General features: G+C 38.8%; 3 protein-coding genes across 3 annotated transcripts; 2 read left to right on the top strand and 1 right to left on the bottom strand.

The window, feature by feature from the left end:
- Positions 1-21,875: 21,875 nt before the first annotated feature.
- SLC17A3 (solute carrier family 17 member 3) lies at positions 21,876-34,167 on the top strand. The gene is given in 13 exon segments (XM_079935694.1): positions 21,876-21,987; positions 24,414-24,625; positions 24,826-25,059; positions 25,141-25,197; positions 25,201-25,228; positions 27,924-28,010; positions 31,498-31,616; positions 31,740-31,901; positions 32,180-32,215; positions 32,219-32,303; positions 32,401-32,548; positions 32,842-32,929; positions 33,843-34,167. Coding segments are annotated over 13 exon segments (1,476 nt in total). The 5' UTR covers positions 21,876-21,902; the 3' UTR covers positions 33,978-34,167.
- A 9,565-nt stretch (positions 34,168-43,732) lies between these two features.
- On the top strand, positions 43,733-117,981 carry SLC17A1 (solute carrier family 17 member 1; the record flags this gene model as incomplete). The annotated part of the gene is made up of 14 exons (XM_079933207.1): positions 43,733-43,888; positions 44,854-44,960; positions 46,644-46,743; positions 47,644-47,743; positions 74,374-74,621; positions 84,516-84,749; positions 84,836-84,923; positions 85,265-85,351; positions 91,481-91,599; positions 91,703-91,864; positions 92,877-93,009; positions 93,096-93,243; positions 109,999-110,089; positions 117,847-117,981. The coding sequence occupies 14 exons, from the start codon at positions 43,733-43,735 to the stop codon at positions 117,979-117,981; spliced, it is 1,908 nt and encodes a 635-aa protein (XP_079789333.1).
- A 17,026-nt stretch (positions 117,982-135,007) lies between these two features.
- SLC17A4 (solute carrier family 17 member 4) lies at positions 135,008-137,846 on the bottom strand (the record flags this gene model as incomplete). Its single annotated transcript, XM_079933206.1, is given in 5 exon segments — positions 135,008-135,138; positions 135,141-135,153; positions 136,502-136,592; positions 137,430-137,577; positions 137,666-137,846. Coding segments are annotated over 5 exon segments (564 nt in total).
- Between the last annotated feature and the right edge of the window lie 4,829 nt (positions 137,847-142,675).

Here is a 142,675-nt window from a genome sequence, read left to right as displayed (position 1 = left end):
AATTAATTCTGTCTCCTAACCCTTAAAACACATCCTCTAGGTTGTCTCTACACAGAGAGCTGATGTCAGTTTTGCTGCAACTGTTCCAGAGGAGAAATTCTTAGCATGTTTAGAAGCCAAGTAGAACCACAGAGACTAAAGCCTTGAACTAATTTAGCAGATAAAGAGAATCTCCTAATGCAAATCAACAAGTATTTTTGAGCAGGTGCTTTAAAGAAAACAGATTGACAGGCTATGAGGGTGATACTGAGATAAGAACACTCTGGCTCTGTTTTCTGGGTATTCACAATTTAGAGAGGAAGGAGAGTTTGTAGTAAACAAAATGAAGAAAAAACGAGAGGAGTAGTAAAATGAATTAAATTAAATATAGGCAAATTAAATACAGGCAAAAAAAAAAAACCCCAACAGTCAACACAATAGGCAAATATTTTGAACAAAGACTTCATAATAGAGAAATTCTAAGTGGCCTATAAACATATAAATCGGTGCTCAACTTCCTTAGACATTAGATAAATGAACATCAAAACCACAGTGAGGGCTTCCCTGGTGGCGCAGTGGTTGAGAGTCCGCCTGCCGATGTAGGGGACACGGGTTCATGCCCCCGTCCGGGAAGATCCCGCATAACGCGGAGCGGCTAGGCCCGTGAGCCATGGCCGCTGAGCCTGCGCGTCCGGAGCCTGTGTTCCGCAACGGGAGAGGCCACAACAGTGAGAGGCCCGCATACCACACACAAAAAAAAACCCACAGTGAGATACCACTACATGCTTAACAGAAAGGACAAAATAAAAGAAGATGGAAAACAGCAAACGTTGGCAAGGTGTGGAGCAACTGGAATTCTCACACCCTATGACTGTAAGTATAAATCAGAACTCGGGGATATCTTCTTAGCAATATCTCCTAAAGCTAAATTTAGACATTCCAATGACTTGGACATTTCACTTAGAAATGTACATAGATATTTGGAAAAAGATGTACAACAATGTTCATAGGAGCACTACTTATAGTAGCCCAACAGCAAACAAATTGTCAAGAGAACAATGAATAAAAAGAAATTATGGTGTATTCATACAGCAATGAGAATAAATAGACCACAATACACAACACCATGGATGGATCTCATAAACACAATTTTAAATGAAAGAAGACAAAAAAACTTATTTAAGAAGTTTAAATAGTTTAAAAAAAAACAAAAACAGACAAAACTAATCTATCCTATTAAAAATCAAGTTAGGAATTCCCCTTGAGTAGGAGTGGAAGGGGCACTTCAAGGCTCCTGAGGTGCTGGTAATGACCTATTACTTGGGTGCTAGTCACATGGGTGTTTTTACTTTGTGAAAAGTGTATATTTATGATTCGTACATTTTTGTGTATATAAACAGTAAAACATTTCCTTAAATTCAGTGTTTCATCCACTTCAAAGTTTCTCCTCTCTTTTCAGCTTAGGTCTGACAAATGGAGCAGTTGGGAAGGAGGCGTGGTCTCTACTTTCACGTGCTCCCTGATCGTCTCTCGCCTCCTCCTTTGCCCGACCCTCCAGCATCAGAGCAGGAAGGAAGGCAGCAGGACAGTCTGTGTTGCCAGCTTTTGGATTAAAGTGTAAGTTCCCAAACAGCAAAATGAATGAGCTTGGGCTTCCTAAGAAACCCAGTCCCTGGAAGCATTGGTTGTCATCGGTGGTAAAGGTAAGAATGATGACTCAGCACTTCTAGGCTTTCTGAGCACCTGCTATGATCGATTCCTGACAAATAACATGTGTGTCAGAGACGCTTCAGTTATCTTTCTCCATTTGATGGTTTGAAAAAGTTACCATTCACATTTCCTAACGGCTTCAGAATAGATGCATTCTGAGTTGATAGGAAGCATCTCTAACCCATCTCCCCCATCCTAAAGAGTTGTTTCTGATTTAACAATTCTTTTCTAACATTCATTTCTAACATTAATGTGAGTTAGTTCGCTTTTCTTGAATAGCTTATTGACATCTATTGAACAATGAGATGATCTGCTTTTTCTCTTTTGACTGTTAAATATTATGAGTTATATTAATATAGTTCTTAATGTTGAGCAGACTCTTCCTTGAGTATCCTTTCGATAAGCCAGAGGATTTGATTCACTGATAGTTTATTTAGGACTTTGGCTGCTGTATTGGTATATGACACTGGCTCTGTATGTGTGCGTGTCATATCTAGATATGGGGCTTATGCTGATTTCAAAAAAAGAAAGGGAAACTTTCCTTATTCCCCAGTACTCTGAAAAAATTAACTAGAACAGAAATTTTATCATTGTTATTATTATCTGAAGGATTGAAAGCATTGGTTTGTAAACTTATGCAGGCTTAAAGCTACTTTGAGGAAAGTTCTTTGATAAGGTTCTTAATTTACTCATTGGTATGGGCCTGTTAAGGGGTTCTGTATTTTCTTCCATCAGTTTTGACAACGTAAGGTATCTTGGAAGACCATCCATTTTATACACAATTTAAATTATATTTGCAAAATATAATTATCAATTATGTTTTATCAATTATCTTTTTACAATATATTCATTTTTTCTGTAGCTGAGGTTTGAGCTTCTTTTGTACCTCTAACATGATTCATGTGCTTTTTTCTGCTTCTTCATTAGACCACTTATGATTTATTTATTTCTAAGAGATCCTGTCTTTTATTTTCTAATATATTAGCTTTATCTTTTGTCATTCTTACTTCCTATTTCCCTTTGTTTTACTTCCTGTAAATTTTGTTTTGAATATTGAGTTCATTTATTTTTATTTAATTATGAAAGAATTTAAAGCGTAGAGGAAGAGTTCTGCTCCAAGTCCTCTTGTGTGGGAAGATTACATTTTACTGTTTTGTGACCCCAAATTTATTGTTTTCTAAACGCATTATTTCTTAAGTTAATAACCTGTGGAGTAAAAGAACAATTGTTGACTCCTACCTTACATACAATGAGGAAACTAGTTCACTGAGACATCTGAATATCTCACCTAAGTACAGTCCCTTGTTTTCATTGCTGTTCTCTGAAATTTTGCTCTAACTTGTTGCAGTTAATGTATTAGTGTTGCATTAAGTACTTTGCATACAAGAACTGCATTCTATCGGCATCATAATTGTCACTGTTACTTGGATATAATTCAAGGGTCAGTAGGGTGAGGCAAGCCAGGTGCCCAGGGAGGCACTCTTCCTCAGGCTCATTTCGTGCAAGCACAAGATTGGCACATGAGAGTGAGTATCTCCTTAATTTTGCACCGTGGACACCTCTCGCTTACCTTAGCCTAGCCCTAGCCACTGACACTTCTTTTCATGAACACCCCCTCCCACTTCTCAAAATATTTCAGTGGAGATTGTTTTGGAACTTGGTACTTAGATGAATCCCATAATAGTGGAGAATTTCTTTTTTCATATGCCATATTATCATTATGGGGCCTTAATACATTAAAATATTAACTTAGCCAGTATTGACTTCCTGCAAGTCTTTTCTGGTGTCTAACATAATAAGGAAGTCTGGTTAGCCAGCTAACTTTTGTAGGAGAGATATATTTAGGCTCAGTGGTACAGGATTCGCTGTTTAACCTGGAATTCCATACTTTCCCCAAAATGTTGTAAAGTGTAAATTACTTTCAACTAATGTTGCCTTGAACATTATGAATAATTTGCTTTTCAGCTAGTGGTCTTAAGAGTTTCTTTCCTTGTATCTTTTTTTCTTTTCTTTTCTTTTACTTTGCTTTCTTCATGGACTTCTCAGTGCTGAAAGCACATGAACACATTTCCCAAGGTCTTCCCCGACTTCCATAAGTTCCAACTTATTTCCTAAAATTGCCTGAAAATATGCCTATGTTCGCACTATCCCTCTTTCCATTGAAAAAGAAAAAGGCATCCACACTTTATTGTGGAACAGTACCTAGAATGTAAACAAATGGTTTCCAAATATTGGTTTGGGGATTACCTATTAATGATTAATATTCATCTGGCTTTTGGTTTTCCTGCCTTTCCTTGTCTGCTGTGTGTGCTCTTATTAGAGATTGGCCAGAGTTGGAATGTTCTGAGTTCAGAACAACTGAAACAAGGCAGGTTAGGGAACTGGTTCTTTCAAATGAAGTTGGAATCTTTTCCTAAAGTACAAAGTTTCAAGATATATTCGATAAAATCTTCAGACAAAAAAGTTATGTGATTTCTTCTAGATTTGCTATAAATTATACAATAAGATGGTTAAAACATTTTTATTAAAACCAAATCATGTCATGAAATATTTATTCTAATTGTAGTCATTCCTCATTTTATGTTTTATATTTTCTTTTATTTACAAAGCAAGTCATTTCTATTTTTGATGAAAAGTTTTAGATGTCAAGTTTAAAATATTCAAGGGAGTACCTGAAGTTTTCAAAATTCTTTTATGTGGTACACAATCAAAAGAGTTTGAAAACCACTTCTCTGTACAAACTGTCTATTTTTAAGCAGTAACCATTCTGATATTTACTATATCCAGTTTGTTTTAAAAATTTGCCATAGCATTATTTGTTAATTAAAATCTTTCTTCAATACTATCAGTTTCTTTTTCCTCTCAGCGAGTATCATATTTTAATTTTTATAACTTGCCTCAGACAGTACATATTTGTTCTGTGTTCTTTAAAAAAGTTTTAGGAATTTATTCTTACTTCCTTGAGAAAATCTCAAGAAAAATGTGCCCATCATCTATACCCCATGATGGTGATTTCCTTTTTCTCATATTGAGAATTTTTAAGAAATGTTTTCATCAATGAGGCTGGATTGTTTAAGCCATAGTGGATTTATTCAAAGAAATTGAAGGAGGGGCTGCTCCAAGAAACCTGAAGCGAAACCTCAAGAAGGAGGCAGCCTCAAAAGGTCTGAGCTACAGCAGCTCACTCCATTGCTAAAATATATGGTTTACCCTATGTTCTCCATTCTTCTGTCCCTCTCCTCAATAGTTAAGGTCTCAGGAGAGAATTTAATGGGTGGAATTTAGGTAAAGTGCTCACTCCTTGGCTTTAACAGAGCCTGGAAAGCTGATGAGCAGAGTCTTAACTGACCCTTTCAGCTTCCAGAAGGAGATCAGAGCACCATGATTCACTATCACAATATGGTTACACACAACGGGCAAGAGATAGTTCCCCCAAACAAAGTTGTGATGCAAGTAAGAAGGAGTAAGAAATATTGGAAATAATTTATATAAAATCTAATTTTTTTCCTTTTTATTATTGTGGAATAGAACTAGTTCTACCTAAGCCAGCTGTTTGCCCAGCTAAAGTGGGGATGGTTTCTCCTTGGGAACCCCCCTTGCTGCTCTGAACGCCACTACGATTCTTAAGACCTGAGCTCTTTGCCAAGTGATATCAGTTTATATGATGAATAATTCATTTAAATGACTCAGTTGTGCCAAGGGAGCAGAGGCGTGGACATCCCCAGCAGGTGAATGTAACGGCTTCCCTTAGTTTGTGTTGAGACCACTTTCAGAGTGGTCATGTCCTGTTGTTTTTCTTAAACCAGGGGAGTGCCCACTCCCTGTTTATATGTGATTCTTTGGTTCCAGAAAGCACTCCCTAGTTTTAAGGGTGAATTATCCCCAATGGTCCAGCCCTACATACCCATCTCCACCTCTAACCCTGGCCCCTAGGGAACCAGAAGAGAAATTGGGTACCCTAGACATAGTCTTAGTAAAGCAGAGAGGCTGAACATCACTGAGATTAGTGGACAGTAGCCATACTTACAACTCTGTTATCACCCAGGAGCTTGAGAATTCCAGCCATTCTGGCAACTGAAGCTATAAATTTTGTTGAGGTTCTTGGAACCAATCCTGAGGATGAGCTGTTTAGCCATTTCAGGGTATGGTGTATGTTGATGCTGCCATCCAGAAGTTGTATGTAAAGGGGTCTTTGGCCTCACATACAGGTATAGGGAAGAACCAAAATGTGTCAAACAGGTTCAGATTGGTGGCCTAGAATATTATTTACATGTGAGGTACAATGAAATTGAGGAACTCTTTCTTTTCATGCAGGTATCATCATTATTCATATATTTCTTCAAAGTCAATTTTTATCAGTCTTTATGAGTTCTTTAACTCTTTCAGTAATTCAATAATTTCTTCTCAAGATTAGTCTTTAGTCTTAAGGTTGAACCTCTCCATGTTAGTTCATAAAATGATTGGTTGCTCATGATGTATCCTGGCCTCCAGATGGGATTCTCCTGTTTTGTTGTTCATTTATCTATGCTTTGAGCCACTTCTGGGTGACTGGTGGTGAGGTGCTGGAGGTACAGTGATAAGTGATGCCATTGTTGTTCTCACCACAGAAGTCAACATCCTAAATGAGGGCTTATACCCCAGTTCCAAAAATACACATCACATGCCTGCCATGTAACCTACTTGGGCGAAAGTAGTGACAGGGACAGACACACAGTCCCTATCCATGTGAAATGGAGGAAGACATTAAATAAACTGCATATTGTATACAAGTGATAAATGCTAAGGAGAAAAACTTAAACAGGGAAGCAGGACTCATTAAAAAGGTGACATTTGGGTAAAGTCCTAAAGAGGGGAAGGGAAGGAGGGGAATTGGCTTTGGGGGAAGAGCACTCCAGGCAGAAGGTTAAACAGTGGATTCTAAATCAATCACATATTACAGTTAGGGTGAGAACTAAGGGAATGTGATGAAGAAGAATTAAAAAGATTGGAGGGAGAAGAGGGTGGCCAAGGAAGACCTCACTGAGAAAGTGATCGTTGAGTTGAGCTGAGCTCTGAAAGTTAGTGAGAATTACTAGATAAAGGAAAACGGTAAGTACGTTCCAGGTAAAAGAACCAGCATGAATAAGAAGAAAAATGATAAAAATAATAGTATAATAGCCAGCATTTTTGGAGTGTTTATTATGTGTCAGTTAATTCTTACAACAATCCAACAGGTAGGTAGGATTTTTACCCTCATTTTATAATGAGGCAACAGAGGCAAATAAGATATTACATAACGGGATTTAGAATCCTGGCAGTCAGGTTGGATCTTAATGATCAAGAAAATTTGGAAGATATGAAATGGTTCTTTTCAGAAACTGAGGATAGCAATGATTTTGAATAAGTTGACACCCTTCTGGAGGTTACTGGTTTATGATACTATGCAGGGTGCTGAGAGCCTTCTTAGTGTGTAACCAGTGTCTTAAGAGACCTTGTAGAGAAATAGCAAACAGTTGGGAGAAAATTTAATCCAACTTTAAGCCTTGCTTTAGTTAAAATGGCTCCACTTAACAAGACAGAAGGTTATTATCTGGCATTTGACTTCCAGTGAAGGCTAATAAGACTAATTAACGAAAAGCTTTCAGAACACAACAGAGCACAAAGAAACCAGAACTTTTATGGTGTGCATAATAGTTCTGCACCCCACAGTGTGCAGAACTCCACGTGTTCATGCGTGGTGTGCACAGAGGCAGCCTGAGGTTAACACCGGCTTATCTTGTAGGTTGCCCATTTCTCTCCTAAAATCAATGTTCCCAGCTGATCAGCTTATCAAGAGCCCTAACTAAACACAGCAGCAACAGTGGGAAGGGGTTGCTTTTGGTAGGCGGTTGCCTGACTATGCTGTGTGGTGAACATGCTCTACCTGGATCCATCATGTCCAGGTCTCCTGGTTCTCCAGTGTTCCTGGTGCCTGGAAGGGACCCCGGTACCCTCATAAGCTGAGTGGGTTCTCCTGTCTGCTTTACTATTGAAAACTCTTCTCTAGGTCTGGGCTTTTGTCCACTTCTATTTGATTTGTTTTCCAGCACATGATTTGGCACTGGATATGTCACTGCTGCTAGCTCAGCAATTCCAGGGTCATTGCCCCATTGCCCCATAAAAGGATTTCATAGCATCTGCCAGCCTCCTCCTTCTTTATACTTAGATTTCAGCATTGCCATTTCTCCCCTCAGGTGTTACAGCTCTCTTTTCCCCCTCCCCATGTGTTATTGGCTTTCCACTAACTCCTCCTTTCCCTAGATTTGTGTTTTCCTTGCTCGTAATCATCTCACCTATCCAGAAGCACCTGCAAACCTTAATTCTTTGGCGGCATCAAACCCTAAGACTCTCCACTAGTCATAATATAGACGTCCCAATTCCCAAGCCAGCACAGTCTTTTATATATATTCTCCATTGTACATGCTTTCCCACCTGGAAAACTCTTATGCCAACACTCCTTCCCCTAGGAAGTCTTTTAAAATATTCCCAAGCAGTCAGTCACCCTGTTTGGTCCTCTTCATGTCTCATTTTAAAGCTCTGCACTTTTATTTGTTCTATTTGAATGAAATCTCCTGGAGGGTGGTAATCATCTTTTTCTTTTCAGCTTTTAACAAATAGCCTGATACAAAATGGATGTGTGATAATAACATGTTGAATGGTAGGTACATAATTGAATGAATATTTCAAGATTCCCTGGTGCTCTCAATGTTTTGTAATATAACAGAAAAAGAAACATCTTGAAGTACTTGTCTTAAATTTTATCTACACTGTGATTTCCAACCAAATGAAAAAATAAGTAGAGGTAAAAAAAAAACAAGGAAAATACATATAACTGAAATTTAGGGGTAGGGGTGAGGATGATGAATCTTGGGCAATTTTCCTGTTTCCCAAATTTATTTGAAATAGTATTAAAGTTTTTTTTAATGTATACTAATTTATTTTAAAAGAGGTAACCTGTCATCCTTTCTGTTAACAAGAAAAAAATATGTTAAAAAATTGTCTCTGGAAGGATGCGAGGAAACATTACTCTGGTTTTTTTCAAGAGGGAAATGAAGGATTGGAAAACATCGCTAAGCAGAGTTTTTTAATTTGTTTTAATTTTGTTTGCTTGCTTTTTATTATCTTATTTTATAGGTTTGAATTTCAAACCACATGAATGTGTTACATGTTCAAAATAATGTTATGTTTCAGATAGAACCTTTGAGAGTTCCCTGGTGGCCTAGTGGTTGGGATTCAAAGCTTTCACTGCCAAGGCCCAGGTTCAATCCCTGGGTAGGGAACTAAGATCCTGCAAGGCACATGGTGCGGCCAAAAAAAAAAAAAAAACACTTTTGTTTCAAAATACGCAATATTTAGTACTAAATAATTCTGAATTTTAGAGTTAAAAGTACTTAGGGGACAGTTAATAACAATGATCTCATTTTAAATGATTTTTACTGAAGGATCATTTATAACAGGAAAGTTACACATATCAACAAGCTAAATTTTCACAAAGGACAGGCCCATATAATTAGTTCCCAGATTAAGAAGAAAACCACTACTACCATCTAATAAGACCCTTCAGACTCCATTCCCTAGTCCCTAGGCCTCTCAAGGTGACCCTTATCCTGACTTAAATTAGCATACAATTTTTTATTTTGGAGTAATTTTAATTTTCAGAAAAGTTGCAAAGAGAGTTCCCATATACTTCTCACCCAGTTTCCCCCCTCGTTAGCATTTTACACTATTGTGGTACATTTGTCAAAAATAAGAAACTAACACTAATACATTAATATTCACTAAACTCCAGAGTTTATTTAGATTTTACCACTTTTTCATCAATATTTTCTTTCTGTCCCAGGGTCCAATCCAGAGTACCACATTGCACTTAGTTTTCATATTTCTTTAGCCTTTCTTGTTTTTCAGAACCTTAGCAGTACTGAAGAGTCCTAGCTAGGTACCTTGTAGAATGTTCCCCAATCTGGGTTTGTTTGTTTTTCTTATGATTGGAAACAAGTTATGGATTTTTTGAAATAATACCGGGGAAGTGAAGTGCCCTTCTCATTTCATGATATCAGAGAGTAGATAATATCCACATGACATCATTGTGATGTCAACCTTCATCACCTGGTTGAGGTGATATTTGCCAGGTTTCTCCCCTGTAAAGTTATTATCTTCCTTTTCCTCACTCTATTCTTTGAAAGTGAGTCACTAAATCTAGCCCAGCCTCAGCTTATCAATTTTTTCCCCCATGGATCATGCTTTTGGTATTATAGCTAAAACTGTGTGCCAAATCTCAAACTATAGCTAAAACTGTATGCCAAATCTCAAACCATACATATTTTCTCCTATATTTTACTTTAAAAGTGTGATGTTATGTATTACATTTAGGTCTATGATCTATTTTTAGTTAGTTTTTGTGTAAAGTGTGAGGAATGTCTCTAGGTTCTTTTATTGGCATATGCACATCCAACTGTTCCAGCACCATTTGTTGGAAAGATTATCCTCTCTCCATGTCATTCCCTATAATCCTTTGTCAAAAATCAGTTGATAATATTTGTGGGAGATTATTGACTCCAAATTGCCAAAGCAGTCTTGATTTAAAAACACAAAACTGGAGGTATCATGCTCCCTGACTTCAGACTATACTACAAAGCTATAGTAATCAAAACAGCATGGTACTGGCACAAAAACAAACACATAGATCAATGGAACAGAATAGAGCACGCAGAAATAAAGCCACGCACCTATGGTCAATTAATTTATGACAAAGGAGGCAAGAATATACAATGGAGAAAAGACAATCTCTTCAACAAGTGGTGCTGGGAAAACTGGACAGCTACATATAAAAGAATGAGATTAGAACATTTCCTCACACCGTATACAAAAATAAACTCAAAATGAATTAAAGACCTAAATGTAAGACCTAAGACCATAAAACTCCTACAAGAGAATATAGGCAGGATGCTCTTTGACGTAAATCATAGCAATATTATTTTGGATCTCTATCCTAAGGCAAAAGAGATAAAAGCAAAATAAACAAATGGGACCTAATTAAACTTAAAAGCTTTTGAACAGCAAAGGAAACCATGGACAAAATGAAAAGACAACCTAAGGAATGGGAGAAAATACTTGCACATGATAAGACTGAAAAAGAGTTAATTTTCTAAGTATATTTACAGCTTATACAACTCAATATTTTAAAAAAAATCAGGAAATGGGCAGAAGACCTGAACAGACATTTTTCCAAGGAAGATATACAGATGGCCAACAGGCACATGAAATTATGCTCAACATTGCTAATCATCAAAGCAATGCAAATCAAAACCAAAATGAGATATCACCTCACACTTGTCAGAATGTCTATCATCAAAAAATCTACAAATAACAAATGCAGGCAAAGATGTGGAGAAAAGGGAAACCTATTACACTGGCGGTGGGAGTATAAATTGGTACAGCCACTATGGAAAATTGTATGGCAGTTCCTCAAAAATCTATCAACCATATGATAGAATTCAGCAAGATGGCCAAATACAATATTACAGCACAAATTATCAGTAGCATTCCAACACAGAAAAGCAAAGAAAAATATAATGGAAAAATTCTTTATTATATTTCCACCCAGATAAGTTAATTTTATATCAGATAAGGTAATAGATATTTTAAATAGAAAGGATACGAGTTTACAAAGAATGTCAACTTTACAGGACCCTGGACAATTCACAAAGAGGTAACACAGATATTTATATTAGAAATATAAATTTATTGTGATAACTATTAAATGAAAATGTTGATGGCTCTGAAAAGAGTTTTTGTCTTATGCTGTTTATATCCTCCTAACAGCAGCTTATTTGGGTAGAACTGGTGTACTTGATGATGGCCTTGATATCATCAGATACAGCATGCTTAGTCAATTCCCTGGGCAGGAGCAGGCTCACAGACAATCGGATCTCCCTGGATGGTCCAGAACCTGTAACAAGGAGCCAGGTAGGAAGCACCTCCTACTAAGTGCTTGAAGGTATCTTTGGCAAAATACTTCTCAATACACTTGGATGAAATGCTCATGTTGGGGTATACCTGTTTCAAAAGGTTAATAAGGTAGATGGACATCTACTTGTCTCTAAGCCATCTCTCCTGCAAATCTTGAGTTTTGGTAAAAGTTTTCTTAGAGTCGTTTTCAGAGACAGCAATTTTTCTTAGAATCATCTATGGAGATAGCAAAATCCTTAAGGGAAGACCCAGGTATAATATATCCAGCCTTCCACTACTTCAAGGTAAAGAAAATGGCAGTTGGGACAAAGTGGGACCTATTTACAATTGCTGTAGTCAAATGAGGTGTTGGGGCAACCCAATCTTTGACTGGATGAAAAGTAGAAAAAAGAATACATGTAAATGAGCTGCTTGAAGTTCACCCTGATTGGATAGTATTAATACTTGGCATCAACCACTCAGGAAGCAAAGTCAACCAGACAGCCTAGTAGCTGACTGTGGCCTCTACCAAGAGCACTTTGAAATGATTCTCTCTACAGCACCTACATTTTGTAGATTTCAGTTTCAACCACTTGAGAGAGACTGACCCCCTTAATCTAAATCCATGAGGAATAATGTTGGCCTACTTTGGGTCATATATCCACCCACCCACAATCAACTGTTGTTAGACTGGACAACCCCTAGATTTAGCAAGAACTATTTGACCTGGGGGAGGAGAATGATCTTAGAAAACATGGCACCTGGGCTGAGGCCACAGTGTCTCCAGGACTGACTGAAAACCTCAGTAAGTTGGAAATATACTAAACAATTTATAGAGAAGGAGTTGGATTAGCATATTAGGTAACAGATTAAATCAAGGCACCATCAAAGATTGAGAACATTATGAAGATGGTATTTAAACACTGAAGAAAAGCTTTAAACATGGCATGAAATGACATTTAAAGCCTCTAATCGAAAAGTAAAAGATAGAGGATATCATTTCATAACTGGTACATCAGAGCACATGCACACAGTACTATACCACCTTGGAAACAACAAACTGCAAAAGACCTATTTTATTCATAAGGAAAGGTGTCAATGCTGAGAGAAAGATTAAACTGCCTCTTTTCCCTGCCGTGTTAACTTACTAGTTGACTGGGTGATTCACAACCAATGAATTATTAGCAAAAACACACGCTAACTAGAACTTTAATGTTAAAAACTAAGCTGTCTCTTAACAATGTCTTTGGTTTATGATATTAAATTCTGGTTAAAAACAACTCGCCGCTGGTGTAATTGTTGATGGCTTTGGCCCCTCAGACACAGTGTGCTTGACCACTTCTCCAGGCAGTAGGATTCATAAATGTCTGCACATGTGGTAGAAGTTAGTCTAAAACTTGCTTTTATTAAACCTAACGCTAGACTACCTTAAGCTTCCTTAACAGCTGCCATTGTCTGACAACCAGAACGTAAGGTCAGTTCCCAGACTGGACTGTGGAATAGAGTCTGATCTGGAGTGAAGAATGAGGCACACCTGCAAACCTTTGACCTTGGAGTTCAGAGGAGAAGTGGGTGTATATTGTCATTAATCTCTGTAGAGTAATGAAAAGTGATTATGTGATTAAGCAATCATTTTCTTTTCTTTTCTTTTTCTTTTGGAACATCAAAAGCACAAATTGTAATTTATTATCCTAATTGTAATAGAATTTCCTGTGTTTTGGTCTTTTCTTTCCTATGACTGCTATCTTCAATAGCATAAGATTTTGCAGTTTGAGTTAGGCATTCCTGTTACTGTAGTTGCAGAAGTAAGGGGCATTGAAACTAGAAAGTAGAGTAAAAGAAAGCCATATCTAAGGACAAAAGCAAGGAGTATTTGCAGTACGGCAATCTAGCACGTACTTGAATGTGTTGTGTAGATAACAAAAGACATGCCATTCTGATCAGCTGATGAAAGTCAGAATAATAGAGATGGTCTTCCAATATGAGCTTGATGACCGGATTGACCCCATTTGTTCATAGCGATGGTGAGGCAAACAGGAGTTTGACTTGAACTTGGAGAAAAAAGGATTTGCCAGTACCATGATGTGGACTTTAGATTCTGAGCAGACATGACACATCATTTGGGTTCATGGTTTCCAACCTTTCGAGTGTGTGTGAAAAAGCAGCCAAGCTCCAGAGAGTGACCGTTACCATTTAGTCAAGTCACTTCAGGATTCAGATTCATCCGATGTGATTTCTCGACAGCTGCCCCTGTCTAGTATCACTGCTAGACATTATGAGGGTTGGGGCAGAGTGTGCACATGAGAGGTGCTTCCTCTGCCGGAGCCTCCTAGACTAGGAACAGCAGGCTGTTTGTGATTACAACAGGACTGTACACTGGTGCCCTCTGAAACAGCAGCCAGAATCAGAGCGCACATCTTACCGAGCTGTCAAGTCTAATCATTTTTTATACCTTATTTTTTTAAAATAAATTTATTTGTTTATTTATTTTTGGCTGCGTCGGGTCTTCGTTGCTGCACGTGGGCTTTCTCTAGCTGCAGTGAGCAGGGGCTACTCTTTGTTGAGGTTCATGGTCTTATTGCAGTGGCTTCTCTTGTTGCGGAGCACGGGCTCTAGGTGCACGGGCTTCAGTAGTTGTGGCACTCAGGCTCAGTAGTTGTGGCTCATGGGCTCTAGAGTGCAGGCTCAGTAGTTGTGGTGCATGGGCTTAGTTGCTCCGCAGCATGTGGGATCTTCCCGGACCAGGGCTCGAACCCGTGTCCCCTGCATTGGCAGGTGCATTCTTTTATTTATTTATTTTGTGGTACGCAGGCCTCTCACTGTTGTGGCCTCTCCCGTTGCGGAGCACAGGCTCCGGATGCGCAGGCTCAGCGGCCATGGCTCACGGGCCTAGCCGCTCCGTGGCATGTGGGATCCTCCCAGACCGGGGCACGAACCCGTGTCCCCTGCATCAGCAGGCGGACTCTCAACCACTGCGCCACCAGGGAAGCCCGGCAGGTGCATTCTTAACCACTGTGCCACCAGGGAAGTCCCCGTGTGTCTAATTATTAATGACAGTTGTTCACAGTCTTATGAAAACAGCTCTGAGGATAACTTCAGCAGTTACCACAGGAGAAATGTGCACCCTATCCTTTCTAATAATTCTAGTGACTAAAAGAAAGCAATTTAAAAACCAACCCTTTTCAAAAGGAAAACATATAAAAATTTTAAAAGGTAGATATCACAATCTAAGTCAACATAATATTTCTATCTGTATTCAAGTGTTTGAAAATTAATTATAGAAATGAAGCAAAGTTGGATTTTTTCCCACACAGAGACAACTTACGTCTATTTCTACCAAATCAAAGCAAGTTGAATGCAAGAATGCTCCAAGTTGAGCATTTGAAGATGAAGTTAATAATTAAATTGCAAAACCAAGTCACATTTTCTGACTTGGATAATAATTCAGGGTTAGATGTATTTGAATTCTAATGTTGTTGATTATTTATCGCAGGGTTCAGAGTCCTTCAAAAAATGACTCAGGGAAAAATCTTTTACACAGGAAGGTGAAATTTTCATCCCTTTCTTCTATATAATGGACTTAGATTATCCATGCTTAAATTCCCAAAGTGCAGATGGAACAGATTGGTTTTTTTCTCTTCTTATCTCATAATGAATATAATAAAACTTACCTGAAAGAATTGTGAGGAGGACATATAATAAATGCTTGAAAAATAGTAGCTTGGAGGACTTCCCTGGTGGTGCAGTAGTTAAGAACCCACCTGCCAATGCAGGGGACACGGGCTTGATCCCTGGTTTAAGAAGAACCCACATGCCACGGAGCAACTAAGCCCGTGGGCCACAACTACTGAACCCGTGTGCCACAACTACTGAAGCCCGCACGTCTAGAGCCCATGCTCTGCAACAAGAGAAGCCACCACAATGAGAGGCCCAAGCACCACAACGAAGAGTAGCCCCTGCTCGCCACAACTAGAGAAAGCCCACACACAGCAATGAAGACCCAACGCAGCCAAAAAAGAAAAGAAAAATAGTAGCTTGGACTCCCCAAGACCCAGGCACCTCCTTCAGAATCCTTGATCTCAGTAATAGCCTTTGCCAGGGTCCCACTCCTCCACCAGAATGCTGGGAGGGGATTTACTCTCCCATGATATAGTCCAAATAGGTATAAAGAGTCAAACTCAAAATCAAAAGGAGATCTCCTCAGGGGCCATAAACTAAGAACTAAGAAGGAACTTAAAATCAAAGTGACGAGCCAGAGCTTAAGCCAGGAGAGCTCAAAGAAATGCAGAACCAGGTTTAATTCTCCATGGCTGGAGACTGACTCTCATGCTCACATAGGGAAAGGTGTCTGGGTTGCAAGCACAGAGCGTGCAGGGAGCTGGAAATGAACTATCTACATAAAGCTGGAGATCTGAAGACACTGCTTCATCTCTGAGACAAAGACAAGCAGAACCATATGCAAACTTGGAAAGCAGTGAGGATGTTTTCAACTGCATAGGCACATAGTTAAAAAGAAGTCAACATAAACTGAGAGAGGTTGGCTTCCACTGTGCCCATGTGGGTGTTCCAAATACATGTTGCTTATTCTCCAAAGTGAGTTATAGTGTGGCCCATACCGCATGATAGCATGTACACAAATTTAGAAATGATACAAAGCATTATTTTATATAGTTTGTGAACATACCTATAGATAGTAAAAATAGAAAAATGTGGAGAAACCTCACTAAATTTATGTGAGACATATTATTGTTCGTGTGTGTGTGTGTGTGTGTGTGTGTGTAAAAGAGAAAGGATCAGGGAAAGCAATAGAGTGAAATTCAACTTTATCTGTTATAGTTCAATATTTCAAAGAAAAAATTAAAATTTCAAAGAGAAAAAAAACAACAAAGAAGGGAAAAAAGTACTAAACTGCATTTAATTATAATATTCTCTTTCTTTTTTTAACCTTTTCAAAAGAGAACTAAAGTCATCGAAGACACAGTAAAGCAAAGTAAAAACCACACGCAAATGTCTGAACTAGAGAACGCATCTGAGGTTTTGAGGAGATACACCTGAGGAGAAAGGTCGAGAATCACAGGTTGGCAGAGAAGCAGGCAGAACTGCAGAGGGGGTTCAGATTCCGAGTACTCAAGTCACACTTTTCTGAAAATTTCCCCAAAGGCCACTTGGCAGAAGCCTTCTCATTCAACTTCTAGTTTGATGAATCTCATTAATGATTACCGAGTCAAGCCCCAGGTGGCAAAGGACCTTCAGCTGCCTGCTGGCAAAGCTGTGGAGGGAGAGAGCGTGAAGGAAGAGCAGGTTCTAAGTCGAAGTCCTTCCTCAGACACTAAGTAAGTCACTTACCTTGGTGTTGCTACGAAAGCTCTCCAAGTGTCCTTTCTGTGTAACAATTGGCAATTTTTGTATACCGCCCAAGTCGCAAGTTTTCTCATATTGACTTTTTTAAAAAAGTGAATGAAGATGTTAAAGCCTTATCTCCGTAACAAGGCAGAGAGAAGAGAGGTAGAAGCAGGAAGCTGAAGTATTGTCCCCGAAGAGCCATAAGCTTTGAGAAAATGCCAACTGTGGAAGACATTTCCAAGAAACAGGCGCCCTAGGGAAATGTTTCAAGGCTGAGTTTTGGGAGTTCAATTTTGGGGCTTGTAAGCAAACATCAACTCTTTCATTTGCCAACGGGATGAGCTAGCTGAAAAGGGTCAGTAATAGCTCCATCTGGGGTTGATGTAAACTGCCTGGGTTAGTAGTTAATAACAGTAGCTATCATAATTTCTGTTGCAGCAACAGCTGGTGGGAGAAGAGCTGCAGAGTGGTTGTGAAGGAACACTTCAGATAAGAAAGCCTTGGCAGTCACAGCGTCGTCTCTTACATGAAGGTTCATTGCCCCCGCGAAGGTTGTGAGGGGCTTTTCTCCTGGGCAGATTGACAGCAGCAACAGGACTAGTGCCAGTGTCCTGAGGGACTCCATCCTTTTGTAATCAAGTTCGTGGCCTTAGTTTCCCACCCAGATCAATTAGGGTCCAGGGCTTTGACACAAGACAGGGCTGGGGGTGACTCTAGTCTAAGACAGCATCTAGAAGAATGCTGAGTAGGAACCAGTGAGATGGTGTGAAATTTAACCAAACTAAAATGGCCGGGGATAGAAGAAGAAATGTCGAGATGAGGCAATGGAACAGTCACCAGGGCCACCAGAAAACGGTAGGTGGGCTGAAGACAGTTGGAAGGAGGTGATCAGGGAGAGTCCTCAAGGCAGAGATGTAGAAGTTACAACTTTTTGATGACACTTGTGCCCTCACAGATGTATAGGGAGGGTACTATTGGTTGCACACCCCCAGCCTTTAAACCCAGTGGTCTCTGCAGGAAGGTAAACCTCAGTATAATTCCTTGTGAACACTGCTTTGAACCAGAAACATCTCAGGATGCCATATAGTCTCTGACTCAGGCAACCAGCAGCGTTTTCTGGACCACTAATGGAAAATAAGGTAGCTGTTAAAAAATATGTGTGCGTGTGTGTGTGTATACACACACATATACAAAACATATATAATATATAAATATATGTATGTAGTTTCTTTTGTATAGTCCTATCCCTTGGAGGCTAGCGGGAGTGGAATTGTATTACCCTTGCAACCTCACTGCCGGGGCATCCAGCCAGAAAACTTTCTTGAGGTCACCAGCCTTCCCTGGAATTCAGATGTTCCCTGGGCAGCCACTTGCTCTCTGAACTTTCCCTTATGTGGATCCCTGTTTGTTGCCTGTAGTCAACCACCTGTTTAGCTGTGCGAGCGAATGCTTGTAAAACCTCCTGGGAGAACGATCTCTGTGTATTGAATATATGGTCACATCTGCTGGGACTGGGCACTCAGGTTTCCGAGACAAGGCATGCCTTGTTGTCTAGAACAGAGATAATAGAAAACTGGAAGTAATCTAACATTCAGAATGTTCCAGTCCAAACAGTCCCACAGCAGGGGGATGGTAAAGTCTCACAGCCACAGAGTTACATTGACTGACATCATAACAGAACGTGGAAGTGAGAATAAATATCACTCATAGGGAAAAGGTGTTAATAAAAACAACATATTCCTGTTCAGCATTGCCGGGTTGTGCAAGACAACGCAGGTGGCCACATCTTTGTCTTTAATAAAGTATCTCCCAAGCAACGTTTGCAATTCAAATCAGGGCAATTTCCCTGGGTACAAAAGGCCTAGTTTTTTCAATTGAAGTATACTTGATTTACAATGTTGTGTTAGTTTCACATTTAAAAGGCCTATTTTTGAAATGTTCTGGCCACACCAGGGAATTAGAATGCCCAGTGCCAAGATCTGAAGAGACACCTCTCCAAAGAAGATATATTGATACCAAATAAACACATGGAAAGATGCTCAACCTCATTAGAGAAATGCAAATTAAAACCATGATGAGATATTGCTACGCATCTTTTAGAATGTCTAACACTAAAAAGACTGACCACATCAAATTGTTGAGTATGTAGAGGGTCTGGAACTCTCTCATACACTGTTAGTGAGAGTGTAAAATGGTACAACCACTTTGGAAAACAATTCATCATTTTCTCAAAAAGTTAAACGTATACTTACCATATGGTATTTATCCGCTCCTAGGTACCACTCGTAAGTATTTATCTAAGAGAAATGAAAGCACGTGTCTAAACAAAGACCTGTACATGAATGTTCAGAGCATCTTTATTTGTAATGGCCATGAACGGCAAACAATACAATTTTCATCAAAAGATGAATGGATAAACAAATTGTGGTATAACCGTGCAATGAAATATTACTCAGCAATAAAAAGGAATGAAGTATTAATGTACACAACATAGATGAATTTCCAAATAATTATGCTGAGTGAAATAAGCCAGGAAAAAAGTGAGGACATACTATATGATTCCATTTCTATCAAATTGCTAGAAAATGCAAGCTAATCTCTTGTTTCCAGGGGTAGAAGAGCAGGATGAATGGGCAGGAGCTGGGAAATGCTTCTGAGAAGTATTACAAAAGGACAGGATGAAACTTACAGGGGGTAATGTATAAGTTACTATTCTGATTGCATTGATTGTCTCATGGGTATACATCCTTCAAAACTTATGGAATTGTACACTTTAAATAAGCATAGTTCATTGTCAGTTATACCTCAATGAAGCTGTTTAAGAAAAACAATGAATAAAAATAGAGAGGAGACATCCAAAGGCCACACTCTGAACTTGACCTGCACCCAAGTAGGATAATTATAACATGAAAAGAAAATAGAATTACATTGAAATGGAATCGTTTTAAAACCATGATTCCATAATAACTCTCTAAAAAGAAGGTATTAATGTAAGAAATGCTCATATAATAGTTATAACACAAAAAAGGATAGCATTATTAGGGATATTTTAAAAGTAAAATTTCAATATGTAGAGGGGAATAGACAGAAGTTTGCCCCATTTTTTAAAGGACATATGTCTTCCTACAAGGTTCGTTTATACAAAGGATGGTTGGATTTGGGTCCTGAAAGTAGGGCAAGCAGTTGAGGGAAAGTGGGGTCAGGAATAGGAAAGACCAGTCAACCCCGGTAACCCCACACTCTCACAAAGTGAGACAGAGAAGCAACATTGCTGGCCGTGTGCCACCAGAGAGGGTCTAACTTTATATCCTAAGGGGGCAGCCTATGGCACGTGCATAATGAAACTTTTACTGCACTAATGAAACTTTTAATTTTTATAAATGCTAAGAAGCCATGCCTTAGTTTGCAACACTGGTTTTAGACCGAGTCTAGTTAAGTGCCAGTGTTTAAATGTTTAAGAGGATATTATTTATTGAACCAACAACTTTGATTTATTAGTGGCATAAATAGTTACATGTTTTGAAACTTTTCCTTTAAGAGGTTTAACATTAATAAATTGAGCACTAAACATAGCACAAATATTGTAATTCTACACACAGTACCATACAAGAATCCCCTGGGGTATTAAAGATCTTAATATTGTATGTAGGAAAGATGTTTTACTTCTCTTATAAGCAGAAAGGTCAAGATCTCGGTGTTAGTTTTTTTTATAACACTGTAGACCTATCATCAACTTGTGGCCAAAAATGATCAGGGTTAGAATTGTATCATCCTGTATATATACACAATGGCATATTATTCAGCTATGAGAAAAAAGGATATCCTGCCTTTTGCAACAGCCTGGATGGATACTGAACACATTATGCTGAATCAGATAAGCCAGACAGGGACAGACTAATACAGCATGATATCACTTATACGTGGAATCTTTAAAATGAAACATGTAAAAAAAAACACAGAGAGTAAAACAGTGGTTACCAGGGGATGGAGGGTAGGGAGTAACATTGGTGGTATTTAAGGGTACAAATTTGTACCAAGTACTAAAATACCCATAGAGATTTAATGTACAGTTTACTGAACATAGGTAATAATATTGTACTAAGTATATAATGTGATAAATATCATCACAACGGCAACCGTTTTACAATATATAAATGTATCAAAGTAACACGAGATGTACACCTTAAATTTACACATTACATGTCAAATTTATCCAATTAAAACTTGTATCATTTCATTATACAAATTTGGTCTCCAATTATCGATGACACATGTTAGCGACACTCACAGTGGGTCAAACGGGGAAGCGGTGTGGGAGTCATCAGGGGTACCAGAAGCCAGGTTCTCAGGTGCAGTAGTGGATGCCAGAAGGAGACAGCTCCGCGGTGACCCACATCTGTAGTAGCTCCAACAACGATGGCAATAAACCACATAGCAACCACTTGCTGAGCGCCCAGCATGTGCAGTCTATTGAATCCGTACAGTCCTTGATGAAGGTGCTGCTGCCGCGCTGTTGTCGTCATTGTTCTTATTAACAGCAGATGGGAAACTGAAACACACAAATTTGTTCCTGGTAGCACTCAGCACATTAGGTAAATCACAAGCCTGGATTTCAACTTAGAAATGCCTAGCTCCAAATCCAGCGCTCTCAAATTGGCACACAGTGAGTACTCCAGATCCTACATGATAAACAGTTCCACGCCGTAGGCACAGAACACCTGTTGTATTGAGCCAGGACTAAGTAATGATCCTCCTTATACCCCATCCAGATGGAACGGCCCAGCTTCTGTTTGCCTGTTGCCCACTTTTTAAATGTTTCAAAGAAGTCTCATTTCTCGTGGCTGACACCTTGGATAACATATCACCCTGTAGGTGAAAAACAGTCATCAGGAGAGAAGAACGCAATGGCCACCATGACAGAATTGAGTCCCACGGCAGGGAAGTACTCCCAAGATGTACAAGGGGATGAAAAGCTCAGTCCTGGGAAAGGTAAACTCAACCTTGACTATGTGGTTTTAGGATTTTATGGTGGATTTTTACAATATCGTAATACAAAGAAATGAATTCATGTCTTTTAAGGTGTTTAATTGTTTTTTAAAAATCAAGTACTATTAATGTACATTTCTAAAAAGGTATTTTATTTTTGATGATTACCTCCTAATCTTAGTCCATATGCACTTGCGTTCTTGATAAATGCTACCAAATCGTCTACACATAGTATTGTGTATTCTGTTTGTTATTGCATGTAATATTGTAAGCATAATTGTATTGCTTAAGTAAAGTATAAAAAATTATTTACAGAAACCTCAGAAAATCAAGATATGAAAAAAGATGTTACTAAGCTTAATGTAACCACTGTAATTTGTTTTTATTGCCTTCGTTTACATGTATATTTTATATAGTTCTGTGCTGTATATATTATGTTGTATGTTTTGGACCACACATACTTTTCAATTTGCTTTATAATACAATCATTATTCTTAAAGGATACATATTATTATTCCAATATATCCAATAGATAAAGTATTATTTACCTGAAAAATCCCTGTAGTTGGATATTTAAGTTGTGGAGTTTTGGGGGTTTTTGCTTACCTATCATACAGATAGATTAATTGATAGATATAGTTATATAGATATAACATATTGTATATGTTATATATAACATATCTATCTATCTATATATATATCTTATGATATCCTGTAACATAACACTTGTCTACAGTTGGAATTATTACTTCCTCAGGGCTTTTTCCTAAGAAAAATAAAAATTTTAAGCAATGGTTATAAATACTTCATTTCCATTGGCCACTAAAGAGACCTTAGTTTTTAATCTGAAAAATAGTGTGGCCACATAGAGAATTTTGAGCAGAAAATGGCGTGATCAAATTTATGGTATGACTAGAGCACTCCAAATGCTGTAATGAGAGTAGACTGGAAGCAGGAAGTCAAGTTGAAGGCTATTGCAATAAAAGCCACTGTACACATGCAGTGCAGTGTTTAAGAGCATAGACACTTGAGCTATACTATTAGCTGACCTCTCTGCACCTGTAAAATTGGAATAGTAGTAGTAGCTGCTTCATAGGATTATTGTGAGGATTAAATGAGTTAATTCTCAGTCATCATGTTACATAACCTATCAGAAACATCTGACACACCTACTGACTCCCTCCTCCCTGTAGCCCTTTTCCCCTTGGCTTCCAGGACACCACACTTTCCTGGTTTTCTTCCCAGTTTCCATTGACAGTTTCTTCCCATTTATCCAACCTCTAAGCATTGGAGAGCCCTAGAGTCAGTCCTTGGTTTTCTTCCCTATTTATTCTCGTTTCCTAAATACCATGGCTTCAAGTATCATCTTGAATGTTATTAACTCCCAACGTTTTGCCTCAGCCTCTATTCTAAACTCTAGAGTTTTATATGCAACAATATTCTCAAATCTCTTGGGTGCTTAAAAGGCATCTTTGTCTTAACTGTCCAATAATAAGCTCTTTATCATCCCACTGCCCCCAAACCTGCTTTTTCTGCAGAACTCTCTTCCTCATTGAACAGCAACTCCATTCTTCCAGCTGTTTAGAACAAGAACCTCTCTAATGCCCTTCCCTCACCCATCTGTAAAATTGAAACCAAGATTCAGTTATTCCCCTACTGCAATCTATCTGGGATCTTATCACATCTTAGTTCCTCTACTGCTACCACCCTAGTTCACGGTTCTTCACTTCTTTTCTGGATTGTTGCAATAGTTTCTTCCTGGCAATAGCCGTCTTTCCTGGAAGTACAAAAACGGATTATTTTAATTTTGTGCTCATTTCTTTTTCTGTTATTTTTTCACTTTCACTATATTTTTTCATAGTTTGTCAGTGTCAATTTTTCTCTAATGAGAAAATCTTTCTAGAGATTTAATTTCAAAATTTAAATGAAAGTTTGCCCTCACTGACTGAGACATATGAGAAGAATAAGAAATCTATACCAATGAACAACTCCTTCAATGTTTAAAATTTACATTATATATGTATATAATATAGTACATATAATATAAATTATATAATTTAAATATGTATACTATACATATTTCATTTATACGTATATATTTACTTTTACTATATATATTCTATATATCCATATCTATATATATTTAAATATGAGTAATTTCATCAACCATAGAATACAGTAACCTAGGAATGGGAGAGACAAAATTGCAGGAAGAACAGAACACCCCAGAGCAAGTCAGGGTCTACAAAGCTGTGGTATAAAACACGCTTTGACTCAACTCAGTCATTTTCTGCTTTTGGAATCTTTCTTTCCCAAAGCCGATAGAAGTGCCACTTAAATCATCAGGTGATGCCTTTCTGTATTATAACGTGAAAAATAAATGATGGTTCAGTAAAGAAAGCACTAATATAATGTCATAATATTTCCAGCTCCAAGCTTATGTTCCACTCGCTATGGAATAGCCTTCATCACACATCTCTGCAACTTCATAATAATGGCACAAAATATTATCATGAACATCACCATGGTAACCATGGCCAACAGCACAAACCATCAGTCCCAGCTTAACAGCTCCACTGAGGGGCTGCCTGTTGACTCATTTGATGACCCAAATAATTCCCCAAAAAGTCTTCCTGCGGGGGTAAGCCATGCAAGATTTAAGTTGTGTTCTTGTTTTTGCTATTTGTTTGCTTGGATATTTTTTTCTAGAGTTTATATGTTAAGAAGTTTTAATTGAGGCAATAGTGATTTGAAAGCCAGTGGAAGATCTAAAGAGGCTTCTTAAGTTATGCAGCAGCCTTCCTGTAAATGGCTTGCCAAAGCAATCTCTGTTTCTTTAAGGCCCCTGTGTATGATTGGAGCCCTCAAATCCAGGGCATCATCTTTAGTTCTATCAACTATGGCGTGATCCTGACACTGGCTCCCAGTGGATACCTGGCTGGAAGAGTAGGAACAAAGCGAATGGTTGGTGCTGCTCTGCTTGGATCCTCATTTCTCGTTCTCTTCACCCCTCTGGCAGCTGACCTTGGACTAGGTTTCCTCATTGCAACTCGAATACTTCAGGGCGTGAGCCTGGTACCCAGATATTTTATAAATATGCGCCGGATATGAATTTCTCTATGGGACCACATATCAAGAACTCTATTTTTATTTCAGGGGTTAGGATATGGGGGTCATTTTGCACTCTGGGAAAGATGGAGTCCTCCAAATGAATGAAGCCGACTCTGCAGCATTGCTTTCTCAGGTAAAAACATATAACGGAAATGAGTCCACTACAATCCAACATTCTTTCACTGAGTTCTTCAACTTTTTTTATTGAAAGGTTCTTTGTCTTCTGCTCAATGTCAATCAAGTATTTATAAATTAGGGGGATGGGTCCTTTGTGACATGACTTTTAGTTATTTTCCCCAAGTTGTCATGTGTGATTTGACTTTGCTTATAATGCCTTTTGCCATTTTTTAAAAATACATTTTTATGTTGTCAAATTGATCATTCTTTTCTTTTATGGTTTCTGGGTTTGAGTCATAGTTAGAAATGTTACAAAAGCATCCAACCTGGCTTTTAATGAATATGTATGGTTTCATTTTTTATATTTAAATTTTTGACATATTGGAGTTTATACTAGTGTTCAGTGTGAGGCATGAATCCAACTTAATTTTCTTTGGAATTGCTCTCAGTTGTCCTGAGAACTGCTTTCTGATAATGATCTGTCTGGACAGTGTACTTGGAATGAATATTCTGGAGGAAGAAAGCTTCAGTTACATTGAGTCAAAATGAAAAATGGGAAGAGTAGGGCTAACAAACTGGAAATTGCCAAAGTATGGGTGCTGGGTAAGGAGAGAAGGGTAGGAGAGCCAGGGATTCTTCAAGGCCAGAAAATGAGTCACGTGCACACACATACACACCCTGCCTGACCTTATGCCTCTCTAGAGCCCTTCACAACCCTGGACGATTAGTCTTTGTCATCTGAGCTCATGTCCACTGATAGGGGAATGGAGGCTGCAGTTTGGACTAAGGAAACTCACTTTGGTTATCAGAGCTGACTAAGGGATATCCTCAAATATAAATAAGGATTGGCTGGGCTTCCCTGGTGGCGCAGCGGTTGAGAGTACGCCTGCTGAGATAAGGGACACAGGTTCGTGCCCCGGTCTGGGAAGATCCCACATGCCGCGGAGCGGCTGGGCCCATGAGCCATGGACGCTGAGGCTGGGCGTCCAGAGCCTGTGCTCTGCAATGGGAGAGACCACAGCAGTGAGAGGCCCGTGTACCGCAAAAAAAAAAAAAAAAAAAAAAGGATTGGCTTTTCCAAATCCTCAAACATTTGAAGGAAATCAAGGGCATGAAAGAGAGAAATCAAGGGCATGAAAGAGAGAAACCAAACTCAAAAACTGCAAGAACTAACCCCAATGAAAAAGGAATTGAAAGCAGATTTTAAATAATTAACAAATAACATCAGAGATCCACGGGAATATGTGTAGATGATATTCATTTTAAAAGAACACACTGCTATAAAAAACAGTTGCTGAGACTTCCCTGGTGGCACAGTGGTTAAGAATCCACCTGCCAATGCAGGGGACACGGGTCCAAGCCCTGGTCTGATTTTTTTTTTTAACTGTGAGATCAGGAAAGCCCTTTTAAGCAAAGTAGTAAATCTAGAAGTCATTACAGAGGAAACTTACAGATCTGACCCCATGAAAACTCACAACTGCTAGATTACAAAAGACACCATAAACAGAGTTTAAATCGGGAGAATAGAATTGCAGCCAGCATGACAGACAGAGGGTTATTATTCACAACACATAAAGATTCTATAAATTGAGACAAAGTTAAACAAGTGAAAAAAACAAAAAAAAAAGATTATGAACAGTTCACAAAAGAAATAAAAATGAAAAAAATGTTCAACTGCACTATAAAAAGAAAAACTTATATACTGTTTTGCATTCATATTTGGAAAACGGGGAGCTTTGAGGATGTCCAATGTTGTCAAGAGATGAGGAAAACAATCTTTGTTGGCAGTTTAATTTAGTATGGCCTTTTAGCAGCATACTTCAGCTGTTCTGTCAAAAAATGCACAGTCTTTGGTTTAGCAAGCCTACTTCTGTTATTTTACTGTACAGAAATAAATTATGTTTAAATTCAGAAGTGATAATTAAGTTTATGTTCATAAGTAACAACTAGGTAGCATCTGCAGTGACATGGAAATATTTACAAGCCCAATTGTTAAATAAAAAATAAATGTCACAGGACAATAGGTACCTTATGGTCCTGCTTATTTAAAATTAAATCTCACATACATATATATAAAAGTTGACAAGTTGATGTTAATGTTAATCTGGAAAATTTAAAAAAACATAATAGTCTAGTTTTGAAGAAGTTGTAAAAGGGATATGTGCCTCAGTATATATGAGAATACTCGGTAAAGCCATGGAAATTAAAACAGTGCTATTAGCACATTAATAGGCAAATCTATCTAACTTTCTGTCTACATATTACATAAATGCATTTACCAAGAGATGCATGTATGTATAGATATACATCATGTATGTGTGCAGAGAGGAAAATGTATGCAATTATACATCATATAATAAATTGTACCTGTTGGTTAACATTTGAGTGGGGATGGATTGGGGGGCACGTGAGGGGAACCTTGGTTCTTTGCAGTAATTTACTTTTACAATAGCATATGTTATATGAATTGTGTAATTAAAAATTAAAATAACATAAAAGGAAGCATGGTTGTCATCTGCAATGTTACTAGGGAACTGCCAGAAAAATGGGTCCTCAGGAGAACATATGAACTCAATCACAAGTTTGAAGTCCATATATTCTACTATGCTTATCTCTTTATGGTGATACTGCTCTGTAACATGTCATCTGTCATTCTGTAGGCATCTATCAGGTGGCAGTCCAGAGCCCCACAGCTTGTTCTCTCTTTGCAGGAATGATGCTGGGAAGCTGCATTGCCATCCTCCTGGGTGGCATCATCAGTCAAGCCCTTGGGTGGCCTTTTGTCTTCTGTATCTTTGGTAAGCTGCTGTCTCCCCACTCCTAGGTTTTCATATTCAGGGAGATTCTTCTGAGTATCTATCTGTGTGTACTTTTCTGGAGGAAATGAATCGAGACAGAAAGATCCTAGTAAAAGAAAATGTCTTAATATAATAGTAGGGAAGAATTAACTTATACCATCAAAGGATTTGGAAGTCCTCCTGCCTATGATGCTGTTAACCTGCCATGATGCATTATTAACACCAAGTGATTTGGCAGAATCTGCTGCCCTAGCAGGCAGTAGGGGACAGGCTTGCAGAGTGGTGGTTTGTGAGAGACAGAAGTATCAGAGTTGAGGAGATGGAGGTAAGAGCCCTGAGAAAGTAAGGCAGGTAGAGCTCACAGGAAAGAGTGCCTAACAGGAGACAACTGCACACAGAGAAAACCCTGGCTATCTGCAGAGTCCCCCTTGATACTCACCAGAGCACTGATTAGAATACCTGTGTGGAGACATCATCTGAGGCCGGTGGGGGGCGGGGGTGTGTGTGTGCCGGAAATCATTGGAAAAATTTAAAGAATAGTGCCCAGTACTTATAGAGAATCAGGGATAGTGCCTGTTTCCACATGAAAGAATGGAAAACTGTATAATTCTTGGGCCATTGGGCAGAATCCTAATAAATGTCTTTCCTCAATAGTGAGAAATAATTAGCTTGAGAGGACACACTATTGTGGATCCCTGTAACAAATGATGATGACCAGACCCAAAGGGTCAGTGTTTCCATGTAATTTAACTGTACCCCAAACAAAGCTCAAAAATACTTATAGGAATACAAAAGTATTCAGCACCCAACAAGATATAATTCGTAATGTCTGGCTCAAGGCATAGGTTACCAGGTATGGACAAAGGCAGGAAAACACAATCCATAATAGGGAGAATAATCAATCAATCAAAACCAGCCCAGAGCTGACACAAATGTTAGAATTAGCACACAAGGATAGTTACTATAACTATAACTTTATTTGTTCAAAATTTAAGTAGAGACATGCAAAATATATTTTTAAAGACCCTAAATCAAACTTCTAGAGATAAAAACTACAATATAAGGATTGAATTAATGACAGATGATACAACAGAAGAAAAGATTAATGAAATTAAAAGTAGCAATAGAAACCATCCAGAATGACCTACACAGAGAAAAAAGTAATAATAAAATGAGAACATAAGTAAGGTGTGTAGTATCCAAAGGAGAGGAGTGGGATAGGGGAGCAGAAAGAAACCTTTGAAGAAATGATGACTGAAAGTTTTCCAAGTTTGTTGGAAACTATAAACTCACAGATCCAAAAAAGTCAATGAATCTCAAGCAAAGGAAATATGAAGAAACCTGTACCAAGTTATACCATAATAAAATGGCTCAAAACCAGTGATAAAGATGAAATCTTAAAAGCAGCCAAAGTTTAAAATTAGAGAGAGAAGAACAAAGATATGATGACTGCAGCTTTCCCATCAGAAGCAATAAAAGCAAGAAGGCAGTGGAACAACATCTTTCAAATACTGCAAGAAAAAAGAAAATAAATCTGTTAACATAGAATTCTAGAGACAAAAACAACTTTTCAAAAACAAAGGCAAAATAAGGACATTTTTAGACATACAAAAGTTGAAAGAATCAGAAATTTAAATTAAAGAGAACAGTACCATTTTCAATAGCATCAAAAAATAGATAACAGTGCTAAATTTGACAAGATATGTGAAACATGCACTGAAAACTAAATTATCATGAAAATAAAAAGATCCTAGAATAGCCAATTTTGGAAATTAATGACAAAGTTGTAAGACTAACACAGCCTGATGTCAAGGTATATTATAAGGTTACAGTCATCAAGACATTGTGGTATTGGCATAGAGACAAACAGATCACTGAAACAGAATACAGTCATAAATAGACTTACACATTAATGATAAACTGATTTTTGACAAAGATGCAAAAACAATTCAATGGAGAAAGGATAGTCTTTTTAACAGATGGTGCTCAAAAAAAAAAAAAAGAATTTTGATCCATATCTTGCACTCTATACAAAAACTCAAAACGAATGTTGGATGTAATTGTAAGATCTGAAATTATCATTCTTTTAAAAGAAAACATATGAGAAAATCTTTGCTCTTTATTTAGGCAAAGATTTCTTAGCTATGACACCAAAGAAAATACTTGCAAAACACATATACAATAAGGACTTTTATCCAGAGTGTGTAAATAATTCTCAAAACTCAATAACAAAACAAAAACCCAATTTAAAAATGGGCAAAGACACCTCACTAAAGAGGATAGGGAGAGGGAAAATAAGTATGTGAAAAGGTGGTCAACTCAACATCCTTAGTCATTAGGGAAATGCAAATAAAAACAATGAGCTACCTCTGCACACCTATTAGAATGGCTAATTGTGACATAATAAGAAATATATAGATATGGTTTCTGCCACCAGTTCCTGACACAGAGCTAAAACTCTTGTAATTTTGTGGTGAGTGGTGGGAATGATAGGAACATCTAAGCAGAGTTCCTAAATCCCTTGGAATTTCTTGAGTTATAGGAACATCTTTTGTCTAATGAGGTGACTCTTGGTATCCTCCTGGATAGCTTCAGGCTAGAGGCCACCAGAAAGACCAAGCGGTGATTAGAAGCTTGGAACTTTTAGCCCCACCTCCCATCCTCCCAGGAGGAGAGGGTGCATCAGATTGTGTTAATAATCAATTATGGCGACATGATACAGCCTCCATAAAAATCCCTAAACTATGGGGTTCTAAGAGCCTCCAGGTTGGTGAACACATCCACGTGCTGGGACGGTAGCATATCCCCAACTCCACAGGGTCAGAAACTCCTGCACTCAGGACCGATCCAGACTTCACCCTATGTATCTCTTCATCTGGGTGTTCATCAGTATCCTTTATCATATTTTTGATAATAAACCAGTAAACATAAATGAATATTTCCCTGACTTTTGTGAGCTATTCCAGCAAATTAGCAGACTAAGAGGGAGTTGTGGGAACCTCTGAATTTGTAGTAAAGTTGAACAGAAGTGTGGGTAATTTGAGGACTCACTACTTGCAATTAGTATCTGAAGTAGGGGGCAGCCTGTGTGACTGAGCCCTTACTCTGTAGGGTCTGTGCTAAGGCCAGATAGTGTCAGAACTGAGCTAAACTGTAGGATGTCAGGTTGGTGTCTGTAGAGAATTAGAGAATTTCTTAGTGTGAAAACCCCACACATTTGATGTCAGAAGGGTTGTGAGCAGAGAAATCGTTTTCCTTTATTAGTATTAAAAAGGTTGAGATATCAAGTGTAGTACCATTTTTGTGTACACAAATAATCAAGAAATCTAAAGGAATGGGTTCTAGAAAGCTGTGATATTCATGTGAGTATTTTGAGAAATGGGAAGAAGATATTAAGAGCAAGAGCTTTTCCCAGGAACCACACCAGAAAATAACCCAATGTAAAAATATTCACACAGAAGTTTACCAATTTTACCTCTGCTGGCAGGAGGTGTTGGCTGTGTCTCCTGCCTTCTCTGGTTTGTTTTGATTTATGATGACCCTGTCACTCACCCATGGATAAACATCACAGAAAAAGAATACATCATATCCTCCTTGGCCCAACAGGTACACATAAAGACTCTGACCTTCTCCAGAGATCTTGTATCAGCATCTGGATTTATCAGGGTGACTAAGAACCTGTGAGCATGTCTCAGATCTTACTATTCTAATCAGTAAATTTGTTTTCAGGTCAGCTCTTCTAAGCAGCCTCTTCCCATCAAAGCTATGGTCAGATCTCTACCCCTCTGGTCCTTGTGTTTTTGCTGTTTCAGCCATCAATGGTTAATTAACATAATGGTTGTATACACACCAACTTACATCAGCTCTATGTTCAATGTTGATATCAGAGATGTGAGTATATTTCCCTCCACCCGTTTCTCCTGTTTGCATGACTCTCGAATTACTCTGCCTTCACAAATCATCTCATCTAGAAAAATTTATCTTTTATTACCAAGAGAAAACGTAACAGTCATGTGCGTAGCTTTTCTGAGGGTATGATGGAAGAGGCTGCTGATTTTCTTAGCAAAGTATGATTTCAGAGTTGTCGGTATGATTATTAGTGCTTTATCAATACAAGGTGTGATCTCACAGCCTTTATTATGATGGTTTACTCAAGTTTTTCCCCTCAGAGTGGCTTCCCGTCTGCCCTTCCTTTTATTTTTGCCTGAGTCGTTGGCATCCTGGGAGGTTACCTGGCAGATTTCCTTCTGACCAAGAATTTTAGGCTTGTTACAGTGAGGAAAATTGCCACAGGTCTAGTTAAGAATAGGACCAAAAGCTCTGATAATTCGTAAGGCATACAACAGCCAAAGATGTATCTTGGTAAATTCATCTGTTCCTCGTTCCATAGGAAGTCTCCCCTCTTCAGCATCCCTTGTGGTTCTGCCATACGTTGCCTCCAGCTATATCACAGCAGTGAGCCTTCTGACGCTCTCCTGTGGACTAAGCTTGTTTAGTCAGCCAGGGATCTATATCAATGCCTTAGATATTGCTCCAAGGTAGGACTATAATTTCCACTCTCATTATCATATTTCCTGAAAAAGATTTAGCCTGCAGCCTTCCGGGAGCCCCAAACTTTGTGAAATTATAAATCATGGGCAAGGACCACTGATAGCCTGTGGCCATTTTTTCAAGTATGTGGGAGGAGGGTGTTGTTGATTTGTCTCAGTACCTTTCATTGAATATACACAGAGAGAGTCCTTTTTGACATAATTACTATATGATGGATTCATATGCTAAGCAGGGCTGAAGTGTCTATGGATCTAGCCTGGAACATTCCTGTCACCCACAGGCATTCCATCTTTCTCATGGGAGCCTCGAGGGGAGCACAGATATCTGCTATCCTGGCACCCACTGTCAGTGGATTTCTTCTCAGTCAGGTAAAGTTTTCTTGTTAAGCATTCTTAAAACACTCTGCTGAATCCATTCATAAAGGTAATAGCATAAAAAAAAGTTTTCACATTTTGGATAATAAAATTAAATTGTGGGTAACTTTGTCATGAAGATCAACTTGGCAAAGAAAAATATAAAAGGATTTCCTTCATGACCTCAATCTTTACTTATTCTGAAACCAAAGCACTCACTAGTGATCCACTGGTAATATCCAGTCTTTGAAATCACACAGCCACATAGATGTCCTGTGAGAAGATGATGAATCCATGCATATATGCAACTTGCCATGTCTTCTGCAACACTTTGAAATTTTCATTTGCATAACCATGCAAAAGCAAAGAGATAATAAAATCAAATATGTTTAAGTGCCTGATACATGCAGGTATTATTACAGGTATTTCATACGCAGTAATCTCATTTAATTATTGATTCTCCCACCAATTATGAAAATGAAACATTATTGTCCTCATTTCCTGATGATTAAAATCTGATAGAACATGTCTTTCCACTAAGAGGGTGTAGAATTGGAATTCTCCTAACTTAGACCTGTCTAGCTCCAAAGCCCTCAATCTTCTTCTTGCAAGATTCTTCTTGCACTGCAAGAAGAAATATTATCAGCATATGTATAGTCATGATTCGCACAAAAGAGAAAATGTACGGCACTTTGATAATAGGGACAAATACAATTCTGGAGGTTAATTGCAACGGTCCTTAAGTCCATTTTATGAAGAACATTCTGAATCCATTTTGAAATTCTTTCCATCAAACTATTAAGCTGTGATCAGGAAATGAATTTCTACATGAAAACCCACTGGTGAACATTGTCTTCTAAACTATTAATGAGTTTCATAGAAAAAGGGATGAAAGGGGTAATATTTACTTGAAGTTTTGTCTCCTCAGGACCCTGAATTTGGGTGGAGGAATGTCTTCTCCTTGTCATTTGCCATTAACACATTAGGACTGATCCTCTACCTTATATTTGGAAAAGCAGATGTCCAAGACTGGGCTAAAGAGAGGGAACTCACTCGTTTATGAAGGTAAAGAAAAATGATTTCATCTATGGTTATAACCAGAGAAGCACTATTTAATTTTTTTTAATTTTTATTTTATATTGGAGAATAGCTGATTTACAATTTTTTTAATTTTTATTTTATGGTGGAGTATTAAATTTTTAATTCTATGCCATTTTTCCTTCTTAGTTACCCCACCTTGGATGGAAAATCATTAGGCACCTTATTTCATAAACGAGAAGCCTTCAGTGATGAAAATACCAACAGAAAAAATTTTCTTTGCTGTAGCTCTTTTCAAATCTGAGATCAGTTCTTTATTTTACTCAGATTTCATTTTGAGAAAAATATAAGATGAATGAAAATTCAAATAAAATGATAGCCAAGAACATGTCATCTTCATAGAGTTAACAATGAATTCAGAGGAGCTGCTCTATGGGAGCCAGCAGGCTAGATTCACAGTTTTTGAATCTCTAAACAGGAAACTATGTTTTGAAACTCTTAATCGAGGGCAGTAACCTCCCTAGAGCAATGATTCCTCCTACTTGTGAAAATGAATATTAATTTATATATTTGTTGGGCTGGATTTTGTCCATGTGTTCCTCCCTTTGTGTGCTCCACTCTCCTGCATCCTGCTCGGGCCCCAGGAGGCTGACCTGAGTGGTTTGCATCCCACACTTTCTTGTCCACTGCCTCCTGCTGGATTTTCAGTGGAGGCAGGAGAGTGAGGATAGCGAGCATTTATCTCTAAAGTTCCTCCTCGTGGGGACTGCAGGTGGCTGATCCTTCCTGTATAGTTCACAGCTCCTAGCAGACAGCCCTCTCCACATAGTCTGGTAATTTCTCTCTTCCCATGTCTCATCAAACCTTTTTTGGCCTTTACGTTGCAAGTTCTGGGATTCTCAAGAATTATCTTGTGGTTTCCTTCCCACCTTCCCAATCCTGTGTAAATTGTCTCATTTAACACTGTCCTCAAATTACCCAGTGTGAGTCTCTTATGTTTCTCCTTCTAGGATCCAACTAATTTCAGTAGTTAAGTCATACATAAAGCTCAAAACATGAAATGGTTCAGTATTTCTTTATAATTTGTAGGTGTCAGTGGGTCATAGCATGTTCAGAGGGGCCAAAACTATGTTCTAGGTTGCTCCCCATGGTGATCTCTACTGTGTTGAATAGAGATTATAGCCATCAAGTTATTTTGTATAGAAGTGATGTGATGGCCGCTAGTTCTGAGTGTAAAATTAGGGCAAGGATATAGAAGGTCAAATTTGAATAAGCAACAACAATTAGTGAGATTTTGCATAGTCTAGAATCTAGGCCCTTGGAACACTAGAGTAAATTAGACACAGTCACTATTGTCCATTCAGATGTGGCAGACACACATAATAATACATGGCAAGTGCATTGTCTTAGCTACAATAGCAGGGGGACATGCAGGTCATTACAGGAGACCAGATGAGGGGTTCTAATCCTAAGCTGAAGAGCACAGGAGAGATCTCCTTCTGCAAGTAATTCCTGAGCTAAATGTTAAAAGAGGAGTGTTATGGTAGAATTTTCCACACTGGAGCCCAACTTGTACAAAAGCATGAAAAAAAAAAAAAAAACATTTCTGAAGGGAATCACTTGCCTACATGGTCAGTTAGGGAAGGGCAGAAGATTAAGTTAGGGAGGTGGGTGTGACCCTAACATGGAGGTCTTGTTCGCCATGTCAGGGAGCTACAAGCAATAGTGACATGGGCAGATTTTCTCTCTAGATAGGACACTCTGGCCCAATTCCAGAATCAGGAAGACTAGTTAGTGGTCCACACGGCAGCGGTGAGGACTGGACTAGGGCTGGAAGAGCTGAGATGGAAAGAAGAGAGATATGAGTAACGTTTAGGAGGCAGAAGTGAAAGATCATGGCATTTGGTTAGATAGATGCAGGGGAAGAGAGGAGTTAGGAGTCCTGGGCCTCTAACCTGAGATACTGAATAGAGAGTGGTCTGAATAACTAAGCCAGAGAATGCAGGAAGAGTCCTTTTCAGAGGGAAGATAATGAGTTGACTTTGGACGTGTGTTAGCAGTAATACTGGGATAAACAAGTGGGTGTGTGTATTAGTTTCATGGGCTGCCATAACAAAATACCACGAGCTTGTGGCTTAAGCAATAGTAATTTATTGTCTCACAATTCAAGAAGTCCAAAATCAACATGCCAGCAGAGTTGGTTCCTTCTGGGGTTTGTGAGGGAGAATCTGTCCCATGCTTCTCTGCTGGTAGCCTCAGGCATTCTTTGGCTTATAGATAGCTTTCTCTCTGTGTCTTCGTCTCATCTTCCCTCTCTACATATCTGTCTCTGTGTCAGAATTTCCCTGTTTTATAAAGACACAAGTCATATTTGATTAGGGCCCACCTTAATGACTTCACCTTACCTTGATCATCTGCAAAGACCGTATTTCCAAGTGAGGTGACATTTGGTACTGTGGGTTAGGACTTCCGCATCTTTTTGGGAGACACAGTTCAATGCATAACAGCAAGCCCAAAAAAAGCCAGACCATAAATCTGAAACTTGTAAAAAGACCTGGGATGGAGACAAAGATATAAAAGAACAGACATTCAGTACTAAAGACATGAATATTTAATGCTCAGGAGGAGCCTGTGAATGAAAAAATACCAAGCCAAAGACAGAATGCCAACATTCAAGGAGTGGGCAGAATAAGAAATGCCCACACATAACAGAGCCAAAAGGGTCAGGCTTGTACATGCGAGGAACAATGGGAGGACACAACTCTTATAGAAACGCATGAACATGGCCTTTAAGAAAGATGACAGATCAGCAATAAGTACACTGCAATTCAATTAGATGAGGTCAGGAAAGGAACATGGTCAACTTGTGATTAGAAGTTCACTGGTGGCTTTTTCATGACACATTTAGCAGAGATATGGGTGTGCAGGTCACTTTGCAGTTTGTTGGTGAGTGAATGAGAATGAGAGGGTAGAGAAAGCAAGAAAAATATTTTCAGGAATGGATGGGAATATAGCCAGAGGAGAATAGAGAGAAAGGAAGAGTGACCTAAGTGGGAAAAGGACTGGCCCAGGGGATGCTTTGGGGAAGAAACAGTGGAGCGGGAGCGAAGATATGGAAGGACAGGGTGAAGAGATGGAGCAAGGTCTTTGAAGACACAATAAGGATTCAGGTACAGGTTTGCCTTGAACATATAGAAAGAAAATATGAAATCAAAAACATGAATTTTCTCTTTAAGAAAGGGAGTCCAGGAAACCAGCAACAAACGAAAAAGCAACCTACTTAATGGGAGAGAATATTTGAAAATCATATATTTGATAAGGGGTTGAATATTTCAATATATTGAAAATACATAAAGAACTCATACAACTCAATAACAAAAAAAGCCAATCTGATTTAAAAATGGACAGAAGAACTGAGTAGACATTTTACAAGAGAAGACACACAAACGGTCAACAAGTACATGAAAAGGTGCTCAACATCATTCATCATCAGCGAAATGCAAATCAAAACCACGAGATATCATTTCATACCTATTAGAATGGCCATTATCCAAAAGACAAGAGATAACAAGTGTTTAGAAGGATATGGAGAAAAGGGACTCGTACAATGTTGATGAGAAGGTAGATTGGTGCAGTCACTATGGAAAACAGTATGGCGGGTCCTCAAAAAATTAAAAATAGAACTACCTCATGATCTAGCAATCCCAGTTCTGAGAATACATCTGAAGGAAATGAAAACAGTATCTCAAAGAGATAGCTACACTCCTATGTTCACTGCAGCATTATTCACAATAGCCAAGATATGGAAGCAACCCATCAATGGTAAATGAATAAAGAAGATATATACACACACACACACACACACACACACACACACACACACACATACATATACATATATTTCAGCCATGAGAATGAAAGACATTCTGCACATGGATGGACTTTGAAGGCATTATGCAAAGTGAAATAAATCAGATAAAGACAAATACATATTACTTATATGGGAAATCTGAGAAAGCCAAACTCATAGAAACAGAGATTAGAATGGGGGTTACTAGGGGGTGGAGGATAGGGGCGAAAGGGGAGATGTTCGTCAAAGAGTATAAACTTGCAGTTATAAGACAGATAACTTCTGGGGATCTAATGTACAGCATAGTGATTATAGTTAATAATACTGTCTTATACACTTGAATGTTGCTAAGAGGGCAACATTTTAAATCTTAAACTTTTAAATCTTAAAAGTTCTCAACACAAAAAAAGAAATGGTAATTATGTGACGTGATGGAGGTGTTAGCTAACACTGTGGTGGTAATCATTTTGCAATATAAGTGTTTCTAATCAACACAATGTATACCTTAAACTTATACAATGTTAAATGTCAATTATATCTCAATGAAGCCAGGGGGGAAAAAAAGAAAAAGAGTCCATTTTTTTCCTCAGTAAAATGCCTGCTGACTATACATGTTGAACTAAATTAAGGAGCTCCAAAGTAGATACATTTTTGTTTGATGAACCCTCTTTGTTCCCTATGATATTGATGTCCCCAAAGAAAAAGAAAATCCAGTTGGTGCTAATGAAACCTCTAAGCTCTCCCTGTTGGGCCGTATAACCTAAAGGCTCCATATGCTTGCATCAGCTGCAAGATCTTGATTATTAAATATATTATTAAAACATTTACCTTGAAAATGAAAGATGACTTAAAATTGAATCAGTTGATTAAAATGATTCTACCTTTAGGTGTATTATTTTTTTACAAGTTACAGACTACACAGTGAAAGTTCCTAAAATTTAGGATGGCTATTTTACTCTTCCTATTGCAATCAAGTTTTTAAGAGTGATTTCTGCTGTCTTTTCTGAAATCCAGAACACATACAAAAATATTTTCCCCATCCCGTTGTTGTTTTGTTTTTTGACTCTAATCTTCCTTAAATAGAGGAGGCACACCTGTATTGCTTGACAATAAAGAAGAAGAGGTAAAAATGGGTGCAGTGATGATTATGAGAGAGGGAAGACATTGGGTGGGATTATGGTGCCGCTTTGCCTTTGTGAGTGAAAGGTTGATCTGGGCACATAGCAGTTCATTCATGCAAGTCCACATGTCAGTGTCGTGGTGGGTTAGATGGGAGTCCATACGACAATATATTGTTATACAGGCCTGAATCACAGTACAACAAGGGTTGGTAACTCCATATGAGACGATACTGGGTATTAAAATGTCCATGTGGGAGCTTACTGATGGGTTTGTAGGTCTAGATGACTATACATTGGGTGTTGTGTGATATTGTGATTTATAATAAGAATTTTATATTTGGTCTTTGTCCCTTCCTAGCTTCCTAGCTCCTAAAAACCTCGGAATGTCCCAAGTGGAGAGGTATCTTTTGTTATGTTAACGTGGTTACTTTTGGAATGTACCAAAAGATGGGGGCTGCTTGCCAAGGGAATCCAATCTGGATTAGGGGGTGGAATTTTCAGTCGCACTCCCGTGACCTTTGGGGAGGGGAGAGAGGCTGGAAGTTGAATCAATTGCCAACGGCCAATGTTTTAACCAATCATATTTACATAACGACGCCTCCATAAAAGCTCAAAGGAGTTGAGTTCAGAGAGCTTTCGGGTTGTTGAACCAGAGCATGTCCATGTGCTGGGCTCCCAACCCCATAGGGAAGAAGCTCTTGTGTTTGGGACCCTTTCGGACCTCACCGTATGTATCTCTTCATCTGCCTGTTCCCTTGTAGCCATTAATGTCCTTTGTAATAAACCAATAATCCAGTAGATAATTGGCTTCCTGAGCTCTGTGAGCAACTCCAGCAAATTAATTGAACCAGAGGAGGGGATCGTAGGAACCTCTGATTTACAGCCAATATGTCAGAAGCACAGGTAACAACCTGGGTTTATGAGGAGCATCTGAAGTGGGGGCAGCCTTGTGGGTTTCAGCCCTTAAGCTGTGGGATCTGATGCTACCTCCAAGTAGACAGTGTCAGAATTGAGTTAGATTGTAAGACGCCCGGTCAGTGTCCATTGAGAACTGGAGAATTGCTTAGCAGTGTGTGAAAAAAGCCCACGTTGTACCTTGTGCATATGACAGCGTGCGAGAGGAAGTAAGCCCACGTGGAAGCATATCATGTGTTGATTTATTCATTTGTCAACACATCGGGTGTTGGTTGCATACGACAGCACATTATTTGACAGGGCATTATTTCAGCACAGCCATTGTAGAATTTGTGATTTCATGAGAACTGTTCATCCTCTTCCTTGGCTCTAGATGAACCCACAGGTGTGAGGACAATCGTGCAAATGGGTGTGTGTGTGCCGATCTCCAGTACAGCCCAGTATTTGCGGCAGCCTCTCGGAGTCAGAGTTTTTCAAGAAAAGGGAATTGATTTTTCTTGAGGAATAACAGTAGTGGACATTTTCTAAAAGTTGCAGAATGGTTAAGTTGCTTGTCCAGGGTCACAGCAGTGAGTAGCAGAACTGAGATCCAATCTCAGGCAGTCTGACTGAAGAGTGTGTGCCTGAAACTTCTACGCTAAACTGCCCCTTAAAAGTATATTTTGGGCTTCCCTGGTGGCGCAGTGGTTGAGAGTCCGCCTGTTGATGCAGCGGACGCGGGTTCATGCCCCGGTCCGGGAGGATCCCGCATGCCGCGGAGCGGCTGGGCCCGTGAGCCATGGCCGCTGGGCCTGCGCGTCCGGAGCCTGTGCTCCGCAACGGGAGAGGCCACAACAGTGAGAGGCCCGCGTACCGCAAAAAAAAAAAAAAAAAAAAAAGTGTATTTTACTTGGATCAGGAATAGCTACCAGCTATCAAAAAATTATAAAATTTAATATAAACTATTTTATTAAATCTTCACAACCTTATGGATTAAGAAATTATTTCCATTTCCTCACAGGGAAGAGATTGAAGGGCCGGAAGGTTAAATGGCTTCCTCAAATGCTATTTGCGTTAGGGGCAAGAATTTTACAGCGGCCAAAATTCCACTGTATAGATTGATATAAATGTTAATCAAGACTGATATTTCTGTTGTTCTTCAAATACATTGTTGAGGTTGCACTGAGCACTTCATCATTTTATCCTGCTGGGTTGCTATCAAAGACTGTTTACCATAAGCTATAAGTTTCATCTGCTGGTCCCCATTAGCTCAAGTCTCACCCCAGAACTAAGTGCCCATCCATCAACCTGCTGGTCCTTCTACACACACATTCCATTAGTTGCTATTTCACCACCAGAGTAAACTCTGAATCAGAAAGCAGGAAGGCCAACTTAGGTCAGCCATCGAGGTCTGACTCAGCCTCACGGAGGAGGTCTCTTCTCAGACACTAGGTCTTAGAATTGTTCCAATCAAGGGCAAGAGAGTCTTACCCTTCTGCTCTTCGTATGTGCTCACCTTTATCATTTCTGATTGGGTCATTTGGGCAGAAGTGACCAGTGTCCTCCATAAAGGCTTCAGCCATCTGGCCTCCCCATTTGAGCACAGATGTGACCAGCGATGTGCTGCCTGAGGATGGATTTTTGTTTGTATTCTGTATCCTTGCCTTCAGCCTATACACTCTGATCTCCCGTCTCATCACTCTGTGTGCAAACAATTCATTACCAGGCATACACACAGCCTCTAGTACAACATCTTTCTTATAGTAGTTTTAACGTGAATTTTTTTTTTAACGTGTATTTTTTTTTTTTTTGCGGTACACGGGCCTCCCACTGCTGTGACCTCTCCCATTGCGGAGCACAGGCTCCGGATGCCCAGCCTTAGCGTCCATGGCTCACGGGCCCAGCCGCTCCACGGCATGTGGGATCTTCCCGGACCGGGGCACGAACCCGTGTCCCCTGCATCGGCAGGCGGACTCTCAACCACTGCGCCACCAGGGAAGCCCTAACATGAATTTTTAAGTAGGCATAATTTACATGATACAAGGAGCGAGCTTTTAAGTGTAAAACTACTGAGCTACTTTATTAAGATCAGAAGTTTACAGGTGATATTCAAAAAATAATGACGTGTATTGTGAAACTTGTTTTCCCAGGCAACACCAATCTGGGGCAGAAGTGGGGGGAAATGATTCACACTTACAGGGGAAAGATTGCACTGATCTGACTCCAGCCACAACCTGCTCCTACCAGGACTTCACCCTCCAATAAAGCTCAAATCTTTCTGAGAATCCCAATGAGGGACTTATTATCATGAGTTTTGTATTATCATTGCTATGTCAATATTTGGTGTCAAACCAACAAGAAATTTAAAACCATTTCCAATATGTTCATTTGATTCACTCCTTTTCATTATCTGTAATTCCCATTACACACATGAGTAGTCATCGTGGACGATATACGTATCCCAGGAAGGTGTTCCTATACCAGATTAGCTAGCAGTAATTTAACTCTATCCATTTTTGACCCAAACCACATAAATGTAGCCTAATTTTTAGCCCAAATTAAGTATATTCCCACTTAAGCTTTGCCGTAGCAATATTAAACCATTCCCTCCATTACTTCATCACCCATCACTAGGGGGAGTCCAACAGAATGGTGATGGATAGTGACCTTACACAATTGTGGTTAAAACTGGCTAAAATTTTCAAACACCTAAGACTATGTGAACACATTTCTAGTGCCCTGTCCCCCTCCACCGGAAGCTTGGAAACAGCCCATGCAAATGACAGGTTCTTAATCTTGTCACTGAGAGTACTATATGGATATGACTGACTGCTGAAGGCCCTGACATGGCTGTACCATGCTTCTTTGATACTCTTCAAAGTAAGCACATAATGAATATCCAGTGAACTGAACTGAAGCACCAGTGTACGGTCGGGCCACTCCGGATGGCTGTTCTCTTGCTCTCTGTACATCTCCTGCTCGACCTACACCTGCTTCACCTACGCCCTACTCACAGGAACGTGCTTTCCCCCTGCCCCTTAGGCCAGAATGGCTTCACCTGCTAGTTTATGAAAGGGAAACAGCTGTCCTCAAGATGGTCGTTACCCTGAGGGGCTGTGAGGGACGTGCTCCAGCTGCTGGTTTCCCTGGTAACTGATGAGCCAACCTGACGTCATTCCCCCTATAAATGGTAGCCTCTCCACGCCCGCCCCCTCCATGGCGAAGGCTGCTGCCGCGTCCTGAAGACTGGCTGCCGCACACAGTGGGGTGCTGCTCCGGGACCTGGTTTCAGACATGTAAGATCCCCTGTCCAATAAGCCATTGACGTCTCTGTCGCTGTCGCCAAGCTATTTCTTCGGTCTTGAGGCTGGGCAACTACAAGGCTTGCAGGCCTGCGGGGTGCAGACTGGTGAGTCAGCCAGAAGGCCAGGGAAACTCCTGTGAGCGCCACGGTGTTGGAAAAAAAGGACAAGGAATGGAAAGTTGCGGGGAAAGACGTGGCTGTCCACTCGCATGTGGGGGCCTGTAGCAGCTGTCTGCCATGAGAGGTAGCTTGCTCTTTCCATTATATTGATGATATCCTGTTAACCTCAGAGTCCCTTTCTAGTTTAAAAGTAGCAGCCCTGTGCTAGTGACTCATATGATTGCACGGAGATGGCTGGTGAATAAGCCACTGTTTGGGGTCTAGAAGAGCTGTGTGTGAACTCTAGGACCCCCATGGACATCAGTAGTGACCAAGGGATCCACTTTGTCGGCCATGAAGTTCAGGAATGGGCCGATAAGAATGCCACACACCGGCATCTCCCCCCGCCTCACAACCCCACTGCTGCTGGGCGGTGAATGAGCTGCTTCAACAACAGCTGAGATGGGAAACCCGCTCCTTCAACGTGTGGACACATCCCAGGAGCTGAGGCCATGTTAACCCAGAGGCCGCTAGTCAACACCATTCAGGTTCAACTGTTGACCACCGAAGGACCGTTGCCAACTGCTGGCCAGGACGATAACTCACTTTTGCCCTCGCCACAGGCTCTACCCCCAGGGGAACACATAACATGGCCCTGGGACTGGCAGGTAAGTCTCTGTGGTTTGGGTTTGCTGCCTCATGGAGAAGAGGATTAGAAAGAGAGTTAAGAGGTTTCACCTGTCTCCTACCCAGCCCCACCTAAAAGCACTAAGGTAATTAATCCGCGCCCCCGACTGGAGAAGGGCACCATTACCCTAACCCTGCAGTCTGTTATATGGCCTCTCCAGTATTCGGCACTGGCTGTGGGGACTGAGGGTAGACAGGCCGTGGGGTCCTGCAGGCCAGGACAGAAACCACGGGCAGGGGTGGTGGTATCTCAATGCTGTTACTGCTTGTATTTTGCTCAATGGTCGTCATCTTCCCTGTATTGTGCCTGTTAAACACCTTACATTCCACCCCTCGTCTGAGCAGAGGGAATCTGTTCACAGACTGGGCGACAACAGTGGCCTCACTGTGAAATGAGTTTGATGGCTGGGTCTACAGGGAGACGCCGTCATGGTCCTCCTCTGGCCCCTCCATGACCCGATAAGCTCCTGACTCCATAAGTTTGCCCACCTCTTGGCCTCCTGATTCTCTTTCGCTGCTGTTGTCTGTATTGCGTTTGTGGTAGCTGGTTGCAGTTTGCCTCTGTGCACCTGACCCCTCGGACCCCTCACTCCTCACAGTGTGAGGGGACAATGCGGAAGGTGGGGGGCAAGATTGTAAGGGTCATGTGGGGTGTGTAGGGGTGGAGTATATGGAGGCTGCCCAAGCTGGCTGTTCTCTGCTCTCTGCCCATCCCCTGCTCTACCAATGCCTGCTTCACCTCCACCCTGCTCACATGACTGACCTTCCTACGTACTTGCCCCGGCCTCAGCTAATCATTGTTCTAGCTTTAAATCAGGACGTCTCCATCATAATAAGTTATCAAAGGGGCTGTGAGGGGCATGCCCCTTTGCTGGTTCTGCTGGTAACCGATGAGCCAACCTGACATCAATTCCCCACATGAACGTGCTTTCCCCCTGCCCCTTAGGCCAGAATAGCTCCACCTGCTAGTTTATTAAAGGGAAACATCTGCCCTCGTGATGCTGTTAACCTGAGGGGCTGTGAGGAAAGTGCCCCCACTCCTGGTTTCCCCTGGTAGCTGATGAGCCAACGTGACGTCAAATCCCCTATAAATGGTCGCCTCCCCCTCCCCGTCCCCCCGCCCCCAGCGAAGACTGCTGTCATGTCCTGCCTGCCTTCCGCCCCACATGGTGCCACTGCAGGACCTTGCTTCGAACATTTAAGATTCCCTGTCCATTACACCATTGATGTCTGTCACTGACTCCAGGCTCTTTCCTCGGTCTCGAAGATGGGCAAGTACAGGGCTTGCAGGCCTGAGGGGTGCAGCCCAACCAGTGTCTTCCAAATGTCCTGTTCCACTTCATCATATGAGTTTCCAAGCAGAACTACCTTGTCCACTATGTCTTAAAGAAGTTTTGGTAAAATTGCTCCTTTAGTTTTTACCTGCAAACCCCTCGGAACCCTCTTCCCTCAAAGTCTGAGGGGCTGAACCACACTCACTTTTTCTCTCCCAGTAATCGCCTCTCTTTATTTCCTATGCAATTGTTACTGAATCAGCAATATTGAAATTGTGTGCCTCCCTGCATCATCCCTTAGGGTAAGGTTCTTTCCCCAATTTTCCTCATTCCCAGGGGCCTTTAGTCACTTATGAAGAGGTTCCCATCGGATTCCTCCATAAACCAAGCATATTAGGATTTTACTGATTATTATCAATAAGAACAGTTTAGGTTCATCCTGAGACAATCTCTACCTTAGCTGTATGTGTGATTAAAAAAAAAATCAATGTAGAGGTTCTTTCCCATCAAAAATTAAGAAGTCTTTCAATTAGTAACTGCAGTACACATTCTCAGTTCCCTTTGCCAGAACTACCTACCAATTTGCAGTGAGCTTTCATTCCCAACACCTGGCACCTGTTTGCCTTATTGGGTTTTGGGAGCCTGTTTTGCCTGCCAGCATGAATGTGCCTGGGGATTTATGTCCTCCTGGGAACAGGAGACCAGTAATCCATCGCCACAGAGATATAAATACTCCAGCTCCCTTGCTCCTACTGGGGACGTCTCTGAGGCAAAACCTGCACTGTCTCCCAAACTCCTAAGAATTGATCTGGACCTTACTCGATATCCCTTCTAGATCTTCTCTTCTCTGCCAGTTTTTCCTGGGAATGTGTCCTAACAGATCATTTTCACAGGAATCCTCATTTCAGGATCTGGTTCTTGAGAATTTGATCTAAGACAGTTGTTTCTGCAAGGGAACCTGGGATGCAGACTCTCAGGATAGACTTCTGGAGTTAAATCACTCACAGGCCAGATGGCACAAGGACCCTCTTGATGTTAGTAAGAGCAGTGGTAATAATCCTGGCCTACTGTAGCAGTATGATTACGAAGACCGTCTCCTGTGGGACACTGGGATGGGAAATGGGGTACTGGTGAAAGGACATGCACTGGCTTGGTTAATACTTCTAGTGTTGAGAGATATGGGGAAATAGCAATTATAACAACTTCGAAGCTGGCTCTTTGATGGTCAGTACCACTGAGGGCCTCGAGCAGGAGAATTACATCAGAGCATGACATGAAAGTCAGAAAATCTCCCTGGCAGCATTTAAAGATACACGATCGCCAATAACCAGAAGGAAGACCTGTTCTGAAGATCAGACTCAGGATTTGATGGTCAGACTAGCAGAAACACAAAGACTGGATTTAAAGGCACAAAAATGATACTAAAGACAAGTTTGGGGTAAACCTGAAACTTATCCTGCAGGAGTGGCCATACCTGGTGCTGGCAGACAACAGCCTCTTTGTCTGAAGACCGCATAGAAAGCACAGTTGACACAGATGCCTTGCAAGAAAAAGCTTACTTGGTCAGTTTCTGTTATAGTTTCCTCTAATATCTGACAAATAATAAACCTAATGCTAGACAAATAACTAGGTCAGGTCTTAGTATGTCCTAACTGGTATAGTACTGGTCCCACTAAGGGAGGGAAGGGATTTTTCACCAATAAAGTGTCAGGAATAAGGAGAGTGTGTCTGGAATATGGGACCAGGCTTTTGGGGCAGAATGGAAGACTGGATAAGGGAGACTTTGTCAATACGGGGATACAATGCTGTGACTCAGGACTTAACGTTATATAAGCCTAAATGGGATGCCTGAAATCGTCCATTCGTGGAAAATTAGTAACTCAAAAGCAATACTAGGGCTGCCCCGGTGGCGCAGTGGTTGAGAGTCCGCCTGCCGATGCAGGGGACACGGGTTCGTGCCCCGGTCCAGGAAGATCCCACATGCCGCGGAGCGGCTGGGCCCGTGAGCCATGGCCGCTGAGCCTGCGCGTCTGGAGCCTGTGCTCAGCAACGGGAGAGGCCACAACAGTGAGAGGCCCGCGTACCACAAAAAAAAAAAAAAAAAAAAGGCAACACTGCATGCCAGGTGGAATGGCGGAGAGTAATGCCATTTTAAAAGATTTATAGGATGCTAGGATGATGGCCTCTATCATATTCCCATTCAACTCACCATTTTGTGGCCCCAGCAAAAATGGATTGTAACAGAAGATGAAGGATTACCATAGACTTAACCCAATGGTAGTGTTAATTGTGTGTGTTGTGCCAGATGGCGTATTTTTAATAGAACAACTTTATTTTCAGCATGTATAGAAGTCCTGGTTCCCAGAAGAGAGGAATGCTTCCAGGAACGGGCTTAGTAAGGCTTCCAATAAGCCTAAAACTATGAATGCTGACTTGTCACGTTGGGATCCTCTTGCTGGTAGACCGAGAGTGAAAGAAAGAAGTCGCCATGCTGGCCAGGAGTATTTAACCCTGATCATTATGAGACGGTTGGTTGCTACCACATAATAGGGACAGAGACAAGTATGTCCAGAGCTCAGGGAATCCCACATTTTAACTATGAAAAGGTAATTACAGCACCTACATCAAAGTTATGGCATCAAACATTCAGAGATGAATTATTGGGTTACCCCACTCTGCAGGCAACGCAAAGCAGCAAAGGTGCTGGCCAAGAGAGGAGACCTGTAATGGGTAGATGAAGAAAGATCATGAATATCAGTTACGTCCTTGGGACTGATTACGGCAGCAGGGGTGTAAATGTTTCATTAATCTTTTCTTCCTGAAGAATCAGTGCTATGAACTTAATGTGAAGGGAGAATGGAACTGAAGAGTGTGAAGGACAACAGAAGCTGTTGGTGCTCTGCCCTTATCTCCTGGGGTCCTTTGTATTTTGGAGCACACAAATTCCCCTTGTGCCTTCACTGGCAACAGCCAGCACACCCATCACTTGGTTTGAGGGCTGCCCTTGGGCTGCTGGAACCTACTTGATCTGTGCTCACTGAAAGGTAAAATTGTCTGGGGAGTTAGGACCTCCCAGAGGCAGCCCTTAGCCTGGGATTAATGGGTGCTGGCATATACACACTCCAACTTCTTTAGCTTTGGTTAGGAAAACTCTGAGGTATGGTTAAGGCTGTGCCCACTGCTCCCTTGCAGAATGAACCCCAAATTGCCTTCCTCCAGATTTAGCTTGTTACCGCACACTTGTTTGCTCTCCTTTATTTTTCTGCCCACTTCCCTCCTTCCCTGCTGTTTTTTTTTGTTTTGTTTTGTTTTTTTGTGTTTTTTGAACAAATTTACCATTTATTTGGGAAACATACTGTCTTGTTCAGGGCATGAATCTTATTACCGTACATTTGTCTTTGTAAACATAGTGTCAGTATATCTAAGAACAAGAAATAATTTTGTGTCCACAGCCTCAGATGAATATCACCCTCTTTTTTTTTTATTGGAGTGTAATTACTTTACAATGGTGTGTTAGTTTCTGCTTTATAACAAAGTGAATCAGTTATACATATGTTCCCATATCTCTTCCCTCTTGCGTCTCCCTGCCTCCCACCCTCCCCATCCCACCCCTCTAGGTGGTCACAAAGCACCGAGCTGATCTCCCTGTGCTATGCAGCTGCTTCCCACTAGCTATCTACCTTATGTTTGTTAGTGTATATATGTCCATGCCTCTCTCTCGCTTTGTCACAGCTTACCCTTCCCCCTCCCCATATCCTCAACTCCATTTTCCAGTAGGTCTGTGTCTTTATTCCTGTCTTACCCCTAGGTTCTTCATGACATTTTTTTCTTAAATTCCATATATATGTGTTAGCATACAGTATTTGTCTTTCTCTTTCTGACTTACTTCACTCTGTATGACAGACTCTAGGTCTATCCACCTCATTACAAATAGCTCAATTTCGTTTCTTTTTATGGCTGAGTAATATTCCATTGTATATATGTGCCACATCTTCTTTATCCATTCATCCGATGATGGGCACTTAGGTTGTTTCCATCTCAGGGCTATTGTAAATAGAGCTGCAATGAACATTTTGGTACATGACTCTTTTTGAATTATGGTTTTCTCAGGGTATATGCCCAGTAGTGGGATTGCTGGGTCATATGGTAGTTCTATTTGTAGTTTTTTAAGGAAACTCCATATCCTGCTGTTTTCATTGTTTTTCTGAAAATACTGCCTATTAAATCACTTTTACAGGAATCTTAATGTCAAGGTCTGCTTCTAGGAGAGGCAACAAATTTATTTTGGTAATAATATTAGTGTTATTTTGATGCTAATATGGGTATATTATAATAAAGCAAGAAAAGTAATTATATTAACTAAGACGTTCAACATAAGGGGAAAATGCAAGAGTATAAAATTAACGAACTTTAAAAGAAATCACTCTAACATTCAATTTGAATTGGAAATATTAGAATTTATGATTTTTCTCTTAAAAACTGTTTCCAAATTCTTCCACTGAAAAGGCCTAGGTGCAGTGAGCACCCCAGTGCCCAGTGTGTGGTCTCCAAATGTTATTTCTTTCTGAAAGGAACCAGCACTCCTTAAAGTCCAGGTCTGGGAAGAGAAAATATTTGGGGACGCTGGAATATAATTTGTGCTAGAAAGGAAGCTAACCAAGATCATTAGGGTCATGTCATAATGACATAGAAGCCAGCTTGAAGGGACTCTTGCTGGCCACAGAGGAGACAATCTGAGAATCAAAATAGAGTAAGGACTGTGATGGATTGAAACACATCAAGTTCCATGAGGTCATAATTTTACTTGGTCATCTTTGCTAAGGCACTAAATTATTATTCTGGAATTTTATAAAGTATTTATCCTGACTTTCCCATTATTTGATTAGGTATATTTTCCAAATATTTGATTAGGTATATTTCCTGTTTTGTAGAAAATTCCAGCTCATAAACGAAGGCATGACAGAATTACAAAATCACCATTTTGCAACTTCTAATGAAATAACAGTTCTAGGTAACATTAACAACAGCTAAAATCACAGGTGAAAGGTTAAGTACTTTATTAGTGAATAAGTCAGAGAATATCTGAACCCCCTGATCAGTCTTACTAAAAGTGAGACAACCTGCTATGGTGAAAGCATCCAGCACCCCTACGAAGTATTCATGTCCTGAATCTAACCAAGTCTCTCTATATACTTAGTAGTTCCCAGGATATAAGGGGATAAAGAAATATATCAAATGACACAGGAAGCAATTAGCCAAATCAATTATGAGAGTCATTCTGCAAATGACTCTTGTATTATTGTTGTTTTAAATAACAGCAAGTAGAAAACAGGGGGAGGAATTGTTAGGAAATTAAAGAGAGCCGAGAGCCATAACAATTGAGTGTCATATGTGGATCTTGTTTGGATCTTCATTTAAATAAATCAAGTATAAATGGATAACCTTGAAGCAATTAGGAAAATTTTCATAATGACTGGATATTAGATGATATTAAGGAGTTATTGTTTATTTATTAGATATGCTGATGGCATGTTACGTTTTCAAAAGTCCTAATGAACTATGTAGTCATGCTGTACTTTTTGCAGGAGTAATGACATGATATAATACAGAAAACAACCTTTGGGTATATGGAAACTCGAATGGCCAATTATTGAAAATTGTGGAAACTGGTTAAGGGGTACATGGTTATATTAGACTGGTCTACTTTTTTTTTTTTTATGTTTGAAACTTTCCATAATAAAATGTTAAACTTAAAAACTTAATGAGGAAAACACAGAATCCAGATGTGGAATCCAGAAGTAATTTCAAAGGGTATGACAGAGCAGTGTAAAGCTTTGGGGCCAGCAAATAGAATGATGGTTCCCTCCTGGGTAATCAGTACCTAGAACTGGGGATATTGACACCAGATAGGAAGGTTGTTTACTTAAAACGTGGACATTAAACAGCTGCTGACCTGGGACTTTCAATCAATAAAAGGGCCCCTTCCCAGAAAATGTCAGAAGTTGCCAGCCTTCGTGTCAGACAGGACAAACAGCACAAACATCCTGGAATAGCCAGATGAAAATCAGCAGAACCTAGACTTCAGAAAAAGAAAACAAAACCCAGCTGTATATGACAAGACATCAAAGTCTCTTGGGCAAATGGGTTAAGGTTTTCAACATTTTAAAAAACTTTTTATTGGAGTCTAGTTGATTTACAATGTTGTGTTATTTTCAGGTGTACAACAAAGTGAATCAGTTATACATATACATATATCCACTTTTTTTAGATTCTTTTCCCATACAGTTCATTACAGAGTATTGAGTAGAGTTCCCCGTGCTATACAGTAGGTCCTTATTAGATATCTATGTTATATATAGTAGCGAGTATAGGTCAATCCCAATCTCCCAATTTATCCCTCGCCCCCTTACCCCCTGGTAACCATAAATTTGTTTTCTACATCTGTGACTCTACTTCTGTTTCAACATTTCTTGAGAGAGAAAATAACTTGTTTAATTTATAGAGCATCTTCTATGTGCCAAACATTTATTGGGCACTTTAAAAGCACACTAAAAAAAATTTAAAAGCTTAAGTATGTAAGAAACTATAGTGCACAATTTTTTATTTAAGGGTTTAGATGTCCCTATCTGCTCAGTAGTTTGCCTTCAAAGGGTTCCAAGGTAAAATGCTCCCAAGTACTGCTATAGATAGGAGGCTGAACCAGCAGAACTTACAGTCAATGCAGGAGAAGCCACAAGGGAATTCATACTCTTCAGAGGACACAACTCAATAAAATGTACCTCATTCTGAGTAGCTTGAATATTAAACAGATGTGACCTTTGGAAGAGATGGCAAAAGGAGTGTGAGGGGAGGAGGGATGAGACGGAGGGAGAGGAAGGGAAGAGGAAAAGAGAGGAGCGGCAGAAGGGAAAGGAGGGAGGGAAGAAGGGGGAAAAAGCCAATAGGTCATTTATAAGGCATTTAGAAAGCCATAGCATGCCTGTAAAAATAGTTCTGTACACACAGAACCATCCTCAATAGAAAAATCCTGGAAATTCTTATGGGGCAGGCAGGTTCTACTTCCTGGTAGGGACAGAGACTGGTGGTGTCTGTCTGTCATGGTCATGAAATTATTGGCAAATTTCTAGGAGGTTTCTGGTCCATTGGATGACTTTAAGACTTGCACTCCTCCCCTGAAGATTCAAGGCAAGAATGTAAGTGAAGTTAAAAATTAAGTTTTCAGCTTTGACCTAGGGAGATCAAAAGATATGAAGAATTTAAATGGCTGAAATTAGCAAATCCTGTAATTCAGTATTTTTAAAAGTTGAGAGGAAAGTCTGCACAGGGGAAGAAGGAATCGCTTTTCTGTCCTGAATCAGGTTAGTGACTATACGCTTATCTACTATTCATTAAATGAAATTTACAATTAATTAATTCCCCAGGAGGATTAATCAGGAGGGCTCCGTTGTTAGAGATCTGATCAAAGGTATTTAGCAATCTGGGGAAATCTGGGGGGAAAATATGTATTTTCGCAAGTCTTTCACAAGGGAAAGAAAAAAAATTTGTAGGGATGAATGTGAGCTGGACAGTTATGTGGATAGACAAGGAAAGAGAAGTGTGTGTTGTGGTGGATGGTGCTTGTGTATTTGTGAGTGGTGTGTATGTGGTGGAGAGTACATGTGTGTTCATGATGTATGTGATGGTGGTGGTGGTGTGTGTGTGTACTGAAAAAAACAGCAGGCAGACATTCCAATGTGTAATAATGGTAGTTGACAAACTGCTCATTTAAATACACTTTGCAAATCCAATCTTAGGAATTTTAAGTGTCTTTTGAGCATCTGCTGTCATATATGCTGATATGGTCAAAACACTTGTTTGATTCACCCACTTTTCTGAGCTTCCTACCAACAAAGGCAGACCTGGCAGCAGGAGTCCTTTTGTCCAAGGTAGTAGGGAGAATGATTTGCCTCTCCTTATAAGGGTGCTATTAAAAAGCAGATCTTTAACTCTATGAAGATATAAGAAAAATAAAGGAATTTATTTTACCTTTAATTCCTTTTCTGACATCTTTCCTTTCTTTTTGTACATCCAAGTTTCTGACCTTTAGCAATCTCCTTCTGTCTGAAAACTTCTTTTCATATTCCCTGCAGGGTAGGTTTCCTGGCAATAAATTCCCTCAGGTTTTTTGTGTTTATTAGTCTTTATTTCTCTTTCACTTTTTTTTTTTAAAAATTCATTCACATTCTTGCATGTAGCTCAAGTTTCTTTTTTTTTTTCCAACATCTTTATTGGAGTATAATTGCTTTATAGTGTTGTGTTAGTTTCTGCTGTATGACAAAGTGAATCAGCTATATGTATACGTATATCCCCATATCCCCTCCCTCTTGCGTCTCCCTCCCAACCTCCCTATCCCACCCCTCTAGGTGGTCACACAGCACAGAACTGATCTTCCTTTTTTCAGAACCTTTTTTTTTTAATTTTAGATTCCATATATATGTGTTAGCATACGGTATTTTTTTTCTCTTTCTGACTTACTTCACTCTGTATGACAGACTCTAAGTCCATCCACCTCACTACAAATAATTCAATTTCATTTCTTTTTATGGCTGAGTAATATTCCATTGTATATATGTGCCACATCTTCTTCTTTTTTTAAACATCTTTATTGGAGTATAATTGCCTTACAATGGTGTGTTAGTTTCTGCGTTATAACAAAGTGAATCAGCTGTACATATACATATGTTCCCATATCTCTTCCCGCTTGCATCTCCCTCTGTCCCAACCTCCCTATCCCACCCCTCTAGGTGGTCACAAAGCACTGAACTGATCTCCCTGTGCTATGTGACTGCTTCCCACTAGCTATCTATTTTATGTTTGGTAGTGTATATATGTCCATGCCACTCTCTCACTTTGTCACAACTTACCCTTCCCCCTCCCCATATCCTCAAGTCCATTCTCTAGTAGGTCTGTGTCTTTATTCCCGTCTTGCCCCTAGATTCTTCATGACCTTTTTTTTTCTTAATTTCCTTACATATATGTGTTAGCATACGGTATTTGTTTTTCTCTTTGTGACTTACTTCACTCTGTATGACAGACTCTAGGTCCATCTACCTCACTACAAATAATTCAACTGCATTTCTTTTTATGGCTGAGTAATATTCCATTGTATATATGTGCCACATCTTCTTTATCCATTCATCTGTTGGACACTTAGGTTGCTTCCATGTCCTGGCTATTGTAAATAGTGCTGCAATGAACATTGTGATACATGACTCTTTTTGAATTATGGTTTTCTCAGGGTTTATGCCCAGTAGTGGGATTGCTAGGTCATATGGTAGTTCTATTTTTAGTTTTTTAAGGAACCTCCATACTGTTCTCCATAGTGGCTATATCAATTTACATTCCCACCAACAGTGCAACAGGGTTCCCTTTTCTCCATAGTCTCTCCAGCATTGATTGTTTGTAGATTTTTTGATGATGGCCATTCTGACCACTGTGGTGTGATACCTCACTGCAGTTTTGATTTGCATTTCTCTAATGATTAGTGATGTTGAGCATCCTTTCATGTGTTTGTTGGCAATCTGTATATCTTCTTTGGAGAAATGTCTATTTAGGTCTTCTGTCCATTTTTGGATTGAGTTGTTTGTTTTTTTGATATTGAGCTGCATGTTCTGCTTGTAAATTTTGGAGATTAATCCTTTGTCAGTTGCTTCATTTGAAAATATTTTCTCCCTTCTGAGGTTTTCTTTTGTCTTGTTTACAGTTTCCTTTGCTGTGCAAAAGCTTTGAAGTTTCATTAGGTCCCATTTGTTTATTTTTGTTTTTATTTCCATTCCTCTAGGAGGTGAGTCAAAAAGGATCTTGCTGTGATTTGTCATAGAATGTTCTGACTATGTTTTCCTCTAAGAGTTTTATAGTATCTGGCCTTATATCTAGATCTTTAATCCATTTTGAGTTTATTTTTGTGTATGGTGTTAGGGAGTGTTCTAATTTCATTCTTTTACATGTGGCTGTCCGGTTTTCCCAGCACCACTTATTGAAGAGGCTGTCTTTTCTCCACTGTATATTCTTGCCTCCTTTATCCAAGATAAGGTGACCATATATGCGTGGGTTTATCTCTGGGCTTTCTATCCTGTTCCATTGATCTATATTTGTTTCTGTGCCAGTACCATATTCTCTTGATTACTGTAGCTTTGTAGTATAGTCTGAAGTCTGGAAGCCTGATTCCTCGAGCTCCATTTTTCTTTCTCAAGATTGCTTTGGCTATTCAAGGTCTTTTGTGTTTCCATACAAATTGTGAAATATTTTGTTCTAGTTCTGTGAAAAATGCCATTGGTAGTTTGATAGGGATTGCATTGAATCTGTAGATTGCTTTGGGTAGTATAGTCATTTTCACAGTGTTGATTCTTCCAATCCAAGAACATGGTATATCTCTCCATCTGTTTGTATCATCTTTATTTCTTTCATCAGTCTCTTATAGTTTTATGCATACAGGTCTTTTGTCTCCCTAGGTAGGTTTATTCCTAGGTATTTTATTGCAGTGGTAAATGGGAGTGTTTTCTTAATTTCACTTTCAGATTTTCATCATTAGTGTATAGGAATGCAAGAGATTTCTGTGCATTAATTTTGTATCCTGCTGCTTTACCAAATTCACTGATTATCTCTAGTAGTTTTCTGGTAGCAGCTTTAGGATTCTCTATGTATAGTATCATGTCATCTGCAAACAGTGACAGTTTTACTTCTTTTTCACTTTTGAGGGATATCTTCACTGGATTTAGAATTATAGTTTGGCAGGATCTGTTTGTTTTCTATAGTTTTCAGATTTTCTCTATATTTAGTAATCAACAAATATATCATAAAAATGAAATGTGAAAGCAAGAACGTGATAGAGTTGAAAGGGGTACTGGTATGACAAAGCAAATTTCCCTTGGATTAATGTTTTAAATCAGAGAGGAGTGTAGGTGGATTTTGCTCAGTTCCTCCCTGAGTTATGCTGACATCAGTGTGTTTTGCACTTGCAGTGGATAGAGAACAAACCCTTCAGCAAGAAGAGAAGCAACCGGAACACTCTTATGTAAATGGATAACCAGGTCCCTCCCAGGAAAGGTAGAAATTATTCTCTGTTCTGTCACATAGGTTTTCTCCTTCTCAAATATGACACCATAGATTCCATGTGAGAGGCTTTTGTCCATAAAAGTATGTATGGGGTCTTAGAAATGTTCAGGAAAGGAGGTGAAAGAAAAAAAAAAGAGTCCTGCTATGGTTTTCCATTAGAAAAACCCTAAATAAAAAAATCCTTGTATCTAGATTGTTTACACTTTGTTATTTTGATTCTTATACACTTGTCAGTTTATCACTTGGTGCAGAATATCAGAAAGAGGTGCACTATTTTGGTTTTATCTCAAGGAGAAAGAGACAGATCCATGGATGCAAGTGAGGCAGGATGAATGTTCTTGAGTCACTGCACCCTTGTATATCAACAGGTGGATATTTACAGAATATTTTTTTAGACTAACTGTTTATCTCAAGCAGGGCAGGGGAAAAACAATAAGGAATTACTGCTATCAGATTAGTGTTAGGTCCATGTCATAGTGGACAAAATTCTAGAAGAGAGGGTGGGCAACAGATTACATACTCTTTCAATTTATATAAATGTTAGTGGGCTATTAAATTTTATATTTCTTGTATCAATTTTGATATTTTTATATTGTTCCTTTGAATTTGAATCTATATTCAAATTTATACATGAACATATAAAAGATAGAAACATGTATAAGACATAAGCATATGTACATATATATATAATTGATTCCTGCCTTTATGCTTAACATATCCTCCCTTTTAGGTTCTTTGGGTTTGTCCCTTTGTTCATTTTCCAAGTCTTTGAGTTCTCTCTTCTTTTCTGATAAATATGTTTAGGAGTGTACAATTTGCTCTAACTTTCCATGAGTTTGACATGTAGTGTCTTACCGTTACTCGGTCCCAAGCACTTTAGAACACCCCTTGTGACTTTTTTTTTTTTTACATCTTTATTGGAGTATAATTGCTTTACAGTGGTTTGATTTTTAGATTTTTAAATATTTTATTGAAGTGTAGTTGATTTACAATGTTGTGCTGATTTCTGCTGTACAGCAAAGTGACTCAATTATACACATATATATATTACACATAAATATACACATATATATATATTCCTTTTCTATATTCTTTTCTAATTTCCTATGATTTCTTTAATTCAAGACTTAGTTAGAAGTAAAGCATGTTCTTCCTGGAGCAACGTAGAGGAAAACAAAACAAAAGGGCACCCCTAAGTGACCATGACAAGCCCTCCTCCATACACGGTGAGGATTAGGTTGTTTAGAAAGTTTTGGAGCAAGTCATCTTGGTGTATGTGTGTACATGCGTGGTTTGAGATGTTTTTCAGATGACCCAAGGCCAGTGAGTTTAAAATGAAAGGAAGGGCTCGGTAATGATTAAATTTCTGAGGCATTCTTTTCTTCCTTCTGCTCAGTTCCAAGGTTCAAACAGGGCAAAAATTTTTGCCTGTCTCCCTGGAAAGTTAGGAGGCAGTGTATTTACCTTTCACTGCCTCAGTAAGTCTTTGGCATCTAAACGTTTAGGGAAGGGGTCTCTTACTAGACCTTCCCACTGCCGGGGCTTTGGTGTCTGACTCCTGTTGTCCCCATTCCCTGGGAATCCAGAAAAACCCCTGAGATCAAATGTCTTCAGGGTAAAATCTTCCTTTAACGATCAGTTTATGCCCTGAAGACTGTCTTCACAAAATCTTTGGCCTGACTATCTCATCTTTCCTGCCAGATCATCCACACTTTCAATGAAATGTTATTTTAAATATATTTTATCTAATATTCTTATCTGTTTACAAAGGGAATCAGTCCAGAAAACTTATTTTCCGGGCACTAATGTTTCTCTTTTCACTTAATATATCTAAATAGTAACCCACATTTGTACCTAAAGAGCTTCCTCATCATTTTTTAGAGTTGCATATGAATTTGGTATGAATATATTATAATTTATTTAACTAATTATTGATTTATCTAATTTGTTTAAAATCTTTTACTGTTGTTTCAAACAATTCTTCAAAAATGGATAATGATATAAAATTCAATTCAGTGAGATTACTGAAAAAATATTTATGCAACTAAATAAAATAGCCTCAAATATATAAAAGCAAAATTAACAGTACGTTAAAAAGATACAAAAATCCTAATAAAATATTAGCAAAACAAATTGAAGAATTTATAAAAACATTTTTAAAAATCATGAACACTAAGTCCAGCTTAACATAGGAAAGGAAGAATCATTTTATATTAGAAAGTAGATAACTGTCATTCAACACAAATTAAAGAGAAAAACTGTACGATGATCTCAATAGATATACAAAAAATATCTTTATGAAATTAACATTTATTCCCAATGAACACTGTTAGGTAACTAGGAATATGTAATGGACAGAACTCTAAGATGGCCCCTTTGCATTCTTGGGTGGAACCAAACTGCAAAGGACAAAGCAGAGAGCTCAGAGGACAGAGCCAAGAGCCACAGGGATTATCCCCAGGCCTTGAGAAAGATCCAACATTTGTCTAGCTGAACTTCAAAACTCTTATGGATCAATGACTCCTTTTTACTCTCCATTTTTACCCTTTGGAACTAGAATGTCTGTATCAGTTATTCTGTGCCTGTCCCACCACTGTACAGTGGAAGTTTTGGGGGCATGTAACTTGTGTCCTTAGTTTCACAAGTCCACAGATAGTTACTGCACCGAGGGTGGTTTACTTTTAGAAGCCTCATCCACACCTGTTTTAGATGATTTGGATCATGAGATTTTGGAAATTTGAGCTAATGAGATTTTGATGAGGCTTTGGACTTGAGTTGATGCTATAATGAGATGAGACCTTTAGGAACCTTGGGAATGGGGTATGTTTTGCATAAGGGATGAAAATGGATCTTCCGGGACCAGATGGTGAACTGAAGTGGGTAGAAATCTAAGCCTGCCCACAAGATCCTGGCCCCTGGTATACATACACCTTCCTCCAGTTTTTGAAGCAAACACTAACCTAGGTGCTGCTTGAAGGGATTTTGCAGATCTAATCATGGTCCCTAATCAGCTGATCTTAAAATAGGGAAATTATCCAGGTAGGACAGATCTAATCATGAGAGCTCTTTAACTCTGTGTCTAGAGGTCAGAGAGCAGTTAGAGAGGTTCAAAGCATGAGAGGGATTCAATATAAGAGAGATTTACAATAGCCCAGAGATGGAAACAACCTAAGTGCCCATCATCGGATGAATGGATAAAGAAGATGTGGCACATATATACAATGGAATATTACTCAGCCATAAAAAGAAACGAAATTGAGCTATTTGTAATGAGGTGGATAGACCTAGAGTCTGTCATACAGAGTGAAGTAAGTCAGAAAGAGAAAGACAAATACCGTATGCTAACACATATATATGGAATTAAAAAAAATAATGTCATGAAGAACCTAGGGGTAAGACAGGAATAAAGACACAGACCTACTGGAGAATGGACTTGAGGATATGGGGAGGGGAAGGGTGAGCTGTGACAAAGCGAGACAGAGGCATGGACATATATACACTAACAAACGTAAGGTAGATAGCTAGTGGGAAGCAGCCGCATAGCACAGGGATATCAGCTCGGTGCTTTGTGACCGCCTGGAGGGGTGGGATAGGGAGGGTGGGTGGGAGGGAGACTCAAGAGGCAAGAGATATGGGAACATATGTATATGTATAACTGATTCACTTTGTTATAAAGCAGAAACTAACACACCATTGTAAAGCAATTATACCCCAATAAAGATGTTAAAAAAAAAAAATGTGCTGTTAGTGTAAAATGCCTATCAGATTTCAAAGACTGAGTAGTAAAATAATAAAAAATTGAAAAAAATTAAAAAAAGAGAGATTCTACCCTGCTGGCTTTGGGGATGGAGTGGGCCATGTGAGAAGGAATGTACACAGCCTCTTAAAACTAGCAGCTCTTAGCTGACAGCCAGCAGGAAAATGGCAACATTTGTACTACAACCATGGAAAACTGAATTCTTCCAATAGCATGAATGAGCTTGGAAATAGATCCTTCCTTAGAACCCATGTTGGCTGATCCCTTGCTATTGGCCTTTGAGACCAGGAGTGGAATATCCAACCACATCATGCTAAAACTTCTGACCTACAGAACTATGAGCTAATAAATATGTGTTGCTTTAAGCCATCATGTTTGTGAAATTTTTTTGCACAGGAAAGCTAGCTGGGTATAACGTCAATATTTAAAAGTCAAATTTATTTCTTTATACCAACCACAGACAATTTAAAAACATAACCTTCATCGGGTTGTAACTATGTAGGTTCACTCCTCTTTTCTTTCAGGCTGGCCAACAAATGTCCTTTTGGATCTATGCCAATCTGACATGTCATCATAGTTTCTCTCTCTACACAAATGTTTTTTGGTGTGTGTGGGGCCGTTATTCTGCTTACCACACATCCCATAACAGTTATTTGAGTTATAACAAGTTCAACCCACAATAAAAAATTCTACTTAATTTAAGTTATAATTTTATTTCTAGAAATCTAATTGGCACAAACTTTTCTGGAACATATTTATAACTTAGACATTAAACCACATAATTTCCTACAGATATTTTTCTTCCTTCCTTCCTTTCTTCCCTCCTTCTGTCCTTTCTTATTTTGTACTTCCTTAACCCATTTTTTGTATCACCCCCCTCACCGCTGGCAACCACTAATCTGTTCTCTGTATATACAAGCTTGATTTCTTTTTTTTTAAGATTCCACATATAAAAGAGATCATACAGTATTTGTCTTTCTCTGTCTGACCTATTTAACTTAGTGTTAATGTCCTTGAGGTCCATCCATGTTGTCCCAAATGGCAAGATTTCATTCTTTTTAAATAAAAACACTAATTCAAAAAGATACGTGTACCCAATGTTCATAGCAGCGTTATTTACAATCACAAAGATATGGAGGCAAACTAAGTGCCCATCAACAGATGAATGGATAAAGAAGATGTAGTATATATGTACAATGGAATATTATTCATCCATTAAAAACTCAAATTCTGCCATTTGTAACAACATGGATGGACCTAAAGGGTATTATGCTTAGTGAAATAAGTCAGACAAAGACAAATATTCTATATTACCACTTATATATGGAATCTAAAGAATAAAACAAATTAATGAATATAACAAAACAGAAACAGACTCACAGATATAGAGAACAAACTGGTGGTTACCCAGTGGGAAGACGGAAGGGGGGAAGGGGCCAGATAGTGTTAGGAGATTAAGAGATACAAACTACCATGTATAAAATAAGCAACAAGGATATATTGTACAGTACAAGGAAGTATAGCCATTGTTTTGTAAAAACTTTAAAAGGAGTATAATTTTAAAATATTGAATTGCTGTGATGTATACCTGAAACTAAAATAATATTATAAATCAACTATACTTCAATTAAAAGAATTTTATTCTTTTTTAAGGCGTAATAATCTTCCATCATATATATAACCACATTTTCTTTATCTATTCATCCATCAGTAGATACTTAGGTTGTTTCCATATCTTGGTTATTGTAAACAATGCTGCAATATACATGGGGGTATAGATACATTTTCAAGTTAGTGTTTTCATTTTCCTTGAATAAGTACCCAGAAATGGAATTGCTGGATCATACAGTAGTTTTTTTTTCTTTTCTGTAATTTAATTTTAATATTTTTTAATTTAATTTTATTTTTTTAATACAGCAGGTTCTTATTAGTTATCTGTTTTATACATATTAGTGTATACATGTCAATCCCAATCTCCCAATTCATCCCACCACCACCACCACCCCACCTTCCATGTTCCCTCCTTGTGTCCATACATTTGTTCTCTACATCTTTGTCTCTATTTCTTCCTTGCAAACCAGTTCATCTGTACCATTTTTCTAGATTCCACACATATGTGTTAATATATGATATTTGTTATTCTCTTTCTGACTTCACTCTGTATGACAGTGTCTAGGTCCATCCACGTCTCTATAAATGACCAAATTTCATTCCTTTTTATGACTGAGTAATATTCCATTGTATATATGTAACACATCTTCTTTATCCATCTGTCTATCAGTGGGCATTTAGGTTGCTTCCATGACCTGACTATTGTAAATAGTGCTGCGGTGAACATTGGGGTGCATGTGTCTTTTTGAATTGTGGTTTTCTCTGGGTATATACCCAGTAGTGGGATTGTTGGGTCATATGGTAATTCTATTTTTAGTTTTTTAAAGAACCTCCATACTGTTCTCCATAGTGTCTGTATCATTTACATTCCCACCGACAGTGCAAGAGGGTTCCCTTTTCTGCACACGCTCTCCAGCATTTTATTGTTTGTAGAGTTTTTGTTGATGGCCATTCTGACTGGTGTGAGGTGATACCTCATTGTAGTTTTGATTTGCATTTCTCCAATAATTAGTGATGTTGAGCAGCTTTTCATGTGCCTCTTGGTCATCTGTATGTCTTCTTTGGAGAAATGTCTATTTAGGTCTTCTGCCCATTTTTTGACTGGGTTTTTTTTTAATATTGAGCTGCATGAGCTGTTTATATATTTTGGAGGTTAATCCTTTGTTGATTTGCTTGCAAGTATTTTCTCCCATTCTGAGGGTTGTCTTTTTGTCCTGTTTCTAGTTTCCTTTGCTGTACAGTAGCTTTTAGTTTCATTAGGTCCCATTTTTAAATTTTTGTTTTTATTTCCATTACTCTAGGAGGTGGATCAAAAAAGATCTTACTGTGATTTATGTCAAAGAGTGTTCTTCCCATGTTTTCCTCTAATTTTATAGTGTCCAGTCTTACATTTAGGTCTTTAATCCATTTGAGTTTATTTTTGTGTACGGTGTTATGGAGTATTCTAATTTCATTCTTTTATATTTGGCTGTCCAGTTTTCCCAGCACCACTTACTGAAGAGACTGTCTTTTCTCCATTGTATATCCTTGCCTCCTTTATCATAGATTAGTTGAACATAGGTGCGTGGATTTATCTCTAGGCTTTCTATCCTGTTCCATTAATCTATATTTCTGTTTTTGTGCCAGTACCATATTGTCTCGATTACTGTAGCTTTGTAGTATAGTCTGAAGTCAGGGAGTCTGATTCCTCCAGCTCCGTTTTTTCCCCGCAGGATTGCTTTGGCTATTCAGGGTCTTTTGTGTCTTCATACAAATTTTAAGATTTTTTGCTCTAGTTCTGTAAAAAAAAAAAAAAAAAAAAAAGCCATTGGTACTTTGATAAGGATTGCGTTGAATCTTTAGATTGCTTTGGGTAGTATAATCATTTTCACAATATTGATTCTTCCAATGCAAGAACATGGTATATCTCTCCATCTGTTTCTGTCATCTGATTTCTTTCATCAGTGTCGTATAGTTTTCAGAGTACAGGTCTTTTACCTCCTTAGGTAGGTTTTTTCCTAGGTATTTTATCCTTTTTGTTGCAGTGGTGAATGGGATTGTTTTTTGTTTTCTTTTTTTTTTTTGCGGTACGTGGGCTTCTCACTGCCGTGGCCTCTCCTGCTGCAGAGCACAGGCTCCGGACGCACAGGCCCAGCGGCCATGGCTCATGGGCCCAGCCGCTCCGCAGCACGTGGGACCCTCCCGGACCGGGGCAGGAACCCGTGTCCCCCGCATCGGCAGGGAGATTCTCAACCACTGTGCCACCAGGGAAGCCCGGGATTGTTTTCTTAATTTCACTTTCTGATCTTTCTATGTTAGTGTATAGGAATGCAAGAGATTTCTGTGCGTTAATTTTGTATCTTGCAAGTTCACCAAATTCATTGATTAGCTCTAGTAGTTTTCTGGTGACATCTTTAGGATTATCTATGTATAGATATCCTGTCATCTGCAAACAGTGTCAGTTTTACTTCTTTTCCAATTTGTATTCCTTTTATTTATTTTTAATATCTGATTGCCTGACTAGGACTTCTAAAACTATGTTGAATAAGGGTGGCAACAGTGCACATCCTTGTCTTTTTCCTGATTTTAGAGGAAATGCTTTCAGTTTTTCACCACTGAGAATGATGTTTGCTGTGCGTTTGTCATATATGGACTTTATTATGTTGAGGTAGCTTCCCTCTTTGCCCACTTTCTGGTGTAATGTGTTGTTGGATTCTGTTTGCTTGTATTTTGTTGAGGATTTTTGCATCTATATTCATTTCATCAGTGATATTGGCCTGTAATTTTCTTTTTTTGTAGTATCTTTGTCTGGTTTTGGTATTGGGGTGATGGTGGCCTCGTAGAATGAGTTTGGGAGTGTTCCTCCTTTTGCAATTTTTTAGAAGAGTTTGAGAAGGATGGGTGTTACCTCTTCTCTAAATGTTTGATAGAATTCACCTGTGAAGCCATCTGGTACTGGAATTCTGTTTGTTGGAAGATTTTTAATCACAGTTTCAATTTTTTGTTTGTTCTTCTTTCTCTAGTTCCTTTAGGTGGAAGGTTAGATTGTTTATTTGAGATTCTTCTTGTTTCTTGAGGTAGGCTTGTATAGCTATAAACTTCCCTCTTAGAACTGCTTTTGCCACATCCCATAGGTTTTGGATCGTCATGTTTTCATTGTCATTTTTCTCTAGGTATTTTTTGATTTCCTCTTTGATTTCTTCAGTGATCTCTTGGTTATTTAGTAACGTATTGTTTAGCTTCCACGTGGTTGTGTTTTTTACCCTGTAATTGATTTCTAATCTCATAGCACTGTGGTCAGAAAAGACGCTTGATATGATTTCAGTTTTCTTAAATTTACTGAGGCTTGATTTTTGACCCAAGATGTGATCTATCCTGGAGAATGTTCCATGTGCACTTGAGAAGAAAGTGTAATCTGCAGTTTTTGGATGGAATGTCCTATCAATATCAGTTAAATCTATCTGGTCTATTGTTTCCTTTTGCTTATTGCTATTGTTTACTTAATTGCTTAAGTAATTGTTTACTTAATTGCTTAAGTAATTGTTTACTTACAATTGCTTAATTGCAATTGTTTATTGCTTATTGCTTATTGTTTCCTTTTGCTTATTGCTTCTGTTTCCTTATTTATTTTCATTTTGGATGATCTGTCCATTGGTGTAAGTGAAGTGTTAAAGTCCCCCAGTATTATTGTGTTACTGTCAATTTCCTCTTTTAGAGCTGTTAGTATCTGCCTTATGTATTGGTCCTCCTATGTTGGGTGCATATATATTTATAATTGTTATATCGTCTGCTTGGACTGATCCCTTGATCACTATGTAGTGTCCTTCCTTTCCTCTTGTAACATTCTTTATTTTATAGTCTATTTTATCTGATATGAGTATTGCTACTCCAGCTTTCTTTTGATTTCCATTTGCATGGAATATCTTTTTCCATCCCCTCACTTTCAGTCTGTATGTTTCCCTAGGTCTGAAGTGGGTCTCGTGTAGACAGCATATATATGGGTCTTGTTTTTGTATCCATTCAGCCAGCCTGTGTCTTTTGGGTGGAGCATTTAATCTGTTCACATATAATGTAATTATTGATATGTATGTTCCTGTTACCATTTTCTTAATTGTTTTGGGTTTGTTTTTCTTCTCTTGTGTTTCCCACTTAGAGAAGTTCCTTTAGCATTTGTTGTAGGACTTGTTTGGTAGTGCTGAATTCTCTTAGCTTTTGCTTCTCTGTGAAGCTTTTGATTTCATAACTTTAAATATATCGTGCCACTCCCTTCTGACTTGTAGAGTTTCTGCTGAGAAATCAGCTGTTAACCTTATGGGAGGTCCCTTGTATGTTATTTGTTATTTTTCCCTTGTTGCTTTTAATAATTTTTCTTTGTCTTTAATTTTTGTCAGTTTGCTTACTATGTGTCTTGGTGTGTTTCTCCTTGGGTTTATCCTGTATGGGACTCTCTGTGCTCCCTGGACTTAGGTGGATGTTTCCCTTCCCATGTTAGGGAATTTTTCAACTATAATCTCTTCAAATATTTTCTTGGGTCCTTTCCCTCTCTCTTCTTCTGGGACCCCTACAATGCATTTAATGTTGTCCCAGAGGTCTCTTAGACTGTCTTCACTTCTTTTCATTTTTTTTCTTTATTCTGTTCCACAGCTGTGAATTCCACCATTGTGTCTTCCCGGTCACTGATCCATTTTTCTGCTTCAGTTATTCTGCTATTGATTCCTTCTACTGTATTTTTCATTTCAGTTATTGTATTGTTCATCTCTGTTTGTTTGTTCTTTAACTCTTCCAGGTGTTTCTTCTTTAATTCTTCTAGGTCTTTGTTAAACATTTCTTGCATCTTCTCGATCTTTGCCTCCATTCATATTCTGGGGTCCTGGATCATCTTCACTATCATTATTCTGAATTCTTTTTCTGGAAGGGTGCCTATCTCCACTTCATTTAGTTGTTTTTCTGGGGTTTTATCTTGTTCCTTCATCTGGTACATAGCCCTCTGCCTTTTCATCTTGTCTACCTTTCTGTGAATGTGATTTTCATTCCACAGGCTGCAGGATTGTTGTTCTTGCTTCTGCTGTCTGCCCTCTGATGGATGAGGCTATCTTTGTACGTTACTTCTATTTTTATTTTTTTAAGGAACTGCCATATTGTTTTTCAGAGTGGCTGCCACAATTTATATACCCACCAACAGTACACAGTTCCTTTTCTTCACCTCTTTTCCAACACTTATTTCTTGCCTTTTTGATAATAGCTATTTTAACAGGTATAAGTTGCTATCCCATTATGGTTTTGATTTGCCTTTCTGTAATGATGAGTGATGTTGAACATCTTTTCATGTACCTCTTGACCATATGCATGTCTTCTTCGGAAAATATCTATTCAGTTCTGCCCATTTCTTAATTGGATTTTTTCTTTGTTTTTCACTGTTTAATTGTATGAGTTTTTTTATATTTTGTGTGCAAACCCCTTATCAGATTTATGATTTGCAAATATCTTCTCCCATTCAGTAGGTTTCATTTTGTTGATAATTTCCTTTGCTCTGCAGAAGTCTTTTAGTTTGATATAGTGCTCTTTGTTTATTTTGCTTTCATTGCTTTTGCTTTTAGTGTCATATTCAAAAAATCATCGCCAAGGCATATGTCAAGGAACTTACCACCTATATTTTCTTCTAGAAGTTTTATGTTTTCATGTCTTAAGTTTGTCTTCAATCCATTTTGAGTTAATTTTTGTATATGGTGTAAGATAGTGGTTAAGTTACATTGTTGTGCATGTGACTGTCCAGTTTTCAGAACACCATTATTGAATATTTTAATATTTATTGAGGTATAATGATATAAAATAAAATATGGATCTTAGGTGTATATATAGATGTGTTTTTTTAATTTTTGAATTTTATTTTATTTATTTTTTTATACAGCAGGTTCTTATTAGTCATCAGTTTTGTACACATTGGTGTATACATGTCAATCCCAGTTGCCCAATTCAGCACACCACCATCCCCAACCCCCTGTGGCTTTCCCCCCTTGGTGTCCATACATTTGTTCTCTACATCTGTGTCTCAACTTCTGCCCTGCAAACCGGTTCATCTGTACCATTTTTCTAGGTTACACATACATGCGTTTATATAAGATATTTGTTTTTCTCTTTCTGACTTAATTCATTCTGTATGATAGTCTCTAGATGCACCCAGGTCTCAACAAATGACTCAATTTCGTTCCTTTTTATGGCTGAGTAATATTCCATTGTATATATGTACCACATCTTCTTTATCCATTAATCTGTCGATGGGTGTTTAGGTTGCTTCCATGATATGGATATTGTAAATAGTGCTGCAATGAATATTGGGGTGTATGTGTCTTTTTGAATTATGGCTTTCTCTGGGTATATGCCCAGTAGTGGGATTGCTGGATCATATGGTAATTCTATATTTAGTTTTTAAAGGAACCTCCATAATGTTCTCCATAGTGGCTGTATCAATTTACATTCCCACCAACAGTGCAACAGGGTTCCCTTTGCTCCACACTCTCTCCAACATTTGTTGTTTGTAGATTTTCTGATGATACCCATTCTAACTGGTGTGAGGTGATACCTCATTGTAGTTTTGATTTGCATTTCTTTGATAATTAGTGATGTTGAGCAGCTTTTCATGTGCTTCTTGGCCATCTGTATGTCTTCTTTGGAGATATGTCTATTTAGGTCTTCTGCCCATTTTTGGATTGGGTTGTTTGTATCTTTAATATTGAGCTGCATGAGCTGTTTATATATTTTGGAGATTAATCCTTTGTCCGTTGATTCGTTTGCAAATATTTTCTCCCATTCTGAGGGTTGTCGTTTCATCTTGTTTATGGTCTCCTTTGCTGTGCAAAAGCTTTTAAGTTTCATTAGATCCCATTTGTTTATTTTTGTTTTTATTTCCATTACTCTAGGAGGTGGATCAAAAAAGATCTTGCTGTGATTTATGTCAAAGAGTGTTCTTCCGATGTTTTCCTCTAAGAGTTTTATAGTGTCCAGTCTTACATTTAGGTCTCGAATCCATTTTGAGTCTATTTTTGTGTATGGTGTTAAGGAGTGTTCTAATTTCATTCTTTTACATGTAGCTGTCCAGTTTTCCCAGCACCACTTATTGAAGAGACTATCTTTTCTCCATTGTATATCCTTGCCTCCTTAGTCATAGATTAGTTGACCATAGGTGTGTGGGTTTACCTCTGGGCTTTCTATCTTGTTCCATTGATCTATGTTTCTGTTTATGTGCCAGTACCCTATTGTCTTGATTACTGTAGCTTTGTAGTATAGTCTGAAGTCAGGAAGTCTGATTCTTCCAGCTCCGTTTTTTTCCCTCAAGATTGCTTTGGCTATTTGGGGTCTTCTGTGTCTCCATACAAACGTTAAGATTTTCTTGTTCTAGTTCCGTAAAAAATGCCGTTGGTAATTTCATAGGGATTGCAATGAATCTGTAGATTGCTTTGGGTAGTAGTTATTTTCACAATATTGATTCTTCCAATCCAAGAACATGGTATATCTCTCCATCTGTTGGTATCATGTTTAATTTCTTTCATCAGTGTCTTATAGTTTTCTGCATACAGGTCTTTTGTCTCCCTAGGTAGGTTTATTCCTAGGTATTTTATTCTTTCTGTTGCAGTGGTAAATGGGAGTGTTTCCTTAATTTCTCTTTCAGATTTTTCATCATTAGTGTATAGGAATGCAAGAGATTTCTGTGCGTTAATTTTGTTTCCTGCAACTTTACCAAATTCATTGATTAGGTCTAGTAGTTTTCTGGTGGCATTTTTAGATTTCTCTATAGTATCATGTCATCTGCAAACACTGACAGTTTTACTTCTTTTTTTCCAATTTGTATTCCTTTTATTTATTTTTCTTCTCTGATTGTCGTGGCTAGGACTTCCAAAACTATGTTGAATAATAGTGGTGAGAGTGGACACCTTGTCTTGTTCCTGATCTTAGAGGAAATGCTTTCAGTTTTTCACCACTGAGAATGATGGTTGCTGTCGGTTTGTCGTATACTGCCTTTATTATGTTGAAGTAGGTTCCCTCTATGCCTACTTTCTGGAGAGTTTTTATCATAAATGGGTGTTGAATTTTGTCAAAAATATACCCACCAATATGGTTTTTCTTCTTCAATTTGTTAATATGGTGTACCACATTGATTGATTTGCGTATATTGAAGAATCCTTGCATCCCTGGGATAAATCCCACTTGATCATGGTGTATGATCCTTTTAATGTGTTGTTGGATTCTGTTTGGTAGTATTTTGTTGAGGATTTTTGCATCTATATTCATCAGTGATATTGGTCTGTAATTTTCTTTTTTTGTAGTATCTTTGTCTGGTTTTGGTATCAGGGTAATAGTGGCCTCATAGAATGAGTTTGGAAGTGTTCCTTCCTCTGCAGTTTTATGGACGAGTTTGAGAAGGATGGGGGTTAGCTCTTCTCTAAATGTTTGATACAATTCACCTGTGAAGCCATCTGGTCCTGGAGTTTTGTTTGTTGGAAGATTTTTAATCACAGTTTCAATTTCATTACTTGTGATTGGTCTGTTCATATTTTCTATTTCTTTCTGGTTCAGTCTTGGAAGGTTATACCTTTCTAAGAATTTGTCCATTTTTTCCGGGTTGTCCATTTTATTGTCATAGAGTTGCTTGTAGTAGTCTCTTAGGATGCTTTGTATTTCTGCGGTGTCTGTTGTAACTTCTCCTTTTTCATTTCTAATTTTATTGATTTGAGTCCTCTCCCTCTTTTTCTTGATGAGTCTGGCTAATGGTTTATCGATTTTGTTTATCTTCTCAAAGAACCAGCTTTTAATTTTATTGATATTTGCTATTGTTTTCTTTGTTTCTATTCCATTTATTTCTGCTCTGATATTTATGATTTCTTTCCTTCTGCTAACTTTGGGTTTTGTTTGTTCTTCTTTCTCTAGTTCCTTTAGGTGGAAGGTTAGATTGTTTATTTGAGATTTTTCTTGTTTCTTGAGGTAGGCTTCTATAGCTGTAAACGTCCCTCTTAGAAGTGCTTTTGCCACATTCCATAGGTTTTGGATCGTTGTGTTTTCATTGTCATTTTTCTCTAGGTATTTTTTGATTTCCTCTTTGATTTCTTCAGTGATCTCTTGGTTATTTAGTAACATATTTTTAGCCTCCATGTGGTTGTGTTTTTTCCCTGTAATTGATTTCTAATCTCATAGTGTTGTGGTAAGAAGAGATGCTTGATATGATGTCAATTTTCTTAAATTTACTGAGGCTTGATTTATGACCCAAGATGTGATTTATCCTGGGGAAATTCCATGCACACTTGAGAAGAAAGTGTAATCTGCTGTTTTTGGATGGAATGTCTTATCAATATCAATTAAATCTATCTGGTCTATTGTGTCATTTAAAGCTTCTGTTTCCTTGTTTGTTTTCATTTTGGGTGATCTGTCCATTGGTGTAAGTGAAGTGTTAAAGTCCCCCAGTATTATTGTGTTACTGTCAATTTCCTCTTTTAGAGCTGTTAGTATCTGCCTTATGTATTGAGGTCCTCCTATGTTGGGTGCATATATATTTATAATTGTTATATCGTCTTCTTGGATTGATCCCTTGATCACTATGTAGTGTCCTTCCTTTCCTCTTGTAACATTCTTTATTTTATAGTTTATTTTATCTGATATGAGTATTGCTACTCCAGCTTTCTTTTGATTTCCATTTGCATGGGAGATCTTTTTCCATCCCCCCACTTTCAGTCTGTATGTGTCCCTTAGGTCTGAAGTGGGTCTCTTTTAGACAGCTTATATATGGGTCTTCTTTTATGTCCATTCAGCAAGCCTGTGTCTTTTGTTTGGAGCATTTAATCCATTCACCTTTGAGGTAATTATTGATATGTGTATCCTATAACCATTTTCTTAATTGTTTTGGGTTTGTTTTTGTAGGTCCTTTTCTTCTCTTGTGTTTCCCACTTAAGTTCCTTTAGCATTTGTTGTAGAGCTGGTTTGGTGGTGCTGAATTCTCTTAGCTTTTGCTTGGCTGTAAAGCTTTTGATTTCTCCATTGAATCTCAATGAGATCCTTGCCAGAGTAGAGTAATCTTGCTTGTAGCTTCTTCTTTTCATTACTTTAAGTATACCATGCCACTCCCTTCTGGCTTGTAAATTTTCTGCTGAGTAATCAGCTGTTAATCTTGTGGGAGTTCCCTTGTATGTTATTTGTTGCTTTTCCCTTGCTGCTTTCAATGATTTTTCTTTGTCTTTAATTTTTGCCAATTTGATTACTGTGTGTCTTGGTGTGTTTCTCCTTGGCTTTATCTGATATGGGACTCGCTGTGCTTCCTGGACTTCAGTAGCTATTTCCTTTCCCATGTTAGGGAAGTTTTTAACTATAATCTCTTCAAATATTTTCTCTGGTCCTTTCTCTCTCTCTTCTCCTTCTGGTACCCCTATAATGCGAATGTTGTTGCGTTTATTGTTGTCCCAGTGGTCTCTTAGGCTGTCTTCATTTCTTTTTATTCTTTTTTCTTTATTCTCTTCCACAGCAGTGAATTCCACCATTCTGTCTTCCACGTCATTTATCCGTTCTTCTGCCTCAGTTATTCTGCTGTTGATTTCTTCTAGTGTAGTTTTCTTTTCAGTTATTGTATTGTTCATCTCTGTTTGTTTCTTCTTTAATTCTTCCTTGTCTTTGTTAAACATTTCTTGAGTCTTCTCGATCTTTGCCTCCGTTCTTTTTCTGAGGTTCTGGATCATCTTCACTGTCATTATTCTGAATTCTTTTTCTGGAAGGTTGCCTGTCTCCACTTCATTTAGTTGTGTTTCTGGGGTTTTATTTTGTTCCTTCGTCTGGTACATAGCCCTCTGCCTTTTCATCTTCTCTATCTTTCTGTGAATGAGGTTTTTGTTCCACAGGCTGCAGGATTGTTGTTCTTCTTGCTTCTGCTGTCTGCCCTCTGGTAGATGAGGCTATCTAAGAGGCTTGTGTAAGTTTCCTGATGGGAGGGACTTGTGGTGGGTAGAGCTGGTTGTTGCTCTGGTGGGCAGAGCTCAGTAAAACTTTAATATGCTTGACTGTCGATGTGTGGGGCTGGGTTCTCTCCCTGTTGTTCTCTCCCTGTTGATTGTTTGGCCTGAGGCAACCCAACACTGGAGCCTACCTGGGCTCTTTGGTGGGGCTAATGGCAGACTCTGGCAGGGCTCGCACCAAGGAGTACTTCCCAGAACTTCTGCTGCCAGTGTCCTTTTCCCATACGGTGAGCCACAGCCACCCCCTGCTTCTGCAGGAAACCCTCCAACACTAGCAGGTAGCTCTGGTTCATTCTTCCCTGGGGTCACTGGTACTTCCCCTGGGTCCTGAGGTGCACACTACTTTGTGTGTGCCCTCCAAGAGTGGAGTCTTTGTTTCCCCCAGTCCTGTCAAAGTCCTGCAGTCAAATCCCACTAGCCTTCAAAGTCTGATTCTCTAGGAATTCCTCCTCCCATTGCCGGACCCCCAGGTTGGGAAGCCTGACGTGGGGCTCAGAGCCTTCACTCCAGTGGGTGGACTTCTGTGGTATAAGTGTTCTGCAGTGTGTGAGTCACCCACCCGGCAGTTATTGGATTTGATTTTACTGTGATTGCGCCCCTCCTATCATCTCATTGTGGCTTCTCCTTTGTCTTTGGATGTGGAGTATTTTTTTTTTTGGTGAGTTCCAGTGTCTTCCTATCAATGACTGTTCAGCAACTAGTTGTGATTCTGGTGTTCTCACAAGAGGGAGTGAGAGCATGTCCTTCTACTCCACCATTTTGTTTCCTCTCCCAATGCCAGTTGTGGTTGTTGTTGTTGCTGTTGGATAATCTTAGATGTGTTTTGAAAAATGTATAAACTTACAAACAAGACTCACAGAACACTACATTAAAGTCCCTTCATGTCCTTTTGCCCTCCTCACCAAGAGGTAATTTTTATTGTAATATCTAGCCACATAAATTAATTTTGCCCACTTTTGAAATTCATAGAAATAGTATGCATAAAAATAGTATGCACTCTTTGGTGTCTAGCTTCTTCAGCTGACCATATTTTTGTTGAGATTCATCCAGATTGTTGAGTGTATCAGTGTTTCCTTACTTTGTATTTCTGAGTAATATCCATTGTATTAATTCACTATGGTATGTTCATCCATTCCAAATATCCAGCTATTTTGAATAAAGCTGCTATAAACATTTCAGTACAAGCCTTTTGTAGACACATATTTTTATTTCTCTTGAGAAAGTGCCATTTGTTGAAAAGACTGTACTTGCCTCCATTGATTTGCATTAGTATATTTATTCAAAAGCATATGATTATTTATACTCCTCTCCTTCTGGACTGCCTACTTTCTCCTATTGATGAATTTGTTTGGCCTTACACCAACACTACACTGATTACTCTAGCTTGAAACTATTTCAAATACATTACATTTTTTTAAGTGTTGTTTTTCCCTGCAATGTGCACATATGATTTTCTCAACCAAACTAATCATATAAGTTTTGAGAATAAAGCAGTTTACTTGAGGGAAGGTCTTTTTTGTTGTTCAGGGGACTTACTTCCAAGAGTAACTCAGGGTATTTGTAAATGGTCCCTTTAAAATAGACATGAGCCAAAGTCCTTCAAGGACTGGCTCAATTTTCTGGGATGTTCTATTAGGGATTATATTTTAGGGGGTATGAAATTATAAGGTCAGTCCCACATCTTCTTATTGTGTCATGAATTCTCAAAAGCCAGTTAGTACAATAAAATTTTTAATTAATATATAGGGGTCCAAATTTCTAAGTGGCACTTCCTAAAGTTAAATTATGTTTTTACCTCAGATGTGTTAATGATGGATACTTTCTGTTCTACATTCCAGTTCCAAATTTTTGTTCCATTCGTTATGGAATTGCTCTCTTACTGCTCCTCTGTAATGTTATAGTAATGTCACAGCGCGTGTGTATGAGCCTCACAATGATAGCCATGGTGAACAGCACAGAGCCACATGGTTTGTCCAACACCTCCACAAAGGAGCCACAGGATAACATAAAGGTATATCAAAAATATTATAGACAATCATAAGTTTAAAATCCTATCTTGCTAACTGATTTGTGGAGAGGTTGAATGTTATCATAATTGATATGACAGTAATTATTAAAGAAAGAAGCTCATGTCTTGATCTGTCTTGCCAGTAGTAACCTAAATAAACATGTCCCACAACTAAAATATCTCAGTATTTGTAAAGGGCAAGAGAAGTTTGGACAAGAGAGAAAAGGAAAGCATCTTAAATGAGAAGTAGAAGTCAAGACACTTTTTCTTTCTTATTTACATTTTTAACATACAGTACATTTACATGTTTCATTAATTTCATCTATGTAAGGTAATGAGTTGATACCTTTCAGAAGATGTAGTACAGAAAAAAAATGAAAATAGGTGGGAAAAATATTTTCCACTATACTCTTCCTATGTCCCTTTATGAATACACAGGCAAATAAGAAAATATTTTCTTATTATCACCTCTATTTACATTAAAAATAACACTATATGAAGTGTACTGCACCCTGATTTTTTTTAACATAAGCATCAGAACCAGGCTCAGATTTGACACATATGTAGGAATTCCTAGACAGGGAATTTAAAATAACTATAATTAATATGTCAAGGGCGCTAATGGGAAAAAAATGACAACATACAATACCACATAGGTAATGTTAGCAGAGAGATGGATATTATTAGAAAGCATAAAAAAGAAATAGTAGAAATCATGGCAACTGTAACAGGTACAAAGAATGCCTTGATGGGCTTATAAGTAATCTCAACACAGCTGAGGAAAGGATCAATGAACTTGAATATAGGTCAATAGGAACTTCCCAATCTGAAATGAAAGAGAATTTAATAAATAAATAAATAAACAAACAGAACATCTCAGAACTGTGGACAATACCAAAAGTTGTAACATATGCATGACTAGAACACCAGGAAGAGTAGGAAAAAATGGGAAGAAGAAATATTTGAAAAATTAATGGCTGAGAACTTTTTGAAATTAATGGCAGACACCAAGCCACAAATCCAAGAAGCTCAGAGAACACCAAACAGGATAAATATTAAAAAGAAAAATAATCATCAACAACAAGAACAACCACCCAGACATACATATTTAAATTGCAGAAAACTAAGACAAAGAGAACTTCTTGAATGAAGCTAGAGGCAAGAATCACCTACAGAGGAACAGGATAAGAATTATGGAAGACTTCTTATCAGACACCACTCAAACATGAAGAGAGAGATGAACTCTTTAAAGTATTGAAAGAAGAAAAAAAGACACCTGCCAAACTAGAATTCTATATCCAATGAAATTACCTCAAAAGTCAAAGAGAATACAGACATTTTCAAGCAAAGAAAAACTGAGGGAGCTATATTAATTTCAGACAGAGCAGAATTTATATCAAGGAAGATTATCAGAGACAAAGAGGGCACTGTCTGATGATAAAGGTGTCAATTCTCCAAGGAGACATAATAATCCTAACCATGTATGTCTCTAACAGCAATCCTAAACATGTATATCTCTAACAAAGCAGCAAAATACAGAAGGCTAAAACTGCTAGAACTAAAAGGAGAAAAGACAAATATAAAATTGGTAACTGTTTTCTATTTGTTACATCTGTTCTTTGTTACGTTTCTTTTTTCCACTCCATTTTTGGCTTATCTTGGTATAATTGAGCATTTTATATGCTTCAATTTTTTGTTGTTGTTGTTATACGCAGGCCTCTCACTGTTGTGGCCTCTCCCATTGTGGAGCACAGGCTCTGGTCATGCAGGCTCAGCAGCCATGGCTCACGGGCCCAGCCACTCTGCAGCATGTGGGATCTTCCCGGACCAGGGCACGAACCCATGTCCCCTGCATCGGTGGGTGGACTCTCAACCACTGTGCCACCAGGGAAGCCCTATATGATTCAATCTTATTTCTTCTCTTGATGTATCATTTATACTTAAAAAAATGTTTTAACAGTTTCCCTAGGGTTTACAATATACATTTTTAAATAATAGAAATCCACCATCAAATAACACTTTACTGCTTCATGTGTAGTGCAGGCACTTTGTAACAGAGTATTCTTAATTCTTCTCTCCCATCTTTTGTGACACTGCTGCTATTCATTTCCCTTATCCATATGCTATAAATACCCAATACAGAATTACATTATTGCTTTAAACAAGTAGGTATCTTTTGCATCAATTCAAAATAAAATAAATTACCCCTTCATTTATTCTTTCTTCATGCTCTTCTTTTTTAAATGTAGATACAAGTTTCTGAACTATATAATTTTCCTTCTGCATAAAGAACTTCTGTTGGTTTTACCAAAACTTCTTCTGGCTTTATATCTAATAAATCTTTGCATAGCCCAAAGTAAAAATATCTGTTATGTTTTCTTCTAGAAGTTTTATAATTTCAGGTTTTACATTTAAATATTCATTTTTTCAAATTTTGTATGTGTTGTGTTGAAGATCCTTTTTTACATATGTGTATACAACTGTTCTAGCATCATTTGTTGAAAAGACTTCTTTCTCCACTGAATTGTCTTTTAAGTTTGGCAAAAAATCAATAGTTACAGGAATAACACTACCTACCTGATTTTAAGACTTTGTTATAATGCTACAGTAATCAAGACAGTGTGTTATTAGCATAAAGACAGAAAAGTAATCATTGAAATAGAACAGTGTCCAGAAATAGACTCACACACACATATGAACTACTGATTTTTTCATGATTCACAAAAGAAGAAACAAAAAAATTGGACTTCACCAAAATTCAAAAAAACACTGTTAAAAGACTGAAAAGACAAACCAGAGACAGTGGTAAATTTTTGAAAATCATATCTAGTAAAGGAAGTTTATCAAAACTCAATAATAAATGAAACCAACAACGCAGCACAAAAATGGGGGAAAGATGTGAATAGACACTTCATCAAAGATGATACATGGGCCTTCCCTGGGGGCGCAGTGGTTGAGATTCCGCCTGCCGATGCAGGGGACACGGGTTCGTGCCCTGGTCCGGGAAGATCCCACATGCTGTGGAGCAGCTAGGCCCGTGAGTCATGGCCGCTGAGCCTGTGCATCCGGAGCCTGTGCTCCTCAACAGGAGAGGCCACAACAGTGAAAGGCCTGATATGACTACACACCAATTCAAATGGCCAAAATTATAAAGATTGGACATAAGTGTTGTAAGAATGTGGAGGAACTGGAAGTCTTCTACACTGCTGGTGATAATTCACAGTAGTACAACCAGTTTAGTTAAGCATATAGCTACCGTATGATCCAGCCATTCCACTGCTACTAAAGAGAAATGAAAGCATGTGTCCATATAGAGATGTATATATAGATTCTCATTGTAGCTTTATTTGTAATAGCAAAAAATTGAAACAACCAACATGTTCATCAATAGGTGAATGAATGCACAAACTATGGCCCATCCATAAAATGGAGTACTGCTTAGTACTAAAAAGGGATGGGGGGCTTCCCTGGTGGCACAGTTGTTGAGAGTCCGCCTGCCGATGCAGGGGACGCGGGTTTGTGCCCTGGTCCGGGAGGATCCCACATGCCATGGAGTGGCTGGGCCCGTGAGCCATGGCCACTGAGCCTGCACGTCTGGAGCCTGTGCTCTGCAATGGGAGAGGCCACAACAGTGAGAGGTACGTGTACCACAAAAAAAAAAAAAGGGATGAACTATTGATACACAGGCCAACATGGATGCCACTCTTATTATGCTGAGTCAACTAAGCTAGATAAAAAGAAATTGTACATACTGTATGACTCCATTTATATATAAAACTTCTAGGAAATGATGACAAAGCAGATCATTGGCAGTGGAGGAGCAGAAGTGAGGAATTACAAGGAGTAAGAAAACTTTTGGAGGTGAATAATATGTTCATCATCTTGATTCTGATGATTGTTTCATGAATGTACACGTTTAAAAATTTAGCAAGTTGTACACTTTATGACAAAGATTAAATATACAGTTTATTGTGTCAATTGTACGTCAAAAAATCTGTCAAAACCTATTCAAAATTTTTTTCTTTAATTCTTAAATATTTGTAGTATTCCATTGCCTTGGTTTAAATATCGAGAATCCCATTCTCTAGAGAGATGACTACTCACAAAGGCTGTACTTCATTTCCTTCGCTGTAGCAAAAGAAGAGGCAGCTCAAGCTGTGGAGCTTGGAACATTTCTTTGGCACATTCACCCCCACCCCCACCCACCGTGGAGCCTGCTGTTATAATCCAGGACATTTGATCTTCAAATATAAGTCACGGGAAAGGATTTCAGTTTGCTGCTCTACAAAGGTACTAGATGAAGAAACAGAGCACATAATTATTCTCAAGTATGAAAACTCACCAGGATATCATTTTCCCAAAGCAGATCTAAAATGTAACCTGAAATTACAAATGAACCTAAAAACTAGGAAAGCAACTCTAGCTATGGAAGGAACACTACAGTGCAGCACATCCAGGAGCTCAAAGCAGAGATAGCCAGGTGGTAGCAGTCTATGCTCAGACAGAAGATGAATGGGGAAGAAAAAAGGAAATTAACAGAACTCAGAAAAGGATTATGATAAAATGAGACAGAACATTTTACGAAAGAAGACAAAATAACAAGGAAAACAGCGAATAGGAACCACAGAGACCACAGTAAGGGACACTGAGTATAAAAAGGAAAAGGAAGGAAGATGAGAAAAAGTGTGACACATAAATGAGGAGTATTCTCTATCAGTCTTCCCTCTGCCACAACAGCCAAAGAATATGTATAATTATTCTATTTAAAATTTACTAATCCAATAGAAATTCTGCCATAACTTTAAATTTTTTATTATTAATGAATGTGCACATTTTTATATTTCTGTGACCTATACTTATTGATCATTTCCATTTTTCTCTCATAAATTATCTATTGATACCCTTAGTCCATTTTACAAGTAGATATTATCTACTTGCTCATTTATATGACTCATACAGATGTATATATATTTATTCCTAAGATTTATATAGGATAATTTAAACATTTATATATGTAGCACTTTGTTTAATGACAACTAGTTAATGCAACTTAGGTTTTATCCTTCTGGTGTGGGGAGTTTATGAGTTCAGCAGTTTTAATTCAACTATGGTGGGATTTTTTTCTTTTTTTTTTACATCCTGCTGTGAAGAGTGATGGCTTTATGCCATTAGAAAAACAACCCAATATTCTGAATAATCTGCACAGGGAGAGTTGAACAAATGTGTGCTGGACCACCTGATGTGGGTAAGGGTGAATATTGATTTCCTTGGCGAAATTCCTGTGATTTAGAAAAAAATGGCAGACCATCTTGTTCCATCCTCTGAGTAGCTTCCAACCCATGGAAGAGATCTGGAGCTTCCATGCTCCCTTGGCTACTCTATGGATGCCTCTCACTATTCAATATTCTCAGAGTTGTACTCCTACCAGATCTCTCATGAAAGTCCTTTCTATCAGGAAAAGACATCACTATACAGAGGCCACAGCTACAGGATGACAGAGATTTGAGAAAGGGAGGGAAAAAAAAGGGATGAAGGGTGAAAGTAACAGTGATGAGAGAACAAACACATGGACTCCTACCTATTTCATTATTTCAGTCAGCCAAAAATTTCATTAAGAACATTCATTCTTTATGTAACAAAAATCTTCATTTCTTAATATAAAAACTAATTATGCAAGTGCAGAGAAAGTTCAGAGAAGCAGACTATCATACACATAACCAAAGAGGCTTTATCTTCTCGTCACCTACTAAAATTAAGGCTTCTCCCTGTTCAGTGGGTCCAAAAATAGCACAGCCTCCTCATGGCCCCAGGTATAAGTTCAATGTTCAGAATTTCTTATATCAACTTTAATAATGCAACAAATTTATGCAAGACCACCTAGCCTAAGAATTGACAGGAAACCACTCCCAAGACAGACAATAAAACATGCCACATCAGAGCCAAGCAAAAGAAGAGAAATGGTCTTTTTCCTTCACTATCCCATTCAATTATTTCCATAGTTCAGCCTGAGAACTCCTCTTCATGATTTGATATTCTCTCAATTGCTGCTTTTCTCTCTGGGGTCATGTGTGTGGAGGGAAAATGTTGTTTTGTGAATGAGGTTAACTGAATAGAGAAATTAGAGGGTGAGAAGGGGCAGGAGGAAATTAATGATTGCAGTAAATGTAGTATTACATGGCACTCTACAGAAGAGTTTACATGTTTTTTACAAACATTCAAGAAACAGGTATTAGAGATGTTGAAGATGGAGAGGTAGAAAAGTCTGGACTCACCTCTTCATACAGACACACCAAATATACAGCTACATATGGAACAACTTCCTCTGGAAAAAAAATTGAAAGCTGGGTAACTCCTACACATCAGGCAAACAAGAAAAAGCCCACAACCAAGAGGAAATGCTGAGACACAATCTCACTGTAAACCCCACCCCTGGCAAGGCGACCCAGCAAGGCAACCCTGAGGAGTGAAGAGTTTGAACCCCACAATGGGCATGCCAACTTTTAAGACCTGTTCCTGAGAGATACGCCACCCACATATCTAGCTCTGAAAGCCAACAGGGCTCATATACCCAAGTCCCACAGGGTATAGTGAACTGAGAAATGGTTCTTAAAGGGCTTGCACATGAACTCACCTACCCTAGAGCACAGAACAGAGGCAACCATTTGAAAAGCACCAAGATGTTCTATGAAAGAGGCTTATTTGCTTACCATAAACTGTTGGCCTGAGGGGCGGGCATCTAATTTAACACACATCTAGGGCCTGCTGGAGTTCTCTTTGGGGATGGAGACCAGCAGATGCCATCCTTGTGTTCTCTCTTTGCTGTGTTCTGGAGAGCCAGTATCTCCCAAAAGAGAGATTTTACGTTCATCTGGCCTCTTGTTCTGGCACCCGATTTCTTTTTCTTTTTAACAGCTGACGCCTTGATCATCTGGCTCTGGTGACCATCAGGGTTTGACAAAATTAATATCCAAAATTCTAAACAAGTGAGTATAGAGGGAATGTACCTCAACATAATAAAGGCCATGTATAACAAGACCACAGGTAACATCATACTCAATGGTGAAAATCTGAAAGCTTTTCCTCTAAAATCAGGAATAAAACAGTGATTCCCACTCCCACCACTTTTATTCAACATAGTATTGGAAGTCCTCACCAGAGCAATTAGGCAAGAAAAAAAAAAGGCATCCAAATTGAAAAGGAAGAAGTAAAATTGTCACTATTTGCAGATGACATGATATTATATATAGAAAATCCTGAAGACTCCACTAAGGAAACTTAGAATAAAAATGAATTCAGTAAAGTTGTAAGATACGAAATCAATATACAAAAATCTGTTGCATTTCTATACACTATTAACAAACTAGCAGAAACAAAATTAAGAAAACAATTCTAATTGCATCAAAAAGACTAAAATATACAGGAATAAATTTAACCAAGAAGGTTAAACACCTATGCACTGAAAACTGTACGACGCTGATGAAAGAAACTGAAGAAGACAGAAGTAAATGGAAAGATATTTTGTGCTCATGGATTGAAAGAATTCATATTGTTAAAATGTCTACAGATTAGATGTAATCATCAAAATTCCGATTGCCTTTTTCACAGAAATAGAACAAACAGTACTACAATTTGTATGCAACTACAAAAGGCCCAGAATAGCCAAAGCAATAATGAGAAAGAAAAACAAAGCTAGAGGCATCAAGCTTCCTGATTTCAAACTACATCCCAAAGCTATAGTAATCAAAAAAGTATGGTATTTGCATAAACTCAGACACGTCAATCAGCGAAGCAGTGTAGATAGCCCAGAAATAAACCATACGTATTTGGGCAATTAATCTATGACAAAGGAGGCAAGAATATAAAATGATGAAAAGACAATCTCTTCAATATATAGTGTTGGGAAAACTGAGCCACTATCTTATAATGCACACAAAAATTAACTCAAAATGAATCCAACATTGGAACATTAAGACCTAAAAACATAAAACTAGAAGAAAACATAGGTGAAAAGCTCACTGACATTAGTCTTGGCTATGATTTTTTGGATTTTACATCAAAATCAATGGCAACAAAAGCAAAAATACACAAGTGAGACTACATCAAACTAAAAAGCTTCTGCACGGCAAAGGAAACCGTCAATAAAATGAAAAGGCAACCTACTGAATAAGAGAAAATATTTGCAAATCATATCTGATAAGAGATTGGTATCCAAAATATATGAAGAACTCATACAACTCTATTGCAAAAAAAAATCAAAAAATGGGCAGAGGGGTTTCCCTGGTGGCGCAGTGGTTGAGAATCCGCCTGCCGATGCAGGGGACACGAGTTCGTGCCCTGGTCCGGGAAGATCCCACACGCCGTGGAGCAGCTAGGCCCGTGAGCCATGGCCACTGAGCCTGTGCGTCTGGAGCCTGTGCTCTGCAATGGGAGAGGCCACAACAGTGAGAGGCCCGCGTACCAAAAAAAAAAAAAAAATGGGCAGAGGATCTGAATAGACATTTTTCCAGAAAAGACAGACAAATTGTCAACAGGCACATGAGAGGGTGCCCAACATCATCAGGGAAATGCAAATCAAACCCACAAGGTATCATCTCATACCTGTCAACATGGCTATTATCAAAAAGACAAGAAATATCAAGTGTTGACTAAGATGTGGAGAGAAGGGAACCCTAGTGCACTGATGGTATAATGTAAATTAGTGCAGTCACTATGGAAAACAGTATGAAGGTTCTTCAAAAACTTAAAAATTAAATTACCATATCCAGCAATTCTAGTTCTGGGTATTTATCCTAAGAAAATAAAAACAGTAACTTGAAAAAATATCTACACCCCCATGTTCATTGCAGCATTATTTACAACAGCCTAAGGATCCATCCAAGGATGAATGGATAATGCAAATGCACTGTATATATACAATGGAATATTATTCAGTCATAAAAGTAAGAAATCTTGCCATTTGCGACAACATGAATGGACCTTGAGTGTATTATGCTAAGTGAAATAAATCAGACAAAGAAAGACAAATACTATACGATCTTGTTTATATCTGTAATCTAAACAAACAAATGAATCTGAGCTCCTGGTTACAGAGAACAGGCTGGTGGTTGCCAGTAGCAGGGGGTCGGGGGTGGGTGGTGTTGGGCAAAATGGGTAAAGAGAGTTAAAAAGTGCAAACTTCCAGCTATAAAATAAGTTATGGGGGGACCTCCCTGGTGGTCCAGTGGTTAAGACTTTGCCTTCCAGTGAGAGGGTGTGGTTTCAATCCCTGGTTGGGGAGCTAAGATCCCATATGGCTGGCGGCCAAAAACCCAAAACAGAAGCCGTGTTGTAACAAATTCAATAAAATATTTTAAAAAATGGTCCACATCAAAATAAATCTTTAAAAAAATTGTTATGGAGATGTAGTATATAGCATGGTGACTATAGTTAATGATACTGTATTGTATAGTTGAAAGTTGCTAAGAGAGTAGATCTTAAAAGTTTTCATCACAACTATATATATGGTGATGGATGTTAACTAGACTTATGATCATTTCTCAGTATATACAAATATCGAATCATTATGTTGTACACCTGAAACTAATATAATCTGCCAATTATATCTAAAATTTTTTTAAAAAGCAAGTATGAAACGTCTATGCTGTGACAGGTATGGGTGGTACAAATGATGCCCTTGACTGCAAAGACTTTTCGTTATAGTTGAGGGTACCAATGATAAAATGTAATTACACACAGATAATGATGATATTAGGAATAAAGAAGTCCCATAATAGAGGATGTTAGGCAGAGGACAGCTATTTTACATGGGGTAAGCTGGAAGACCAGTTTTCCCATATTCCTGAACATCACAGGAAATCATCTGCAGAGTGGCTAGATGTGTCTCCTTTTTCCTTTCAGAACCCTGTGTATAACTGGAGCACTGAAATCCAGGGGATCATGTTAAGTTCCATCTTCTACGGTATTCTCATCAGCCAAATTCCTGCTGGATATTTCTCTGGAATATACTCCTTAAAGAAAATGGTTGGTTCTGCATTGTTCCTCAGCTCTCTGTTTACTCTGCTCATCCCACTGGCAGCTGAATTTGGAGAAGCTTTGGTCATCATATGCCGAGTAATCCAGGGACTATTCCAGGTATTAAGATAATACAAAAACTGAACCAAGAGTTTAAATTCACAGAAAGTGTCAGAGATCAAATGTTCTAATCATTCTTCTTTCAGGGGATAGCATTAACAACTCAGCAAGTAGTATGGGTCAAGTGGGCTCCTCCCTTGGAACAAGTCCGACTTACCTCTCTGAGTTTATCAGGTAATGACTAGGGGCCTAGAATGTTTAATCTCATTGTCATCTCATTGTAGCATGTGCTGCCCTAGAGCCATAAGAAACATGTATGTTTTGAACTGTCAAGGGCTTTGGAAACCATCCTCACTTTAAAGATATGGAAATTGTCTGGGATGGAGAAGAGGCTTCCTTATCTCAAACAACAGAGAAAAGAGAGAAAAGCAAATATTTTATTATTTTCTTCTGTTCGGTGTTATACATTATACAAATATTTCACTATAAATTGTTCACTGCTACCATGAGACTACATTATTTCTACTTCCAGATGCCTGCATTCATTGGGGGTGTTCTTTGTGCCTTCTGATTAGGACTTCTGCTAGGACCCTGTGTTGTCCTACTTATAACAGGATTCATCTGTGACTCCCTGGGATGGCCTATGGTCTTTTATATTTTTGGTGAGTCTCTTTCTATAAAAATCCCAGCCATTATTCAGAATTTTTAAAACTTAAAACTAAAAATGGAATACAGTAGTTTATATGAAGTTAGCAATATTAAAACTCATAAATCCCATTGAAGGAAAAAGAGCAGTCAACATTCATGAATTTCTTATTATAAGCAAGACATCATGCTCAGAACTATACGTGCATTACTGTATATAATTTCACAATTCTACAACATCGATGCTACAGATATATATCTCTTACCTGAAACTCTTGGGGAAAGGGATGATCAGAATAGATCAAAGATAATAGGAGTATACTATTTATACTTAACATCCCAAGCAAAATTTAGAGCATCATCTCATAATCAAACACATTAATTTCTGAAGTGAAACATGAAATTCTCATAAATTGGAATAAATGAAAAACTATAAAGGATTGAGGTTTCTAAATAAGTTAGAAAATCACTTTTGGCTTTCAAATCTTTGTTTCAGATTTGTGGATAAGGGACTGTGGATGGGTGCTATTGTGCTTGTTTGATACGTAAGGAAAATTACAGAGACTTAATTCAAAAGGATCTATTACAAAGTGATTCTTTAAAATGGTAAATAAAGATGTGGCAGAATCAAATGGATAGAGCAGTAATCAGGTGCTAGCAAAATGGAAGCTAATACCATCCCCAGGTCCAAAAGGGCAAGCAAGGGTGTAGTCGATAGGAATCTACTAGGAGAGAGTCCTGTAGAGATGGCTGCCTTGAGAGGACCCATGACTTCTCATAAAAGAGCATATAGACTGAGGCAATGCTAGGGAAGGTGATAACTAGAGAAAGAGACACCCTAATCTCATTCAACTCTCTCCGTCTCATCTTCTGCTCAAGCTTTCTGCTGCCTAAATCTATCTGGAAAGCAGAGAACATAGGGGCCGGTTGATATTCATTCAAGTCAGCCATCTGTGGCCAAAGCAGGGTAAAGAAGGGTGGAGAGTGGATCTGGAGGGACAAACAGGGAACCCCCGATACCCACAGTGAGCAAATGACAGAGGCATGTCTTCCATCCTCACAGTTTCATTGTTCTTCATCACTGCATTAGTCATCAGTAGTAAGTAATGGTCAGTATAGTGATATTACACAAACCCTATGTCAGGAAAGGGCTGGAAGACTTGGAACTGTCTAACCTGGTGAAATGAAAACTTGAGCAGGCATGCCTTGCAGGACTCTCATGTAAGAGAAATGCATACCTGCTGTGCATTACAAAACTAAAATTAATACGCAGGTAATTATAGGGAGGTGAAGTTTCGGCTCCATGTAAGAAAAACTTTTCAGTAATTAATGCTGCCCAACATTGCTGATCAAAAGTTAGGTGAGCTCCAATATTCATGGTGTATTCATATTTCAACATCATGCACATGTATACAGCAACATTTGTCATTTGCAATTCTCATGGGTGGCTCTATGAAGCGCAAAGAAAGGGACTATGCATTATACTATAACAGCTTTACCATGAATTGCCCCATCTGCTTTTTCTTATCACTTAGAGTAGGGGAAGAGTGCCATCACTTAGATGGCAGCAGTATAGGGATTTAGGTGTTACCGCCACAAGTCTTACAATGAGTCATACGGTGCCCATAGATGTGAAATAACCTGCCCAAGTTAGTGGCAGAGGCAAACTAAAACCAGGATGTTTTGTGGTTCCATTTGAATGCTCTTCTCAATAAAGTTAAATAAATCTAATCAATACTATTTTAAAGAACAAAATAATACCTGCTTTTAAGCAGCTGATAATTGCTGGGGAAAATTACCATACAGAACAAATTGAACCATACACTCACATTTGCACTTAAAAGGGCCTGACTGTCCTGCCATGTTTCTCTCCATAAATACTATTTCAAACTTCTCAAAACTACTCTCCTCAAATCTCTAAAATGGCTCCCTTTCCCTGCTGTCTCTTTCAAGTTACCTCCCTTTTAAGAGTCAAAATTATTGAACAACCTGTCTACACCCACTGCCCCCCCCATTTCCTAGCCACCCACTGTCTCCTCAACTTATATCTGACTATAAGTGTCTGACCCATTCTACTATCAAGAGAGCCCTTGCCAAGGTCACTTATGGCTTCCATAAGAGCTAGAGCTGCTCTGAAGCCCAGACAGGAGGGGCCTTGCCTTGGATTCTACATTGTAGTGAGCCCATTCTGGCCCCCCTCCAGCCAAGCCTTCTTCATAGGGTAGAAGTCTATGGCATCAAAATTATAGGCTCATCAGAGCCCATGACTTTCCTTCTAATGATCACTCCCAGAATTTTTTTCTCATATACGACCAAGGCTTTTTCGGAACTGGCAGGACTCTTCCCCACATTCACTGAATTGAGGCTGGGCCGGGAGGTGACAGGTAAAACTATTTGCAGAGAATGTAGATGGAGCATGATGGGGAAGCCAAGAATTTCTATACAGAGCCATTCAAAACCCCTAGTGGTGTGGGACTGGATCTGGGTGGGAACAGAAGAGGTCAAGTCCCAGATCAGTGACCAGGGATCTGTGACCAGTGGAATCTAAGAATTCTAAATTTAAACCCGACTACCCGGGTCATTTTCTTTCCTCTGGCTTCTTTCAAAATTTTCTCTCTTTTATTTTCTGCAGTTTGAATATGATATGCCTACGTGTAAACTGATTGATTGATTGATTGATATTCATCCTTTTTGTGTTCTCTGAGCTTCCTCTATCTGTGGTTCTGTGTCTATCATTACTTTTGGGAAATTCTCAGTAATTATTGCTTCAAATATTTCTTCTGTTCCTTTCTCTTACTTCTCTTTCCGATATTCCCGTTACACGTATACTACACTATTGTAATTGTCCCACAATTCTTGGATATTCTGTTCTTTTTTATTCTTTTACTCTATTTGCAATTCAGGTTTGGAAGTTTCTATGGACATTTCTTGAAGCTCAGTGATTTTTCCTCGACCGTGTCTAGTCTCTTAATGAGCTCGTTAAAGGCATTCTTCATTTCTGTTACAGTGTTTTTGATTTCTAGCATTTTCTTTTGATTCCTTATTAGCGTTTCCATCTCTCTACTTACATTACTCATGGTTTTGTATGTTGTCTGCTTTTTCCATAAGCATTTTAATCATAGTTGTTTTAAGTTCTTGATCTGATCATTCCAGCACCTCTGCTATGTCTCAGTCTGGATCTGATGCTTGCTCTGTCTCTTCAAACTACATTTTTTGTCTGTTAGTGTGCCTCATGTTTTTCTTGTTGAAAGCTAACAAGATATACTAGGTAAAAGGAACTGAGAAAAATAGCCCTTTAGTGTGAGGTTTTATGTTTTTCTGGCTAGGGGTTAGGCTGTGCTTACTGTGTGCTATAGTTATAAGTTTCAGAGGCTACAACTTCCTCTGGTGTCTTTGTCTTTCCTTGTCTTTGAGTTTCTCTAGAGACTTCTTAAATAAGGTTTGTGATGTGCAGTTCTTCCAGGTGGATTCCCAATAACGTGCAGGACACTTTTGACGTGGTGGTAAGGTGTGTACATGAGGAGACAGTGTTCTATAGTGCTGTGATTAGGTATCAGTATTTTAGTGAGCCTCTGCCCCGAACTTGACCTTCACAAGTCCTTCTCAGTTTTTTTTCCCCCCTTAAGTGAGCCAGGAGGAAGGGGCTGGAGTTGGACATTTCCCTTCCCTTAAGTTGGTTAGGCTCTGGCAAAACAGTTTCCCTTTGAGCAGTTTTTGTTAAGAACAGAATGCTCTAGACATAATTCAAAATAGCTACTTTTCCCTTCCTCTCCTGTAAGGATGGAGGGATTTTTCTCTTCTATTCACTGTGAGAACCCGGTAGGTGTTCTGGAGATAAAACTCACAAAAGTGTGAGGGGTCTTCTTAAGACTGGGCCCCCTATCCCCAGACTTTTCATCTCTCAAACTTGTCTACACTGAACCTAAAGCAAGCCATCAATTGCTAGGTTTTCCTACCCTAGAACTGACTGGTTCCAATGGAGTTTTCTGATTCTGGGCTTCTGTTCTGGGAAGTTGTCATTCTCTGTATCTGCCTGTCTGTCTCTCTAGAGACAGGAGGGCAGTGGTTTGCCCTGTGACCTCAATTCTCTGATGGATCAAAGAAGAGTTATTGATTTCTAGTTTGTTCAACATTTTCCTTGTTGTAAGGATGGGAGTGATAACTTCTAAACTCCTTATATGCCCCCCAAATGCTGGCCAAGCTCCATGCCCATAAATCAAGTGGAAGTTTTTCAGTCCACATTTGACCTGAACTTGCAATCATATTCAACAATACCATTCTTTCCCTTGTGCCTTTGCCTCTGACTCCATGCACTGAACCTCAGTGACTGGACATTTCCTTCTCATCTCAGTCTCTCTGACCCTGTTCTTCCTACAATGGACTTTATCCTTCTGGCCGTTCCCGCTCAGTCTCCTTTGCAGACTTCTCCTCTTCTACTTGCCATTAACTGTTGTCTTTCTTCCAGGCTTTTCTCCAGCCTCCTCCTCTAGGGCTATTTTCCCTCCCTAGACAATGTAATCCGTGCTTAAGTGTCAGTTACCACTCACTAATCATGTGTCCCTGGGTAAGCAAGCAGATCGTTCTGAGCATCAGTCTTCTTATTTTGAAAAAGAGCTAATAGTATCAAATGTATTTTCTGAGGGTCGAGTACAATAATATAGAGAAATATATGTATTGCGTGTGTATTTATTAGGTGCTCACTTTTCTTCATTTACATTTTGCCTTGGGTTTGGGCTCTCAGGTCACAGAATGAGGTGGAAATGGTATGTTGTCAAAGTATTCTTTTAATGTTGTCTTAAAGTGTGTTGTAAACATCTGAGATCTCACAGTGGCTCCAGGTTTCCACATGGTCTGGTCTCATTACCTCTCATCCTCATCCATTTCCACCCTCACCTTGCTCCCTGCCCAGTGACACTGGCCTCATAACTCTGGGCTTTGGTACTTATTTCTCCCTCTGCCTGGAGTGTCTGTGCCCCATCCACGTCCTAGCCTTCCCTGAACATGGTACTCCTTCCTTCCTCCCCCCATAACTCTCCTCCATAGCTCTTTTCACTGACATTTACTACCTTTTATTTAATTACTTTTCATTATCTTTGTCTCATCCATTAGAAACTAAAGTCTGTGAAGGCAGGGCTTTGTCTGTTTTATTCACTGTTGTATTCCCAGGACCTAGAATGGTTCATGGTACATAATGGACATTTAACCAATGTTTTTCAGACGAATGAATGCAATTCTGGAAGGCTGACTACTGGGTACTACATACTCCCTGTCCTAACAGAGGAGTCCTTATGATCAGATCATTAGTATAAAAAACTGAAAAACAACAAATAATTTGGCAAACTCTTATGGGACTTGGACAATCCCTAAGGCCTGGTCTGCATCTTAGGAGCATAGCTAAGGCCTAGCTCTCAAAACTGGGTGATTGGGGCTTCCCTGGTGGCACAGTGGTTGAGAATCTGCCTGCCAATGCAGGGGACATGGGTTCGAGTCCTGATCTGGGAAGATCCCGCATGCCGCGGAGCAACTAGGCCCGTGAGCCACAACTACTGAGCCTGCGCGTCTGGAGCCTGTGCTCCACAACAAGAGAGGCCGCGATAGCGAGAGGCCCACACACCGCCATGAAGAGGGGCCCCCGCTTGCCGCAACTAGAGAAAGCCCTCACACAGAAACGAAGATCCAACACAACAAAAATAAATAAATTAATAAACTCCTACCCCCAACATCTTTAAAATAAGATTGATTTAAAAGTAAGATTTAACTTTAAAAAAAACAACAACAACAACTGGGTGATTGTCAAGCCCTGTGTGGGCTCAGCTATGCCGTACTCTCACAGTAGAATACATTAGGAATCTGTAGAGATGATGGCCTAAGAGCTGGGAGGCCCAGCTGTCCTGCGTGGAGAAAAATAGAGGCTAGGAGATCAGGAGAGGCCAGAGGGTTTACCACCATTTCTGTAAAATTCATTCTGTTGAGAGAGGCAGCTATGGATACAGAGAAAACTATCAAAATGTGAGCATTGTTGCAAAGTTCCAAAAAAGAAAAGAGGAGGTCTAGGTTCTCAGACCAATAATGAAAAATGCCAGTTTGGAAAAGAAACTCACTATAGACAGAAGCAATTCCAATTCTAACTTGTCCTGTTCCAATAGGTGCTTGTGGTTGTGCCTTAAGTCTTCTCTGGTTCGTTCTGTTTTATGAGGACCCAAAGGACCACCCGTGTATAAGCAAAAGTGAGAAGGAATACATCACGTCCGCCCTCACCCAGCAGGTAGAACACGCATGCTCCACTTTGGTATCTCCCAGATTCTGTGCTAAATAAAATGTGCTCCATCTTGTCCTAATGTGCTAATGATTAATGGGTTCCTTTCCAGGTCAGTTCAAGTGCACCATCTCTGCCCATCAAGGCTGTGCTTAAGTCTCCTCCACTCTGGGTCATTTCCCTCTGTAATTTTGCTTTTTTCTGGGCAAATAGCTTCCTGAGTCTGTATACACCAATGTTTATCAACTCCAAGTTTCATATTAATGTAAAAGAGGTAAGTACACCTTCTGTTCTTCACTTTATGAAGGACTTTGCACCCATTTCCTTTTCTCCCATGACTCTAGTCCTAGCTCTTGCCCATCCCTATACTACTTAGCTGATGTTCTTTACCTGGAGATGTCACTGTTTCCAATTATTAGGTCAACATTGCCCAGAATAAAAGGTGCAGACATGATGTCTAGCACTCCCACAACAATACACACTCACCCACATTCCCACAGATTCCCTATCTCCCATTCCCTGTATAATCACCCTTATGTATTTCTTAAGGCTCAACACCATTGCTCCCTGCAGGGTCAGATCCTTTCCTGAAAGTCAGTTGGCCAGGCTCTACCACCCTTTCCAGCTCATACCAATCCTCTCCCCTGGGGAAAGGCAAAGAGTCCTGGGTTGTGAACCCATGACTCACAGCTTGCTCTGAAAGGACTGACACTTTCATTGGTTGTCTGACTTGGAGAATTACTGATGCCTGAAACCTTCTGTTGTTTGATGCCATAGTAACCAGAAAAGACTCCTTTAGAAATGGAGTCTGGGCTTGCCATTTTGAGACATTCTATAATGAACTTCCAGTAACCCATCTTAGTGACCAATGTAACAGTGAGGTCACCTAAGCTCTCTAAGATTCAATTTTATCTTCCATGAGATCATGGATTTGCTGCAAGGATTAACAGCAGCTGGTCCACAATAAGCATCATATACATGTTTTCAGTTGTTATCATTATCATCTCTATCACTTTCCCCACAGACAGCATTTCCCATTCCCAACATAGTTTTCCTCTCTACCATCTAGGACTTTCAGGTCCCAACAGAAAACTAGGCAGATTGTGATGACTGTTTCTGACGTCCAAACGATTTTTCTCTTTCTCTTGGGTAGTATGTCCCCAGAAGTAACTCTGGGATTGGACATTGATGCTTTCCTATATGACAATACAAATTTTAGATACTGAATTTCAGTGTAGGGCTTATACTGTTTCTCATACTCACTCACAATAACATTCCTTCCTCAGAATGGGCTGCTGTCTTCCCTCCCCCATTTGTTTGCCTGGATTTTTGCTATCCTAGCAGGTCATATGGCAGACGTCTTCCTGTCCAGGAATATTCTCAGCTTACTCACCATCCGGAAACTCTTCACCTTGCTAGGTAAGGAGCCAGGACATTCAAGCACTTTGGGGCATTTCACCCCCATCTTTGGGATACACCTGACTGTTGTCTGAATCACTCCCCAGGACTTCTCCTGCCCGCCCTCTTCAGCCTGTGCCTGCTTTACCTGAGTTCCAGCTTCCATGGCACTATGATTTTCCTGATACTTGCTAATGCAACAGGAAGCTTTTGTATGGGTGGAATATTAATAAATGTCTTGGATATTGCTCCCAGGTAGGGTTTTAAAAATCGCTTTCTTTCTTGGATCCAAGTTCTCAAAGCTTTAAGATTTCAAGTATTTTGGATGGTCAGCATCCAAAATTTATTTTTCAAGTATTTTGATGGTCAGCAGGCCGAAAGTTCTGAAGAAGCATCTGTGTAGGTCAGACATATAACTTAAATAATATTTATATACCAAATGATATATGCAGATGTATGCAACTCTCACATGTGTATGAAGAAGTATAGTCCAGTGATCAGGAGAACAGATTTTAGAGTCAGACTATTGGGTTTCATGACCATTTTCCTCAAGCCAATTACTTACTTTCTCAACACCTGTTTCTCACCTATAAAATGGGGGTAATAAGAAAATGCTTACCTCATAAAGTTATCCTCACAAGAGGATTAAACAAGTTAATATAGTCCAGTACATAGAATGGTGCCTGGAACATAGCAAACATGTATAAGGGTTAACTGATCCATTAAAATTATTATACCATGCTTATATATTATTACTCATGAAGAAAAGCCATCAGTTAGTAATATTTATTTTGTAACTAAGGAAACTGAGTTTCAGATACTTAATTTTCAGCCTAAGATCTCATCACTGGCTTGGATATTAGCTAGGACTTTAATCCAGATCTCTGTGACAAAGAACTTGTCTTCTTTTTACTATGTTATGCCTTTTTTTAGATATAATAAGTGTGACTAATGGAAGCAGTTCTGTCATTTGCACAATTCCAGGCGACACTCTTCACATTGTACTTTATTGGGCTAGCAGTCTCTGGAGAACATAGATCCAATATGAACAGAATTATTTGAAGCTTTGTAAAGCAGTAGCCTGGGGTAGAAAGGCAAAAATAAACCAAGAATAATCTACTTTGTCACAGTTCTGTAAAGAATCTGGCCCATCAGATCTACACTAGGTGAAGGCCAGAGTAATGAAGACATGTATCCATTTGATATATTGAGTCCTGAGACCCTCCTTAAAAATGCCTGCAGGTATTCCGATTACTTGGAATTATATAAAGACATAAACAGATTATTTGATATAGAATACACAATGCCACCTGAGCCATATGCACTCTGAAAAACAGGTAAATTAAGAATGTATATACAAATAGATAAAGGAAATTATAAATAGCTACCATTTATTGAGTATTTTTTATGTGCCTGTTATGCCCCAGTGTGAGATAATATTGTCCACATAGTGTGGGTAAGGAAACAAAAGATCAGGGAAATGAATGTATATAAAGTCACATGATTAGTAATAAGTAGAGGGAAGGTTCATACCTAGAATGTCTGCCTCCAGAGCCGTCTAGATGTAGTCAATGCCTCACTAGTGTTATTTACCAGTACCTGGTCACTAAGATGGGAAATATCTCAGCCAGCAATGGCTTGGATAACATAGAACTTGACCTGAGTTGCATCATTCTAATGGGCCCAAATACCATGTTAGTCAGGTAATTTTGTAGTATCAGAGAAGATATACTAATAGACAATTTGGGAATATTCTTAGTCTCTTAAGCTAATTCATCTTCAATATTTAGGGCATATGTGCATTATGTCACAAACATATTAATTTATAATGCTTAAACTTTTTTTTTAACATCTTTATTGGGGTATAATTGCCTTACAATGGTGTGTTAGTTTCTGCTTGATAACAAAGTGTATCAGTTATACATATACATATGTTCCCATATGTCTTCCCTCTTGCGTCTCCCTCCCTCCCACCCTCCCTATCCCACCCCTCCAGGAGGTCACAAAGCACCGAGCCAATATCCCTGTGCCATGCAGCTGCTTCCCACTAGCTATCTACCTTACTACGTTTGTTAGTGTGTATATGTCCATGACTCTCTCTCGCCCTGTCACAGCTCACCCTTCCCCCCCCCCCCATATCCTCAAGTCCGTTCTCCAGTAGGTCTGCGTCTATATTCCTGTCTTACCCCTAGGTTCTTCATGACATTTTTTTTTCTTAAATTCCATATATATGTGTTAGCATACGGTATTTGTCTTTTTCTTTCTGACTTACTTCACTCTGTATGACAGACTCTAGGTCTATCCACCTCATTACATATAGCTCAATTTCGTTTCTTTTTATGGCTGAGTAATATTCCATTGTGTATATGTGCCACATCTTCTTTATCCATTCATCCGATGGTGGGCACTTAGGTTGTTTCCATCTCCGGGCTATTGTAAATAGAGCTGCAATGAACATTTTGGTACATGACTCTTTTTGAAGTTTGGTTTTCTCAGGATATATGCCCAGTACTGGGATTGCTGGGTCATATGGTAGTTCTATTTGTAGTTTTTAAAGGAACCTCCATACTGTTCTCCATAGTGGCTGAACCAATTCACATTCCCACCAGCAGTGCAAGAGTGTTCCCTTTTCTCCACACCCTCTCCAGCATTTATTGTTTCTAGATTTTTGTTTGTTTGTTTCTAGATTTTTTGATGATGGCCATTCTGACTGGTGTGAGATGATATCTCATTGTAGTTTTGATTTGCATTTCTCTAATGATTAATGATGTTGAGCATTCTTTCATGTGTTTGCTGGCAGTCTGTATATCTTCTGTGGGGAAATGTCTATTTAGGTCTTCTGCCCATTTTTGGATTGGGTTGTTTTTTTGTTATTGAGCTGCATGTGCTGCTTGTAAAATTTGGAGATTAATCCTTTGTCGGTTGCTTCATTTGCAAATATTTTCTCCCATTCTGAGGGTCTTTTGGTCTTGTTTATGGTTTCCTTTGCTGTGCAAAAGCGTTGAAGTTTCATTAGGTCCCATTTGTTTATTTTTGTTTTTATTTCCATTACTCTAGGAGGTGGGTCAGAAAGGATCTTGCTGTGATTTATGCCATAGAGTGTTCTGCCTATGTTTTCCTCTAAGAGTTTGATAGTTTCTGACCTTACATTTAGGTCTTTAATCCATTTTGAGCTTATTTTTGTGTATGGTGTTAGGGAGTGATCTAATCTCATACTTTTACATGTACCTGTCCAGTTTTCCCAGCACCACTTATTGAAGAGGCTGTCCTTTCTCCACTGTACATTCCTGCCACCTTTATCAACGATAAGTTGTCCATATGTGCGTGGGTTTATCTCTGGGCTTTCTATCCTGTTCCATTGATCTATCTTTCTGTTTTTGTGCCAGTACCATACTGTCTTGATTATTGTAGCTTTGTGGTATAGTCTGAAGTCAGGGAGCCTTATTCCTCCAGCTCCTTTTTTCGTTCTCAAGATTGCTTTGGCTATTCGGGGTCTTTTGTGTTTCCATACAAATTGCAAAATTTTTTGTTCTAGTTCTGTGAAAAATGCCAGTGGTAGTTTGATAGGGATTGCATTGAATCTATAGATTGCTTTGGGTAGTAGAGTCATTTTCACAATGTTGATTCTTCCAATCTAAGAACATGGTATATCTCTCCATCTATTTGTATCGTCTTTAATTTCTTTCATCAGTGTCTTATAATTTTCTGCATACAGGTCTTTTGTCTCCTTAGGTAGGTTTATTCCTAGATATTTTATTCTTTTTGTTGCAATGGTAAATGGGAGTGTTTTCTTGATTTCACTTTCAGATTTTTCATCATTAGTATATAGGAATGCCAGAGATTTCTGTGCATTAATTTTGTATCCTGCTACTTTACCAAATTCATTGATTAGGTCTAGTAGTTTTCTGGTAGCATCTTTAGGATTCTCTATGTATAGTATCATGTCATCTGCAAACAGTGACAGCTTTACTTCTTATTTTCCAATTTGGATTCCTTTTATTTCCTTTTCTTCTCTGATTGCTGTGGCTAAAACTTCCAAAACTATGTTGAATAAGAGTGGTGAGAGTGGGCAACCTTGTCTTGTTCCTGATCTTAGTGGAAATGCTTTCAGTTTTTCACCATTGAGGATGATGTTTGCTGTGGGCTTGTCATATATGGCCTTTATTATGTTGAGGAAAGTTCCCTGTATGCCTACTTTCTGCAGGGTTTTTATCATACATGGGTGTTGAATTTTGTCAAAAGCTTTCTCTGCATCTATTGAGATGATCATATGGTTTTTCTCCTTCAATTTGTTAATATGGTTTATCACATTGATAGATTTGTGTATATTGAAGAATCCTTGCATTCCTGGAATAAACCCCACTTGATCCTGGTGTATGATCCTTTTAATGTGCTGTTGGATTCTGTTTGCTAGTATTTTGTTGAGGATTTTTGCATCTATGTTCATCAGTGATATTGGCCTGTAGTTTTCTTTCTTTGTGACATCCTTGTCTGGTTTTGGTATCAAGGTGATGGTGGCCTTGTAGAAGGAATTTGGGAATGTTCCTCCCTCTGCTATATTTTGGAAGAGTTTGAGAAGGATAGGTGTTAGCTCTTCTTAAATGTTTGATAGAATTCTCCTGTGAAGCCATCTGGTCCTGGGCTTTTGTTTGTTGGAAGATTTTTAATCACAGTTTCAATTGCAGTGCTTGTGATTGGTCTGTTCATATTTTCTATTTCTTCCTGATTCAGTCTTGGCATGTTGTGCTTTTCTAAGAATTTGTCCATTTCTTCCAGATTGTCCATTTTATTGGCATAGAGTTGCTTGTAGTAATCTCTCATGATCTCTTTTATTTCTGCAGTGTCAGTTGTTACTTCTCCTTTTTCATTTCTAATTCTATTGATTTGAGTCTTCTCCCTCTTTTTCTTGATGAGTCTGGCTAGTGGTTTATCTATTTTGTTTATCTTCTCAAAGAACCAGCTTTTAGTTTTATTGATCTTTGCTATTGTTTCCTTCATTTCTTTTTCATTTATTTCTGATCTGATTTTTATGATTTCTTTCCTTCTGCTAGCTTTGGGGTATTTTTGCTCTTCTTTCTTTAATTGCTTGAGGTGCAAGGTTAGGTTGTTTATTCGAGATGTTTCCTGCTTCTTAAGGTGGGCTTGTATTGCCATAAACTTCCCCCTTAGAACTGCTTTTGCTGCATCCCATAGGTTTTTGGTCGTTGTGTCTCCATTGTCATTTGTTTCTAGGTATTTTTTTATTTCCTCTTTGATTTCTTCAGTGATCACTTCATTATTAAGTAGTGTATTGTTTAGCCTCCATGTGTTTGTATTTTTTACAGATCTTTTCCTGTAATTGATACCTAGTCTCATGGCGTTGTGGTCAGAAAAGATACTTGATACAATTTCAATTTTCTTAAATTTACCAAGGCTTGATTTGTGACCCAAGATATGATCTATCCTGGAGAATGTTCCATGAGCACTTGAGAAAAATGTGTATTCTGTTGTTTTTGATTGGAGTGTCCTATAAATATCAATTAAGTCCATCTTGTTTAATGCATCATTTAAAGCTTGTGTTTCCTTATTTATTTTCATTTTGGATGATCTGTCCATGGGTGAAAGTGGGGTGTTAAAGTCCCCTACTATGAATGTGTTACTGTCGATTTCCCCTTTTATGGCTGTTAGTATTTGCCTTATGTATTGAGGTACTCCTATGTTGGGTGCATAAATATTTACAATTGTTATATCTTCTTCTTGGATTGATCCCTTGATCATTATGTAGTGTCCTTCTTTGTCTCTTTTAATAGTCCTTATTTAAAGTCTATTTTTTCTGATATGAGAATTGCTACTCCAGCTTTCTTTTGGTTTCCATTTGCATGGAATATCTTTTTCCATCCCCTTACTTTCAGTCTGTATGTGTCTCTAGGTCTGAAGTGGGTCTCTTGTAGACAGCATATATAAGGGTCTTGTTTTTGTATCCATTCAGCCAATCTGTGTCTTTTGGTGGGAGCATTTAGTCCATTTACATTTAAGGTAATTATCAATATGTATGTTCCTATTCCCATTTTCTAAATTGTTTTGGGTTCGTTATTATAGGTCTTTTCCTTCTCTTGTGTTTCTTGTCTAGAGAAGTTCCTTTAGCATTTGTTGTAAAGCTGGTTTGGTGGTGCTGAACTCTCTCAGCTTTTGCTTGTCTGTAAAGGTTTTAATTTCTCCATCAAATCTGAATGAGATCCTTGCTGGGTAGAGTAGTCTTGGTTGCAGGTTTTTCTCCTTCATCACTTTCAGTATGTCCTGCCACTCCCTTCTGGCTTGTAGGGTTTCTGCTGAGAGATCAGCTGTTAACCTTATGGGGATTCCCTTGTGTGTTATTTGTTGTTTTTCCCTTGCTGCTTTTAATATGCTTTCTTTGTATTTAATTTTTGACAGTTTGATTAATATGTGTCTTGGCGTATTTCTCCTTGTATTTATCCTGTATGGGACTCTCTGTGCTTCCTGAACTTGATTAACTATTTCCTTTCCCATATTAGGGAAGTTTTCAACTATAATCTCTTCAAATATTTTCTCAGTCCCTTTCTTTTTCTCTTCTTCTTCTGGAACCCCTATAATTCGAATGTTGGTGTGTTTAATGTTGTCCCAGAGGTCTCTGAGAATGTCCTCAGTTCTTTTCATTCTCTTTTCTTTATTCTTCTCTGCAGTAGTTATTTCCATTATTTTATCTTCCAGGTCACTTATCCGTTCTTCTGCCTCAGTTATTCTGCTATTGATCCCATCTAGAGTACTTTTAATTGCATTTATTGTGTTGTTCATCGTTGCTTGTTTCATCTTTATTTCTTCTAGGTCCTTGTTAACTGTTTCTTGCATTTTGTCCATTCTATTTCCAAGATTTCGGATCAACCTTACTATCATTATTCTGAATTCTTTTTCAGGTAGACTGCCTATTTCCTCTTCATTTGTTAGGTCTGGTGCATTTTTATCTTGCTCCTTTATCTGCTGTGTGTTTTTCTGTCTTCTCATTTTGCTTATCTTACTGTGTTTGGGGTCTCCTTTTTGCAGGCTGCAGGTTCGTAGTTCCCGCTGTTTTTGATGTCTGTCTCCAGTGGCTAAGGTTGGTTCAGTGGGTTGTGTAGGCTTCCTGGTGGAGGGGACTAGTGCCTGTGTTGTGGTGGATGAGGCTGGATCTTGTCTCTCTAGTGGGCAGGTCCACGTCTGGTGGTGTGTTTTAGGGTGTCTGTGGACTTATGATTTTAGGCAGCCTCTCTGCTAATGGGTGGGGTTGTGTTCCTGTTTTGCTAGTTGTTTGGCATAGGTTGTCCAGCACTGTAGCTTGCTGGTCGTTGAGTGAAGCTGGGTGCTGGTGTTAAGATGGAGGTCTCTGGGAGATTTTCGCCGTTTGATATTATGTGGAGCTGGGAGGTCTCTTGTTGACCAGTGTCCTGAAGTTGGTTCTCCTACCTCAGAGGCAGAGCCCTGACTCCTGGCTGGAGCACCAAGAGCCTTTCATCCACACGGCTCAGAATAAAAGGAAGAAAAAGTAGAGAGAATTAGTAGAAGTATGAGGAAAGAAAGAAGGAAAGGAGGGAAGGAAGGAAGGAAGGAAGAAAGAAAGAAAGAAAGAAGCAAAGAAGGAAAGAAAGGGAGGGAGGGAGGAAGGAAGGAAGGAGGGAAAGAAGGAAAAAAGAAAGAAAGAAGATACAGTAAAAATAAAATAAAGTATAAAGTTATTGAATTAAAAACTACTTATTTAGAAAAAAAAAGGGACGGATAGAACCTTAGGACAAATGTTGGAAGCAAAGCTATACAGACAAAATCTTACACAGAAGCATACACATACACCCTCACAAAAAGAGGTAAAGGGGGAAAAATCATAAATCTTGCTCTCAGAGACCACCTCCTCAATTTGGGATGATTCGTTGTCTAAAGGAGGGAAGGAAGGAAGGGAGGGAGGGAGGGAGGGAGGAAGGAAGGAAGGAAGGAAGGAGAGAGAAAGAAAAAGAAAGAAAGAAAGAAAGAAAAGTATAATAAAGTTATTAAAATTAAAATTAATTATTAAGAAAAAGAATTAAAAAAAAAACCATGGACGGATAGAACCCTAGGACAAATGGTGGAAGCAAGACTATACAGACAAGATCTCACACAGAAGCATACACATACACATTTACAAAAAGAGGAAAAGGGAAAAAAATCATAGATCTTGCTCCTAAAGTCCACCTCCTCAATTTGGGATCATTCCTTGTCTATTCACGTATTCCACAGATGCAGGGTACATCAAGTTGATTGTGGAGCTTTAATCTGCTGCTTCTGAGGCTGCTGGGAGAGATTTCCCTTTCTCTTCTTTGTTCTCACAGCTCACAGGGGTTCAGCTTTGGATTTGGCCCTGCCTCTGCGTGTAGGTCGCTGGAGGGCGTCTGTTTTTTGCTCAGACAGGACGGGGTTAAAGGAGCCGCTGATTCGGGGGCTCTGGCGCACTCAGGCCGGGCGGGAGGGAGGGGCACTACGTGCGGGGCAGGCCTGCGGCGGCAGAGGCCGTCGTGACGTTGCACCAGCCTGAGCGCCGTGCGTTCTCCCAGGGAAGTTGTCCCTGGATCCCGGGAACCTGGCAGTGGCGGGGTGCACAGGCTCCGCGGAAGAGGGGTGTGGAGAGTGACCTGTGCTCGCACACAGGCCCCTTGGTGGCGGCAGCAGCAGCCTTAGCCGTCTCCCGCCCGTCTCTGGGGTCCGTGCTTTTAGCCGCGGCTCGCACCCGTCTCTGGAGTTCCTTTAAGCAGCGCTCTTAAACCCCTCTCCTCGCGCACCAGGAAACAAAGAGGGAAGAAAAAGTCTCTTGCCTCTTCGGCAGGTGCAGACTTTTCCCCGGACTCCCTCCCGGCTAGCCGTGGCGCACTAACCCCCTGCAGGCTGTGTTCACGCCGCCAACCCCAGTCCTCTCCCTGCGCTCCGACCGAAGCCCGAGCCTCAGCTCCCAGCCCCCGCCTGCCCCGGCGGGTGAGCAGACAAGCCTCTCGGGCTGGTGAGTGCCGGTCGGCACCGATTCTCTGTGCGGGAATCTCCCCGCTTTGCTCTCCGCATCCGTTGCTGTGCACTCCTCCGCGGCTTCGAAGCTCCCCCCTCCGCCTCCCGCAGTCTCCGCCCGCGAAGGGGCTTCCTAGTGTGTGGAAACTTTTCCTCCTTCACAGCTCCCTCCCACTGGTGCGGGTGCCGTCCCTATTCTTTTGTCTCTGTTTTTTCTTTTTTTCTTTTGCCCTACCCAGGTACGTGGGGAGTTTCTTGCCTTTTGGGAGGTCTGAGGTCTTCTGCCAGCCTTCAGTAGGTGTTCTGTAGGAGTTGTTCCACGTATAGATGTATTTCTGGTGTATCTGTGGGGAGGAAGGTGATCTCCGCGTCTTACTCTTCCGCCGTCTTCAAGGTTCCCTATAATGCTTAAACTTTTTAATGGTTGGGGATAAAACTTATTCCTAATATTCCTAACCATATACTTCCCTTGCCTATTAAAAAGAGTCCCCTTAGAGGATAAATTACTCAACTGTCCTTTTAGGGGAATTTGGTCTTTGCTAGAACTGAGGAATAGGACAAGTGATTATATTTTTTGAGCATAACGAAGGCGTCAAGGAAGAAGAGAAGACACAGGTGTGGTTCTGTGAGAATATTGTTTGGGAAATGAAATTGAGTGAGACAGAGAAGACCTGGGAATGTAGTGACCATCTCTTTGGTGGGTAGCGTGAGTAGAAAAGCACAGAGGATTCTAAAGATGCTGTGTGATGCATTAAGCAGGCACTGTCATCCTCTTGACATTCTTAAAGGGAGGCTCCAAAATTTTTTAATTGCTTTTAATTATTTTTGACTGATGGATGGGTCATGCACCCTTGAATTTCCCCCCATGTGGGACTGAAGTATAGTTCAGGTATCTGAATCTTATTTAGGTTTTACTAAATCATTATTACACCAAAATATAAAATCAATTAAATTGAAAGTCAACTTCAGCAGCTATTTACCCTTCCAAAATGCTTTTACCATGGGTTATTGCAGCTGAAGAATAAACAATTTTAGAGCTAATAGCTTTCCAGGAAACTGTCCGGCATTAAAATAATCTCAAGGTTGTTTTCATTCCCCATATCAAATACCTATTGTTTGGGATTTGGGTGGCATGAGGTATGGAGCACATAAAGCTCTCACCTTGCTACTCTCAGATTAGTGAACTGCTCCATACTGTGGATGTGTAATGATTTTCAGAGTAATTGTCCTGGCACTCAGGACTCTTGACACTGGGGATTTTGTTTATATCTCTAATTATGGAATGAAAGCACCTCTTTCAGTAAAAATAGGTTAAATCCTTTCCCACCACCACAGCACGCCAAAGACTTCTGAATCTGAAAAGAGAGCATAGTCATTAAAGGTGCTATAGTTACTGAATATATAATAGGATAAATAAAAAGAAAGCCACACCTAGACTTGTTATTGCACAACTGTGAAAAAAGAGAGAACTCTTAAAAAACAGCTGTATACAAAAGACACATTACTTTCAAAGGAGCAATAGTAATGCTGACAACTGTCTTCTCAACAGAAACTATGAAAGCTAGAAGCCAATTCCTAACATGTTACCAAAAAAAAAAAAATCATTGTTAACCTAGAAGTCTTTGTCCAGCAAACACTTCCTTCAAGAATTAAGGTAGGGGCTCCCCTAGTGGCACAGTGGTTAAGAATCCGCCTGCCAATGCAGGGGACACGGGTTCAAGCCCTGGGCCGGGATGATCCCACATGCCGTGGAGCAACTAGGCCCGTGATCCACAACTACTGAGCTTGCGCGTCTGGAGCCTGTGCTCCACAACAAGAGAGGCCGCGATAGTGAGAGGCCCGCGCACCGTGATGAAGAGTGGCACCCGCTCGCCGCAACTAGAGAAAGCCCTCGCACAGAAACGAAGACCCAACACAGCCATAAATAAATAAATAAATAAATTTATTTAAAAAAAAGAAGGTAATATAAAAACATTTTTCAGACAAACTGGGAATTCATCAGCAACAGACCTCCAGTGAAAGAATTATTAAATGGGAATTCTTCAGGCAGAAGTAAAATAATCACAGATGAAACATAGAGGTATAGAAATGAAGAGAGATGGAGAGGAAAAATATTAGAGTAAATCCAGTAATTACTGAATTCACAAAACAAAAACAATAATACCCTATAGGGTATAAAATATATAAATTAAAATGCATAACAATAAATAGCACATAAGATGAGAGGGTATAAGTGAATTGAAGTGTCCCAAGGTGCTTTCATTAATGGGAATTTTTTTTTTTACTTTTTTTTTTAAAGTTTTTTTTTTTTTTTATAATAGTGTTTATTTATTTTTACTTGTGGACAGTTTGCTTTATTTATTTATTTATGGCTGTGTTGGGTCTTCGTTTCCGTGCGAGGGCTTTCTCTAGTTGTGGCAAGCGGGGGCCACTCTTCATCGCGGTGCGCGGGCCTCTCACTATCGCGGCCTCTCTTGTTGCGGAGCACAGGCTCCAGACGCGCAGGCTCAGCAATTGTGGTTCACGGGCCCAGTTGCTCCGCGGCATGCGGGATCCTCCCAGACCAGGGCTTGAACCCGTGTCCCCTGCATTGGCAGGCAGATTCTCAACCACTGCGCCACCAGGGAAGCCCTAATGGGAATTTTTTAACATTAATTTATATTAGAGCATAATAAGTTGAGGATACATGTTTTACTCTCTAAGGTAACTACTGAGGGATAATAAAAGTGTAAAGGGAATGATATTTAAAAAAACAATTAATGAAAAAGAAATCAAGTGAAATTATAAAGGAAGATAGGATAGAAGGGAAAAAAATAGAATGATGATCATTTTAAGTCAAATGTGTCAGAAAAACGTGAACTATAAAAGAACCAATTCTTCCAAATTTTAAGTTAACCTTGATTGAAATAAAAGCAAAAACAAAATTAAAGTAGATTAAAAGTAAAATAAAGGAAACTAGATCAGCCAATGTAGATTTTAAGACAAGATACATTACTAGAGATAAAGAAGGATATTTTATAATTATGTTAATCCACTAGAAGATATTTCTATGCATCTAACATTTTACAACCATAAAGCAAAATTTGAGAAAACTCGTAAACCTCCTCATGGGATTGAGCAGCTTGTGTATGACTGATATTCTGGCTGGGAAAAACTGGAAAAGTCCAGATAAAATACCATGAGTATTCACTAAAAGGTATCAGACAGCAGCAGAAGCCAATGGGACCAAAGACATCAGAGGCTAGCACCTCTGAGAGGTGAGCTGACAATCCCCACCATTTTTTCCTTGGGACTACTTGCCAATTCAGGAGATTGGCAAAAGTCTGATAATCCAGCTTTGGCCCTGGTAGAAGCCTGCAGCTCTGGACATAGAAATTAGCCAAGCATTTGTCATTTGCACAGGGCTAGAGTGGCAAAATTGGAAATTAAGGGAACTTAAACACAAAGTCAGTTGCTCTCCTTGAGATGTTTTTTGAATTCTGAAGTTTAATAGGGTAAGGGGCAAAAAAAATCTAAGCTAAAAATCAATAAGAAACATGGCAGAATTTCCCATACCATCTGTGCTAAGGAGACAAGCTCTACCAGGGCCTGGTGGGACCCAGCTGAGTATGCCAAGCTCTCTATTTAACACCATGGAGGGCTATATTCAGGAACGGGGGGTACCAGAGGTAAACTGAGTCTTATCAGAATTGAAGCCTAGCCTCATCTCATTTCATTCCCTATTTAGGTTAGAGTGTTCGATTTCCTCCCCTCCAAATCTATCTATTAGAGAAAAGAGTAAATCTTTTCTGGCAAAATACAATATATTCTAAAGTCTATAGCTTCTTTATTTAGTGACCATCATTAAATAAAAATTACTAGGCATGCCAAGGGACAGGGCCATTTGATTAATAACCATAAAATGCCATTAGAAATAGTCATACAAATGATACAGATATTAAAGTTATCAGGTAAGGGCCTCCCTGGTGGTGCAGTGGTTAAGAATCTGCCTTCCAATGCAGGGGACACAGGTTCGATCCCTGGTCCAGGGAGATCCCACACACCGTGGAGCAACTAAGCCTGTGTGCCACAACTACTGATCCCACAAGCCTAGAACCCATGCTCTGCAACAAGAGAAGCCACCGCAATGAGAAGCTCCCACTTGCTGCAACTAGAGAAAGCCTGCACACAGCAGTGAAGACCCAATGCAGCCAAAAATAAGTAAATTCAAAAAAAGAAACTCTCAGATCTTTATTAAAAATAAATAACTAAATAAAAATAAAGTTATCAGGCAAAATGAACTTCAAAATATCTATGAAAGCTGAAGAAAATAGATGAAAAGATAAACAATTGACCAGCACTGGAATCTATAAAAACAATCAAATGGAAATTCTAGAACTGAAAAATAAAATGTCTGAAATTAAGATCTTCATAGATAGGTTTAAAAACAGATTAGCCACAAGAGAATATAGATTGGTAAACTGGAAAACATTAAGAAAATCCAAATTGAAACATATAGAGAAAAGAATAGAAAATAAAGAAATAAGCAGAAATGTGGAATTAAGTGAAAAGGCTAACAAATCTGTACTTAAGTCTCAGAAGGAAAAAACAGATAAAATGTGACGTAAGCAGTATTTTAACAGAAAACAGCCCCAAATAGCTCAAAAGTAATAAAAGACCATAAGCCACACATGCACAAAGCTCTGCAAATTTAAATCATGACACAATGTAAATTTGTATATATATATATTATATATATAGTAAGAATGCTGAAAGTCAAAGACAAAAGTCTTAAAAGGAACTAGAGAGAAAAGACATGCTACTTTCAAGTAGCAAGAATAAGCCTGACATCTGACTTTTCAACAGAAACTATGAAAGCCAGAAGATAATGAAATGAGTTCTATAAAATGCTGAAACATAAATGCCAACCTAGAATTTTATGCCTAGTGAAAATATTCTTCAAAAATCAAAACAGGGCTTCCCTGGTGGCGCAGTGGTTGAGAGTCTGCCTGCCGATGCATGGGACACGGGTTCGTGCCCCGGTCCGGGAAGATCCCACATGCCGCAGAGCGACTGGGTCCGTGAGCCATGGCCGCTGAGCCTGCGTGTCCGGAGCCTGTGCTCCACAACGGGAGAGACCGCGACAGTGAGAGGCCCGTGTACAGCAAAAAAAAAAAAAAAAAAAGCAAAATAAAAATGTTTTCAGACAGGCAAACAGAGAAATTTTCATCAGCAGATTTTCACTAAAAGAAATATTAAAAGCGATTTTTCAGTCAGAAAGAAATTATCCCTGATGAAACCTGAAAATGCAAGACAGACTGAGGAGCAATAGGGGGGTAAATATGAGTGTAATTAGGAGACCATTGATCTTTAAAACAACAGAGTATCTTATGAGTTGAAATGCATATAGAAATAAAATACACTAAAGAATGAAAATACAGGATGAACTAATGCAAAGAACTAAAAATTCTAATATTCTGGCATTATGAAAATAGTAAAAGTATAATTCATAATAAACTTAAGTAAAGTGCATGTTATATCTTCAGTGCTGAAAAGAATAGTGAAATGTCATAGAAGGAAAAATGAAATGAAAATGGATTAATCTAAAAGAAAAAAGTGCAATGAGAAAAAGGATAGGTCAAATAGAAAATAAATAGCAGATAATCACAAATACATCAGTAATTATATTAAATTAATATGGATGAAATACTCCAAGTAAGTATCAAGATTTTCAAGCTCAATAAAAAAGGAGATGCAGCTCTATGCTGCAAATAAAAGACAAATTAAACATGAGGATACAGAAAGGATGAAATAAAAGGATGGGTAAAGACATGCCAAACAAATATTAACCCAAAGAAACCTGGAATAACTATGTTAATATCAAATAAAATAGACTTTAATTCATGAAACATTACTAGAAATAATGATATTTCATAATGGTAAAGAGAAAAATATAGAATTCTACTTCTTTTGGAACCCAATCATACAGCTTTAATTTATACTCATCATGAATTGAGCAAACTCAAAGAACTAGAAAGATTTACAATGAAAGAAGAGACTTTCACATACTTGTTTCAATAGCTTATACCAAAAAAGAGGTAGACAAAAAAGATATGGATGATTAAACAACAACAACAATGAACAGAGTTGACCTAATTGACATATGCAGAACACTGCACTCAATAAGGAGAGAATTCACATTCTTTTCAGTTGCCCATGGGACATTTTTTCTGAAATTAACAATATGCTGGATCATAAAGCAAGCTGCAATTCATTTTAAATGACTAAAATCATTCAGAATACATTCTTTAATCACTGTGAAATTAAGGTTGCTATCAAAAGCAAAAGATAAGTAACTTCCATTGCTTTGAAACTAATGTTTAGGTCAAAGAAGAAATCGCATTTGAAATTAGAAAATATTTTAAATTACAATGAAATATGACATATCAAAGCATGTGGGATGCATTTAAAATCATGCCCAGAGAAATGTATAGCTTTAAACATATATACTGAAAGACAATTAAGTCTTAATATCAATAATCATGTTTGTATCTCAGGTATTATAGGTAGGGGAAAAAAGCAGCAAATTAAACCCTAAGAAAGTAGAAGGAAAGAAATTATGATGAGTAGGACAAAAAAGTGATATGTAAAGCCAACAATATCAAAAGTTGCTTCTTTGAAAATTAATAAAATTAGTGAAATGAAGATTGATCAAGAAAAAGGGAAAAATTATTAATATAAGTGATGAAAACGGGTGCATTGTAATAACTCTTAGCACATAATAAAATAACATAGTATTATAAACAAGTTCATACCAATAAATCTGACAATTTAGATGAAATTGAAAGTTCCACAACACATAGAGTCATAAACTAAAATTGTAAGTATTTTTTGTAGTGGAAGGTGATTATGAAGGCAAAAGTAACAAGGGCTCCCAAAGGCATAAGTGGCCCTATTACCACTGAAAACCCAGGGGTTCTATTGCTAAAATGAAAAAGGAAAAAGTGAATACTGGAGACAAGTGATGGTTTCTGCCCCAGTCTGCACCTGTGGCTGCTCATAACCATAAATCTTCTTCTTCACACATTAAAAGACACTTTCCAGCTCCCCCCAAAAAGAGCCAACTCAAATTTCCACCATGTGACTGCATACAGCTCCACAATCCAAGGACTCTAGGTCCAGATGTGACGCTTCTCTGACCCAGGACCCATAAACTAATAAACTATACACTCCCTCCCATATTCAACAGGTAAAGGCAGAGTAAGAATGGAAAAGACCCAAGGAAATAAAATAAGAGACAGAGCAAAACAAACAAAAAGCCCTCACTCTCATAAAAGGCAAGAATTGAAAACAGGGAACATTTTATGGTGAAATCTGTTGGGCAGGAAAGGCACAGACTCCCTGTCCTGGAGTGAACTAATTTCTTGATTAGACACGTGTTCTATTCTGCAAGAGGCACTTCCTTGTTCTTTATGGCTGATGGATTTGAGCCCTACTTTATCTATTATTCTCTGTGGCTTCCCTGCTTTTGTAGCTCCACTTTCTGCTGAAGTTGGTTTTGGCGCTCAGGAATGGCCAGTCACAGTTGCTTGTAAAGAAGCTTCTGGTTTCCTTGCCTGAATAATGGGAGCAATCATAGCGGCCAGTAGTTCTGGGACTGTGAGAATAGGTCAGGTGAACAGAGCCCTTCAATTTTGTATTAATCCCAAACCTGTTCCTATTACCAACACACATCACCTTTGGAATTTCTCAACTGTATTTATAGATTTCCTAACTCTGTTGGCTTTTACTCTAATATGGCCTCATTTTCTCAATATATTAATATTCTTTACTGCTAAAGCCAACCTTTCTGGCTCTGCAGTGCAACCAGAAAGTTACTTATATCCATATACTTTTTCAGACATTTTTAATGGAATTTGAATAGTGGAAATGGGAAATTTAGGAAGTTAACAGTTATCTTAAATCTCATTTCATTAGGTTTTTCCTGCAGCACTTGTATTACTTTACATCTGTGTATTTTCATTCATTTTTGTATAGATATTATGGATTTCTTAAAGGATTTACAAATGTAATTGGACTAACAGGAGGACTAGTTGCTTCCACTGTGACTGGAGTGATCCTTAGTCAGGTAAGGAACACCCAGACATGGGTAGTTATTTTTCTCATATTAACTGTACAGAAAAAGAAAGTGTAAGGCATACAAAAAGTTGCAGAGGAGACATCAGCAAGAGGTGAGTTATGAGTTTTTGTGTCATATAAACTTGGCGTTCCCTCCAAACTTACAGAGGATACAAGTTCTTTCTTGCTATATGTCAATTAGTTGTGCTGGTAACTCTTTAATCATTGGTTATTGAAACAGAAGTGGACCTCTGTGATTTTTAACAATTAATGTGTGCCTTTATCAAAACAGGTAGTTGACTGGGTGAATGGTAATATAAGTAAGAAGTTATAGTTTTGTCAGGAAAGGAATGAAAAATCAGGAACAAATACAATTTTAGAATGACCAAAAGAAACAATTCTATGAAGGCTGGCTTCTGTTCCTATGGACGAGGTTACCTGAAATTCTCCTCTTAAAAATACTTAAAATGCCTTATGTGGTGCTGAAGGAAAATAACTGCTAGTCTAGAATTCTACAATCCATCAAAAAAAAATCCATCATAAAAAATGAAGTTTAAATTCATCCATTTTCAAACAGAAACAGAATTCATCAGAAGTAGGCTAGCACTGAGAAAAAAAGCTAGTTTTTTAGGGAGAAATAAAATTAACCCAGATGGTAGATTGGAGATACAAAAAGGAAAAGAGACAACAGAAATGATCAATACATGGATGATTCTACAGGAATATTGTATAAATTGATAGTATTATGTAAAAAACCCCAGTTCTCAAAGCTGGTTACCTAGTGGAGGCAAAACCACTATCATCACCCAGGTGGTAACTGGAAACACGTGCACGTTCCTCAACCATCACATTTATTCTGACTTTTCTTCTTAAGCCACAGATAATTTACCTGCTAACCATTAATACTAAGTTTCTTTATTATTTGTTACATTAGTTCATCTTTGACCAGGATTTATTGATCTGTTATGATGACTCTGTTCTCATACACCTGAACATGCTTTCTCCAACACACTATATTGCAAATGACTGTACAATCTTTGCCAACACATTTTCATGAATTCTGTGGTCCCAGAATCTAATAATATATATTCAAAAAATTTTAAATGCCTTATCAAATTTTAACAATCATGTTAAATGCATGCCTGATCTTGAGAAAAAAAAAATAAGGGAAAATTTCAGAGATTGAACACGAAGGAAGAGCTTGATTCCAGAGAGGTAAATGACCATCAAAGCCACTGGCTGCCTTGGAGAAATTGCCCATCCTGGGTGTTATAATGGACAGCCAATTATAATGGACAGAGCATAAGAGATAATATCCCAAAACCACTCATAAAAGAAGAGTCAGAATGAAAATGCTGATATATATCTGTAACCACTAAGGACTACAACCTCACACCACTACTACCATGTAGCTCATATATAAACTTGGAGGAAAGTTTTGGAGGAAAATGTCCAAGCTGAGAGGTAGCAGTGTTCAGGCAAATACTCCAATTGCTCCTTGTCCCACAACTTTGGCCAAGGAGAGACAATTTGTACTCACCGTGGCCAAATTTCCCATAGAGAGGAGCCCCCCCACCATCATGTGCTAGGACTTATGGTATCAGAAAGGCTAGAAACATCACTATAAGCATGGAAGCTCCCTGATCAGAGAGGTAGCCTTATTAAAAAAGAACTCCAGGAGACCAGGGTGTGTTTTCTCCCCCTGAGCATGGAGCCCACTCAGCCTGTTCTTCCAATGAACTCATTCAGACCTGCTGAGCTGACTTCCCCCAAAGGTGGCAGGAAACATGGCTCCAGAACTGTCCGAAGTTATCTCTGCCCAGTGAGGAAACTTATCTACTTCAGCCTCAGCTACAAAGGGAGAGGAAAAGCTGAATAAAGACTCTTCTGAACGTTTGAAACAATAAACCAATCTTCACAATGGTTTGAGGCCCTAATTCAAATTCTATTGTGTCCAAATGCCATAAGCCAAGAATTGAATTTCTAGTAGTCCACAGATGCCTAGGAAAAGTAAATAATTTTTTTTTTCTGGAGAAAGTCTAAATTCATACTCCAGAATTTCCTTATGCATAAAGTTTTGGTGAATATGATTTTACAGTCAATCAAAAATTATAAAATGCTTGAGGAAATAATGTGTTATGTGAGAGATGAATAAAAACCACCGAATCAGATCCTCAGAGATATTGGACATATATGTATATATTTAAAGAAGTAAAAGAGAGGATTGAAAATATAAATAAAATATAAATAAGAAAAAAAATATAAATATAAACTTAAGAAACATAAGTTTAGGGCTTCCCTGGTGGGGCAGTGGTTGAGAATCTGCCTGCCAATGTAGGGGACACGGGTTCAAGCCCTGGTCTGGGAAGATCCCACGTGCCACGGAGCAACTAGGCCCATGAGCCACAACTACTGAGCCTGCGCATCTGGAGCTTGTGCTCCACAGCAAGAGAGGCCACGACAGTGAGAGGCCCACACACCACGATGAAGAGTGACCCCCTCTCACCACAACTAGAGAAAGCCCTTGCACAGAAACGAAGACCCAACACAGCCAAAAATAAATAAATAAATAGCGTTCCCTTTAAAAAAAGAAAAAAAGAAATATAAGTTTAGACAAAGAACTAAATCTAACCTCTGGCATTTAAAAATATAAAAATTAAAAATTCAGATTAAGTACAGCTAATAAGAGAATTAGTGAGGCTTCTGCCTCCATTAATGGGAGGGTAAGTAATTTGGACAAATTCTCTTAAGAAAGACAATTTAAAAGCCTGAAAAAATGTATAAACCTACATGCACAACAATTTTACTCCTTCCATAAGGGGGTCAACAGACATCCAAAGTCCCACCTAGTTATGGCATCAAGTTCAAAGTGCAGAATGTATCACCCTTTACTGGGGGATAATGCAAAATGGCCCTCTATATCAGGAATTATGTGCTCCATCACATAATATATACATTGTATACAGCAATGTATACATTGTATACAATGTATACAGCATTGTATACAATGGTAGCATAGCAATCCAATAGCTGCGATAAATACTTCCTTTCAGAAAAGGAGGATTGGAAAGGAAACAGCAATCATTTGTCCTTAGTAATGCTGACACACTGCTAGGCAGACATTTTGAGAGTCACATCCTGATGAATGTTTGAATGTTCTTCAGTCAGGCTCTGAAAGAGATGAAGGTAGGAACTGGAGGGTCTTTGGAGTGGTCTCTCTTGATTAGTGTGTTTGGCATAGAGGAAGGTGAGTGAATCCAATGTTTGTGGAGCAGAGGGCAGGCTGGAAAGTAACTATTGCAGATACAATAATTTTTTGGTTCTCCTCTTGGGCATTTCCCCACTTCCTTGAAGTTAGATATATTTATATAACTTATTTTGGCCAGTGACACATGAGAGAAAGTGATATGCATTCATTCTGAAGAGAAGCACTGAGAACTAAGAGGCCACTCTCTTGGACACAGCAACTGGCAACAATCAGAATGTCAACTGCAACTCCGTTGACCAGGATCCAGGAATGAAGAGATGTGGAGCATAACCTCTAGCCAACTTGCTATGGACATTTAGTTTAAACAAAAACCAAATCTCTGCCATTAAAAGCCACTAGGAATTGCGGGGGGCTGGGGGGTTATTGGTTACTGTAGTATAACCTACTCTATATTGACTGGTCAGGAGGATCTATCCTCCTGACCACATGAATCACCACATGAATGAATCACATTAAGAAAACAGTTATAGAAAGTACAAAATATGTGGACTCAGTGAGAAGGCCCAACATACATTTAACTGGAGTTCCAGAAAGCAGAATAAGGCAGAAGTTAAATTTGAAGAGAAAATGATTGTTTTCTAGTTTTTCAGAAATATAGCAATTCATATCTTTAAGAAGTCCATAATGACAAGTAGGATAAACAAAAGAAATCCACAGTTGCACACCTCATAGAGAATTTACAGAAAAATCAAGACAAAAAGAAAGTCATACAAGCAGTAAGAGAAATAAGAAAGGTTGCCTTCAAATGAACAACAGTTAAACTAATCTCTGACTCTTCATCCACAAAAAAGGAAGTCCAGAAGACAGTAGAATGATATCTTCAGTATACTAAATGAAAATAACTGCCAACTTAAATTTTTAAATGCAGTGAAAATATTTTTTTAAAGGAGATAACATATTTCAAGCAAACAAAAATCAAGGAAGTTCAATTCATTAATGGGCATTTAAAGAATGTTTTTAAGCATAAGAAAGTTGGAGGTACAAACAGGAATGAAGAACAGTAAAAGTGGTGTGTGCAAATCCACTTATTTACTTATTTGTTTTATTGTACAAAATAATAAAAGTGTCTTGTGGAGTTTTAAAAAAAACTACGTGTATAGAATGTATGAAGTAGAGTAGACAGTAACAATAATAAATTAATCAGGAGAGGATAAATGGAATAAATTATTCCAAAGACTTCATGTTCTCTTGCCATAGGATAAAAGTATTAATAGAGTTTGGTGCACCAAGGATACATGTTGTAATTTCTAGGGTAATAATTTTTAAAATACAGAAAAATGTGTATAAATTTCAAAGTAACTGGAAAATGAAATAAAAAGCACTTTCTTTAATAAAAGAGGGCAAGACACAAGAGAAAAAGCAATATAGACCAGGAGTTGTCAATGTAAAGACAACAAAATAAGTAGGTAAATTAAGATACATCACTATTTATTCAGAGACTACAGAATTATTCTCCAGCTTTCATTTTTAAATTGCATAAGTGTGTGTGTTAAAATAAAAACCACATAAATTTACCCTCTTAAAAAATTTTGAGTGTACATTACAATATTGTATAGTTAGTATTGATAACTATAAGCACATCGTTGTATAATAGATCTTTAGAATTTTGTCATCTTGCATGATTGAAGCTCTATACCCACTGAACAAGAACTCCCTGTATCCCCTCCTCCTGGACCCTCTAATTTTTAATACATAAAGATTAGTATTAAATTTGGGGGGTATGTGTATTAAAATTCCAAGACGTAGAGTGTGGAACTTTCAAACCAGGAGAGAGGGGAAAACATGGAATAAAAAAATTTTTAAAAAAGGAAGCAAAAGCCCCTCAATATGAAAGAAGGTAAGAAATGGTGTGAGGGTTGGGGGTAGGACTATAGGTAGAAGACAGGACAAATTGAAAGCACAAAGACAGATGGTAGAAATAAATCCAAATATACCAAAGATCGCAATAAATATAGATGGACTAAACTCTGCAATTAAAGGACACATTTTGTAAGACTAAAAACAAAAGCCATTCATATGCTATTTATATATAAAATACATACCTAAAATAAAGACATAGAAACATTGAAAGTTGTAAGGACAGCATAAAAATGAAATAAACATTAACCAACAAAAGAAAATATAATTATATTATCAGGAAAAAAGTTTTTCTTTAAGCAAAAATACTAGAAACAATGAGAACCAGCTACTTAGTAGTTTACAGTGTATATTTCCCCAGCAAAACTATCTTGTTCAAGTCTTAGCTCACCTACTTATAAGATATGTGACCTGGAAACGTTTCTTAATCGAAGTCTCAGTGTCTCCAGCTGTAAATGGCTAAGATGACATAGAAACCTCATGGGGTTAAGGTAATTACCAAATCAGATCATGTATGCAAGTATCAGATGTTTATGTGTTCAATGCATAACAGCTATAAGTATTTTTAGTCTCATATACTTTTAAATCAGGAAAAATAAAAGTGTTTGCTATCCTATTGTTTAGCATTCTGAAAATGTTAGCAAACACAACTGTCAAGAAAACTTAATTACGGATATATACAATGTAAGTGTAGAGGAAAAATATAACATTATGTACAGAGAATGCAATTGTCTTCCTGGGGAAAAAAAATTAAAGTTAGGTAGCATACTGTGGAAAAATCTAAAGCACAGTATCAACCAATATTGCAAAATACCTGTGGGTATTTTGAAAATTGTACAAAGTCCACAAGAAGTCCAAATTGTACAAAGTCCAAAAAGTTGCTGCACACCTATTGAGCAACATCAGTGAAAATATTAGACGGGAGAGGCACGTCAAGTTTCTAGGTTGGAAATGTATAATATCGCTTATATGTGGAATCTAGAAAAATGGCAGAGATTAACTTATTTGCAAAGGAGAAATAAATCTACAGATGTAGAAGACAAACTTATGGTTACCAAGGGGGAAGGGGGGGTAGGATGAATTGGGTTATTGGGATTAACATATATACACTACTATATACAAAATAGATAACTAATGAGGACCTACTGTATAGCACAGGGAACTCTACTCAGTGCTCTGTGGTGACCTAAATGGCAAGGAAATCTAAAAAAAAGTGGATATATGATTCACTTTGCTGTACAGCAGAAACTAACACAACATTGTAAAGCAACTATACTCCAATAAAAATTAATTTTAAAAAAGTTTCTAGGTTGGACTTCAATTCCAAATCACAATAGATTCTATTAACTTAAAATTACCACAAACTTTATTATTTATCATTAAATTTCTAAGCACATCTTGGTTTTTTCCTCCACTTTCTGTTTGCCTACTACCTGTCAAATTTGTCGAATTTGGCATGTTTGATTATAGAAATCACTATGATTAAATATATTTAATGTCTAGTTCGTCAGGAAACATTGTTTTATTTTTTTCAGTGTCTACTCTTAATTATATTTTAAATGAAATTGATGATGATTTAATAATGGTCAAGTTCTGAAAAGAATACATTCTATATAATAAAGTTTCATTTCAAACCAGAAGGAATGGATTGGTTTTTTAAAAAACATAGTGGCAAGCCCACCTGAAAAATACAGTTACACTCTGTTCTCATATTTACCCCCAGGTTAATTCTAGGTGATTAAAAAATGTAAATGAAGAAAGGAAACAATAAAGATACTAAAGTAAAATAGGAGTTAATAATTATTTAAGCTTTAGGCAGGACATCCTTGAAAAGCATGGCACCAGAGACCAAAACCCAATCACAATGCGTTTTACGTTTAACTACATAAAATTTAACCTCAGCTGATGAAAAAGTAAAGGGCAAAGTGGTAAAGAAAATCTGAAACATAACTGAAATTTAATGTCATCTTTGAATATGGATTCCAAAAATAAATTACCTGTGCACAGAATCCACCAACATATTAAAATATATATGACACCATGATTATTAGGCCATTTTCTGTGAAAGTAAAAGTGACTCTATCTATTAATAAAATCTGTTAATGAAACTGATCATATTAATAGGCTGAAAGAGAAAATGTGTCAACAATTTTTATAAATAAGGAAAGCATATTTGACAAATCTTATTCAAAAGTATTGCTGTATATGTAATTAACCACCAATATATTCAAATTTATATCAACAAAAAGTGAAAAACAACTTTAAAGAAATAAGGGATGCTTTTGTAAATTTTATAAATCTAAACTCTGGATTACTAATCAGTCAGTAACAGTTATGATATAGTCAAATATTTCCTGATATGCAAACATGTTTATGAGATATTTCTAAATGAAAAACCATATGCATTCTTGGCTTTAGCACTATATAAATACAATGTCCTTTTCATACATGAAAAATTATATATAATCTAAATCAAAACATGGAAAGATAAATAATGATTATCTTTGTAGAGTGAAATGGCTTTTTTTGTTCCTTATGATAGTGTTTTGCTGTGTTTTAGTGACCTGTATTGAGCCTATATTAATTTTAATATTACATTTTAAATGTTACAAAACACAATTTTTTGCACTTTAATTCCTCAGGATCAAGACTCTCCCTGGCTTAAAATCTTCTTCATGATGGTAGCCAATAATGTGATAAGCCTAATCTTCTACCTTATATTTGCTAAAGCAGAAATTCAAGACTGGGCTAAAGAAACACAAAACACTTATCTCTGAAGGTAAGAAGTGATCCGATTAAGGGCAGATTTTGAAGCTGGGGATGCAGGCAATAGAGGAGCTAAAGATGGCCCCTGAGCAAACTGTGGTGTTGCTGACTGAGATGGGAAAAAATATGGGGTGCAGGTTTGGGGGAGAAGAGGGAGCCATGTAAAGTCTGAAACTATTTGACATCCTGATGAGATGGCATGCAGCCCAGCGGATATACCAGTCTAGAATTCTTGAGAGATACTGGGGCTAGAGATATAAATTTGTGAGTCTGGGCCTCTCTAACAGCTAAAGGTGAGGAAGAGAGGGGGATGCTTGCAAGGGAAACTGGGAAGGGCCTTTGGTGAAGTAGGAAAGACAGTTGAAGAATGTGGTGTCTAAGAAGAAAAGTGAAAAAGGTGGGAATGAGTACCCGTGGTAAATGCTATCAAGGGGTCAAATTATATAAGGTCTGTGAATTTATTAATGGGTCTGGCAAGAGTTACTTTAAAGGTGATCCTGACTAGAGTGGTTTTCAAATGAATGATGGAGACAAAGCGTCCATTAAAGTTCAAAGGTGAATCTGATATTGTGCCTTTCTTCTCTAAACTCTGTCAGTGGTAAATAAATAAATAGGAAAAATGTATTTTTGTAGAATTAGTTCAGCTAGTACACAAATAAGAATTGATAGATGTAGAAAATGCCCATTTTGCAAACCCCAGTGAATTAAGGGATCTAGGGTTGAGCATCAGTGGCTGATATCACAAAGAGAGACATAGAGACATTGTGTACATCCTGGGGAAAAAATGCACCACCATCAAGGTCTTGCTAAAAAGATCAAACTGAATGTGATCAAGCCTCAGGATACAGCTACTGTTTTCTAATAAATACAGAAAATAGAGAATATGTTGAACTAAATCCTAAGGATATCATCAGCAAATCTAAACTGTCTTATAATTGTCTTTAACAAATGAATTATAAGGAAAAAGAAGAGTGATGGAGGGGGAGTCTCTGATTCAAAGAGACTTAAAAGACATACAAAATGGGGCTTCCCTGGTGGCGCAGTGGTTGAGAGTCCACCTGCCGATGCAGGGGACACGGGTTCGTGCCCCGGTCCAGGAAGATCCCACATGCCGCAGAGTGGCTGGGCCCGTGAGCCATGGGCACTGAGCCTGCGCATCCGGAGCCTGTGCTCTGCAATGGGAGAGGCCACAGCAGTGAGAGGCTCGTGTACAGCAAAAAAAAAAAGACATACAAAATGTTTAAAAACTGGCAAAACTAAAGTCTACAGTGATACATATGTGGGTAATAAATCTACAAAGACATGCACAGAAGACGTTACACTAAATGTCAGGATAGTCATTACCTGTAGGGGGAGGGAGAGGTTGTGATTAGGAGAGACCACATGGAAAACTGCTGGGATCCTGGTGATAGTCTGTTTTTCATATCCAAAGTTATGATTAAAAGAGTGTTCATTGGGTGGAGACTTTAGGGTTCTCTATATAGAGTACCATGTCATCTTCAAATGATGACAGTTTTACCTCTTGCCTTCTGATTTGGATATCTTTTATTTCTTTTTCTTGTCTGATTGCTATGGCTAAGGAAGTGGAGACAGCAAGAATAGACAGCCCTATAAAGGAGAGCTGAGAAACGTCATGGTACAGTGGGGAGTTTTTTATATGTTTGTTGTTTTAGAATTAGATGTAATAGTATATAAACTGATGGTATAATCTAATAGTGAGGTTTCACAATATTGGAGAGAAAATGCACATGCAGAATTAAACTACTTGATTTACCAGGACTTGTTCATACTGTGAGACTCAGGTTGAAGCAGCATCTGAGGCCCTGTCCATAGGGAACTTAGAGAGCATGGCACAGAGGATGGAGGTGTGCCTCAGTGGGCACTTGCAGTATAGCTCTCGTTGAAGACTGTGAGCTTCTGCAAGGTACAGCCTAATGGCTTCACCCACTGAAAATCATCCCAGGTCTTCACCCAGGTCCCCTCTTCCTCTCCCTAAAAAACCATCATGATAGAGAGAGAGTCAGTCTGGTGAAGGGGCTCTGACCACCATGCACATGTGTACATCCACAGAAAAAAAAAGGGGGAGCAATGCACCAGACTGTAGAAGTCTGGAGAGTTCTGCCTTTCTTGGTCAGGAAGTGCTGCTGCTACTGATAACAGCAATTTTATAGGCTAAGAAAATATTTGTGCTCAAGCAAACTTTTATTACACAATTATGTACATATTAAAAAATGGTGTGTATGATTCCTCGTTTAAAAAAAATGTCCAGAGGGGATGAAATCCAAGCACAGTGCAGAGGCTGGCCTTGGATACAAACCTAGAGTTTACCCATAGTAGCTGAGAGAAAGTAGGTTTATGGACACAGACTTGGTAGGTCAACACATAGGTTGGCATTTTCTCTGTGCAATAAACAGTGAGGTTTTCACTTAAACTGTCCTCACTTCTTTTTTCTTTTTTTTTCTGTTCAGTGACAGTGATTTCTCCTACTCTGTTTTCCAGCTTACTGATCTGTTCCTCTGTATCATTTAGTCTACTATTGATTCCTTCTATTATATTCTTCATTTCTGTTATTGTATTCTTCATCTCTGTTTGGTTGTTCTTTTATATTTTCTAACTCTTTGTTGAAAACTTCTAATTTCTCATTCTGTGCATCCATTCTTCTCCCGCGTTCTTTCATCATCTTTACGATCATTACTCTGAACTCTTTCTCAGGTAGATTGCCTATCTCCACTTCACTTAGTCCTTCTTCTGGGGTTTTATCTTGTTCCTTCATCTGGGACATGTTCTTCTGCCACCTCATTTTGTCTCAGTTGCTATTACTATTTTTATGTATGTAGTTGGTTAGTTATATTTCTCGACCTTGGAGAAGTGGCCTTCTGTAGGAGAAGTCCTATGCATTCTTGCAGCATACTCCTCTCTTGTCACTCAAGGTATAAGCTTTAGGGATTCCCCCTAAAAGGGCTGTGTGTTGTGGTCCTTCTGTTGTGGCAGTCTGCCTATGTGGGTGGTCTGGTAGGCTTGGTTGGCCCCTGGCCCAGTTGGTTGCCAGGCCTTGCCTTGTGTGGCTGCTGTTGCCTAGTAGGGCCTGGTCACAGGTGGCTGACTGCAGAGTCCCTCCCAGGGCCCCAGGGTTAGTGCTGGCTCACTGGTGGGTAGAGTAAGGCTCCAGAAGGCTCCAGTGCTGTTCCCCACCCCTGCCATTGGTGGGTGAAGCCAGGTCCTAGTGTTAGTGATGAACTGCTGGCAGGCAGAGCCAGGTCCTGGAGTCTGGCTGCAGGGCCCAGGGATCCCAGAGCTGCTTTCAGATTGCTGGGGGAAGGGGTGGGGTTCCTGACACAGTTGCATATGAGGTCCTTCATGTCCCTGTGTTGTCCTGCTAGTGGGCAGGGCTGGGGCCCAGCTGGTCCCAGGGTAGGGTGTGGCCTGCTACGAGTGTGCTGTGTGGTGCTCAGGCTGTGGGACTGTGGTTTTCCTGTGTCTGGTGTCTGCCTCCTGGTGGGTGAGGCTGGTCTGGAAGCGAGTGCAGGCTTCCTGGAGGGCAGGATCAGTGCCTGCCCACTGGTGGGAGGAGCTGGGTTTTGGTCTTCTGGTGGGCAGGGCTGTGTGTAGACGCCATGTCTAGAGGCAGCTGTGGGCTCAGGAAGTTTTTAGGCAGCCTGTCTGCGGATGGATGGGGTTGTGTCCCCACCCAGTTAGATGTTTGGTCTGAGGCATCCCAGCATTCCAGACTGTTGGGTGGGGCCAGGTCTTGGTGCTAACAGGCCAGAGAGAGGATCCCACACAGTGGCACCCACCAGCATCAGTGGCTCCCAAATATGTATGCCACCAGTGTCTGCGTCCCCAGGGTGAGCTGCAGCTGCCCCTCACCTCTCCAGGAGACTCTCCAAGACCAGCAGGTAAGTCTGGCCCGGGCTTGTATCAAATTACTGCTTGTGCACTGGGTCCTGGTACATGTGAAGTTTTGTGTGCACCCCTTAAGAGTGAAGCCATGAAGCCTCTATTTCCTGCAGTCCACTGGGACTCCTGAAATTAAGACCCACAGGCCTTCAAAGCCAAATGCTCTGGGGGCTTGTCTTCCTGGTGTAGGACCCCCAGGCTGGGGAGCCTGATGTGGGGCTCAGAACTCTCCTGGGGAAGTTCTGTACTATAATTATTCTCCAGTTTGGTTGCCCACCTGAGCATATAGGACTTGATTATATTGTGAGTCCTCCCCTCCTACCCATCTCATTGTGGTTCTTCTTTCTGCCTTTAGTTGCAGATCTTTTTCTGATAGGTTTCAGTCATTTTCATAGATGATTATTCTGCAAGTAGTGATTCTGATGTGTTTGTGAGAGGAGGTGCACTCAGGGTCTTTCTACTCCCACATCTTGACCAATCTCCAAGGTTTTTACTTAAGAGACAGGAGCTGAGAGAAATGGAAAGAAAAGGAATCCACGTTGGAAAAGGGTAAAATTACCATTATGAGTAGATGATATGATTGTTTACCTAGAAAATATAACTGGGTTGGCTGGAAAGCTACAGAAACAATAAGTGCACACCGTAAGTTTCCTGACTAACCTATTAATACAGAAAATTTTTTCATGTTAAACAATAACTAGTTAGCAAATTTATTGAAAGAAATGATCCAAATGATGGTTGCAGGGAAATCTGATATGATCAATCAAAACTTTATTTGACTCAGTTTGCCAGCACCAAGAACTTTCCAAAATGGTGCACTCACAAAACTTCACCAGGATGCATTTATGCTCAAGATTGCTGATTAGAAATGACAAAGATCTGGATCTGGAATTGAACATGTCTATCAATGGTGTCTTCGTTAATAAATTTTGCAAGTGAATGGAATATAACCAGCAGCTGAAAAATATGGGATCTCATACAAATATTTTAATATAGATATTACTGAGGCCATTGTTATGAATAAGCACATAACAACACTAGGAAATATTCCATAGGTGTTAGCAAAAGTTCATCTTCTATTTCCAAGGTACAGAGTTGGGCACAGCTATGGAAGCAATCACACTACTTTATTCAGACCCTATAAATCTTACTTGTTTCTATATATTTGACCTATTTAAATACTAAAAGTTTTTAGTTTAGTTTTCAGTTTAGTTTTATACTAAAGTTTTCCATGATTGTTATTTCTATTCATTTCTGTTTATGTCCAAGCAGTCATTATTGAATATTCTGATGTTATATTACAATTTCAAAAAGATTTTGACAAGTATATCTTAATTGAAAATTTAATTTTGATTTTGTAAATTTATCAGCCTTTTCCATTTTTTGATTTTTACTCAATTGACTTTCTGATATTGCATCCTCAAATTTTATGTGTGTGCGTGCTCGTTTTAGATTCCCAGGAACACTTTTTCATAGCCTTTAAATTCCGCCTTTCTGAGTCATTTCATTTAGTGTGTGTTCCTTACAAAGTGTATATATTTGGGTTCAATAATTTCACCCATTCCGAGAGTTGTCTCCTATGTTAGCTGAGTTTAACCCAACTGCATTCATTATGTTTACAAATATACTTCATTTCCTGTCATTTTATATTCCCTTAAAACAAAGTCCTCCTCCTCCTGCCCCCTTTCCTGCCTCTAGTAATTTGGAAGGTTTATGGAATATTGTAAGTTTGGGTTGTGCTTACACTCTAATGAAATCTTTGAAAATGTGTTCATTTTCCATAACCATGCTACATTCTTTTCCTGCCAAAATATTTAACATATTCGACTTTTCTAATTACTTTTCTCTGGCTAGGACCAATTCTCTCTGAGCTTGTAATTCCCCAAGCATGGTGTGGGTAGAATTTCCTCAGTTCTCCTATTTACCTGGTTGCTGTATCCATCTTCCCATCAGTCTGCAGCTGGAGGTCTGAGAGTTTGAATCCACTTTTCAGACCCTAGGCAAGAGGACAGCTCAGGGAACACCAGCCCGGGTAATGGGGTAGTTCCGGAGACGTTTTCCTTAGCTTTGCTTTTTGTTTTGATGTGCTGATGGTTGTTTCTTCAGTCATCTGTGTCTTCAGGGCTGTCAGCCATAATCAGTGGTATTTTTCCCTGTCAGTCAAAGTGACACACTGTTGCAAAGGTGATCAATCCCAACTTCCCATCTTTATTTAAGAAATTGGGGGAAAACAAGAAAGGGCTGAGTCACAGCCACGTGTTTCTCCTCCAGCCCAGAAGCCATTGCCAAAGGGCCTGGGACGCCAGAATTGCAAGTGTCCACCTGGTTCCCAGATGCCCTGGCCCTGGGGCATTACCCTCTCTTACTTCCAGAGGAATGTACCAAACTTTTGAGTCTGGTAGGCATCGTGAGTTGATTTCCAATGTCGCTTTTTCATTTGATCCCCATTGTTTTGAATTTAGCAAATAGTCCTTGTTGTTTTTGGCATGGTGTAGTGCTCTAGTCTTTGTAATTTTCTGATTTTGCTTCTTTGAATTTATTTCAGTGGGTTCCAGACATGGTAGTTGTGTAAAGGGACATACATTCTGCCTGTGAAAGTTTGTTTAGAGCAAGGCTTCTCAGCCTTTTTGTGATGGACCTCAATTCACAATATAATGCCCAGAACTCCAAAGGAGAAAGATTATAGTGAAATAGTTATCAAGATATTTTAAAAACATGTTTATGATCATATATATGCTCCTTTATTAATTAATTAAATAATGAGAACTAATTACAGGTCTAATAGATCCATTATAATTTCAAAACAGTGTTGAGCAAAACAGCATATTTTGCGATATTGGTAATAACTCTAATGACACAAGAAGATATCTGTGATTTCTTATGCTGTCAGTCATCAGTACTGCTAATATTACTGTGGTTTGTTGCCTACATTCATAATAGATAGAAATGTTAAATTTCAGCCAGAGGTTGGGGATATAAAGATGTATTGTTTTTCTACAAAGTTCGCAGATCCCAGATTAAGAACCCCTGCTTTCTAATATTCAACCAGATTAAAAAAAATACTTTTAAAGCATTTTTATAAGTGCTGAGAAGAGAGCTACATCGTCAGGACTTCTATTCCTAAAGGAGATTTATGTTTTGTTGTGTGTGGTAGGGTGTGTGGGGAGGCGGGTATAGGGAGAGAAGATGAATGATATCTATAGTTTAAAAGTTAAGATAATTCCAGGTTCTAATAGCCCATAAAGAACATGAAAGAGGGTAACGTGATATAGAGAGTCCAGGAGAGCTGCTTTAGTTGCAGATACAGGACGTGACATTTGTGTTGAGACTTCAGTGATGAGAAGGAGAGCCTCATGACAATCAGGGGAAAGAGTGCTCCGAGCATCAAAAATTAACAAGAGAAGGACCTAGAGATGGGAATGAGCTCAGTCTACCTAAGAGGGAGAGCAGAGGGCAGTGTGGTTGGAATCTAGTGAGTGACGGAAAGTGAGATTGGGAACTAGTTAAGGGCCAGATCCTGTAGAGCTTGAAGATCATGGTAAGAGCTTGGTCTGAATTTAATTCTATTTATAATTGGATCAATTAAATGCTTTTTAGGAGGGAGGTGACTTGCCTAATTAATGCTGTATAGAGATCCTCTGGCTACCTTCTAGAAAAGGGTCTCTAGGAAAACAAGAGTGGAGGCAGGGAGACCAGACTGAAGCTGTTTCAGAAGTTCATGTCAAAGATGTTTGTGGAGTGGGCTAAGATGGAGGCAGAAGGAATGGTGAGAAGCAGTTAGATGTAGACTCTGCGGGTAGAGCTGGGCAGACATGGCAGGGAGATTATGCATTGTGCAGGAGAGAGAAGAAACAAGGATGGGACCCAGATTTTGGTTTTAACAGCTAAGTGAGTAAGAAAGTACATTACACAGAACTCTCAGCATTTCATTCATGGTGTGTTGTCATACTTGCCTTTGCCACCTAACTCTTTTCCATAGCGGCAGTACCATTTTACATTTCCACAAGCAATGTGTGAGGGTTCCAATTCTCTGCATCCTTGCATTTGTTATTTCCTGTTTTGTTGTTTTATTATAGCCATCTATTGCGTTTGAAGTGGTTTTGATTTGTGTTTCTCTAATGATTTCTTTTAACATCTTTATTGGAGTATAATTGCTTTACAATGTTGTGTTAGTTTCTGCTGTATCACAAAGTGAATCAGCTATATACATATATCCCAATATCCCCTCTGTCTTGTGTCTCCCTCCCACCCTCCCTATCCCACCCCTCTAGGTGGTCACAAAGCACCAAGCTGATCTCCCTGTGCTATGTGGCTGCTTTCCACTAGCTATCTATTTTACATTTGGGAGTGTATATATGTAAATGCCACTCTCACTTCGTCCCAGCTTACCTTTCCCCCGTCTGATGTCCTCAAGTCCATTCTCTATGTCTGTGTCCTTATTCCTCTCCTGCCCCTAGGTTCTTCAAACCATTTTTACTTTTAGACTCCATATAAATGTGTTAGCATATGGTATTTGTTTTTCTCTTTCTGACTTACTTCACTCTGTATGACAGACTCTAAGTCCATCCACCTCACTACAAATAACTCAATTTCGTTTCATTTTATGGCTGAGTAATATTCCATTGTATATGTGTGCCACATCTTCTTTATCCATTCATCTGTTGATGGACACTTAGGTTGCTTCCATACCCTGGCTATTGTAAATAGAGCTGCAATGAACATTGTGGTACATGACACTTTTTGAATTACGGTTTTCTCAGGGTTTATGACCAGTAGTGGGATTGCTGGGTCATATGGTAGTTCTAGTTTTAGTTTTTTAAGAAACCTCCATTCTGTTCTCCATAGTTGCTGTATCAATTTACTTTCCCACCAACAGTGCAAGAAGGTACCCTTTTCTCCACACCCTCTCCAGCATTTACTGTTTGTAGATTTTTTGATGATGATCACTCTGACTGGTGTGAGGTGACCCCTTATTGTAGTTTTGATTTGCATTTCTCCCGTGATTAGTGATGTTGAGCATCCTTTCATGTGTTTGATGACAATCCGTATATCTTCTTTGGAGAAATGTCTATTTAAGTTTTCTGCCCATTTTTTGATTGGGTTGCTTGTTCTTTTGATATTGAGCTGCATGAGCTGCTTGTAGATTTTGGAGATTAATCCTTTGTCAGTTGCCTCATTTGCACATATTTTCTCCCATTCTGAGAGTTGTCTTTCCGTCTTGTTTATGATTTCCTTTGCTGTGCAAAAGATTTTAAGTTTCATTACATCCCATTTGTTTATTTTTGTTTGTATTTCCATTTCTCTAGGAGGTGGGTCTAGAGGATCTTGCTGTGTTCTACCTATGTTTTCTTCTAAGAGTTTGATAGTGTCTGGCCTTACATTTAGGTCTTTAATCCATTTTGAGTTTATTTTTGTGTATGGTGTTAGGGAGTGTTCTAACTTCATTCTTTTACATATAGCTGTCCAGTTTTCCCAGTACCACTTATTGAAGAGGCTGTCTTTCCTCTGTTGTATATTCAGGCCTCCTTTATCAAAAATAAGGTGATCATAGGTGCATGGGTTTATCTCAGGGCTTTCTATCCTCTTCCATTGATCTATATTTCTGTTTTTGTGCCAGTATCATACTGTCTTGATTACTGTAGCTTTGTAGTATAGTCTGAAGTCTGGGAGTCTGATTCCTCCAGCTCTGTTTTTCTTTCTCAAGATTGCTTTGGCTCTTCAGGGTCTTTTGTGTTTCCATACAAATTGTGGAATTTTTGTTCTAGTTCTGTGAAAAATGTCATTGGTAGTTTGATAAGGATTGCATTGAATCTGTAGATTGCTTTGGGTAGTATAGTCATTTTCACAGTGTTGATTCTTCCAATCCAAGAATATGGTATATCTCTCCATCTGTTTGTATCATCTTTAATTTCTTTCATCAGTGTCTTATTGTTTTCTGCATACAGGTCTTTTGTTTCCCTAGGTAGGTTTATTCCTAGGTATTTTATTCTTTTTTTTCCAATGTAAATGGGAATGTTTCCTTAATTTCTCTTTCCGATTTTTCATCATTAATGTATAGGAATGCAAGAGATTTCTGTGCATTAATTTTGTATCCTGCTACTTTACCAAATTCATTGATTAGTTCTAGTAGTTTTCTGGTGGCATCATTAGGGTTCACTATTTATAGTATCAGTTCATCTGTAAACAGTGACAGCTTTACTTCTTCTTTTCTGATTTGGATTCCTTTTATTTCTTTTTCTTCTCTGACTGCAGTTGCTAAAACTTCCAAAACTATGTTGAATAATAGTAATGAGAGTGCACAACCTTGTCTTCTTCCTGATCTTAGTGGAAATGGTTTCAATTTTTCACCATTGAGAATGATGTTGGCTATGGGTTTGCAATATATGGGCTTTATTATGTTGAGGTAAGTTCCCTCCAAGCCTAGTTTCTGGAGGGTTTTTTTTTTTTTTTATCATAAATGGGTGTTGGATTTTGTTGCAAGTTTTTCTGCATCTACTGAGATGATCATATGGTTTTTCTCCTTCACTTTGTTAATATGGTTTATCACATTGATTGATTTTCATATATTGAAGAATCCTTGCATTCCTGGGATAAATCCCATTTGATCCTGGTGTATGATCCTTTTAATGTGCTGTTGGATTCTGCTTGCTAGTATTTTGTTGAGGATTTTTGCATCTATGTTCATCAGTGATATTGGCCTGTAGTTTTCTTTCTTTGTGATATCTTTGTCTGGTTTTGGTATCAGGGTTATGGTGGCCTCGTAGAATGAGTTTGGGAGTGTTCCTCCCTCTGCTATATTTTGGAAGAGTTTGAGAAGGACAGTTGTTGTCTCTTCTTTAAATGTTTGATAGAATTCAACTGTGAAGCCATCTGGTCCTGGGCTTTTGTTTGTTGGAAGATTTTTAATCACAGTCTCAATTTCAGTGCTTGTGATTCATCTGTTTATATTTACTATTTCTTCCTGGTTCAGTCTCAGAAGGTTGTGCTTTTCTAAGAATTTTCCCATTTCTCCCAGGTTGTCCAATTTATTGGCATATAGTTGCTTGTAGTAATCTCTCATGATCCTTTGTATATCTGCAGTGTCAGTTGTTACTTCTCCATTTTCATTTCTAATTCTACTGATTTGAGTCTTCTCCCTTTTTTTCTTGATGAGTCTGGCTAATGGTTTATCAGTTTTTTTTATCTTCTCAAAGAACCAGCTTTTAGTTTTATTGATCTTTGCTATTGTTTCATTCAAGTCTTTTTCCTTTATTTCTGATCTGATCTTTATGATTTCTTTCTTTCTGCTAACTTTGGAATTTTTTTGTTCTTCTTTCTCTAATTGCTTTAGGTGTAAGGTTAGGTTGTTTGAGATGTTTCTTGTTTCTTGAGGTAGGATTGTATTGCTGTAAACTTCCATCTTAGAACTGCTTTTGCTGCATCCCGTTGGTTTTGGGTCATTGTGCTTTCTTTGTCATTTGTTTCTGGTACTTTTTGATGTCCTCTTTGATTTCTTCAGTGATCTCTTGGTTATTTAGTAGTGTATTGTTTAGCCTCCATGTGTTTGTATTTTTTACAGATTTTTTTTCCTGTAATTGATATCTAGTCTCATAGCATTGTGATTAGAAAAGACTTGATATGATTTCAATTTTCTTAAATTTACCAAGGCTTGATTTGTGACCTAAGATATGATCCATCCTGGAGAATGTTCCATGAGCACTTGAGAAGAAAGTGTATTCTGTTGTTTTTGGATGGAATGTCCTATGAATATCAATTAAATCCATCTTGTTTAATGTGTCATTTAAAGCTTGTGTTTCTTTATTTTTTTTCATTTTGGATGCTCTGTCCATCGGTGAAAGTGGGGTGTTAAAGTCCCCTGCTATGATTGTGTTACTGTTGATTTCCCCTTTTATGGCTGTTAACATTTGCCTTATGTATTGAGGTGCCCCTATGTTGGGTGCATAAATATTTACAATTGTTATATCGTCTTCTTGATCATTATGTAGTGTCTTTCTTTGTCTCTTGTAATAGTCTTTATTTTGAAGTCTATTTTGTCTGATATGAGAATTGCTGCTCCAGCTTTCTTCTGATTTCCATTTGGATGGAATATCTTTTTCCATCCCCTCACTTTCAGTCTGTATGTGTCCCTAGGTCTGAACTGGTTCTCTTGTAGACAGCATATATACAGGTCTTGTTTTTGTATCCATTCAGCCAGTCTACGTCTTTCGGTTGGAGCATTTTATCCATTTACATTTAAGGTAATTATTGATATGTACGTTCCTATGACCATTTTCTTAATTGTTTTGGGTTTGTTATTGTAGGTCTTTTTCTTCTCTTGTGTCTCCTGCCTAGAGAAGTTCCTTTAGCGTTTGTTGTAAAGCTGGTTTGGTGGTGCTGAATTCTCTTAGCTTTTGCTTGTCTGTAAAGGTTTTATTTTCTCCACCAAATCTGAATGAGATCCTTGCTGGGTAGAGTAGTCTTGCTTGTAGGTTTTCCCTTTTCATCACTTTAAATATGTCCTGCCACTCCCTTCTGGCTTGTAGAGTTTCTGCTGAAAGATCAGCTGTTAACCTTATGGGGATTCCCTCATATGTTATTTGTTGTTTTTCCCTTGCTGCTTTTAATATTTTTTTCTTTGTATTTTATTTTTCATAGTTTGATTAATATGTGTCTTGGTGTGTTTCTCCTTGGATTTATCCTGTATGGGACTCTCTGTGTTTCCTGGACTTGATTAACTATTTCCTTTCCCATATTAGGGAAGTTTTCGACTATAATCTCTTCAAATATTTTCTCAGTCTCTTTCTTTTTCTCTTCTTCTTCTGGGACCCCTATAATTCGAATGTTGGTGTGTTTAATGTTGTCCCAGAGGTCTCTGAGACTGCCCTCAATTCTTTTCTATCTTTTTTCTTTATTCTGCTCTGTGCTAGTTATTTCCACTCTTTTATCTTCCAGGTCACTTATCCGTTCTTCTGCCTCAGTTATTCTGCTATTGATTCCTACTAGAGAATTTTTAATTTCACTTATTGTGTTGTTCACCATTGTTTGTTTGCTCTTTAGTTCTTCTAGGTCCTTGTTAAAAGTTTCTTGTATTTTCTCTGTTCTATTTCCAAGATTTGGATCATCTTTACCATCATTACTCTGAATTCATTTTTAGGTAGACTTCCTATTTCCTCTTCATTTGTTTGGTCTGGTGGGTTTTTACTTTACTCCTTCAACTGCTGTGCATTTCTCTGTCTTCTCATTTTGTTTAACTTACTATCTTTGGGATCTCCTTTTCACAGGCTGCAGGTTCGTACTTTCCATTGTTTTTGGTATCTGCCCCCAGTGGGTGAGGTTGGTTCAGTGGGTTTTGTAGGTTTTCTGGTGGAGTGGACTGGTGCCTGTGTTCTGGTGGATGAGGCTGGATCTTGTATTTCTGGTGGGCAGGACCACGTCTGGTTGTGTGTTTTGGGGTGTCTGTGAACTTATTATGATTTTAGGCAGCGTCTCTGCTAATGGGTTGGGTTTTGTTCCTGTCTTGCTAGTTGTTTGGCATAGGGTGTCCAGCACTGGAGGTTGCTGGTCGTTGAGTGGAGCTGGGTCTTAGCATTGAGATGGAGATCTCTGGGAGAGCTCCCACTGATTGATATTACATGGGGCCAGGAGGTCTCTGGTGGTCCAACGTTCTGAACTCTGCTCTCCCACTTCAAGGTTCAGGCCTGATACCCAGCCGGAGCACCAAGACCCTGTCAGCCACACAGCATACCTCCTCACTGAGCCCAGGAATAGTTGATCTCTGCTAAGTGACCTGATGCGAGTTGTCCTGATGCCTCTCTTACCCAAACTCAGAGGCAGAGCACCACTTGGATGAGCATGGGAAGGAAAGTCACGCAGACCAAGCCCTGACCTTTGCTGCAGCCTTCACAGGAAGGCCTGGCGCCTGGGCACTGCTGGTTCAGAAGTGGCTCATTTTAATACACTCTGGCCTAAAGTTACAGCTGGTTTCTAGAAAGGGGACAAAAAACACCACCTCCCTAATGATTAATTATGGTGAACATCTTTTCATTGCATATTGGTCATATTTATATCTTCTTCAAAAAAATGTTTATTCAAGTTTTGCCCATTTTTTAATTGGGTTGTTTGTCTTTTTGTTGTTGAGTTTATATATTCTATATATAAGACCCTTATCAGATATGTGACTTGCACATAGTTTCTCCCGTTCAGAGGTTTTCTTTTCACTTTCTTGATAGTGTTCTTTGCCACACAAAAGTTTTTAATATTTATGAAGTCTACTTTATCAATTTTTTTTGTTGCTTATGCTTTTGGTGTTTTATCTAAGAAACCGTTGCCAAGTCTGAGGTTGTGAAGGATTTACCCTTATGTTCTCTTCAAAGAATTTTATTAGTTTAGCTCTTACATTTAGATCTTTGATCTATTTTTATCTAGTTTAATTTTTGTAAATGGTGTGAACTAAAGGTCCAGATTCATTCTTTAGAATGTAGCTATCCAGTTATCCCAGGACAATTTGTTAAAAAGACTATTCTTTCCCCATTGAATGGTCTTGGCATGTTTGTCAAAAATCAGTTGACCATAGACACTTTCGTTTATTTCTGGACTCAGTTTGATACCACTGATCTATTTATTTATCCTTATGCTAGTACAACTCTGTCTTGATTACTGTTGCTTTGTAGAGAGCTTTGAAGTGTGAGTCCTCGAACTTGGTTCTTCTTTTTCAAGAATGTTTTGGCTATTCTAGGTCCCTTACAATTCTGTATTAATTTTGGAATCAGCTTGTCAAGAGAAATTGCTTGGATTCTGATAGAAATTTCATTAAATCTATGGCTCAATTTCAGGAGTTTTGCCATTTTAACAGTACTGAAGTCTTCCACTCCTTGAACGTCAATTCTTTTCATTCATTTAGATCTTCTCTCATTTCTTTCAACAATGTTTTATACTTTTCAGAGTATAAGTCTTACATTTCTATTGTTAATTTTATTCCTAAATATATTCTTTTTTATGCTGCTTTAAATGAAATTAGTTTAATTTTTGGATTGTCCATTGCAAGTATATAGAAATATGACTGATTTATGTATATCAATCTTGTATCCTGAAACCTTGCTGAACTCATTTATTATTCAAATAGTTTTTTAGTGGTTCTTTACAATTTCTATATAGAAGATTATGCCATCTGTGAATATAGTTTTATTTCTTCTCTTCCAGCCTAAGTGACTTTTATTTCTTTTTCTTGCCTAGATGCCCTGCCTAGAACCTCTACTAGGAGGTTGAATAGAAATGGCAAGAGTGGACATCCTTGTCTTGTTCTTGATCTTATAGGGAAAACACACATTTAAAATTTTTTTCAAAACCTTTCTCTAACTCCACTCTCCTGAGGCTTTTACTTTTATGTAATCCTAAATTGTTTTAGAACCATATGACTTTTTAAAAATCACATCCTGAGCAATATCTGTGAGGTACCCTAACACCCCACGTTGGAATTTCATGTCTGTTATATATGGCCACCTACAGCAAGTCTTCAATGTAACATCATCATACACCCTGTTACAAAATTAGTCACCGTAAATTTGGCCGGATACAGGCCATCCTAGAAAAGAGGAAACAGATAAATCTTTATTTCTTCCCATGGACTATGTGCACTTAAAGCAGTGACATGTTGGTGAGAGATGTCAACTTTTTTCTCAGTCTTGGGTGAAATACCTGTGTCGCATAGTATTTTCCCTCCTGTGGATAAAACACATCATGGTTTCTTACGTTAAAGGAATGTTTATATTCAGCTAACACGTAGAAACACATGTGGGGGTACTTACCGGTAGTTATTAGGCAACGTAAGTGACTGTTTCTACTGGGAAACCCAGAAAATGTCTGTTTGTGTGAATGGCATGTTTTAGTGTGTCTTCCTCATCACTGCCCCAGATAGGCTCCTGTACTGATACCCAAATTAAGCACCTTGGCCACTTCCCCTTTTTAGGTTTTGGAGAACATTACATCAGATGAGTTGATCTGGATACCTGCTAACCAGGTGAAGCTGGGTTTCAGTCCAGTTTGCCAGATAGCACTGTCCCAATTGCCACAGGTTTTGGTAGCTTGTTCTTTGAAAGGACTGGGAATGTTTCTGAGCAGAACCAGAGTGTGTGGTTGGTGGAGGATCACAAAAAGAAGTTTCATTTTCATTTTCTTAGTAACAAATATTTACAAAGAATGGGAATTTGGTCAAGTACAAAAAGTGTGCCTTGTGGATGCTGAGGATAAAATGTATTCCTATTAGGGAGAGCAGCAATATCAAACTACCTGAGTCCCAAACCCCAGGAGTATGCAGTGTTTTTATTTTCAGGATACAGCATAGGTATAGAGCAAATGGTGGATGGTTTCGTACCACGTGCTTGGACCTAGCAAGATATTGGAATTGTTCAGACCTCTCACTCAGAGACTTTTGAGAGTAAGAACGAGTAAGGAGGATAAAATTGCACTGTTTTTAATGTCAAGAGATGAGAAATGTAACAAATGCCTAGGATAAACTAATTGGGACAAAGAAAACAACTTGAAAAAATATACTAAGCCAGACTATTCCTCCGAACTGTTGTAAAGCTTTCTTATATCCACTGGGTATCAGGACTCAGTGACATTTATGTGTGCTTTTTTCTTTCTCTACAAAACTTAGTGTAAAACAGAGCACTAGGAGAGCCTGGGTCTGAACTCCTTATTGAGGGGGAGAGGGACCAGCACACAAGCTGGGACTGAGGGGCAGTCACCAGCCCAAGGAAGAAGATGGCATGGAGATTCCTAGGAGGCCAGTCCCCACCCCCAGCCCCTGCCACCATGCACACCCTGTGGGCATCTCTTTTGTCCATGTATTGTTTGTAACAAGTAACACATCTGAATTTTAAATTTGGGTTTATTTGTCTTCCACTCTGCATTAGTTGCCTTATAAATGATTGTTAAATAAACCGAACGCAAGCACAAGAAGATAAAATTTTATTCTAAGACTTTACGAAAGAGCCTTTCCATAATTTGCAACTCTCACTCCTCCATGTCCTAGGTGTATGGGCCAGTGGAAAATCTGAGATTTCTGTACTTTAAGGACAGCCCATTTGGGGGTAGAACTGTAAGTCAGGGGAATGTCCATGAGGGCAAACAGTGAACAACTAAGCACTGGCATCTAATTTGTCACTCGGTTTGCTCAGAAGCGGGTGCACCTCTACCTTTAGCCCAGTCCTGCACCTCTGCTTGGCCAAAGATGAGGTAGAAAAACAGGCCTGCTATGTTCACAGCAGCTGAAAGCAAGAAGACATTCCTCAACTGAACTCTGAGTCCTGGAGGCAGGAAACTACAAGTTATTAACAGTCTCCTAGTTCTTGTCCCTCCTGGTTCAGAAAGGCTTTGGCACCATATTCTACCGCCCTCATCCCCAACTCTGCCCCGCATTACATGTTCCTGGTTGTTCTTAGAATATGCAGGTACATTTCCGGTGCCCTGGCCTTTCCCTCTGCTGGAATATTCCTCCCCTCAAGTAGTCATTTCTCTCGCCCATGTACTTGCTTCCCATAAATATTACTTTTTCAATGAGACTTCCTCGGCCACCCTACTTAAAACTGAAATCCCACCCCCTCTTATGTGCCCAATTCTCCTCTCCGGCCCTACTCTTTTCTTAGCGCTTACCACCAATCACTATACCATGTTTTCGTTTAATTTGTTAGTTTTCTATCGGTTTCTTTCCTACCGACTTCACAGGGGCAGGGACTTCTGTTGGTTTTATTCACTTAAACAGTGCATTGCACATGCTAATGTTCATTGCATATATGTCGAATGAATGAAGAGATAAATGAGTGAGTGAGTGAGTAATAAGGGAAACAAGAGCAGTTTGAGAATTTCCGTTGTAAACAGTGTTAGTCAGTGGCTGGAAGAGAACCGAAGCTTCAAAAACAAAAGGACTTGGTGTCAAAAAGAATACCCTTTCTTTGTTATTCTCCATTCATTTTCCTGGCTTACTGGTGGAAACCACAGGAAACTTAAAGAATGATAGTCATGTGAATGTCATATGTATGTTTCTTCACATAAAGTCTGTATCAATCCGATTCTTATGAAATTGTCATCAGATGAATTTGTTTATTCTGACAACTTTAAATGCATCTCCCAGGATGGAAGGCTGTATGAATGTAAAAACACTATGTAAGCAATACTGGGTGGAGGAATTCCTGTACTAACCACTGATGAGCATACCTGTAATGTACAGGTTGCTCCTTCGCTCTGTCATTCACTCATCCACTCAGCATCTCGTTCATTTGTTCTATAAATATTTGTTGGGTTCCTACATAGGGTGACCAACTCTTTCCAGATTGCCTGGAACTTTCAAGGTTTTAGTGTTGAAAGTCCCACATCCCAGGAAACCCCTCAGCCCCAGCCAATCAGAATGGTTGGCCGTTCTATACTTCACAAGAAGGGTCATGATTATTGCTAGAAAATGTGATGATTAGCACGAGAAACTCATTCTAAGAACTCATAAAGCATAAACTCATACAATAGAGCATTCTCCTTCACTCCATACCCTGAACATGTGGTAATTTTTCTGCATGAGCTGAGCCTAGGGTCAGAATGAGAGGCTGGATGATTTTTTGAGGTGACTCTTGTGAATATCATAATCATCAGAACATTTGGCCTTACATGACTGATAAAAAATCCGGCAACTGTGGGAGAGATGGCTCCCGCTATGTAAGAAAAGGTCTGTGATAGTCCCCTGAGTAAGGCACTGTGCCTGCGAGAGAGAAAGTGTGAGAAAACAATATTCCTCTGTAAGCAAAGGGTTAATCTCAGCTGATCTGTTGCAACTCTATGATTATCTCTGGGGATTGCTGGAGTTGTGCTGACCCTTCGTCAAATCTGAATGAAATGTACTGACTAGTGATGAGTCTAATCCAGTGCTAGGATCTGGGATTTCCAAGGGGTCACCTGCACTACCTTGTCAACGTTCATTATACAAAAGGTACAGATGGATGGTTGGCAGCTGGTTTATATGTTCTCTTGTCTTCTGCTGTGGAGCCTGATCTTTCAGCCTTGCTTTTAGGTATAAAAGACCTCCCATTGGATGAGACATTGGCTTCCCTGAGACCAAGGTGTCTCCCATGTAATTTGGTGGTTCATTACCTGAAGATGAAATGTGTCCTATTGACTGTGAACGGTCCATGGATGGTCCCTGGGAGCTATATTTGGAAGTCTCAGTCATCTGGTATTTACCTATATCAGAGGTGAATGTTTCTCCTGCTATCCTGTATCCTCTACCTTTATTAAAGCCTTACATGAGCACGCCCTCTGAAGTTTACGAGTCCTTTCAGTGATCCAGCCCTGTGTAACTGCTGCATTCCCCAACAGAAAGAAATTGGTGTGAGTCTCCCACAGTTGAACTGTGAGTGTGGCCACTGACTTCTCCTGTTTTCATCTGGAAAAACTAAGTTCACAGAGGTTGACTAGCTTTGGGTCCCTTCCAGGAATTATTTGGATGTACGACTGGTGCTGAAATTTCCTGTGACCCATTGCATGTGTCACATTTTACCCATGTGTCAGAGCAGCTTTAGGGATGATCACAGGTCCCTACCGAAGAGCAATATCCATGAAGTTGACAAGGGCTCCTGATTGGCTGAGGCTTTTGGTAGCAGAAGACAGTATCAAGAAGGCCATGGTGGCACTGAAGCTGGATCTGACCCAGAAAAGGGACACGAAGAATGCAGATGGGAGGAGAACCCCTGGGGCAGGAGAACAAACACAGTGAATAGGAAGCTTCCCTGAGCATCCCACATCCACCCACCCCCCCATGTCTACCTTGGTTCTTACCTATGGCAGTGAAGAGTTTCCTGATGGTATTGATTCTGAGGATTTTTCTGGAGAGGAGAAAATCTGCCAGTAGACCTCCAGGGACAATGCAGATACAGGCAGAAATAAACGGCAGGGCTGACAGCATCCCACTCTGAGAACCAGAGCTGAGGTGAGGTGCATGCCTCACTACACCCACCATGACACAGATTGACCCCTGGGTGGATGGTCTACATCTATAGCTTTTCTTTTATATACACATCACCTTTAATATGAATTTCTGGAATGAGCCAATATAATTTTAGTGCCTGAGGAAAAATAGGCATACAGTTCAATTTGAAAAAAAAATGGACCAATGCTGTCTTCATATATAAGGATCATGTAGAAATAGATATTAAAAGGAACAAAAGCCAGTAGAAAAATAGTCAAAGGATATGAATGGACCATTTACAGAAAAAGAAAAATAAGTGATTTCTAACATATTAAAAGGTATCCACCCTCATAATAGTAAAACTACTGTGAGATACCATTTTATCAAACTGCCAGAAGTGCAACAGTTTTGTGACGTGATCTGTGGTGATGCCAGGGGTATCAGATACTTCCAAATATTATCAATGCCCAATGGAGGGCAATTTGACGATAAATATAAAAGTTTATAGAGGAGATAGATCAAGATAGTGGAGTAAGAGGACGCGGAGCTCACCTCACCCCATGAAACATCAAAAATACATCTACACGTGGAGCAATTCTCACTGAAAACAAACTGGAGATGGCAGAAAGACTCTTATACAACCAAGTCTGTAAGAAAGTTTCGCATGTAATTGGGTAGAAGGGAGAGAAGTGATCAGATCGGGACCTACACTCCTGGGAGGGTACACAGAAGAGGAGGGGGAATTACACAGGCTCAGAGATCCTCCCTGGGGAGTGAGTGGTGAGAACCACTGAGCACTATGCCCTAGGGTCTGGCACTAGGAGGACACGTCCCCTTAGCTGATTCGAAAAACTGGGATTGATAGCAGGACTATAACGAACCAAGACTCCGCTCATGAAGAGCATGCACACGCTGGCTTACTCCCAAAAAAAGGCAGAGGAAGCAGATCGAAACTGACAGGGACTCTGGCTGGTTTCCCACCACTGCCTAACACACACCCCAGCCTGAGCAGAGCACCTGCTCCAGCCCCTCTTGCTCCCAGTGCAGCTCCACACTGGAGAGAGGGCTGCCATGGCTGAGAGGAGTATGCAGTTGTGAGGGAAAGAGGTAGCTCAGACTTAGCACAGCATCTGGACATTGCTGGTGCCTATGAAGGCAGAAGATCAGGAGCTGTCCAGGACTCCGACTAGTGCCGGCACTACCACGGTCTGCACTCCAACCCATACCAAGCACCCACTCCAGCTCCTCTTGCTCCAGCGCTGTTCCCCTCTGGGTGAGTGTGCCTGTGCTGGGAGGGGGGAGAGCACACACTCAGAGGGAATGGAGCCAGATCAGACCAACCCTCAGGTCTTCTGACCCAGCATCGTGGAACCCACCCCCACCCTGATAGTGTGGTGTTGGCCACCAAACCGAGGAGAAGCCCTGGCTCACAACTGGCTCTTGCTCTAGCCCTTCTACTTCCAGCCCTACCTCCTACCCTGGTGATAGCTGCTAGCACACCATTGGGGAAGAGGGACTTATGCTCAACGTCAGATGTAGCTGTGCCACCAAAGACACTGGGCACATACAGATTGCACAGGGATGCTTCCATACAAGGACACCCCTTCAATTCCAGGATAGCTAAATGTTTCACCTAATTTCATAGAGACAGAGAAAGTTAAGCAAAATGAAGAGATAGAGAAATTTAATTCAAAGGAAAGAACAAGAGAAAACCCCTGAAAAAACAAGTAATGAAACAGAAATAATGTACCAGATAAGAGTTCAAAGTATTAGTAATAAGAATGCTAACTAAATTAAAGAGTAGATGAACACAGTGATAATTTTAATAAGGAAATAGAAAACATATAACAGCCAGCCAGAACCAAAGAATACAATAACTGAAATGAAAAACACAATCAAAGGAATTAACAGCTGACTAGGTGATACAAAAGAATACATATGTGACCTGGAAGATAGAATAATGGAAATTGCCCAATCAGAGCTGCAAAAAGAAAAACAGAAGAGTTTAAGAGATCTCTAGGATAACATTAAGCAAACCATGATTTGCACTATAGGAGTCCCAGAAGGAGAAGAGAGAGAGAGAGAGACAGGTCAAAAATGTATTTGATAAAATTATGGCTGAAAACTTCCCAAACCTGCAGAAAGAAACAGATATCCAGGTACAGGAAGCACAGAGGGACCCAAACAAGATGAACCTAAACAGACCTACACCAAGACATATCATAATTAAAATGGAAAAATTAAAGATAAAAAGAGAATTCTAAAGGCAGCAAGAGAAAAACAGTCATATACAAGGGAACCCCCATAAGACTATCAGCTGATTTTTCTGCAGAAACTTTGCAGGCCAGAGGTAGTGGCATGATATATTTAAAGTGCTGAAAAGGAAAAACCTGCAACTAGGATACTCTACCCAGCAAGATGATCATTTAGAATTGAAGGAGAGATAAAGAATTTCTCAGACAAGCAAAAACTAAAAGCGTTAATCAATACCAAACGTACCCAAAATGTAATGTTAAAGGGTCATCTCTAAGTGGAAAAGAAAAGGCTACAACAAGAAGTAAGAATCTATAGGAAAGCAAAAATCCCACTAGTAAAAGAAAATAGACAGTAAAGACTGGCTCAACTACTTAAATAGGCTAGCATGAAGATTAAAAGACAAAAAAATTGTAATATCAACTATAAATACAATGAACAGTGAAGGGATAAACATGAAGATGTAAAATATGACATCAAAACACAAAACATGGAGGAGGGGAGTAAAAAATGTAGATCTTTTAGAAGGTGTTTGAACTTAAATGACTACCAGTTTAAAACAAGTAGATATAAGTAAATATACATGAACCTCATAGTAACCACAAATTAGAAACCTACAATAGATACAAAAAAAATTAGAGAAAGGAACACAAGGATACCACTTAAAAAATCATCAAACCACAAGGGAATAAACGAAAAGAAAAAGGAACAGAAAAGAACTATAAAAACAATCAGAAAACAAGAAACAAAATGACAATAAGGACATACCTACCAATAATCACTTAAAATGTCAATGGACTAAATGCTCTAATCAAAAGACCTAAGGTGGCTAATTGAATTAAAAAACAAGACCCATCTGTATGCTGCCCACAAAGACTCACTTCAGAGCTAAAAACACATACAGATTGAAAGTGAGGGGATGGAAAAAGACATTTCATGCAAATGGAAATGACAAAAAATGGGGGGGTAGCAATACTCATATCAGACAAAATAGACTTTAAAACAGTTTATAACAAAAGACAAAGAAGGGCATTATATAATGATAAAGGAATCAATACAAGAAGATATAACACTTTCTAACATATATGGACCTAATATAGGAGCACCTAAATATATAAAGCAAATATTAACAGACATAAAGGGAGAAATTGACAATGATATAATAATAGTAGGAGACTTTAATACCTCACTTACATCAATGGACAGGTAATTCAGACAGAAAATCAATAAGGAAACAGTGGTCTTAAATGACACAACAGACCAGTTGGACTTACAGGACATTCCATCCAAAACCAGCAGAATACACATTCTTTTCAAGTGCACATGGAATGTTCTCCAGAATGGATCACATGCCAGGTTACAAAAGAAGTTTCAACAAACTTAAGAGGATAGCAATTATATCTGGCATTTGTTCCAACCACAATGGTATGAAACTAGAAATCAATTACAGGAAGAAAAATGGGAAAAACATAAACATGTGGAGACTAAAGAACATGCTACTTAAAAAAAAAAAAAAGGTCAGTGAAGACATCAAAAAGGACATAAGAAATACCTTGAGACAAATGAAAATGGAAACACAGTACTCCAAAATCTATGGGATGCAGCAAAAGCAGTTAGTTTATGGCAGTAGAGGCCTTCCTCAAGAAACAAGAAAAATCTCAAACTCTGGTATTTGAAAGAGAAAGCAAAAAGCCCAAAGTCAGCAGAAGCAAGGAAATAATAAAAATCAGAGAGGAAATAAATAAAACATAGACCAAAAATAAATAAATAGCTATAGAAAAGATCAGTGAAACCAAGACTTGGTTTTCTGAAACGGTAAACAAACTTGATAAACCTTTAACCAAGATCATCAAGAAGAAAAGAGAGAGGATCCAAATAAAATAAGAAATGAAAGAGGAAAAATACCACCCAATACCACAGAGATACAAAAAAAATCATAAGAGAATACTATGAACAGTTATATGTCAACAATTTGGACAACCTAGAAGAAATAGATAATTTCTAGAAACATACATGACTGAACCAAAAATAGACACTCTGAACAGACCAATCACTGGTAGTGAAATTGAATTCATAATTTAAAATATAGCTCCCAGTAACAAAAGTCCCAGACCAAATGGCTTCAGAGGGGAGTTCTACCAAACATTAAAGAAGAGCTCATACCTATCTTTCTCAAACTATTCCAAAAACTGGGAGAGGGGAGAATACTCCCAAATTCATTCTATGAGACCACCAGTACCCTATACCAAAATCAGACAAAGACACTACAAAAAAAATTATAGGCCAATATCTCTGATGAATATAGAAGCAAATATCCTCAACAAAATATTAGCAAACCAAATTCAACAATATATAAAAAGGATCATACCCCCATGATAAAGTGATTTATTCCAGGAAGGCAAGGATGGTTCAATGTTCACAAATCAATCTATGTGAGACATCATATTAACAAAAGGAAGGATGAAAATCACATAATCATCTCAATAGATGCAGAAAAAAGCATGTGACAAAACTTAATATCCATTCATGGTAAAAACTTCCATCAAAATTGGAACATGGGCTTCCTTGGTGGCGCAGTGGTTGAGAGTCCGCCTGCCGATGCAGGGGACACGGGTTCGTGCCCCGGT

This window comes from Stenella coeruleoalba (genome assembly GCF_951394435.1).
Source record: "Stenella coeruleoalba genome assembly, chromosome: 10".
In the NCBI taxonomy this organism is placed as follows: domain Eukaryota; kingdom Metazoa; phylum Chordata; class Mammalia; order Artiodactyla; family Delphinidae; genus Stenella; species Stenella coeruleoalba.
The sequence above is the reverse complement of the archived record's forward strand: the minus strand, read 5'-3'. Positions and strand labels throughout refer to the sequence as shown.